The following is a 144,179-nucleotide window of genomic DNA, read 5'->3' on the forward strand; positions in this document are numbered from 1 at the left end:
ACTGCTGACATCCTGGTCCCCAAAACAGTGTGTGGCAGAGTAAGTGCTTAAATGTTAATTTTATTGTGTTTTCTAGAGTTTTCAAACTTTCCTTGTAGTGCCTATATGGTGGGAAGTTAAGCAGGGACTAGAGGCTTCTAGAAATGTGTATTTCCAAGTCTTCATGGATTGGCACTAGAGGCTCCCAACAAGAGTTCCAATTTAGGTCTACACTCCATTCCACTAGGATGTGAAGTAAGAGGAATGGGATCCAGTCTCGAGAATCTCTTCCACTACACTCAGGGAACTGACTGTCAGTACTGAACTCCTTCCCCTCCATCTCATTTCAAAGTCCTCTTTTCTCTCAGAAAAGTCAGGGGTTGCTATAATACCGTGCCATAACTTGCACAGAACAGGTACCCAGGCTGACTACATTTCAGCCTTGGAACCAGCCCACTTGGAACCAAATCTCTCCAGGGTGCAGGTGATAATCAGAATAGAAAGCCTTCTCAGTCACAGACTTGAATCTTGTAGCTTTTATTTCAGTGATTAAAAGATGCAGTAAATGGAAACTACACTGATTTACATTAGGCATGCACCTCGACCTGATACTGCTGTTAGTTTCTGACTGGCCCAAATCTTAATTTTTTTCATTGAGGCACATCGTTAAATTTTTTTGAACTCTGATACACAGGGTAAGTTAACTTCTTCTCTGTGGCAGTTTAGTATGAAAATTATGTTCACTGGCTAGATTCCTTTAACTAAAGGCCTCTAGACTCTCAGGCAACCTGTACTAGCTCAAGATCATTTGTCATATAGATATTTAAGTGAATCATGGTATAAGGGAGACAGAGAATCTAGAAAGTTGAAATATATTTTTTCCAGCACTGATAACTAAACACTAGGTAAGGAGGCCTACAGTTGAGTACCAAATTACTCTTCCCCTACTGCTGCCATTTCTGAGAGACACAAAGATGTATACTGATCTCCCCCAAAATCTGAAATGAATCCACACAAATAACAGATTATTACCTATCTGGTCCCAGTATCAAATTATACAGCAATTCCACTATTAAAATTATAGGAAGCAGTTAATGGGACTACAAGAAAAGCATCATCCCACAAACAGTAATATGCATCTAGTAGAGTTTTTCATTCACCTGTCAATTGTTTTCACAAGATTAGCATTAAAAAAACACAACCCCAAATACATCTGACCCTCAAATCCCCCACATCAAAAATTGGTCTTTGTTCATTCTCAGATGACAGGATGTCCCAAGAGTGACAAGGGTGGGGGCCAATTCCCCCATAGCCTTTTCTTCAACTATCCCATCAACCGCTCTTCATCTCTTGAACTACCTTCCTTTTCCAAAGAGGTAATGCTGAGGTCAGTCAGAAAGGCTTTCTGAGAAGACTGGCTTGGATTTCTGCGTCTGTTCCAGTCGATTCAAGATGAATTGGCTTGTGTCAATGAAGCGCTCAACGCAGTTCACAAAACAGGCCTCAGCCCGACTGTCCAACTTTGGCCCAGGCTTGTCCATGCACTTTTCCTGCTCAGGACAAGATACAGAATCACAAAGGGAATTTGGCAAAAGAAAAAAAAAAAGAAGGTGGACCTTCTTGTTGCTTATAGGAAAAACTTCACCTAAAAACAGTATCTGATAAGTTAATCACAATTCACACTCAACAGTTTACTTTGTGGCAATTTTCCACAGCCTTAAATTCTCACAGCAACCCTATGGAACAGATTCTGTTTATTATTAATCTTCATTTTACAAAGAGGGAAGCTGTGGCACAGAGATACTAAGTCACAGGGTCAGAAAATGATGGTGCTGAGATATTACAGAGCAAGACAAATGACAAAAATACAAGGAAAGTTAACCCTTCAATGAATTTGGTTACAACTCTACAATGCTGCTTGCATTAAGTGCCTTTAAATTAACTGCAGAATAAATGGGTGAAAGGATAGATCATTGCAGCAAGACACCATAAAAGCTACCAAAGGAAAAAAAAAAGTATGACTGGAGATTCCATAATATCTACTTAGGCCAGAGGCTCTTGAATCCTCTCTCAAGACGAATGGAAAATCGTATGAATTTTCCTAAAGTGCCCACTGCTTTCAGATTCTTAAAGGAGTCTTTAACCACACCACCACCTGGTCCAAATGTATCGAATCAGATATTTAAAAGAATCAAACCGCTCTAGTTCAAGGCAGATGGGAACTAAGCAATCATTTGTTAAAGGTCAGAGTCCAGCTATACCATGTTTATAATTCAAATTAATTTCGTTCATTATTCTGTTGTGTACACAAGCCTCAGACTTTCCACTTTCAAGGAAATTTATCCTTGGCTTCTGAATTCTGTGAATTTTGTATGTCAAGGCAGAGTAGTTATGCTGTCCTTGGCAGCCAGAGAACACTCTGATTCCAAGCTGCAAACAAATGCCTTCTACCCTTTTGCCAAAGTCCCCTAACAGGGCATAGTCAGTTCCTCAACCTTCAGACCTGAAACGGCTTGGTATTACACAACAATCCAACAAGAAGGCAAAAAAATGTGTATGTTGGTAGAGATTACTCCACTTTTTTGGTTCGTGGGTTAGAGCCACTCCTCAGCAGGGACGGTTAGAGCAACTAAGTAATCAAGGCAAACTCTGAGGCGTGCAGGGACGGGAGATTCACTGATTCTCTGGGATTCAGGATGCCAAACATTAAATACCAATAGTGGGGGCGCTCATCGGTTCTGGTGACCAGCACTAGGTAGCTTCAACCTTGAATGCCTAAAGTTCTGGTCGAGACAACAGCATAAGTCTACAATACCCAATCCTCTGCACTAACAAAGCCGAGGTCCGGAGCGACACCCCTCCTGAGAAGCGGAGTTACCCTTTTCCCCTCCCGGCTTGGCCTAAGGAACCTAAGGAAACCAAGGGGTGCTGCCGGGTCCTGTCCCTTCCCCGAATCCTAGACGTCGGGGCGAGTTGCCCGAGGCAAGGACAGGCAAGTAGGTACTGTGGTCAGGTCCCAGCCCCAGGCACCTCACCCAACAAAGTTCCGTCATCTGGTGCACCAGCTGCTGGAAGCGCTGCTTCTGAGTCTCCACCTCAATGAAATGCTGCAGCTGCGGGTCTACCGAGCCCAAACCCGCCGCGGAGGAAGAGGAAGAATCCATCCCAGCGCGGTCACGCGTGCGGAGACGAACTCCACAGCGACTCACCGACCTTCACGTGTCTCCGCGGCGGAACCGGAACCACAACCCGCTGCCTCTGGGACCGCCCCGCGAGCGCACTGCGCGGGCGCGCGGCCCTGTGTGGGGGCCCGCCCCCGTCCCCCCCCCACCCATCTCGGGTTCTGGGCTCTCCTTCCAGCCGTCCACGCGCCTCCCTCCGCCCCGTGCGCGACCCCGCGGCGGCGCCGTGTCTGCGACTGGAGGTCTCAGGACTGTCCGCCCAGCTCCGTGGCGCTGTTGGGACGTTATTTCAAAAAGAAAAGAAAGAAGGTTAAAAAAAGGAAGTTACTTCGGACCATGTGGCCCGTTCCCGACCGGCCCAACAGCCCTGCCCCAGTCGGGTTCCAAATTGACCCACGCTTTCCCCGCCGCCGCGCTGGTGCTCGGCAGGGACTGCTGGGCCTGTAGCTTTGCTGTCCTGGGCCCCTGGCTCTAGTTCTTTAATGGAATTTACCCCGCCTGACGTAGCAAAAAGTGGCGCTGGCAGATTTTGTCTCCACCTGTCAGATTCATTCCGATGCTATCTAATGCCTACCCCATGCCAGGGTTTGTGATTTCTTTGTGATCACTGTCTGTGATTCAAATGCTTCCCTGGGGGCTCAGCGGTAAAGCGTCACCTTGCATTACAACGGACCATCTACAAGGCTGGAGACGCGGGTTTGATCCCTGGGTCAGGAAGATCCCCTGGAGTAGGAAATGGCAATCCACTCCAGTATTCTTGCCTGGAAAATTTCATGGACTGAAGAGCCTGGCAGGCGACAGTCCATAGGGTCGCAAGGGTTGAACACGACTTAGCAACTAAATCACCACCACCACCACCACCTGTTTCAGAAGCAGAATCCACCAAGAGTCAGAGGGCCTAAAAGGGCTTCCCTGGTGGCTCAGATGGTAAAGAATCTGCCTGAAATGCAGGAGACCTGGGTTCCATCCCTGGGTGGTTAAGATCCCCTGGAGAAGGGAATGGCAACCCACTCCAGTATTCTTGCCTGGAGAATTCCAGGGGCAGAGGAGCCTGGGGCTACAGTCCCTCCTATCAGATACAGCTCCTCCGATACAGCTGAGCGACTAACACAGAGGGGTTAAATGTGGAGAATCCCGTGGAGTTCTGAAAGTAGAAATGTGACAAACCAATCCCACACAGCAGTTTCCTGGAACACAGAGATAGGGCGCTTCAGGGAGGCTGCATGATTAATCCAAATAGCAAGAAACTTTCGTGCTTTCCAGTAATTTTATTTTATCAAAACACCCTCCCCTTCCATTTTTATGACACCATTTTATTCCTGCCAAGTTCTACCTCCCTCCCCCCAAGCTCTATTGCCTACCCAAAGAGCTGTTGGACCCCCATTGTGAGGCTATTTACATCCCTCCCTCCCTCCAAATGATTCCATCCCACATTCAGTTTGTTTTAATACTTTTGGGAAATTTCCTCTCTGGGGGAAAATATCAGGCACAAAAATTCCTTGGCCTTTGCTCAGAAGGTATTAATAGTATCCCAGGGAAGAGATAGAAAGGCATTCCTAGATCTGGAGAGGGGCCTTTGTGTATTCAGCAAGGGCACTAAGGGCCTGGGATTTCCTCAGAGAAAGTGAAATTGAGATTGTGGAGGAGAGGAGTATAACCAAGAAGCTTATTGGTGAGCTCAGGACTCTTCATCCATGACATCTAGAATGTTGCTCAGAAGAATTTTGAAAGTGGGACGTTCATCTGCTTTCTAAAACCAAAGAAAAAACATAGAGTGTTATAGTGGGCTAGAGTCCAGAATTCAAGGGAAACACAATGAGTAAACAGCAAATGTTTATGAAGTTTATACTATATGCCCAGTAGCATACCCTGTGGATTACCCAAAAAGAGAGAGAGAGAGAAATAGAAGTATTCCATAAAGTCCTTGTGCACTTTAAATCTTTAGTAACTTGGGTTATTAATGTGGTGAGGAAATTTTAAAATTATTCTCACAAACACTGATTGAAACTAAAGCCAAATTCATCACACCAATGCATTCTTATTTTGGACCCTCAAGTGGCTACCAAACAAATTTAAGTGGTTGACTGAACTGAAATCCTATAAGCTGTGATAATTTTGGTTTGGTTTCAACCACTTGTTTCTACCATCCTAAAGCCAAAGTTAACAAAGGAATGAACATGTCAAGAGGAGGAGCTGCTTCACTGGGCAGGCATCCTAAGCACCTGGGACCTCTTATTACCACCATCTAGCCTCCAGACTAAGGCCTTTTGTGATAGCCATGGTCCATAAGCCCCTGAGGTATTTAGTGATTCAAGATATATTCATGTAAGAAAAGTCTCAATCCATCAGAACCCAAAAGTCATCAACTTCTTGTTCCTTTGAATCTGTGATTCTCAAACCTGAGTATCAGAATTTCCTGGGAAGTTTAAAAAGACATACCCAAGTTCCACTCTAGACATACCTAATCAGAATCTCTGGAGGTAAGGCCCAGTCATCTGTAGTTTCAAGAGTTCCCCAGAGATTCTGATGTGATTCTAGTTTCATGACTACTACGTTAACAGGCTGTGGAGAAAGTACCTGTCTGAAATACTTAACTAGCAGAGTGAGGATGTGCTAGTTGGGAGAGAGCAGCAGTCAATTACCCTCAATCCTGCCCAGCAGAGGAGAGAGGAGGGAAATGACTCTTGGGGTTCTCCCTTTCTCCACACTTTCTTTGTGACCTCAGTCATTTGTCAAAGGGAAAAGAGCCATGCTCTGGTCCAAATGCCTACTTTTCACCCCACAAGGGTGGCTCCTGATTCACATTCGTGCTTGCTGGACACTGTCAGTCTTTCCATGTTACTAATGGGGCAGGACTGAGAGATGAGCACTCATTTCCTACTAGAGATTTAGTTTGCCAAATTAAGGTTGCCAAGGATCTATAGAAAATGGAGTAGGCACCCCTGAAGAACCCAAGGTGAGCGCAGCAAAGCATTTTAATAATAGTGGGACAGGCTCTTTATTTTCAAAATACCACATCTACCCACATATCCCATAATGCACTGTATTAAAAAAAAAAAACCATGGGAACTACCTATTTTAGTTCCCTTTCAGGTGTTAGCATTTTAAAAAAATCTCATTTAGGACCACAGCCAGAGAAAGTGTGCAGTTAGTAAAGTAGAAGAAAGGGCCAATGACTCCCATAGGAATGAACACAAATTTTAATTAGTTTTCTTTTTTAATGTCCATACACTTGTCTGAATGCCTCTGGCTGCCTACTTATGCTAGGTGACATGGCCCCATGACACCCCTCTCCCTAAAGCCAAAATGGTATTGGGGTCTTCTAATGCTCCTCCTCTTGGGACTTCCCTGGTGGCTCAGACAGTAAAGTGTCTGCCTACAATATGGGAGACCCGGGTTCGATCCCTGGGTTGGGAAGACCCTCTGGAGAAGGAAATGGCAACCCACTCCAGTACTCTTGCCTGGAAAATCCCATGGACGGAGGAGCCTGGTAGTCTACAATCCATGGGGTCGCAAAGAGTCGGACACGACTGAGCAACTAAAGAAAAAAAAACTAGTGCTCCTCTAGTGAGAATTGGAGTGGGCCTGGAAAAACTGGCCATGAAAGGATTGGGATGTAGGCTGGGGTTTGAGAATGTGTACAGCTATCTGTCTGTGCTCAGTTACTATATGGTGAGGGAGAGTAGGGTGTGGGTGCTTGGTCAGCTACATGGGAAAGTACATTCAAGGAAATAATTTAAGAGGTCCCACTAAAACACTTACCTCATGCCAGCAGCTGTACATGATGGCATATACCCTCTCCGAAGCGAGATGAGGCCTGTAGAGACGTAGGCCTTGGGCAATGTGTTCAGCTGTTTCACTGTTAGTAAATCTCTCATATGGCATCTTCCCCAGAGAGTAAATTTCCCACATCAGCACCCCTAGAAAATGAAAAAAACAATGTGTTGTTTCTGGGTAGGAGGGATCCTAGTGTTCCTAGATCAACCTCAAACATTACATTCAGCTCATTCCACCCCCCACCCCATCCCTGTTTTTTTTTTTTTATTATTATTATTTTGTTCAAACTTCTGCTATAGTACTGAGTATGCTGGAGGTAATCAGGATTGCCCTAGACCATCAGTTCCTCTAGGAGAGAGACAGCCTCTTATTTGTCTTTGTGGTTATAGGGTCTGGCAGAGTCCCTGGTACATAATTAGTATTCAAGAAGCTGTGGAATACTGAATGAATTGTTTGTTTCCCTCAATAGATTCTAAGTTCTAAGAAGGCAGTAATCGTGTCTACTTTACTGTTTTTAATCCCCAGAAACCCCTGTGGTGCCCGATTCCCTAAGGATTAGATGAATGAAAGCAAGAACAAATATCAGTCTCTCTGTGCAGGTTGCAGAGTGTGAATTTCCCCACAGCATTCCTTTTCCTTTGAGCTGTATAATCCATGTAATCATATCCACTCACCAAAAGCCCAAATGTCAGATTTGCTGCTGAACTTGCTGTACATAAGAACTTCTGGTGGAGACCACCGGACAGGAAATTTGGAGCCTACTGAGCTTGTATATTCATCATCCAGAACATACCTGCAAAGGATTCACGACTTGTTGCTGTTACAATTTGGAGAGTTTGATATTTGCTTAAATTTTCTTGGCAGAGCCATAAGAATTGCAAATACTACAGGCCAACCAGTGTCTTTTACAAATGCCATTACTAACATATTCCTGTTTTCATATCCAACTTAGCTTTCCTGATTGACAATATAGTTACAGCAAGGATGAAGTGGAATAAGGTCTAATAGGTACTCCCTTTCCTCTTTTCTCTTTTCCCATCCTTCCCTTCCTTCAATTCTGCAGTCAACAGTGGCAATTAGGCTCATTAGGAAAGAGACAGAGTAAAGTCAACAGGATTAACAGAACAAGACAGAGTATAGGGGAAATTAGCTTTTAAAAAAAGAGCAAAGGAGAAAGAAGAGAGGGCTATAACAATAAAACAGAAGGATGAAAAGTGACTTAAACCATTCAGAGAAAGAAAAGGTATAGAAAGATGGTGGAAAAAACTAGAATTATAGGGGGAAAGGGAGAAGATTAAAAGTTATAATGTCATCTCATGTTTATACTGTGCCAGTTTTACTTTTAGAGGGAAAGGTGAAAAAGACTGCACTCACCTGGACAGGCCAAAGTCAGATACTTTAACAACGCCTTGATCATTAACCAAACAGTTTCGAGCTGCCTGTAGTGCAACAGATACCAGTGAGACTCTGTCCTTGGAGCACAGGTTAAAGGCACAAAGCTTGTGCCCACCAGGGGAGGGAAGCCTCATCTCCTTTACCTACAGACACCTTCCCACCTAACAGGAGTCAGCTGATGCCACTGAGGAATTTTGATGTACCTCCATCACATATACAGCAACCCCCATAATAAGTAAAGTCTTAATTTTATAAAGCTCTGAGGACTTGCAGCACGATTTCACTCATATTGACAGTTCCATGACAACCCTTCCTGCATTGAAATGTCGAGAGAATTAAGAGAGAACAGAAGCCAAGTGTGTTTTGTTTTCTGCTTTTCTACCAGCAGGACTAGGGCTATTTCTGCCTTGGCCTGGCTGAAATAAACATGCCCCGGGAGGCCAGGCAGGGGAAGTGATAGAGTGAAGTGGGTAGGTGGAGATGTCAGGAAAGTGTTTGGTCTAAGGGAGGCCAGCCACTTTCCTGTGATCAGCTAGACCATCTTGTAATACCAGGCCCATATTTTATAGGCCAACAGTTAACATGGCCTATGAGAATATGGGTCTGGTGATACAAGATGATGTCAATTTTCATGAGAAGCTGTAAATTCAGTTCTTTAGTGTGAAATGTTTTTAAGTGTTTGCTAACTAATATATTAATATAACATTTAAAAATGCACCAACAGACACCCAGTTTGTGATTCTGATATAATCAGAATGATGGTTCTGTGCTAAAAAGCAGTCCCATCAGGAAGCAGGGCTGCCCTTCTGCCCCTGGAGGACTCCACCATTTCCTTGTCATAGTAGGAGGGGCTGGGAGCGAGGGCTCCAGCTCCCACTGTGGCAGAACTTGTGTTGAGGCTGGAGTTCCTTGACTGGCTGACCACTGGGGCAGAGGGTCACCAAACTTTTAGTATTTTCTAGATAAAACTGAAGTCACAGCTCCAGCCACCTTCCTCAGCCATGGATGGTATGTCTTCCTGTGCTACTTCCACCCCCTCAGCCCTTGGACCCAGACCAATCCTTCTGAGATCCTACCAGGTCTCGGTGGAGGAACTGCTTAGACTCTAGGTATTCCATGGCTTCACAGACATCCTTGCACATCTCCAGCAGCTGCTGAGTCTGGAAGCGGTGGCGCATCTCCCTCAGGTAGTTCAGGAGGCAGCCATTGGCCATGTACTCAGTGATGATGAAGATGGGGCGCTGTTTCGTGCAGACGCCATACAACTGCACCAGCTTCTCATGGGAAAGATTCCTACAGGAGAGGCAATGAACCAGTCCTCCCTTTCTGACTCTGAATATCATTCAGAAAGGAACTGAGGAGGAAAGGAGTTGGCCTTGGAGTAGAGTATCAAATGAGAGATCATAATAACCTTTTTCCTACCCTAAACTCTAAAAGTGCCTAATATGTGAGGGTGAACCAGGATTTGGAGCCATCGATAGAACAGGAAACAAGTCCAGGGCTGAGTGAACACTAAGGGTACATTAGAATGTCTTCCTTTTGAAAGTCTCATTCTCTACATTTACCCTCAAATGCTATCAAGATGATACCCACCCATGAGCAATACTGTCCTCCATCAGTCTCAAAGATAAATGAGTACCTTAGCAGTTAGGACTCACACCAATCAAAGGTTGACCTCAGGCCCAGGTCCCAAATCTCCCTTATTATAAATCACCTTAAACCACAGTGGGAATCATCCTTTTAATTCCTAGACTGGATGGAGAGTTGAGTTTGGACTGTAACTCACATCATGACTTTGGCTTCTTCAATGAACTCATCCTCAGACATGGAGCCTTCTTTGATCATCTTGATGGCCACGTCATACTGGCCCCTCCACTTCCCATACTTCACTACTCCAAATTGTCCAGTCCCCAGCTCCTTCAAGAAGGTCAAGTCCTTTGGATCGATTTCCCATGATCCTATAATAACAACGCGTTGATATGATTCTTTGAGTCATGTATGTATAATTTCTACAATAGATTAGAATCCCTACTGGGGGTAGAAATAGACAAGCAGTAAAAGGGAAATTCTCAGGGGTACTAATTCATCTTTGCTCAGGTAAATCTCAGGGACAGGGGATTACTGATTGGAGGAGTCTGGGAATTTTTGGTACAACTCAGGCATAGAGCAAGAAGATCAATTAGACAACCTCTTAAAAAAATCCCTTTATGATTTTTTCCCCACAATTGAAAAAAAAAACCAAACCTTTATGAATCTATGTTTTTGCAGTCCCAGTAGGAGCCACCAGAGGGAGAAAACTCATTAGATAACTTTGATTTGTCTCTGTCTTAACACATTATTGACTGGGGGATTTTTGCAGAAACTAACGTCTCTGGCATTTACAGGTCTCTGGTCAATAATGTGTTAACATTCCTTGTGGCAGCTGGGATGGAACAGTGCACTGCAAGAATGATTGAGAGGCAAGGTCTGGTTGGGTCTGTCAGATGTAGCAGTGCTTGCAACTGGCTGGTCCACCCTGCTGCTGCTGCTGCTGCTGCTGAGTCACTTCAGTCGTGTCCGACTCTGTGCGACCCCATAGACGGCAGCCCACCAGGCTCCCCCATCCCTGGGATTCTCCAGGCAAGAACACTGGCGTGGGTTGCCATTTCCTTCTCCAATGCATGAAAATGAAAAGTGAAAGTGAAGTCGCTCAGTCGTGTCTGACTCTTAGCGACCCCATGGACTGCAGCCCACCAGGCTCCTCCGTCCATGGGGTTTTCCAGGCAAGAGTACTGGAGTGGGGTGCCATTGCCTTCTCCATGTCCACCCTGCCCTAGAGAAATAAGCACTTACCATATCCCAGGCCTGCAGTGGAAGGTGCATTCTTGTTTTGTTGAGACACTGGATATTTGAGCCTAGATATGAGTCCTAAAACATACAGAGAGGGTCATGCTGCTGGTGCAGAGCAGGGAGTGAGATGCCTTGCACACTTAATGCCTCACACTTCCAATATTCATCTTTCTAGTACATTTTGAATCCCAAAAGATCGCCATGAACCTGAATTTTTCTGGAAGTTTCTCCTGTTACAAACGTTTTTCAGGGACAAGAAAAAGAAAATGCTAACTGAAGTATGCTCCCCAGCTAAATATATCCCCACCTCCCAGCTCAAGCTTAACTCACATCCTCCCTCTCCTTTTGATACTGAAAAGTGTAATTGGAATCCCATAAAATGACAGCCTTGATACTGCCTTGCCTGGATATGGTGGACAGCTGCAAGCCTTCTTGATGAAGTTTTTCCCATGTATTCATGTTCTCTCCAATCTCCCAGTTTTTAGAATGTCTACACTGCTTAGAAACTCTCTTCTGATGTTTTTGAACCATTATGTTCTTTAAGGGCAAGGACCTAAAGTAATAGTTTTTGTGTGTTCTCTAGTAACAAGAAAATTACTGAGTAGACACTAGGAATTCAATGAATACTGCTGATTGATTAATTACCAGTCTCTTCTATGTCCTTCCTTAGCACTGAGCATCAATCACCAAATAAGAAGTCTTACCTACTGGGTGTAAGGTCTGCCTTTGACCACCTCTTCATTTGACCTCAGTCCAGCATCACAGGGGTTCATTTTCACAGCTAATCCTCACTACCACATGAGGCTTAATGTTTCACCTAACCACCTTGTCCTAAATTCCTTCTCTTGGTACTTGTCATACCCTTCTTCTCTGGTTCCCCTTGTACTTACCAGCAGAGTTATGCTGATGGTAGTTAATGAGCTCAGGGATAGTGCTGAAAAGGTGCTTCTCAGCCAGGTAATACTGGCTCTGAGGTGTGGAACACACGACATAATGGCGTATCACCCCTTGAGGTTCCCTGAAGAAGTGGACGCTAAGTCAGCAACTCGGGAACAAGGGCCCAAAGGACCCAAGAAGTGAAGTGAGGTGAGATTTGAGTTTAAGGGACAGAGGAAGTGGGAGAAGCACTTCATTAAGGAACTGTTGGATGGGTGCCCCTGTTCTTTGTCCCCAGGGCCTTAAAACAGTAACACTCACCCTGTAGATTTGGCAAACACAGACACGGTATATTTTCCAGCTTTGCTGGAGTCTCTAACAATGAAGCCTCCTTCTTTACCCTGAAAAGATGGGAAAAGAAGCTGACCATCAGGAGGAAATGGCACTGCCACCAGCATCCCAACTGCCCAAACCCAAGACAAAACAGAAGCCCTGATTTCACTGCCAAGTTCCACATTTGAGCTGCAGCCTCATTGCTTTTGACACTGAAAAGTATAAATGGGACCCCATAAAATGAGAATCCTGACACTGCCTTGCCTGGAGGTGGCGGACAGCAGCCAGCTCTCAATTCAGGATCCTTGCTTGTGGTGCAAAGAGACTGCCATTTACTTGTGGTCACACACTTACCTCTTGCTTCAACAGTTGCTCAGCTTGACTCCGAGTCATGTGTTTGGAATACCACCTGGAAAGGGAGAGTGCTTGGCTGGTTTCTAGGCCATGGCCTGCGTAGCTCATAAAAGTGCTGTCTGTGGCTCATCCATGCCATTGAGTCAGTCAGTTCACTCAACTGCCATTTACTGAGTGCCTATCATGTTCATAGCACACTATATCCCTTTCCCAAAGCCTGCTTGGTGCTGAAGAATTGTGGAATGGAGAGTAAGTGGCAGAAGGTTGCAGGGAACAGATGAGGGTCAGGGCTTTCAAAGACAACCCACTTCCATGATTCGGGAGAATGGACAACCACAACAGTTTGCCATTTTTCACCCTTTCAAATGTTTCCTATCAGGCTGTGTTTTTCTTTGAGTGTAGTTCTTCGGATTTGGAGAGGGGGGGTATGGTGACCTCTCCAGATTCATCAACAGGGTGTTTGGGATAAGGGTAAGATATAGGCACTATCACTTGAACTGGTGGCATCATTTGACCCAGTTGATGTTGATTTTAATAAGTATCTTGAAATAAAAATTTTTTTGAAAGTATGAAAAAGGTTTATACTGTATTATGAAGATTCTGTGCTGGGAACATAAGCATACTCACTCATACATTTCTATGGAGTCCTCTGCTTCAGTTACATAGTTACTAGGGATGTAGCCTTCCTGCCTGTAGAGGAGACAACAGGGTTGATCATCCAACACTCCCCAATCTGGGTGAGAGACAGATTTGATTACCTTGTATCCTGGGGCTCAGAACCACTCTCAAATGGTGGTATATAAAATGTCCCGCCCTCAAAGAGGATCATGTTGCCAACGCACAGCTAGGGCAGTGAAGTGTGTAGCTTCTGCACTTGCAGCATTGATTGTGCTCCACAACACACGTGAGCTCAGGGAGGGGGCCACGTGTAGAACTGAGCTCTGGGAAGTACTTGCAGGGAGAGCATATTCCCTTTGATGTGGGAAGAACAATTTCTGATCAGGATACTGAGTAGGGGAATTATGCTGCAGGATTTTGCATGTGTGTAGAGTAGGTGGGAGGGATTCCCTGGCAGCTCAGCTGGTAAAGAATCCACCTGCAATGCAGGAGGTTCGATTCTTGGGTCAGGTAGATCCCCTGGAGAAGGGATAGGCTACCCACTCCAGTGTTCTTGGGCTTCTCTGGTGGCTCAGCTGGTAAAGAATCTGCCCACAATGTGGGAGACCTGGGTTCAAAAGATCCCCGGGAGGAGGGCACCCCACTTCAGTATTCTTGGCTGGAGAATCCCCATGGACAGAGGAGCCTGGTGGGCTACAGTCCATGGGGTCACAAAGAGTTGGACATGAGTGAGCGACTAAGCACAAAGTAGATGGACACAAGGCTCAGGGACAGCGGACATGAACTCACCCATTTTTATCCCGGGCACGCCACCAGGGTAAGTTGCTCTCCTCCAGGATAAAATACTCATTGCCCTTATGCAGCTGTAGATCATTTGCATTCATTGGCATGTAGTCATAAAGGGCTACAACTTTTTTCAGCTCACTTGTCGAGACAGGTGCTGCTGTTGGCTCAGGGGGCAGTGGCTTTTTTAAGATCTGTGTTGTTAGGGAAAAAAAGTTGGGGAGATTGGCTAGATATCAGGCACTCTCCTATTGTTCCCCAACCATTCTAACCCAAATCAGGCAAAATAAAAGGTTTATTCAACATTCACTCAACAACCATTTTTAAGCACCCATACAGGGTCTCTCAGCATGGAATGCACATCAGAACCATCTTGAGGGCAGTTAACAATCCCGACACCCAGGTAGTTTCAAAGACCAATTATGTCAAAATCTCTGAGGGTTGGACCCAGGCATCAGTGTTCATAAAGCTTCCTGGGCAAAAACCATGTACAGCCACCATCTGGAAAACTTCTTAGCACTAAACTAGTACATGGACCCACTAAGTGGCTCTGAATCTTCTTTTCTTTGTAAAGTGAACATAATAAAATTCCTGCCTTGCTTACCTACAATATATGAGAAAAGCCTTTCTAGATCTCCAAAAGTAACCCCCGAAATCAAGTTTTAAAGTAATATATTAGTGGTAAAATCAAGATATTGGGTATACGGGCATTCACTGTTAAAATTTTTCAATATTATGTTTGAAAATATTTTTCATTAAAAAAAATCAGGCTTTGTTTTGTTCTAAACAAGTGATTGGATTAAATGGTTGCCAAGAGCTTCCTAATAAGCCTCTGTCTCTCCACCAAAGAGGAAGTCCTACTTAGAAGGCCAAATCCCCTATCTCAACAAGAATACCAGTTTACACTGCCGTATTCCAGGGAGAATTCTAAGACTGGTCTGTTTTCTGGGTTAACTGTAAGTTTCCATTGAAGCAGCACCCAATTTCCCTGTATACCTGGTCCTCCTCAGGTGTGGGAGGAAGAGGCTTTTTTGTCTTGCGGTGAGAACTCCCAGGTTTTAAGCCTGCAAAGTAAGAAACCAGTGATACAGAGTGCATATTTGGGAAGGGCCCAGGGACAGGTTTGTATTTGGTTCCTTGACATAGTAAAAGCTACTGTAGTCTTGATGGCTACAGCCCAGTGCCAGATTGCCCAGCTAGAAAGAACAGAGTATCAGGTGGATTTTGGTTCCCACCCATCCCCTCTCCCAGGCTCCTTTGTACACTGGCCAAAATGTACAAACCTGGGTTTGATAGAACCCTGAGAAAGTGATGGATAGAGTCAAAGGAGGGAGAGATTATATTGATAGGATCTCTTACTTCCATTTCTGTTCTCCAAAATTTGGCAGCCCATAGCATTTTTGGCTGTCTGAGAGCAGCAGAGATACTGCCCATCAATCCAGAAGCAAGGGTGATATTTCTGTACCAGATCACTGTTGTACCGGATTACTGTAAGAGGAGAAAAGAGAGAGAGAGAGGTGACATTTGACGTGTGGGAGAATCTACCATAGGCATGTTTTCCTCTTTGAGCATAGTGGTGAGCTTCAGACAGCTGCCCCTTTCTCAGCCACCCTAAAGGGAAGCAAACACAGAACCAGTTGGCTCACATGCTTCACCGTGGAGAATTCCTGTGTCATTCTCTTCAGTGGTTCTGTTACGATGACTATCTCCCAACCAGTGACCAAAGCGATAAGAATATCTGGTGTCTCCAGAGCCCCAGAACAAAAATATGTTATCTATGGTTTTCCGGTAGCCATTACAATCTTCCTGTAAAGCAGGTGTTGACTCTGGTGGTCTTTCCCAGAAAAGGGAAACAATGTGACAAGCCAGCTCTCACTCCAGCTGTCAGTATACCAATGCCCCAGCTCCTGGAGTGCTCTTTTAGAGCTATTTGTCTTTGTGAAAACTCCTGCCTCGCACTTTCTGTGTTCATAAAACAGTCAACAGAACAGAGCTCAGGATCAAATGAAGGTGATTTTGCCTCTAGAATAAACATAGTTCAGTCTTCCCAGGGCCACTGAGGTTGAGTGGCCACAAGGGTTGAGCTCCCTGTGGGAGACAAACACAGCAGTTCTATTTCCCTCACAGGGTTGTGAGGCCCAAAAGATCTCTCAGAATAGACAATAAGGTGGGTTACACATAGGAGGAATTAGTATTACCGTTTTTAATACTGTGGCATTGTAAGAATTTTAACCAGAAGTTGATTAGATAAGTCATCCTGGGATCCTGTTGCCAGATGATAGAGAAGCAAAGACAAAGGAAATAACTGACAATAGCTAGCCTTGGGGCAAAGATCTAGGCTGGCCTAAGAATATGCATATTTGAGGACATACTCATTTCAGCATTTGATGCTAAAAAGAAGCCCTGCATAACTTTTTTTAAAAAAAAACAAAATAAAACCTTCCTTTGTAGAGATCAGCTTAAGTCCTTAAGAGCTTGCTAGTCACCCTCTACTCACTTAAGACTTTGGAGGAGGCCTAGAAGCTACTGGTGGCCAGGTGCAAGCTAAAAGGCGCTACATTGTCTGTAGAGGATTTTAAAACAATAATAAAGCCAACCAAAAGTCTGTAGGCCTTCTATTATCCTTATTGCCAAATTCAGACTTAAATTGAAGAAAGTAGGGAAAACCACTAGACCATTCAGGTATGACTTAAATCAAATCCCTAACGATTATACAGTGGAAGTGAGAAATAGATTTAAGGGCCTAGATCTGATAGAGTGCCTGATGAACTACGGACAGAGGTTCGTGACATTGTACAGGAGGCAGGGAGCAAGACCATCCCCAAGAAAAAGAAATGCAAAAAAAGCAAAATGGCTGTCTGAGGAGGCCTTACAAATAGCTGTGAAAAGAAGGGAAGTGAAACGCAAAGGAGAAAAGGAAAGATATACCCATTTGAATGAAGAGTTTCAAAGAATAGCAAGGAAAGATAAGAAAGCCTTCTTTAGAGATCAGTGCAAGGAAATAGAGGATAACAATAGAATGGGAAAGACTAGAGCTCTCATCAAGAAAATTAGAGATACCAAGGTAACATTTCATGCAAAGATGGGCTCAATAAAGGACAGAAATGGTATGGACCTAACAGAAGCAGAAGATATTAAGAAGAGGTGACAAGAATACACAGAAGAACTGTACAAAAAAGATCTTCATGACCCAGATAATCATGATGGTGTGATCACTCACCTAGAGCCAGACATCCTGGAATGTGAAGCCACTTGGGCCTTAAGAAGCATCACTACGAATAAAGCTAGTGGAGGTGATGGAATTCCATTTGGGCTATTTCAAATCCTAAAAGATGATGCTGTGAAAGTGCTGCACTCAATGTGCCAGCAAATTTGGAACACCCAGCAGTGGCCACAGGACTGGAAAAGGTCAGTTTTCATTCCAATCCCAAGGAAAGGCAATGCCAAAGAACGCTCAAACTACCACACAATTGCACTCATCTCACACACTAGTAAAGTAATGCTCAAAATTCTCCAAGCCAGGCTTCAACAATACATGAACCGTGAACTTCCAGATGTTCAAGCTGGTTTTAGAAAAGGCAAAGGAACCAGAGATCAAATTGCCAACATCCGCTGGATAATTGAAAAAGCAAGAGAGTCCCAGAAAAACATCTACTTCTGCTTTATTGACTATGCCAAAGCCTTTGACTGTGTGGATCACAATAAACTGGAAAATTCTGAAAGAGATGGGAATACCAGACCACCTGACCTGCCTCTTGAGAAATCTGTATGCAGGTCAGGAAGCAACAGTTAGAACTGGACATGGAACAACAGACTGGTTCCAAATAGGAAATGGAGTACGTCAAGGCTGTATAGTGTCACCATGCTTATTTAACTTATATGCAGAGTACATCATGTGAAATGCTGGGCTGAATGAAGCACAAGCTGGAATCAAGATTGCTAGGAGAAATATCAACAACCTCAGATATGCAGATGACACCACCCTTATGGCAGAAAGTGAAGAAGAACTAAAGAGCCTCTTGATGAAAGTGAAAGAGGAGAGTGAAAAAGTTGGCTTAAAGCTCAACATTCAGAAAACAAAGATCATGACATCTGGTTCCATCACTTCATGGCAAACAGTGGAAATAGTGGCAGACTTTATTTTTGGGGGCTCCAAAATCACTGCAGATGGTGACTGCAGCCATGAAATAAAAAGACACTTGCCCCTTGGAAGAAAAGCTATGACCAACCTAGACAGCATATTAAAAAGCAGAGACATTACTTTGTCAACAATAGTATCTGTAACATCTAAAAATATTATAAAACTCCCAAAAAAGTTGTTTCACAGGACTTAGGCTTTAAAGTTAGTAGATTAGTAATAAATAAAATATATTGCTAACAAAAAATTTATATCAGTAACTTCATTTACTTAAACTTCGATACTAGATTATAAATGAATGGTCTTTGGAACATGCCTTATTTTCAAAATCATATTTTGCCTGATCTCTGGCCAGTAAAACTCTTTTCTAATTATTTAAGACGTTTTGTTTTGTTTTGTTTTCAGAATAAGCCCATTCTTATTCCATACATCTTTATAATAAATTTCAAGTTTTCTGTTTCTAAAAAAATTAAAAAAAAAATAAAGGTCTGTCTAGTCAAGGCTATGGTTTTTCCAGTAGTCATGGACGAATGTGAGAATGTAAAGATGCAATGTAAAGAAAGCTGAGCGCCGAAGAATTGATGCTTTTGAATTGTGGTGTTGGAGAAGACTCTTGAGAGTCCCTTGGACTGCAAGGCGATCCAACCAGTCTAACCTAAAGGAAATCAGTCCTGAATATTCATTGGAAGGACTGATGTTGAAGGTGAAACTCCAATACTTTGGCCACTTGATGCAAAGAGCTGACTCATTTGAAAAGACCCTGATGCTGGGAAAGATTGAGGGCAGGAGAAGGGGATGACAGAGGATGAGATGGTTGGATGGCATCACTGACTCAATGGGCATGAGTTTGAGTAAACTTTGGGAGTTGGTGATGGACAGGGAGGCTGGGCGTGCTGCAGTCCATGGGGTCACAAAGAGTCGGACACGACTGAGCGACTGAACTGACTCTAGCAATTTTGAACAATGTTCCATATACTCTTCCTAGCTAGAACTGATTGCTCCTACCCTCTGCCCCCCCACCCCTCTCTTGTGCCACCACTGTCACTGAGGGATTTGAAGAACCTTGGGTGCACGCTTCAGCACCAGTAGACATTTCAAAAATTCTTAATCAACAACTAGCTGCTCTGATAAATTCAGCTATCCTAATATGCTAATGAGAGGCTATAGGACTTCCTACCCCCCTACCTCCAGCACAGTCATTAAGAACCCACCCTACATTTCCAAATAATTAAGAGGTCCCTTGAAGATGACACTCTTCTTTTGTTGGTTAATGCAGAGCTGGTATTTCAAACTACTTAGAATTGCAAAGCAGTGTCTGTTACAAACTGAATGTTTGTGTCCCCCCAGATTCATATAATGATGCCTCCCATGTGATATTAGGAGATGTGGCCTTAGGGACGTACTCAGGTCATGAGAGTGGAACCTCAAGATGAGATTAGTGTCCTTATAAGAAGAGACCGGAGAGAGATTCTTTCTCTCTGCCATATGAGAATCAGTGAGAAAAGTGACCAGTCAGCAAGCCAGGTAGAAAGTTCTCACCAGCAACCAAACTGGCTAACACTTTGGTCTTGGACTCCCCAGCTTCCAAAACTGTGAGAAAAATGTTTGTTGTTTAAATCACTTGATCTATGATATTTTGTTGTGGTATCCCAAGCTGATTATGACAGCATCCAGGTGGGAGAACTAGGAGAAAACTGCTTACTTCACCAGTACATGGGACCAGGAAGCACTAATGGTTGATGCACATTTCAAGTATATAATGGACTGATCTCTCATATCCATTTTTATCAGGATAATGGCTCAAATTCTGTTTGAGGCATGACTGATTGATTACCCTCCATATACATCATTGGAGTTTCACAAATGCCACTCATTTGTTTTGGTGAGGTCAGGTCTTTTGCTTATTTTTGAAGCTACAGTTAGGATAGGCTCTACTGAGCTTGACCAAATGAAGACAAGTATCTGTGGTGCTGTAACATGTACCCACTGCCATGTTCAAGGAAATGGAAGGAGAGAGCTCAGGGCTCAGTCCTCAGGGATACAAGGTTTGCATGAAAAGTACCACTGAAAAGAGATGGCAGTTCAATATGAGATACCTGACATCCTACTTTTTAAATTGATGTATGAATGTGAATGTGTTAGTCGCTCAGTCATGTCCGACTCTTTGCAACTCCATGTAGTCTGACAGGCTCCTCTGTACATGGGATTTTCCAGGCAAGATACTGGAGTGGATTGCCATTTCCTTCTCCAGGGGATCTTCCCAACCCAGAGGTAGAACCCTGGTCTCCCGCACTGCAGGCAGCTTTTTTTTTTTTTTTTAACCATCCGAGCCACCAGGGAAGCCCTTGAGGTATAGCTTCCATATAAATATATAAATTCAGGTATAGCTAATATATAATAAAACATGCAATCTGAGATATCCAGCTAGCCACATTTGTGTAAAACCATTTAACCACCACTCAGATCCAGCACCTCAGAAGGCTCCCTCGTGCCTCTTCACAGCCAATACTGCTACAGAGGTAGCCTGCATACCATGAGGCCCCCTTCTCATATTAGTGATTTGCAACTGGTGCATTTTACCCCAGAGTGGGGTAACTTATCACTAGAGTGGGATTTTACAGCTTCCAGAGTATCTCATTATTGGCATTGCCAGCATCTGGGGCTGTTCTGAGATCTCTAGGATTTTCATCTAAATCTCTGAACAACTGCGGTGTTTGTTGCAAGGCAGCTACTTTGGGGCTTGTCAGCCCAAGTAGATTCTGGAGTAAATGAAAAAAAAAATGCTTTCGGTAAAACACAAGGGAAGAGGAGGCAAAATTGAACCAATGAACTAACTGAAGTAGTAGTGGTTTCTGTTTGTTTCGGTTTTGTTTTTACTGTTGGAATTTTACTTACCTATGAAACTTTAATAGCAGGGCATAATCAACATAGTAAGGTTAATATCAGAGTCAATAAAACAAATTTACATGCTGAATAGTCTTATCCTCAGTCATTGCTCATAAGTTGAATATAGTAGGCACTCTATGTATTTTTGAGCTAACCTAAAACTGGTTTTGAAATTGGTGCTTGAAGTGTTAAAGGAATTACTAACTCATACACACCACATTTTTTCCCTTTTACTTCTCGCTCATCTAGTATGTCCCACCTTCTATTTCCAAACTAAATCCTAGCTGTCCATCAGTGTGGATCCCAAGTTGGTGGTTGTTGTTCTGCAGAAAAATCATTCAACACACCTATTTGTTGGTCGCCTTCTGTGTGCAAGGCAATGTATAAGGTACTGTGGAGAGAACCAAAGAAGTACAAATATATATGCCCTCTGGAACTCCAGCTCACCCTCTGCATGTATTTCTCTGCCTTGGAGGTGGCATCTTGGTTTAGAGCACAGACTTTGAAGCTTGAGCTCAAAGCCTGACCATGCCACTTACTCACTGAGTGCCTTTGGGCCAGTTACTTAACCTCCTGTACCTCTGTTTTTTTGGTCTCTAAAATGGGGATGGTGAAATTAACTGCCTAATGTGGCTGATAGGAAGAAGAAATGAGCTAATGTACATAAAGGACTTAAGGTCTTGGATCATAACAAGCATTACTGAAGTGTTTGCTAATTTTGTACCCTCAAGGCTAAAGGTGACCTCTTCAAAACATGCCAGGAACTGAACTACGTGGTGCAAGATATCACCTATTTGTAATGTCCACATGGCCTTACTCTTAAAATATCTTGCAGCCAACTACAGGTGCAATTTCTGGGCTTGAGAACCAGGCAGCACAAAACTCTGCAATGAGTTTAGGCTTCAGAGTCAAACAGACTTAGGGATGTAGTAAGAACCCAGGCTCCACCGCTCACTAGCTATGTGCCCTTGAGCAACTTACTTAACCTCTTAGAGCTTCAGTTCTCTCATCTGTAATTAGGAGTATAATACATACTAAATAAACTTATTGGCAGGATTAAATGTGCTAGTATGTTTGAAGCACTTGGCATAGAGCCTGGTACAGAGTCAATGCTCATTAGGTGTTAGTTGTTTTTAGCCTAAGGTTGCTGTGAGAATTAAATGAGATAATGATTACAAGATATATAGCTTAGTGTCTGACACACAAAAAGAACTAAGTAAATGACCCTTCTGTTTCTTTCTCCTCTTTTGACTCGAAAGATCTGATGATTTTTGTATTGGCCAATCAGACTTGCATTCAAGGGACTGAACAAAGCTGGGGTAGTCAACCACCGAATATCAGAATCTACATGTTTATTAAGACAAAGGGCTGTCATGCAATAACCCAACCATGCTGTTATCAGTCTGCCATCCTTCCTGTTTCTCTAGGCAGCCTTTCCTGATGTCAACTCAACCAGTTAATCTCTCAGTCACTTGACATGTGGCTATATATACACACAAATATGTGTGCATGCATCCTGTGCTGTAAGCATTTACAGTCGAGTTTATCTGAGCACACTATATGGTCTATGTGAAAAACTGAACTATGTTTAATTGAGGTCCTCACAAAGAAAGGAACAGAAAATAGCTCTTTAGAAAATATTTACCAACAATGAAAAGATGTACAGTGCTTTACAGTTGCTGTGTGCTTTCACATACATTACCTCCCAGAGGTAGGTACCATGGACATCATTATTATTCCTCTTTCAGAAAAAGAACTTGAACCTCAAAGAAGCTTGTTGGCCTGCTAACCAGAGGTCACCCAGCTTATCAGTGGTAGAAGAAGACTTGGAACCAGGGTCTTTACTCTGACCCTAAGCACTCTCATAATCATATATTATTTTTTTGGGAACCAGATATTTCATATCTATGATTCAAAATATTGAAATAACCATTGAGTGCCACACCACACCACCATTGTAAACTGGTGTAAAGAATGGGACCTTTTTGTAAGTAGGGAAATGGAGGAGCTTATAATTACAAAATTGCATTAAAGAGACAGTGGTAGAACTAAGTTGAAACTCTTAGTCTAGCACCTGATCTTTCATCAAATATGATGGAATATTATTGTCAATTGTATCACTAATATTGAAGAAAATGAAATATTTCTTGCCCTCCTCTCTTCTCCTTTCTCATTCTCTCCCTCCTTCCCTTTCCCCCCTTTCTTTTTTTGCCTCCCTTCTTACATCCATTCTTTTTTCTTTCCTTCTCCCTCTCTCCTTCCCTCCCTGTCCCCATTTTCTTTTTTTTTCCCCATTTTCTTTCCTTCTTTCTTTATCTTTTTCTCCCTCTCTCAATTTTCCTCTTTCCTTCCTCCCTCCCTTCCTTCCTTTGGAAACTAGTTTATTTTCCAAGTAATTCTCACCATTTTTGAGCTGGTGAATCCAACGCTTCCTCAGTTCTTCGGTTGGGGAGAAGACATAGAGAGGCCCTTCATCATATACAACCTGGGGCAATGGACACACAGACTTCAGCAGTTAGGAGTCGGAAAAAAAATAAAGCCCTTGAAGGAACTAATCTTAAGCTACAACTTTGTATAATGACAGTGGAATACAAAGAGGCAGGATCTTCAGTGAGCAGTGGGGCTGGTGTCATGAGAAGAATTCCTGAACAATTCATATCCAAGGATGTAGGACTAAGAAACTCCTAGCTTTGTGAATTCTCCTAGGTCCTCCTGAATTGTGTTTCAATTTGTGTGTAAAATTAGTTCATTATCTTTGTGTTTCTCCAATGAAGGATATTTTATGATCTTATTAAGCTTTGTATAGAAGATAACTGATGTAATGATTTATGTAACAAGTCTTGATTAGTACATATGAATTATAAACTTCATCAATATGAGCAAAATTTTAACTCATGTCTAATTTTCCCCCCAATGCCTAGTGGCATCCCCTAGCCAATATTAGCCAAAATAAACTAAGTTTGGAACTACAGACCTATTTCAAAAAGAGTGAAGTATATATTAAGCATCATCATCAAATCAGTCAGTAGTTTTTGAACACTACACATGTACAAGACACTGTGCTAGGTGTTATGGAGATGTACAAAACATGTAAAACATGGTTTCAACCCTCACAGATTTAGTAGACATCACAGTAGATTCTAAAGTCAAATGTAAATTAATTTTGAATTATCTGCTATTTACCATTATCCACCAGGCCAGTTACAACATCAACTTAGTGAAAAACAATGGTAGTAAAAACTGTCTAAAACAACCCTCCCTTTACAGGTTTTGTAAACTTTGTTATAGTCAGGGACATGAACAAGATCCTTTTACATTTTTTCTTTTTGCTTGTTAGTCTTGCTGTGCTCATAAATCCATGACAGAAAGCCCCCTCCCCTGAGACTTTCCACTTCCTTTTCTGGCTTTCACTGTTGCAGAGACTGCTTTATTCACGGTATGTAGCCTACAGAGTTCTAAGGACATAAGCAAACCAAATCAGAGATTAGTTGAATCTGAAGCTCTTGCTCTCTTTGATGGCTTACATTGCATCTATCAAACAGATGTCTATGTGGCTCTTCAGTTATCCCAGACTTGAATAGAATTTAAGTTTATATGTAAATCTAATAAGGTTTCCCCACACTGAACTTCCTAATACTACTCCTTCCCTCCCCTTTTCTGTCTTTTCAACCCACATGACCACCATTAGACAGATAGGCAGAACCAGAAGGAAGTGAAATGCTCACTCAACAAACAGCATCTTTCTCAATGCAGTTATCATATACAAGACACACCATAATAGAATTAGTGCCATAATGGATTCTCTTTGACGTGTAAAGAGTAAAAAAAAAAACTATGTTTGACTGGAAAATAGAAAAGCAAACACCCTCAGCCCATGTCATCCATGATGATTACATTACAGGTCCCCTTGTGAGCTGATAAGAGAAAATACCTCACCTGGAAGGGGTAAGGGAACCTTTCAATAATTGAGATCTGCTCAATTTCACTGCACTCTTCTCCCCTTCTCTGCAATGACAGAAAAAATCATAGTTATTGGTTGATGCATTACTCTTTTCTGGATTTCCTAAGGTACTGGGAGTCTTTTGCAGTGGTTCCACAAGACTATCCTGCACGGACAATGCTAATCCTTAGTGATGGCTTCCTATATTCCAGTGGGGACACATAGCCATAGGATCCAGCACACCCTCATTCAAAAAAATCTCAAATTATTGAGGAAATGGAGGTTACTCAATAAATGATGCTGGGACAAACATTTAACCACTAATATTGGCAGAGGTAGGAGAGGAGTTAAGGTAGCTATTTCACACAATACACCAAAGTCAATTCTGGATGGATTCAAGAGCTTATGAAGAAATGAAACTATGAATAACAGAAAAAAGTGAATATTTATATAATTTTGTGAGAGGCAAGGCCTTTCTAATATAATGCTAAAAGTTAGAACAATTGAGAGGAAGATGAGCTAATTTGATGACACAGACTTTAAAACCCAGTATGGTTTAAAAAAAAATAAACAAAATTCAAAGATAAATGAAAAACTGGAAAAATATTTTCAACATATATTATCATGTTAATATATCTAGATCTCTTAAAAAGTACTAGGAATAAGGTAAATATTTCAATAGAAAAAAGGGCCAAAAAATTAACAGGCAATTCACAAATGGAAAAAGTATAAATGAGCTGTAGATGTATAATTGAGTAGCAAAACAATGACAAAATAAGTCAGCAATTAAATATCATTTTTGGCCTTCAAATTAGCAAATATTTAAATTATCTGGTGTTGAAAAGAATGTAGAGGAATAGATACTCTCATATACAGCTTGTGGGAGTATATAATATTCAGATTCTACTTCTACAAAATATAATAGAATAAAACTATAAAAATAACCAAACTGTACAGAGGTCCTAAAGAAAAGAACAAAATATTACTCCTAGGAAGTTGATATAAAGGAAAGAATAACAAAGATACATAAAGATGTATGCAAGAATGTTCCCCTCAACATGATTTCTGATATAAAATAATTGGAAACAATTTAAATGTCTAGTAATAGGAGACTGGTTGAACAAATTAGAATATATCCACGATAGGGAACACCATATAGTCATTGAAATCATATTATTAAAGATTACCTATTGTCCTGGGGAAAAGTTTTCATATATTGTTAAATTGAAAATGTAAGTGGCAAAGCAAGATGTTTAGTATGATTCTGTGTTTTAAATATATAACATGTATAATAGTGTGAGTGTATGTGTTGTTAATGGAGAAAAACATCAGTAAGTCCATACATGAGCATGTTAATAGTTGTTTTAGCTAAATGAGATTATGCATAATTTTATCTTCTTTATGTGCTTTCTTTGTATTTTGTAGAGATTCTGTAATAAATATGCATTTACTCTTGTCATCAGAAAAAATTATATTTAAAAAAATCAGGAAATCAGTAGATGTTATGTCTTCAGGGAAATGAGAGAAGAAGCAGTGAGAATCTCAAGACTCAGAGCCCTAGGGTTCTGGCTTGCAGACTAACTCAAGCCTGTAAATCTGATCCCGGTGACTGAGGGAGTAAAACCAATCATCTCTGATCAGCTTGAACACTTGATCTGATATCATCTTAAAACTGGTGTTACAAGTTTTCCAGTTAAGTGAGTTGTTCTGCATCTGGGGAAAAAGACGTTGAGACTCAGCATAACGGATATGTGGTGGAGTGAAGAGCATATTGGTATAAGGGACCTTTATGTGTCCCACACTGCACAATATCACCAGTTTATTTACAGAGAATTGACGTGTTCCAAGTTTCTGAACTCCACCCCACCCCCTGCTCCTGGTTCTAACAATGGTCTCTTCTCACCGGAATCTGTCTTTCAGGGGGAGGATTTTTCTCAGGAACCACTGTTTCAACGCAGGTGATCTTCTCAACATCTATTGAACCCTTCTTACTGCCTCTTCTCTGAGAAAGAGAATGAGGAAGAAATGGAGAAAGGTTAAGAGCGATTAAGCAACCAGATGATTAGATTTTGCTATTTCATCATTCAACATAGTGAGGTGACACCCACACTCTATATCAGGACCTATCATTTTGAATAAATGAGCAAACAAACCAAACCCAAACAACTTCCAGATCTATTAACCTGATCTTTTTTTTTTATTTTTTATTTTTTTTTATTTTTTTGTTAGTTGGAGGCTAATTACTTCACAACATTTCAGTGGGTTTTGTCATACATTGATATGAATCAGCCATAGAGTTACACGTATTCCCCATCCCGATCCCCCCTCCCACCTCCCTCTCCACCCGATTCCTCTTAACCTGATCTTTTTTGACTACCAGATGGAGGGCAAATGCTATAGAAGAGTGGTTGACTATGTGTGCCTTTAATATAAAAAAAATAAGGAAATAATTTCCAACTCTTGGATTTCATTCTCAACAATCATTTAATGAGTGCTCACCAACTTAGAAAATCCATGGTGAGATTTCCCTGATAGCTTCTTAGCACCTTTGAATTTTTGTTCCAGTATGACTTCCCAGTTCTGGGTTAGGAAATACTTTGCTGAGTTTGAAGTGTACTTAGGTCCCTTCCATCCTGCTCCACCCCCAACTCCAACCAAAAAGTCTACCTTCTCACCAAGGCAGATTTAAGGCCAAGTCCTTAAAACTCAGGTTTCACAGCAGAGAAACTTACCCCGCGTTCAAAGTCATACTCATAGTAGGAAAGTTTTTGCATGGTTAAGAGAAAGAGGCGCTTCTTGAAATTTAAAGGTGATGTTTTCTTTTTCTGCTGGGATCGCTTCAGGAAGATGCTCTCCAGTATCACTGCAGCCATCGCTTCTTTCTGGAGCTCACTGGGTGCTATTGATAATGAAAGTTCTTGAGGACCCAGCACATTGATCCTCTTCATCCCTCCTGGTTCCCCCTCAGCCTAGCCACCTACTTTCAAATAGAACAGAAATGTTCAAAGCTAACAAAGAACCATCTTCTTACCTTGATGTCCTCCTTCCATAACCCTCATTTCTGCCAGTTTTCAGGTATAATGGATACACACTGAATTGGGATGACTGGTTCTACATCATGAGTTCGTATAAACTGGGTTCTTGCATAAGTCAATGGAGTGTTCTGGATATCAAGGACATGTACCATGTGCTTGGTAATGTCTAGAAGCAACTCTACTCTAACCACCCTTTTACTAAGTGTGCAGAATCTGTGAACAATAAAAAGTCTCAGTGCAGCTGTTGGCCTTAATATCCCCAGAAGGTATAATGCAGGTGCCAGAACTCCACTGAGGCAGATATTGGACTTTCAGTTCCCGGTTTCCTAGACAGTGAGTGTAATTTTTCATACCTTGTCCCACCGGGGTCTGTAAACAAGGGGTCTAATAAGGATATGGAGGCTGCACCTGCAGTTGTGGACATATACTAACTGCCACACAACCGATTTTGCCCATCCTTTGTAGTTCTGGCTGAGCTTTGTTCTAAATTTGAAAAACAATTTTTGAGAGGCAGTTGTTTTGCTGGTTTTTGCTTTTCCCTTCCTTTTTGCTTAGATGCATTCTTTTGGATAGGATCATCAACTCTTAGAGATGCCGTCTTTGATCATTTCTGAAAAGTAACTTGTTTAGTCTCTACAAACTTAATGATAATTCAGAAAGACTCAGTTTGGGTAACTGAAATATACAAAGACAAAGAAAGTTACACAAAGTCACCCTTGTTTTTTTTTTAATTCACACAAAACACACAGTTATTCACTTAAATGCACCATCTTGTAATATTAACCCACAGCTTTCATTAGAAAGATAAAGTGAAGACATAAATACTGACACAAAAACAGAGCACTGAAAAATTCTGAAAAAAAATCACCAAATGATCAGCCCCTTCCCCATCCAGTTTTGTTGGAGGTAAGTTCTTTTCCTGAAGGGGATAGGTTTTGTTTTGTTTTAACTAAATTCCTTATGCTTTTGGTGGCAGAATAAAGTCAGTAGTTTTTTCCTACTTGACAAACATAAGTTACTTCTCACACCAGGAAAGCAAGGGAATGGTTTGTATCGAAGCCTGAGGCTATCCACACCATTATTTTGCTCTTTCTTGTGGTGTAAACAGTTCTATTATTGTACTGAGGAGACAAAAATAGGTTACAGGAACACCAGGGATGTTCAGAATGATCACTTTGCTACTTGTTCATCGTCTGGATGCCACCGTTCTCTGGTGATAGATTTGTTCAACTTTTTATAAATGATCTTTTGAGAAAATTGGGCCAAGAAGTACACTTTTCCCTATACCTTGCCACACAGCTCTCTTCCCTGACTCCTGGGTTTAAATCTTCTCTCACAGGAGTGATAAACTGATAAGAGTTATAGCATTCAGATTCAGCTCAATCCCCAAAAAGATTTTTTGTAACATTAAGATTTTTCATTTACTCAGAAGTAGTGATAACCAGCTAATAATGGTCAGCTCTCAGGTACTGCCAACTCATCGAGATCCTATACTAATATGTTTGTTCCCATGGTGAATTCCAATTAAGTACCTATTCACAACCAAAGATTCAACTTAGAAAAAAGAAAGTAATACCCTAAAGAAATCATGACCAGTAAAAAAAAACATGACCAGTAAATTGGTTCAGAAGAATCTGAACAAACCACGTCCAGTTGCGCCTCTTTTAGCTGAGTAAAGCACACCCGTCATTTTACCTTTAGGTTTGTTGCAAGCTCTTGGTGAATACACTCCCCGCTCTGACCCAGCATCTGTTTCAGCCTTGGCCTCGCCTCTTATTTCCCGTAAGACAGGCCCTTCTGGAAGCTGCCTCTGTTCTTTTTGTTTTTCAGAACAAATCCAGTTTGTACAAGAGGAAGCCTTCCTCTCTTTCAAGTGTCTGTGTTGGGGTAGGGTTTAGAGCTGGTCTAAGTATGAGGAAGTAAGTAAGCCTCTCACTAGCCATCGCCCCTCTGAGCATGGGGTGAAATGGCCTCTACCTGTAGATCACCGAACTGGAGGACTGCTGGGACTTCCATGGCCCGATTGCTCCCTCTTCGATTGCTTCCCCCTATTCCTTGTGATCCATTCAAAAGACACACATGGTCTGACAATGTGGTAGCTCTTCCTTAGTCACCATTGGTCCATTAATGGTGAAAGGAGAGGCATCTGCTTTTATATCTTCCTGAAGGTTGGTGTGTAATGGACACTTTGCTTTAGAGGATAGTTGCAGCTTCTTTGGGTACTTATTATGGAAGGTCCTAATTTTTTTCTAACAATTTCAGCAGCCCACAGAGTCAACTGACCACAAAAGATGCACAGTGAGGGCTGACCCTGCACCTCACTCAAGTGGTGGGGGTGGGGTGGAAACGGAAGTGACATGAATGTTACAGACACACACACACACACACTTCATATAGGGAAAGAAAGAGGAGAAAAAAGAATAGACACACACAGCTCTTCATTTAAAAAATAAAGTTACAGTGTTATGATGCTCTCTTTATTAATCTACAGATGCAGGATTTTCACACGGCCACATTGTGCAGCCTTTAGGATCCCTATGGAGCAGTAGAATTCCAAAAGAGAATGCTTAGTAGAAAGAGTTCAGCCATTTTACAAACTGCCCTATGCCAAGGAATTAATATAAATAGCACTTGCAGAATTGAGAAAGTAAACCACCTTTGATTCCTATCTTTGCTCATCATTAGGGACAACATCAGAGCAAAAATTAGAAAACGGCTCAGCCTGGCTATGATTAGGAAAGGTCTTAGGAGATGCTAGTTAGAAACAGTCAGTCATAGTTCAAATAACTACTAAAACAGAAATATCCAATAAGCTGCATTTTGTGTTTATTTCTCCTTTAAAGCATTACTTAATTGCCCAGCAAGATTCTAGCCATTCCCCTTTCTCCCCAGGGGAATGGGAGGAAACTCCTGCTTCTCTTAGTGCAGTCCATCATCACACATTTTACACACATTTTTTCATTTACCCCTTATGACAAACAGGAAAGCAAGACTCATGGAGGTTATGTGACTTGCCTAGATCTATCCATTTGTGACTCCACACCCTTGTCGTTTCTAGTTGTACCTCATTGCCTCCCAGAGGGAATTTTGTTTTTTGCCTTCAGTGAAGTGTGATGTTATTCACCTCAACACTCTGTCACTGCCCATGGCTATCATCAAAGAGCAGTGGGGACAGAACCCTCTCCATCTTCTAAGAACTTTCGACAAAGGAGGAAATGGTGGTAAGTGTGGGGATAAGTAAGAAAGAATTCAGGATCCAGGGGCACTTTCCTCTGCAATATTCCTCTACGCATGAAAGGATGGTCTGTCCCATTTAACTGATAACAGTACTTTTTCCCACATGAGGGCTCTTCTCAGTTCCACCAGGGTTTTCTTACATTTTCCTTTAAATCCTCTCTAAGGAGATCTTGTTTAACTGGTGGATTTTTAGATTCACCAGCTGTTTTTTCCTTCAGGATTTTTCATTGTTAAAGGGATAAAAGCATAGCGTTTAGGTGGAACACCAACTCTTTGTTCTAGGGTTGTTATTGCTTACTGAGCATATAAAACTTTGTTTGAATGTACTTTCTTTTAGGCAGAAAGAAAAGAAAATAACATTACACTCATGGGTTCACCGTTAGCTCTATAGAATCCTAACACTGTGCCACTTTGTTTCTGTTTTTCTTTTTTTTTAAGAACTATAATTCTATCCATACAGTCAAAACTCCCTTGTGTGCTCTTCCACAATTTTAGTCCCCTCCCTCCCTACAGGCTATTAATATCTGGAATTTAGCATTTAGCATTCCTAGGCATGTTTTTATATTATTACTATGTAATAGGTAATAGTAGGTAATATTACTATTACTATGTAATAGGTAATAGTAGGTATTACTATGTAATAGGTAATACTAAGTAAGTATCCAAAAGAGATATTTAGCATTGGTTTACACATTTCACATTTGAATTTATGTGTTACATACTCTTTAGCAACTTGCTTTTTTGCTCAATGTAACATTTTATGATTTTTTTTTTACTTTGGTAGCTCTAGTTCACATATTTTAATTCATTTTGATATGTATCAAGTATTCTATATGATGAATACATCACATTTACCTGTTCTCCTATTGATGGATACTTAGGTTATTTGTTTTCAATTATAAAGAGTGCTACCATGAACATTCTTGTACCCGTGGTCATAGTTTTCCACTCTCAGAATGAATTCTCAGTTACTTAGTCAAAGTGGCAAACCCAGTCCAGCTTGTGTGTTGGACTATGCATTTTATGTAATCCCTTGTTCCTTTTTTAGTTCAATCTTCCTGAGTGTTTTCTATGAAATCTGGTAGAATTATCAGTGGTCTCTAAGTAGAGTAGAGTATAACTGATAGGCCTACTAAAAATCTCTTCTCAGGTCCAAGAAGCATCTCTCAGGTTTTGATTGAGATTTTGATTGAGAATTTCCCCATCTCGGAACCAGAAGAGAAGTTGTCATTAAAATATTATACCCATAGCAACAAAGAGCCATAATTACTCTTGTTAAGTCCTCAAAAAGGTCTCTTCAGGTCCCAGTGAAAGCTAATTATTTGATGATGTTTCAGGGTCAGTGCTACAGGTGACCAAATTTGTGATGAAGACTTCCAGCAAAATCAGTTTTCTGGCTGCTGGCTAATCTGGGAAATTCTCAGCTACTGCAATCATTTCTCGGAGGAGGCAATGGCACCCCACTCCAGTGCTCTTGCCTGGAGGATCCCATGGACGGAGGAGCCTGGTGGGCTGCAGTCCATGGGGTCGCTAGGAGTTGGACATGACTGAGAGACTTCACTTTCACTTTTCACTTTCATGCATTGGAAAAGTGGCAACCTACTCCAGTGTTCTTGCCTGGAGAATCCCAGGGATGGGGGAGCCTGGTGGGCTGCCGTCTATGGGGTCGCACAGAGTCGGACACGACTGAAGCAACTTAGCAGCAGCAGCAGCAGCAGCAATCATTTCTAAGAGGTCTCAGCACTCTGGTTCTTCTTCAGCATTTCATGTTGTTAACATTTTACAATTTTCTTCTATGGTTTTGGACACTTCTGGGTCTCTGTCAACTCTTCTGCCCTGCACTAGACACAATAGATTCTGGCCAAGTGATGAAAGGAGAGCCAGATAACCAATCTGCAAGTTTACCCTGAGCAACAGGTTGGTGGTAATACTTTCAGCATTGCTTTTTGCCCTGAGGGTGACTTCTAGGATGTCCGTCTTTCACTCTGGATTTGTGTGACCCTTTGGCCTTCTTTCTCAATTTAGCTTTTGTTTCCCCTGGTTTAAACATTATTTTTTCCCTCAATGTCACAGTAAAACATGTTCATTATAGAAAACATTTTAAGTACAGGGATATTAAAAAGTAAACAACAGTTATAAGCTCATTATCCAGACACATTAATCTTTAGGCATGTTTCCTTCCATTCTTTTTCTCTGTGTTTTTCTGACTATATTTGAGATCATATTGCACCTAATATTTATAGTTTGCTTATTTTTCTTATTCTTATACTTAGATACTTATTACCTAAGTATCCATCCATCTATCCATTCGCCCAACATACGTTGTCCACAAAATATCTAAAGTTCTTGTTTAACATTATTCCGGATATTTTCCCATGTTGTTAGGATCTCTATATAAACATCATATACTGAGTCAAAAAGTTTGTGCCTTTTGCATTTTGAAATATATTGACAAAATAGTTTCCAGAAACACTGTAACTGATTTCCACTCCAAATAGCAGTTTTGGAGAACCTATTTTTCCATACTTTTGTCTCTTTTCTGCTCCACTTCTAATCAGTTTCTTTTTATTCTGTTTCTATTACAGATAAATATGTAGGAAGGAGTTAATAGACTATAGTTCATTTTCATTTGGGGGATGCAAGGCAGGGAGAATAGCTTCTCCTGGAAGTTCAGCTAACTGATGTTAACCATAAGGGCATGTGGTAATTGCTCACAGAGAGGGAGGTGGAAAGCCTGGGATTAAGGCTTTTGCTTTTCAAATGCTCTCCCAACACCCTCAGCCAGTGCACATGAACCTCCAGAGAAACCGAAAGTCACACGTGGCCCATTTGTTTCAGGGTCCTCAGAGCATTTCTCTCTCCCCCTCCCCCTGATGGCTTCATTTGCATAACCCAGCAGTTTTGGAGTGAATTAGGTCAAGGTCTGTCTCTAACTTCTTACTGAGCACTGCCTCCTTGAAAATCCTACGTCATGCTTATTCCCAGGTCCTAGCCATCAGATATCGGCATGGCATCCACGGGCAAAAAGCAGCAAGCGTCTGATGATTCTTTGGAGAACATTCAGACTGGTTTTCAAAAGCCATGTCTTCCCCTTTACTTAAGTCACTTCCTGGTACGGGTCTACTCCACTGAAAGGAAACTCTCTATAGGAAATTCGCTCGAATGGAAATAGTAAATCATACTGATGATAATTTTAAATTGCACCCAGACCCTAGAAGTGGATGGAAAGTTGCACTAGTTCTCACCATGAGGAGTTTACGAAAGATTCTAAACAAACACATTGCTAGCCATAAGCCACAGGAATTTGGACTTGAAAGCAAGTAGACAGTTTAAGTAGTCTGAAGGAGTCAGAATAGACCAGACAGGGCTAACACTAAGGGATTCCATTTCAGTGGAATGCTTTAGATTATTTAGGGTATTTGCATCTTGTGGCTTATTTGGTAGATGACATTTTTTATCAAATAATTGAGGCTCCGAGAGGCCGCAGCACCCTTGGTCAGGGGCTTGGCATGCAAAATGAGGGAAGGAGCAGAAGCAGCACGTAACTAACAGCACAGAAGATAACCCCTGAGCTGTACAGAGCCCTGCCTCTGGGCTTTGCTGCTGCCTTATCTTCAGAAACAAACAACATGAGACAGAGACTTGGAGCTTGCAGAGCAGGGTGACTGGGAAACTGGACCGGGATTCCATTTGGAGATCCCACACTCACCCAAGGATGTCTTGGTCAGGGCCAGCAATCTCTTTTATTCTAGACACCACATATTTGTTCTGGAAGGGCCCTCTGGGGACCCTGACAGGTCTCAGGCAGAATACAAATAATAGCAAACACTGAGATAGGCACACTGACTATTGCTGCACCCCATTTTAACTACTTTACATAGGATAACACACTGCTCACGACAATTCTATGGGGAAGGCACTAGGCAAGTAGGGGGAAAGGGCAAAGGGAAAACAGCAGGGGAAGAAAGGGGTAAGAAGAATTCACTGAGATTCCCCACAAATTTACTATGCATTGACTCTGTTCTGGGGTGGTAATGAACAAAATAAAGGAGGGAATAAAGAAGAGGGGATACGGGTAGAGAAAGGAGAAGGTGGAAGAGGAGGAGAAGGGTGAGGCAGATGAAGAGGAGAGGAAAGGAGAGAAGCAAATGATGGAGCCTAGAAAAAAAGAGAGCCGTGCACATGGCAGGCAATTTTAACAGGAAAAAGCTTCCCTGCGACCTCAGGGGTTGGCCACACTGTCTGGGCCATGAGGCTGAGGCTGACTTCTGGCCCAGTCTCTTACCCACTGTTACCACGAGGTTGGCACACATAGTCCTTCCAACAAGGCAGCTCTGATCCCAGCAATACTGGCCCAATGCAGCCAGAGGCTTTCCACTCTGGTTGAGCCTTTCCGTAGCTTACAGAGCTCAAAAGCATGTGCACTTTGACCAGTTTTTTAAGACAATCTGCCTCTTAAAAATTTCTTCTTCCAAAGGTGTCATTGACACAAGGATCCATTTGGGGTCTTCTGACAATATTACCCAAACAGTTAATTTTTATCCTGGCTTATTTAGCCACAGGCATGAAAGCTTACTTTTCTGCCAAACTGTGCAGTTGCCTCTTTCCAACGTCTGCTACCTGTTCAGATGGTCACCTCATGTCACTTTTTTTTCTTCTTGTCTCCACCCAACTATAACCTCCCCAGAAAAGACCCTTCCAGCCTCTTCTGATCATCAGAAGGGACTACCAGGGCCTTGGGCTGATGATACTCCCACCCTCCATCAGCCTCCTCCGGCCTCAGACTACATGGCACCAGCCACGCTTTCTCTCTGACCTTCAAGGTCCCAGGAAAGGCAGTTGCTGCTGCTGTCCAGCCCTTGCCATGCCCCGGACCCACCTCAGTTCTGACTTTAATGCAGGCAGCTCCCCGGATGCATTGAGATGCCGGGACTTGGAAGTTGGGACTCGATGTCAGAAGACACTGGCCCTGGAGACATATTCTTACAGTCCAGAGAGGAAGGACAGTCTGAGCAAACCCCACCCTTTCACAGCCACTCAGTTCCCTTTTTTTGTTTCCTGACTTAAACCAATGTCTTTTTTTTTTCTTCTTCTTCTCAGCAGCATGGTATCTGGTTCCCTGCTGCTGTCCTTATTCCACCCCCCTCCCCCCGAGCAGTCCCCGCCCTTCATTTGCTTGGGACCTCTGAGAGTACTAGTTGAGTCTGCTCTGAAAGAACTCTTCTCTACATGACTGGGGCCACTGAGACTCTAGACCGGGTTGGGTTGAGCAGACATGTCCTCAGGCCAACCTCCCCAACGTAAAAGGACGACATCGCTAAAGGACCATTGGGATGGTCAACACAGGGAGTGGAGACTTCCAGAAAAGAGGAGAAATGCAGATCTGTGGAGACAAAACAAAGGGACTGGCGAGGGAGGGTGTCTTTAGCTTCTCATGTCCTCTAAGGCAGAGACTCGAGGCCACACAGTTAAACTTGACAGTGAAGGATGGAGACTGTTGATGAAGGGACCCCAAAGTACAGATCCTGACAGAGGTAGAGACAAGACTTCCCCCTGCTGAGTCATTTTCTAAGAAAGCATTTTTTTTTTCTACAGATAAAAATGTCTGAGTGTAAGCCCACACACTGACATGTGTCCTTCCCATTTTCTGTGGATGTTGATTTTCTCCATTTTAGATTTGGCCTCGGGGATTAACTCTTCATTTACAACTTTCTCTTTGGTCTCGAAAAGATGTGTTGCTTGAAGCCTGAATGTTTCCTCAGCCACCTTCTAGCTCACATTCTAGCAGCGATCATCTCCAGGAGGGCTCTCCTAGGACATGCAGATAGTACTGGCCATAGACCATGATGGCCACAGAGCCCCGGGTGACTGATCTGCTTGCCCATCTTGACACATCAGCCACTGCCATATTTACTTGCCCTAGGCGCCATATGTAGGGCTTCCCTGGTAGCTCAGCTGGTAAAGAATCTGCCTGCAATGCAGGAGACCTGGGTTCGATCCCTGGGTTGGGAAGATCCCCTGGAGGAGGGCATGGCAACCCACTACAGTATCCTTGCCTGGAGAATCCCCATGGACAGAGGAGCCTGGTGGGCTATGGTCCATGTGGTTGCAAAGAGTTAGACACGACTGAGTGACTAAGCACAGCACAGCACAGGTGCTATATGTAGAAACAGATCATAAATCTCACTAGAAGTCTGTCAGAATTTTTAAGGGAACAAGACATTTTTCAAAAGTATTTGTAGGCTAGTTGACTAGTTAATCCTCACATCCACACAAGATAAAGGGGCAGCCAGTGTTGCATGATCTATTTTATTGACAATTTCTATCCTTTCACCAGTCACCTCTGAATAGCTGCTCCAGGGGTCTGCCTGAGAGTTGGTCACAGACACTCACTTTCCCTCACTCTGCCCATGCGCACTCCCCTCACACACTTGTCCAGGTGACAGAAGGAGTGCACCCAAATAGTGCCAATGTCTAGATGTAGGTAAGTGAACAAGTCACATACACTGTGAGGCCAGGCTATGTCTAGGAGTCCTGTGTTCAATTCTGAGTTCCTCATCTTAAGGGAAATCAATGAGCAGGATCATGTTCAAACCGGAGACCAGGATTGGTGAAGGAATCTAAACCAAAGCTATGTCACATGAGGTGTGATAGAAAGAACTAAGGTCCATTAGACTAAGAGAGGCCATGTCCATTGTCTTCATATTTCCATGTTGCTAATGTCAGAAATCTCTAGAAACACCTCGAAGGCCAGTAACACTGCATAAGAGCCGGAGGAGAAGAAGGAAATGCTCTGAGCCTATAGGCTGGCTGTTGGGCAAAGAAACTTTTGGGAAATGTGGTAGGTAGTGGTAATGTTTTTATCTCATTCCCAGACACTGCTCAACAAAATAGAGCTGATCAGAGAGTCAGCTCTAGACTCATGGGTGTTCCTGGAGGGTAATGCAAGCACGAACTCCAGGTTCCTTAGCCTCTAATCTAGCGACACCTCCTCCTGGGTCCCTGCCAATTCTGTCTCTTCATCATTCTCTACTCTGTAGATGCTCCTGCTGCCCCTTGTGATGCCATGGTGAGGTACCAGGCTGTGGTCTTGAAACTACCTGGGATCAAATTCCAGCTCCATATAATAACCACTGGTGTGACTTTGGGTAATGTCATACCATTAAATCAACTTTAACGTCTCATGCCTGTTTTCTCACCTGTTAAATACTAATAAAGGTATATATCACCTGGGTTGTTAGGATTAAAACAGGTAGCATGTGAAGTAGTTAGGAAAATGCCTGGCATATAATAAGTGTTCAATAGTTGTTAGTTATTATAATTATGACCAACCTAGACAGCATATTAAAAAGCAGAGACATTACTTCATCAACAGAGGTCCGTCTAGTCAAGGCTATGGTTTTTCCAGTGGTCATGTATGGATGTGAGAGTTGGACTATAAAGAAAGCTGAGTGCTGAAGAATTGATGCTTTTGAACTGTGGTGTTGGAGAAGACTCTTGAGAGTCCCTTGGACTGCCAGGAGATCCAACCAGTCCATCCCAAAGGAGATCAGTCCTGGGTATTCATTGGAAGAACTGATGTTGACGCTGAAACGCCAATACTTTGGCCACCTGATGCAAAGAGCTGACTCACTGGAAAAGACCCTGATGCTGGGAAAGATTGAAGGCAGGAGGAGAAGGGGACGACAGAGGATGAGATGGTTGGATGGCATCACCGACTCAATGGACATGGGTTTGGTGGACTCTGGGAGTTGGTGATGGACAGGGAGGCCTGGCGTGCTGCAGTTCATGGGGTCACAAAGAGTTGGACACGACTGAGCGACTGAATTGATTATAATTACCAGGCCAAAACAATCATATTATATTATGGTAAAGGAACCCAAGCTCTGGAGTCAGATCACCTGTGTTTGTACCCTGGTTCTATTAAATACTATTGTATGTGTTTAGTCCCTTCAGTTGTGTCCAACTCTTTGAGATCCCATGGACTGTTAGAGACCCCTGCCAGGCTCCCCTGTCAATGGGATTCTCCAGGCAAGAATACTGGAGTGGGTTGCCATTTCCTCCTCCAGACTAAATACTATCAGCATTGGGCAAATTGTTTAACACCCTATGACTTCAGTTTCCTCTACTGTAAAATGGAAATAATAGTATCAGCTACCTCCTAGAATTACTGTGAGAATCTTATGGGACAATTCACTTAAAATGCCCAGAACCCTTCAGTCTTTCTCTGCTGGACTCTCTTGAAACCTGGCACATGCCTTCCACCGGATGTGCAGAGAAGTGAGCTGCTGGATACGTTCTATCTTTTGGCCTGGTTATTGCCGTTGTTGGAGCTGAACAATTTCATCCTCACTTTGCAGAACCTAGGGCAGCCAACTTGCTCCCTAAACAAACGGGGGCTGTTTAATGCCGAGCACTGTTCCTTTCTTACAAAGTATTTAGTCTGTAATTATACATTTATGAGGGCTTCCCAGGTGGCTCAATATGTAAAGAACCCGCCTGCCAATGCAGGAGACCTAAGAGACTGCCTGTTCGATCCCTGGGTCGGGAAGATGCCCTGGAGTGGTGCATGACAACCCACTCCAGTATTCTTGCTTGGAGAATCCCATGGACAGAGGAACCTGGCAGGCTACAGTCCATAGGGTCGCAAAGAGTCGGACACCTGAAGCGACTAAGCCTGTCCACCCTCCGCTAGAATGGTGCCCAACACAGAATAGGCATTCAATAAACATTTGTTAAAAAAATAAATAAATAAATAAATAAATAAATAAACATTTGTTGAATGCACCAAATAGCAATGTGATAGATGAACTAGAGCACTGGCTCCCTGTAAGCCTTCAGTGAACCGACAGTTCACTGAAAGATGTTGTTCCCAGTGACCTTGAAGTGGAACAGGAATCGGACATGAAGGTGGAGGCTCGTCCAGTTCACTCTGGTCCTGGCTTCCCTCGGGGATAGGCACATGGAAGCCAGACGGTCTGGAAGCACTGCTTCCTTCACTCACCGCTGCTACGCAGCAGTATCCGCCAAAAGTGAGGAAGTGAGGAAAAGCTGCAAAGCTGGAGTGGGGCGAGAGGAAGTTGAAAAGAGTAGATCAGCTTCAGCCGGAGCCCTTCTTTAAGCTTGTGCCTGCAGCTTGAGTTGAGTCCTCTCAGACACCAGAGGGAGGTGTGCACAGAGCCTGAGACTCTATGGTTGTTCCCACCGACTCCCATGAGGAAGCGCGACGAGAAACCTCCTATATACTTCCGTTTCCGGCCAGACCTCATTCTTTTTGTGCTGGTATCGCTGTCGCAAACATGGTAGGAGCTTGGGGTGGGGTCTGGTAATATCCAGTCTAATCTTTTCCTCTCTGTTGATGGTGTCGTCTCTGGATGTGACCAGGCTCCTGCGTGGACTCGTTGTACCAAAGGAACCCAATGTTGCCAGGATCGAGCCCAAAGGGACTGGGCTTTGGGGCCAGGAATTGAAGTGATGAGATCTAAGGGGTAGACTTAGGCAGCGGTAGAAGGAATATGTTCTTGTTTTAGTTTGGGATTCGGTGGAGGCCGCTGTACTTGAAGTACATGGGGCTAGACCACTTTATGGTCAGCGTTGTGTGTTGGTGAGGAGTTTGAGAGTCGAGTCCTCGTGGGATGGCTTAGCTTCAGCTGGGTCGGGTTGGGCTTTGTACCGATGGTCTAACACTGTATGTTCTGAACGGTTTATTTACTAGGTGAACGTTCCAAAAACCCGCCGGACTTTCTGTAAGAAGTGTGGGAAGCACCAGCCCCACAAAGTGACACAGTACAAGAAGGGCAAGGATTCTTTATATGCCCAGGGTAAGATGGTTTGTACGTGATTTGGTTTTAATGCAGCATTTGTGTAGTAATAGAATACGCGAGCCCAATCTCCCCTCCCTTTCCCACTTGGGCATTGATTGATATTACTGCTGGAAAGTCCAAGGTAAAATCGATGAGAAGACTTTTTCAAGTGTCTGTTCTGATTGGTTATGTTTGATAAACCCTGATGAATACCTTGCGTTCTCCCAGGAAAGCGGCGTTATGACAGGAAGCAGAGTGGCTATGGTGGGCAGACTAAGCCAATTTTCCGGAAAAAGGTTTGTAATAATTACTGTTTGATATGCTTCTCACTGACCGTGGCAGAGACTTCACATTTATTTTTAGCCCACACACGTCTACAATATAGGTGTGTGTTTTTAATAGTTTCAGTGAAGTTACCTCAATTACGTGTGGAGACATCTAGTAGTCAGTGGAGGTAGCTGGGAGTGCAGTCCAGGTCTGATTGCAGTGTACAGTATTGCACTGCCTCACTGTTTTATATTTTTTGTCCTCTTTGTGAAGAGGCAAACATGAAGGAATGAGACCTGCTTTCCTAAGGACTGAAGTTTGAGTACAACTGTAAATCCTCTCCTTTGCCCTGTTCTTATCTGTTGTCATGTCCTAAGGAATTCTCATGCTTGCAGTAAGAATCCTTCTCTTATTTTGTGTCTCAGATCTGTTCAGAAGCCTGAAGTCAGCTACTTACCTGACGAAGTCTTAAAAGTTCTTTAAAATAGCCATTTAGGTCTGCCACTGACTTCCTGAATAACCTGTGGTTCTCAGTCTGAATTTCTGAGTTTCTGTTCCACCCCAGGTAACTTGTCTACCCCTTAAAGTACACAATGCTTGGAGCATAGCCTTCCCACAAACAGCATTTCTTTATCACTTAGCTCCTCATTCAGCCTGGTTCCAGAAAGTATTCAGGAATGATTTCAGTGTTCATTTAGGTACATTGGACCTAATGGATCCAATGGTTTGATCTCAAGGTAGTAATTTCCATTTCCACATTTGGGTAGCTTGTTTAGGAGATGGGGACGTTGTACCTATGTTTTTGCCCTTTTGAGAACTGCAAACTAGCAGCAATAGAATTCTGACTACAGGAGCAGGCTTTAAAAGTTGAATATTTGTGAGAAGTGTACTTTGTGAGTTAAGTAATATCACATAAAATCTCGATGTAATTGTAGTCTCTGAAGAGTAGATTTAAGTAATATTTATTAACCTTGTTTAATGGGTTGCAGACGCTGTTTGAAGTATAGTTGCATGGACTCGGTTGACCCATTTTTGCCTGTGCAGAATACTTAACTGCTAAAAGGCCAAGGTGGTGTGATGAGGGCCTATTTGATAAGAAATCCTCTATGATATTTGATATGATTGGAGAACTTGATTTCAAGTAGATAATGCCACCATTTTCTTTTATATCTGTCGTGGTCTGGGTGTGGGTTGGAAAAGAATTTCAAGACATGAGACAGAATGAGTGGGAAATAAAATTTATTAGAATGGGAGATGCTGTTAGAACAGCGGGCTAGCTCAAGGGAGAACCGATGTTGAACAGGGGTCCTTAGTCTACTTTTATACTCAGGGTACAAGGAGTGGGATCATGTGCTGATTGGATGAGGCATGTATACTGGGTAGGCAAATACCTTCTCCCTATGGGGTAGGAAAGGAGACATAAGGGTCTGGTTTTTCTGTTCCTGGATTCCAAGACCCTCCTTGGTTTTATCTGCTCTTTTGTCCTTGGGTCACCACAACATCCACTTATTTTCACAATTCTGTTTTCTCCCTTATAGCTTAAGACAAATTATCACAACTTTAAAATTTTGCAGAGCTTTGCTCTATGTAGTACTTGACCCGGCAGTCATATTTTTGAAGAAGGATTTTCTGCAGTGATTTATGAAGGCTTTGACTTATTTTTCCAGGCTAAAACTACAAAGAAGATTGTACTGAGGCTTGAATGTGTTGAGCCCAACTGTAGATCAAAGAGAATGCTGGCTATTAAGAGATGCAAGCATTTTGAGTTGGGAGGCGATAAGAAGAGAAAGGTATAACTATGGGGTGAAAGGTGCAATTTTTTCTATATGGATTTGTAATGTTGAAAGAAAAGAAAGTGAAGTTGCTCAGCATGTCCATGGACTGTAGCCTAGCAGGCTTCTCCACCCATGGGATTTTCCAGGCAAGAATACTGGAGTGGGTTGCCATTTCCTTCTCCAGGAGATCTTCCTGACCCAGGGATTGAACCTGGGTCTCCCACATTGTAGGCAGATGCTTTACCGTCTGAGCTACCAGGGAAGCTGTTGAGAGGTGTTGTAATGTTGAGAGGTGAAGATTTCTGCCTACTCGTTTTTTGTGGCCCCTCTTTAAGATCAGGGGCAGTCAGTCCTCTCAATATAACTAAGATCCATAGATTTTGGAGTTTTGACATGAGTAAGAAGGGGGAAATGGAAAGACTGGTTTTTAATAAGGGATGTGTCTATTCTTGATGGAGTAAAGATTGTTCACAAACTACAAAAACTCACTTTTTTTCCTGTTCTATTACAGGGCCAAGTGATCCAATTTTGAGCTTCATATTTTGTTTTATTATGAAGACAATAAAAGTCTGAGATCGTTTACTTCATTTAGTTCCAGTTGGTTTTTTTGGAAGGGAAATAAAAATGTCATCAATAAAATCCTTTTTGGGAAATTTATGCTTGATGGTTTTGGATTCTTGACTCATTAGGAGTTATCTGACTGATATCACATCAGATGCTGTGATGGGTTTGCTACTTTCAGCACTTGGGACAATTATGTCCATATTGAAAATGGGGTTCACCAGGAGTGACATAATTTGTCTCACATTTACTACTAAATTCACCAGAATTTAAGTCAACTAAAGTTGAGGAATTTCAACCCAGTTCTCTAGGCACAGTATTGTTCAGGCACATCCGACTCATTTATGACCCCATGGACTGTAGCCTGCCAAGCTCCTCTGTCCATGGGATTCTCCAGGCAAGAAAACTGGAGTGGGTTGCTGTTTCCTTCCCCAGGGAATCTTTCCAACCCAGGGATTGAATCCCAGTCTCCTGCTTGGCAGGTGGATTCTTTACCACTGCACCACCGGGGAAGCCCTTATATGTGTCATTAGACTTACTCTCATCCCCCCTAAGCTTCCTCAAAATTTAAAGTAGGTAAAAGTTGAGTTAAACTCCCCAGTGGAATCTATGGGGAATAACCTATTCACGTTGTAAAGTGCCTAACAGTTGGAATCCTCTGTATGCTTCTGTATTCTTCATTCTTGTGCAGCAAAACTGGAGGTGAAGCAAATAAGCATTTTGGTAACTGGAGATGGAGGTGTTTCCTTACAAGTTAGTTTCTGTGGATGAATTAAGTCTGGATTTGTTAATTCTATTCCAATTTTAGTATAGCCAGTTAATAGTCCTCCAGTTTTATTGAAAAAACATCAGTTATCACCTGACAGGCTAAGGAATTGTTACAACATACATATTGTATTTTTGAGTGGGCCTTTTGAACTGTCCTGCATTCATGATGGGTGAGCTGAACAGCTTTTTTGCTTATGTGGGATAAGGGTGATAGTAAAAGGGGAAGTGGAAAAGGGGTAGGCCTGAAGCATTAGCTGCAGGTTGGTCCTCAGGTAAACCAATTAGAGGAAAAGGAAGGTTGGAAATCCTCCAATGACTCATTCCTCCAAACCCCAATTTGAAGTTCATTGCCTTGCCGTAGGACCTCAAGATAAGGCAATTCATCTTGAAGGGGAGGGTGTCTTCTGTCCAGACATTTGGTATTTTAGGTCATAATGTACCAACTGTTGGTGAAAGAAAGCCATTTGCATTTGTTGGATTACAAAAACAACTGTTTCTAGACTTAGAAAGTTAAGTGTGTGTGTAGGGGTGTTTCCTGACAAGATTCTTCCATAAAAATTCAGTAATGTGGTCTGTTGGATTGCCTCCCAGGTGGCATAGTGAGTGGTAAAGAACCCACATTTGCAGGAGACATACTAGATACTGGTTCGATCCCTGGGATGGGAAGATCCCCTGGAGGAGGGCATAGCAACCCATTCCAGTATTCTTGCCAAGGACAGGAGCCTGGTGGGGTACAGTCCACAGGGTTGCAAAGAGTAGTACACAACTGAAGCAAATGAGCATACATGCATGGGTTGCCTCTAAATCATCTATTTATGAAGGGTAATCCTTCTAGGGTAGGGTTTTTTTTTTCCCTTCAATTAAGTAGTTTTCTTTTTATATTCCCTTTCAGTTCATTTCAGTCACTCAGCTGTGTCTGACTCTGCGACCCCATGGACTGCAGCATGCCAGGTTTCCCTGCCCTTCACTATTCCCCGAGTTTGTTCAAACTCATGTCCATTGAGTCGGTGATGCCATCCAACCATCTCATTCTCTGTCACCCCCTTCTCCTGCCTTCAGTCTTTCCCAGCATTAGGGTATTTTCCAATGAGTTGGCTTGCTCTTTGCATCAGGTGGCCAAAGTACTGGCCTTTAGGCTAAGAATTAGTGCCATCCAAGTAGGTAGTGGTGTAAGGGTTAAAAAGTGAAAGTTGCTCAGTTGTGTCCAACTCTTTGGGACTCCAAGGACTATACAGTCCATGGAATTCTCCAGGCCAGAATACTGGAGTGGATAGCTGTTCCCTTCTCCAGGGGATCTTCCCAGCCCAGGGATCGAACCCAGGTCTCCTGCACTGCAGGTCGATTCTTTACCAGCTGAGCCACAAGGGAAGTCCAAGAATACTGGAGTGGGTAGCCTATCCCTTCTCCAGGGGATCTTCTGACCCAGGAATTGAACTGGGGTCTCCCCGCATTGTGGGTGGATTCTTTACCAGTTGAGCCATCAGCCTTGTTTTAAAATCCTGGCTGTAGTTTACAGTGACTAAGTACCTGCATCAGGGTTGTTGTGAGGTCAGTACACCTTGTGCATCTAGAATAGTGCCTGGTCTGTAGTTCCCATACAGGCAACAGATAAAAAGGTAGTCACCAGCTTTTTGGTTTTCCAGTGCATATAAAACTTAACATTTATACTGTAATCTATTAAATACTAGCAATAGCATTATATCTAAAACAATGGATGCATTAAAAATACTTTATTGCTAACTATCATCTAAGTCTTCAGTGAGTCAATATTTTTTGCCGTAGTAAATCACAATCACCATGACAAATACAATAATAACGAAAAAGGTTGAAATATTGCGGGAATTACCAAAATGTGACACAGACATGAAGTGAGTAAATGCTGTTGGAGAAACAGGGTCAATAGACTTGTGACAGACGCAGGGTTGCCACAAACCTTCAATTTGTGAAAAAAGCAAAAAACCTCAAACCCCTACAGTATTTGTTAAATGCAACAAAATGAGGTATGTCTGTAGATTATTATTTTACTTATTAATATTACTAAGCTATTCTTTCTCAGCTATTCATATCTGGTTCAAAGGCTTTTCCCCAAAATATTTTCAGATAGCTCAAGTGTGGAAAATCTTACTCAAGGAAATAAAAACAGCTGAAGATGGACAAAAGCAGGGTAGTCACTGGTAAAGGAAGCTTTTTAATGCAGTCTAGCTTGCAATCTCAAAAATGACAGAATGATCTCTGTTCATTTCCAAGGCAAATCATTCAATATCACAGTAATCCAAGTCTATGCCCCAACCAATAATGCTGAAGAGGCTGAAGTTGAATGGTTCTATGAAGACCTACAAGAACTTCTAGAATTAACACCCCCAAAAGATGTCCTTTTCATCATATGGGACTGGAATGCAAAAGTAGGAAGTCAAGAGATACTTGGAATAACAGGCAAATTTGGCCTTAGAGTACAGAATGAAGCAGGGCAAAGGCTAACAGAGTTTTGCCAAGAGTCATAACAAACACCCTCTTCCAACAACACAAGAGAAGACTCTACACATGAACATCACCAGATGGTCAATACAGAAATCAGATTGATTATATTCTTTGCAGCCGAAGATGGAGCAGCTCTATACAGTCAGCAAAAACAAGACCGGGAGCTGACTGGCTCAGATCATGAACACCTTATTGACAAATTTAGACTTAAGTTGAAGAAAGTAGGGAAAACCACTAGACCATTCAGGTATGACCTAAATCAAATTTTTTACAATTATACAGTGGAAGTGACAAATAGATTCAAGGGATTATACCTGATAGAGTGCCAGAACTATGGGTGGAGGTCTGTGACATTGTACAGGAGGCAGCGATCAAGACAATCGCCAAGAAAAAGAAATGCAAAAAGGCAAAATGGTTGTCTGAGGAGGCCTTACAAATATCTGAGAAAAGAAAAGAAGCTAAAGGCAAAGGAGAAAAGGAAAGATATACCCATTTGAACGTAGAGTTCCAAAGAACAGCAAGGAGAGATAAGAAAGCCTTCCTCAGTGATCAATGCGAAGAAATAGAGGAAAACAATAGAATGGGAAAGACTAGAGCTCTCATCAAGAAAATCAGAGATACCAAGGGAAAATTTCATGCAAAGATGGGCTTAATAAAGGACAGAAATCATATGGACCTAACAGAAGCAGAAGATATTAAGAAAAGGTGACAAGAATACACAGAAGAACTGTACAAAAAAGATCTTTACAACCCAGATAATAATGATGGTGTGATCACTCACCTAGAGCCAGACATCCTGGAACGAGAAGTCAAGTGGGCCTTAGGAAGCATCACTATGAACAAAGCTAGTGGAGGTGATGGAATTCCAGTTGAGCTATTTCAAATCCTAAAAGATGATGCTGTGAAAGTGCTGCACTCAATATGCCAGCAAATTTGGAACACTCCGCAGTGGCCACAGAACTGGAAAAGGTCAGTTTTCATTCCAATCCCAAAGAAAGGCAATGCCAAAGAATGTTCAGACTACAGCACAGTTGCACTCATCTCACACACCAGCAAAATAATGCTCAAAATCCTCCAAGCCAGGCTTCAACAGTATGTGAACCGTGAACTTCCAGATGTTCAAGCTAGATTTAGAAAAGGCAGAGCGACCAGAGATCAAATTGCCAACATCCACTGGATCATTGGAAAAGCAAGAGAGTTCCAGAAAAGCATCTACTTCTGTTTTATTGACTATACCAAAGCCTTTGACTATGTGGATCACAACAAACTGTGGAAAATTCTGAAAGAGATGGGAATACCAGACCACCTGATCTGCCTCCTGAGAAATCTGTATGCAGGTCAGGAAGCAACAGTTAGAACTGGACTTGGAACAACAGACTGGTTCCAAATCGGGAAAGGAGTATGTCAAGGCTGTATGTTGTCACCTTGCTTATTTAACTTATATGCAGAGTACATCATGTGAAATGCCGGGGTGGATGAAGCATAAACTGGAATCAAGATTGCTGGGAGAAATATCAATAACCTCAGATATGCAGATGACACCACCCTTATGGCAGAAAGCAAAGAAAGCCTAAAAGAGCCTTTGGATGAAAGTGAAAGAGGAGAGTGAAAAAGTTGGCTTAAAGCTCAGCATTCAGAAAACTAAGATGGCATTTGGTCCCATCACCTCATGGCAAATAGATGGGGAAACAATGAAAACAGTGACAGACTTTATTTTGGGGGGCTCCAAAATCACTGCAGATGGTGACTGCAGCCATGAAATAAAAAGATGCTTGCTCCTTGGAAGAAAAGCTATGACCAACCTAGACAGCATATTAAAAAGCAGAGACATTACTTTGCCAACGAAGCCTAGTCAAAGCCATGGTTTTTCCAGTAGTCATGTACGGATGTGAGAGTTGGACTATAAAGAAAGCTGAGTGCCAAAGAATTGATGCTTTTAAACTGTGGTGTTGGAGAAGACTCCCAGAGTCCTTTGGACTGCAAGAAGATTCAACCAGTACATCCCAAAGGAAATCAGTCCTGAATATTCATTGGAAGGACTAATGCTGAATCTCCAATACTTTGGCCACCTGATGCAAAGAACTGACGCACTGGAAAAGACCCTGATGCTGGGAAAGATTGAAGGTGAGAGGAGAATGGGATGACAGAGGATGAGATGATTGAATGGCATTATCCACTCAATGGACATGAGTTTGAGTAAGCTCATGGAGTTGGTGATGGACAGGGAAGCCTGGCATGCTGCAGTCCATGGGGTCACAAAGAGTCAGACACAGCTGAGTAACTGAACTGAACTGAGCTTGTTCTTTCTAGCCTAAGCAAAACAGTGCCTGTGGGATTTATTTGAGTTTTTAAACTTGAAGTCCATTCATAAAACCCAAGCTTCCTCTTCTCAGGCAGGAGCTCTGTGATCAGGCAGTCAGGATTACAGGCCAGTCCTCGACCCAAGGAAGTAACAGAGATGGTGTAAGAACGAGGTCCACCAATCTCCTGCAGGTTTACTATAGCCACAGCCCATGCTAAGTTCAAGAGAGGGCGTTCCCACACCTCAAAGTTGTTCTCCTGAAAAGCAAGCCAGGAAAAGAGGTGTGATAGTTTGGTAACTAGCAATAAGCTGCCATATTATTTATGGTATTATGTCTTAGAATTATCGAGCACTTTTAGAGAAAAGTAGCACAAAGGAGCCTCATTATTGATTATGATATCAAGATTAAAAAATGCCTTCTTTAAAGATCAGTGCATATCCTCCATAAAGTAACAGATTTCAGTCCAAGACAAACTTGGTACTTGAGTATTAAACCATCTTAAAATACACACCCCAAATAAACATTTGGATGAATTGTAAATGAGAAGGCAGGAGAAGACGTTCCTGGCCAATTTCTATTTTCTCCCATAGAACATTACTTTTCTAATAATAGAACATTACCTTTCTAAGTCGGTACCCCTGCTTGCCTAAGCGGTCCTGGTTGATGGCAATTACATCCTTATCCTGAAGAAGGGCTTTGGCTTCAGGGCTGATGTGTCGGAGATCATTGGACATGAGTAATGGAGCTGCCATGATAGCCCAGAGGGCCATCTGAGTTATTTGCTGATCCCGGCTGAGGCCAAAGTTGCCAATCACCAACTGGGACAAAGAATGAAGTAAGAATTCAAGGGAGATAAAACATTCTTAAAAGTTACCTAGACATAGAGACAAGTCACCTTCCAGGGCATCCTGCTCTGATTATTCTCACATAAAGCCTCCTCCCAGGAACTTCTCCCTTCTGTTTTGTCCTGGGTGTCAAGTAGGAAGGAAACAGGTCCACTTCAGGAGCTTGAACCAGAGGGCTCAGGTTCTTACCATATCTGGGTCATTCCAACCTCCTGGTCCTGCAACAGGAACAATTATCTTCTGGTTAGAAGATGTCCAGTCCAAGGTATTCCTTATACTTTGCCAAGAATCATAAATGTCAGCAAAATTTCTCCAGTGATTGCAGTACTCTCGGATTTCTGTGTAATTGGGCTGTGAAAACAGAGAGAACTCTTCTGTTTACTTTCTACTAACATTCTTGTGATAGGAAAACAATCATGTTTTATTGTCTCATGCATCTAACCCGGGCTGGTGATGTTTCACCCTTGATAGTATACTTGTTTCAATGCTATTCTCTCAGTGCTCAGAGCTGGTGCACTGGGAAGACCCAGAGGGATGGGATGGAGAGGGAGATGGGAGGGGGGATCGGGATGGGGAACACATGTAAATCCATGGCTGATTCATGTCAACGTATGGCAAAAACCACTACAATATTGTAAAGTAATTAGCCGCCAACTAATAAAAATAAATGGGAAAAAAAACAGAAAATAAATGGGAAAAAAAATAAAAAGGCACTTGTAGCCTCCTTAGTTTACAGATTAAAGGTCTCTATGAGGAGAGCTAAATCCTTATCATTAATATAATGGAATTTCATTGTAAGATGTTTGCTTCAGAAGTAGGCTATATAACTTAAAATGGTTCTAACACTGTTTTTGCTGGAAATTTAGCAAACAGTAACTAGGTGCAGCAGTCCCCCTTTATGTGTGGGAGATGCATTCTAAGACTCCAAGTAGATGCCTGAAACCACAGACAGTATATTATATGTAGTACTTTTTTTTCCTATACAGGTACCAATGGGTGGGTAGTGTACACAGCATGCATATGCTGGACAAAAAGGATGATTCATGTCCCAGGCAGGATAGAGTGAGATGGAATAAGATTTTATCATGATACTCAGAACATGTGCAATTTAAAACTTAGAGTTGTTTATTTCTGGAATTTTCCATTTAATACTTTGGTAACTGAAGCCATGGAAAGCAAAACTGTGGGATGGGGGGACTACTGTCTTGGGATTATGGAGGATTTTAATTTTTTCTATACTTCACGGTCAAACTTTTACAAAATGTACATGTATTACTTTTATAATCAGAAGCAAATACAGTGATTTCCTAGTATGATACTATAAATCAGCTATACTTCAATAAAAAAATAACTAAAATGATCTAAATAAGTAAAAGTTCCAAATCACACAGGACTCAGTCAGCAGATGATAAGGCAATTTGAATCCCAGGCATATAATTTGTTATGTTTAATTAGAAATAAAAGTTTGTAGATAGGCAGGTAGGCTATCTGAGGTTTAAGATGTTTAGAAAGAGGTTAGAGAATTTTGCAGAGATCAGAAGAAGATAGCAGGGATTCATTCTATAAGTAATTATTCAACACTTACCATAAGGTAGGGATATACTGATAAAGTCAGAAAAGGTCCCGGCCCTCCTGGAGCTTACATTTTAATGGAGGAGACAGACAATAGGTAAATAGGTAAATAGTGCTAAGCTCATAGAAGGAAATTGAATAGGTTAACATGATAATGAAGTGGGCTGATTCAGGATATATTTTGTAGGCGGTACTAAAAGGATTGCTGCAGATAGGTTGTGAACTGTGAGACAAAAAGAATCAAAGATGACTGGCTTCCCAGTTTATGGTGGCTTAGTCTCCAATTACAGCAGTGGGGATGGTGAGAAGTGGATAGATCCTGGGAGAAATGGCAGGATGAGACTGTTAAGTAAGGCTGGACTTTGACAGGGACCTTTGTCTCCTTTGCTCTTGAGTTCTGAAAATCTATCAGCAAGGCTCTGTTGGATTCTGGGCTCACTAGCTCACCTTAAAAATGGGCCACATATAAAGGGGCCACTCACAGGAGTACACAATGCTTCTGCCAGTCCTGTTCAGGGCCAAGGACATTTGCTTATAACCTGTATGAGAAAACAATGTGTAAAATAAAGAAAAGAATTTCCAGCTGGGGCTGTATATTTTTAAAAGAAGCTGCCTGGAAGGGCCACATTTCTATTTTAAACCAGCAGCACAGAGAGGTGACTCTGTGGTTACACTGTGTGTAGTGCCACCCAGACTGCTGGGATTGTTCTGAGGCGAGAGTGCGGGATGGTGCCTATATTGAGGAAGGGCAGGAAGGAAGATGCTCTTCTCTCTGTGACTGTTTGACATCTGGGATTCTTTTCCCAGTGATGGACAGAGAGTTAACAATTATCTGCAGTCAACTCAGAGCTCTCTTACATGAAAAGTTCATGACATTAGCTGTGGTTAGGTACATGTGGCTTTTACATGCATGAATGAATAAACGTGTGGACAAACTGCAAGAAGAGGCAGGAGCTCTGGGACACAGAGAATCATCATTTCCAGTATCGTGACTGGATATTTCCAAAGCGAGGATTAGTTCTTTGGATGCTTAGCTACCTTGTCCTCAAAGTTCTGCCTTTTGCTCTTGGCTAAATCTTGTGGATGAAACATACCCTCTGCCAAATGTTGTATACTGTCACAGTAACAACCATCAAATTTTAGCAGATCTACTCCCCAGTCAGCGAAGGTCTGGGCATCAATGTCATAGTATCCAAAACTCCCAGGAAAGCCTGCGCAGGTTTTGTTTCCAACATCTGCATAAATCCCTAGCTTCAGTCCTTTGCTATGAACCTGAAATGAGAGAGAAGAGTCACCTCGCTAGAAGGGCAATCATGAAATAGAGAGAACCACTTCAGGCTAGAGGCAGAGACCAGTACACTTCACCAGGTAGATACTGGGTGGGGGGGGGGGCTTTCCCCTGCCCCCCAGCCCATAAAATTATCCAGATTAGTTTGTCAGGAGATAAAGAGCAAAGTCTCCAGTTCTGCTGAGTTCAAACTCTACATGTAACAACAGCATAGAACTGATGTGAAAGCTGTCAGCTGCTCTGATCTTCATTTGACAGGATCTTAAAAGTTACATTTTCAGGGCAATGATAGATTTATCTGGACAAAGACTCTTTCCTTGACTGAACCTTAGGCACCTCTGAACCCCCTTTCAAGTACGCATCTACCTTAGCTTTCCCTGTCTAGTTTTAGTAAGAATCCTGCAAAGTCACCCTCCCTCCTCCACCTTTTAATATCTGATCAAATTCCTTTTGCCCCACCCTTGATGTCTAAGTGCTTGGCTTGCTTCCCCGCCTCCTGATATCTCCTCTTAGTAATTGTTCATCCACTGACCCCCCACAATCTGGCTATTTAAAACCCCACTCATCTTTGGTGTATTTTGGATTTAACTTGGCTCTTTACCCTATTACAACAGTACTGAATTGTACTCAGTATCTGTCTTCACTGCCTTTAGCTAGTGTCTAGCTCCATTACTCCAGAATATAACAATCTCCAGAACATATTCCTTCTATCTTCTAAAGTTGTAGTCTATAGCACAATTGTGATAACTGCTCAAAATTTATATGGCAATATATGCATGCAGGTCAAGAACCAAGTTCCTTTTTTCTCCTAGAGAATTCAGTGATTTCAGCAAAAAGAGAACTTCTCCAAGATGGGCCTCAAGAACTATTGCAAAACACAGATCTGCTGATGGGATGAAAATTCTACCCAATAAGCCTTACAATTAATTGTTTGGATAGTAACAGCTATTTTACTTTCCAAGTGTTTTGAGCAAGATTATGTACAGATATGCTTATAGTCACCTGAATGAAAAAGAGAATTACCATACACTCACATAATTAGCTAGGTGGCGGATCCCACCAGGAAAGCGTTTAGGGTCTGCCTGAAGTCTGCCTTTTGAATCTCTTTCAGGAGCCATCCAACAGTCATCAATGCAGATATACTCATAACCTACATCCTTCCAGCCATCTGAGGCCATGATCTCAGCTATCTGCAGGAAGAGCTTCTCGCTGAAAGACAAATTCCAAGAATCATTACAATTCATTAGACAAATGCTTGGGTACTCTGATTTATTAGGCATCTCGAGGTTTTGCAATTTATTTTTCAACCCAGTAATAATTTGGTAGTAATTACAACTAATGAAGGTAAAATGGACTGGCCTTTTTCTTCTCACTCCTTCCCCTTCTACCCCTAATAACCCCAAACAATTAAAAGAGGAATGAGAAATACATAAAACTGAAAAGGCTATTAGAACTAAGAAGACAGTTCAGTAAAGTAAAACTACAAAGTAAACATAATCAGTAGCTTCTTTAGATATCAACAATAACCTATTCAGAGAAAAAGACACCATTCACAAGAGCAAACAAATAAGCAACAGACAAAACCTAAAATACCCAGAGGTAATTTTAAAATTAAGTGCAGGGCTCATTTGAATAAACGATGATGTTTACAAATAACTAAGAAGAGAAGCAAAAGGCAAAGGAGAAAAGGAAAGATATACCTATTTGAATGCAAAGTTCCAAAGAATAGCAAGGAGAGATAAGAAAGCCATGCTCAGTGATTAGTGCAAAGAAATAGAGGAAAACAACAAAATGGGAAAGACTAGAGCTCTCATCAAGAAAGTCAGAGATACCAAGGGAAAATTTCATGCAAAGATGGGCTCAATAAAGGACAGAAATGGTATGGACCTAACAGAAGTAGAAGATATTAAGAAGAGGTGGCAAAAATACACAGAAGAACTATACAAAAAAAGGTCTTTATGACCCAGATAATCATGATGGTGTGATCACTCACCTAGAGCCAGACATCCTGGAATGAGAAGTCAAGTGGGCCTTAGGAAGCATCACTATGAACAAAGCTAGTGGAGGTGATGGAATTCCAGTTGAGCTATTTCAAATCCTAAAAGATGATGCTGTGAAAGTGCTGCACTCAATATGCCAGCAAATTTGGAACACTCAGCAGTGGCCACAGAACTGGAAAAGGTCAGTTTTCATTCCAATCCCAAAGAAAGGCAATGCCAAAGAATGTTCAGACTACAGCACAGCTGCACTCATCTCACACACCAGCAAAATAATGCTCAAAATCCTCCAAGCCAGGCTTCAACAGTATGTGAACCGTGAACTTCCAGATGTTCAAGCTAGATTTAGAAAAGGCAGAGCGACCAGAGATCAAATTGCCAACATCCACTGGATCATTGGAAAAGCAAGAGAGTTCCAGAAAAATATCTACTTCTGTTTTATTGACTATACCAAAGCCTTTGACTATGTGGATCACAACAAACTGTGGAAAATTCTGAAAGAGATGGGAATACCAGACCACCTGATCTGCCTCCTGAGAAATCGGTATGCAGGTCAGGAAGCAACAGTTAGAACTGGACTTGGAACAACAGACTGGTTCCAAATAGGAAAAGGAGTACATCAAGGCTGTATGTTGTCACCTTGCTTATTTAACTTAAATGCAGAAGTACATCATGTGAAATGCTGGGCTGGATGAAGCACAAGCAAAGAAAAACTAAAGAGCCTCTTGATGAAAGTGAAAGAGGAGAGTGAAAAAGTTGGCTTAAAACTCAACATTCAGAAAACTTAAGATCATGGCATCTTATCCCATTACTTCATGGCAAATAGATGGGAAACAATTAAACAGTGACAGACTTTATTTTGGGGGGCTCCAAAATCACTGCAGCCATGAAATTAAAAGACGCTTGCTCCTTGGAAGAAAAGCTATAACCAACCTAGACAGCATATTAAAAAGCAGAGACGTTACTTTACCAACAATGGTCCTCTAGTCAAAGCTATATTTTCTCCAGTAGTCATGTATGGATGTGAGAGTTGGACTATAAAGAAAGCTGAGTGCCAAAGAATTGATGCTTTTGAACTGTGGTGTTGGAGAAGACTCCCAGAGTCCTTTGGACTGCAAGGAGATTCAACCAGGACATCCTAAAGGAAATCAGTCCTGAATATTCATTGGAAGGACTAATGCTGAAGCTGAAGCTCCAATATTTTGGCCACCAGATGCGAAGAACAGACTCATTTGAAAAGACACTGATGAAAAAAAAAAAAAAGACCCTGATGCTGGGAAAGATTGAAGGCGGGAGGAGAAGGGGACGACAGAGGATGAGATGTTTGGATGGCATCACCAACTCAATGGGCATGAGTTTGAGTAAACTTCGGGAGCTGGTGATGGACAGGGGGGCCTGGCATGCTGCAGTCCATGGGGTCACAAAGAGTCGGACATGACTGAGCGACTGAACTGACTGACTGATGATGTTCTAATTTATGAGAATAAATGGAGAGACATTATTTTGTTCTTGAATAAGAAAACTCAATATTAAAAAAAAGCAAACTCTCCCTGTACACTTCTAGACATTTAATAAAACCTTTAACTAATCCCCAAATGACTTTTTAAGGAAGTTTGCAGCATGACTCAAAAACTTCACCTCAAAAGTTATATACATGAATAGTCAAAAAAAGATAAATGAAGCTGGTGCTGTATTATTAGCATTAGAATACACAGATAAATAGAATCAAAGAGGAAGTTCAGAAAAGAGATCCTTCAAGCCATTTGATATCATGAAATTTAGTACATATTAAATAATATCTTATAGGAGAACAAAGTTCAGCTGGATTAAAGATTTAAATACTTAAAAACCCATAAAAATACTAGTAAAAATATAAATTTTATATTCTATTTTATATTCGGATAGGAAAGAACTTTCTTTGCATGATGCCAGAGCCAGAAATCATAAAGGAAAAACCTGGTGTTTGATACATAAATATCAAAACCAACATATAGCAAGAACCACTGTTTTGGGAATTCCTTAGTGGTCCAGTCGTTAGGATTCTGAGCTTTCACTGCCAAGGGCCTAGGTTGGATCTCTGGTTGGGAAACTAAGATACTAAGATCCCACAAGCTGTGCGAAATGGTCCAAAAAAAAAAAAAAAGAACCACTGAGTTTACAACTTATGGTAGACCGAAAACAAACAAAAACCAAAAAGTAAACAAAATAACCCCAAACACTCCAATTGAAAAATTCGGAACAAGCAAGCAGTGCAGAAAAGAAATCATGCAAACAAACAGCCAATTTAACTTATAAAAAGATGTTCAACTTTCAGTAATCAAATAAATGAAAATAAAAACACCTACCAGTTTGGCAAATTTCAGAAGAATAACAAAAATGCAGTGTTGGCCAGACTGTGGGGGAAAACAGGAACTCATACACTATTGTTGAAAGTGAAAGCGTGAGCTGCTCAGTCCTGCCTGCCTCTTTGTAGCCCACCAGGTTGCTCTGTCCATGGCATTCTCCAGGCAAGAATACTGGAGTGGGTAGTCATTCCCTTCTCCAGGGGATCTTCCTGACCCAGGGATTAAAACCCAGGTCTTCTGCATTGCAGGCAGATTGTTTACCTTCTGAGTCACCACAGAAGCCCACATGGTTGTTGGGAAGGTGCATTTGTAAAACTTTTGGGGGAGGACAGTTTGATATGAAACAAAATGAGCATACCCTTGGACCCAGGATTTAGACTTCTAAGGAAAAAAATCAGATGATATACAAGGGTGGTTATTAGCAAGCTTTGTTCATAATAATGAAAAATTGAAGAGTGTGAATAGTTATGAACAGGAGATTGTTTAAATAAAGTATGGCATATACATAAAATCTGCACTTATGAAACTCTCATTCTGTGCCAGGCACTCATTCTTCAGTTTACAAAGGGATCGTCAGTTTGCCCAAGATCACCTGGCAAAGTAATAATAAGCTAGAATTTGAACCCAGGCAGGCAGACTTCAGAGTCTTGTTAACCGCTCGTGACATAAACGTGATCTCATTTTTATTGAAAATCACTTTAAAAAGAAATTCGTGTTTTATTTACATAGAAAAAAATGGAAAGGTTGCATATTAACACTTTAACCATGATTATTTCTGGATGGTGAAATGAGGGGAATCTTTATTTTCTTTATACTCTTCTTTACTATCCACATTTTTTGCCATAATCATGCATTAATTTCATAATCAGATACAAAAATAAAACAACCACCACTTAGGAAAAAAAGGAAAAGACAGAAAGAAATATGGGATGGCCATAATTTACTCCAAAGTCATGATGGATTTAGTCTGAAACTTAGAAAGCCAATTAACTCTGTCATGTTTGACCAATATTTGTAAAGACATTCAAAGGAATAACTTATGGCCACTGGGATGTACCATGACCGCTGCTTATAGAGGGGCCTCTGCACTAAGGCTGTCTTTATTATGTTTTTAAACAATATCTATCAGTGATGCTTAAACTTTTCTAGATAGAGGTCTATTTGAGAATCTGAACAAAGCTCAAGATCCTCTCTCCAGAAAAGCACATATACTCACATTTGCAGATTTGCATTAATTCCCCCATAGATTCCAGGCTAAGAACATTCCTTGCCTGTGCCCTCACTCAGTCGTGTCCGACTCTTTGTGACCCTATGGACTGTAGCCCGACAAGCTCCTCTGTCCATGCGATTCTCCAGGCAAAAATACTGGAGTGGGTTGCCCTTTCCTCCTCCAGGGGATCTTCCTGACCCAGGGATTGAACCCGTGTCTCTTTCATCTCTTGCACTGGCAGGCAGGGTCTTTATCACTAGCGCCACCTAGGAAGTCGTGGTAAAGAATCCGCCTGCCAATTAGGAGATGAAACAGACGCAGGTTCCATCCCTGGGTCAGGAAGATCCCCTGGAGGAGGAAACCGCACCCCACTCCAGTATTCTTGCCTGGAAAATTCCATGGGCAGAGGAGCCTGGCAGGCTGCAGTCCATGGGGTCGCAAAGGGTCGGACACGTGGGCTGAGCATGAGCATGGGGTAAGAACATTCCTTCCATATGCCTAATTGAGGGGGTCTGGTATTGCACTGTGCTTTGTCCTTCAAATGGGTTATCCAGTTGAAAGTCAACCTGTGTGAGATAAGACCTGTTTTGCAGATCACCAGAGTTGGTTCCCTGAGGTAAGAGTTGCTTTCCCAATCTGCAGACAAAGGATGTGTGAGTCTGATAGGATCAATACTTGTCTTATCAACTAACGATCCTCCGCATAACCTTCCAACTAGGCGCCATACCCAAGGGCTATGGGGTGGGGAGATCTAGGAGACACTATGGTCTCTCTAAATTCCCTCAAACTATAGCCAAGGAACCCGTGACCCCAAAAGAAGAAATGACACGCGTCTTAGTCCCGTCTCTCCTATCCGCCACAGCTGTTCTCAGTGCTAGTACCCGGCAGAGACGGAGCAGTAGCTCTCAATAAGGGTCTAAACGAACTGGATGGTAAATGGAGAAAGACCTTAGGTGAGTGAACAGGCAGAAAGAGGTGGAGAAGCAGAGGTCGCTGGCCAGACTCCCACCCCAAGGGGTCACATGGAGAAAATCTAGAGCTAGTCCCCATCCAGGGGTCACAGAGAAAATTCAGGGCTAGTCCCCATCCAGGGCAGTTTGCTGGGGATAAAAAAGCAGCAGCGATAAGGGAGCTCTCTCTTCAGCTGAAAATTTTCTCGCTGAGACCCTCCATCCTTCCAAACACATCCAGACAAATATATGGAAAGGCGAAGGGAAGAAGGTACCCCAAATCTCTGATACCTGATACAGGAATCTGGCTCTTCTTGGCAGTTCACGTTGCACATGAAGCGCTCCCAGTGCAGCCAGCCCATGGTAGGGGTCATCGCCAAGCCGTTGTCCAGGCCGCAAGCCCCAGGGAGCCCGCAGGGAACCAGGACCTGGAAGCAAAAGACCAGCACGCAGCCCAGCCACAGGACTCTGCTCAACGGTTTCATCATCGCTGTCACCATACAGCACAGATTTCCAAGAGTCACCTGGGGTTTTAAATTTAACCTTCGGGGGTAAAAAGGCAGAGACGGTCCGCGGAACCCGCTTTGGTCCCATCACCAATCACCGGTGAGTTATTAAGCCGTGACGTGACTGTTTCTCCAGCAACTGGGATGGTATCCCCAGAGGCCGACCAATGACCAGTCACAGACGACGCGCCGCCACCAACCACTCTCCCTCTTTCTGAATATCGACCCGCCCTATTTTTATACCAGAAGGAAGTGCGGCACTTTAATGATCCGGGGTTAGAGCCTAGCGGTGCTCACGTGACCGAGATCTCACATGACGTAGACCCTCACGTGACCAATCGCTTACGTGAGCAGAAGTAGTTCTGGTCGTCGTCTACCGTCTCGCTATAAGCCGTTTGAGGGAAGAAAGAGGAAAATTATCCGGTATCGTTAGAGGTTGGTGTGTGGGTGGAAACCGGGGACCCGGGGGTGGTGATGATGCAGACCAAAGCGGGGTCCGCGGGCCGCCTCCGCCTTTTTCGTTCCCTGCTTTCCCCTCCCCCGCTCCCCCTTCCCCCATCTCAGTGCCGGGAAGCCGCCTTTGCTGCGCCTGGTGGGGAAATGGTGGACGCTCGTGACTGTCTGTGTTTTTGTATATCTGTCTGTCTGGGCGGGTCTCAAAGGACCCTTAAGAGAAACCGTAAGCTGAAAAACATTGGAAAACCACGTCCCCGGATTAGGAAAAACAGATTCAGTCCAGTGGTCTGAATGCTAGTCCACCCATTCAGGCACCCAGTCTCCAGTGCCTGATTGTCTGTAGGGAGAGGCACCAAGCGGATTTGATCTGTAGAGTCACATCTAGGCAAATACTGCGTGCCTGAGCGCGGCGCCCAATGAATGTTTTTACTGAATTAAATATTTAAATAACGTTTATTTTTCCGGCTTTTAACAAGCTACATGTTCAATTTTTGGATTTTGGAAAAATAACGGTATGCTATAAATGGAAAAAAAATACACGTAATTCATCACTCGCAGATAACTACTCAGCATTTCGGTATGTAAAACGTCTGTATATAACCCGCACATAAACGCACACATTCTTAACTCACAAATGGAATCCGGGTTCCTACTTCAGGCAACAGTGTCCTCGTGGCCTTCCCAGGAGACACAGTGATGAAGCATAACCTCCGTGTCCCCACACGGGATGTTAAGGCCTAGAGGGCTGTAGGGACATTAAATGGAATGGGTTGTCCAAGAGTTAAGGCAAGCAAAAAACCAGTGTGTAAATCTGTCACTCAGACCTGAAAATGGTCTATAGGAAGACTTAGCACTGCACATGCATTGTTGAGGCACATCTTAGGGAGTTAGTGAATGTTGACTTGAATCTTTGGTGTAGTTTTAGGGACGTTAGTACACTTTGCACTTTCTTTCCAAGAGGTCCACTGTTCCCAGACCATGTCAGATAAACCATGCACATACAAAAATAGAAATTTTAATCAAATTTGCTATACCAAATATCACAAAAGTAAACATTTTAATTCTGTTTTTTTTGCTGAAAGAAAAGTTTCTCTCTACAGAAAATTAGGAATGCACAAAAGAACTGAAAAAAGTTGAAAAAACCATAAATTTACCACTCAGAGTAGCCTCTATTAACATGTGACAAATTCCCCATGCATGTACTTTCCTAACTTTAAAAAAAATTCCAATTACAATGATTTTTAAAAATTAAACTATTTAGAAGTATATAGGGTAAAAAGTGAAATTCCTCTACATTTTTGCTACCTTACAGTGCTCCTTTTCTCAAAAAACAACTTACATGCTTCCAGAACTTCTCTGCATTTACATACATATAGATGTGCCTGCTTATATTTTAAAATAAGTAGGTTCATACTATACATTATTCCTTCATTTAATTTAGTTTGGAAATCTTCCAGGGTCAGGGCAGATTTTAAGAAAAAACAGCTGCTGGCTTTCTGTCTTAAGGATAAAGTATAATTCACTCAGCCATTCCCCTATTAATGGGTAATTAGGTTTCTAATTTTCTGCTGTCACTAGCAATGCAACAGTGAACATTTGTGAGCATTTCTGTTGACCAGGTTCCTGGAAGGAATTCTAGCATGGTCGAAGGATATATGAACATCTTTCTCACAGTTGTGGTTATAAAACAGTTATGATCTTGGGTCACTTAAGATTATAGCATAAGTAATTTCTTATTAGATTTCCAATTTTTAAAGTGGGTAATATTTCATCTTTCTTAGTAAAATATCTTTCAAAGAATATTTAGCTCCATAAACCTTTGTCTGAATTTCAGATCTTCTTAGGGCATATAACCAGAAGTGGATTTACTGTATCAAAAGGCATGACATATTTCCAAATTGCTTTCCAGAGATACTGCATCAACTTTCACTGCTCTGGGAGTGTATTAGTTTGGGAACCCTGAATATCAGTATCAACTTATCCTTCCTGTTTTACTTTCACTGTGGTGATGGATGAAAAACAGCAATTAATTGTAGTTTTAACTTGTATTTCTGATGATTGATGAGGTTTGAACATTTCCCAGACTCTTCTGTATCTTTCCATCTCTATTGCCCATACATTTAATCTGTTACGTAGTCTCCTAGAGTCCACTGCTTTAAATGCATAGATCATATCTTGCCTCTCTCCCCTTTTAAAAAGTATCTTGCCTCCCCCCCCCTTTTAAAAGTGCTGTTGCCTTAGATAAATACCTTAACATATCTCTAACAGAGCTCTAGCTGCTCTTGGTAGTGTCACCCCAACCCCCTCTGTTTGAGCGTCACACTGTTGCCATGGTAATCCTTCTGAAAGGTTCTGATTACTTGACTCTCCTCCCCTCACTTTCCTTCTTCTCCTTCCCCCCCTCACTTCTCTCCCCTTACCTCCCTCCCCCTCTCTCTCCTCCCCTCAGTGCCCCAAGTAAAACCCTTAAAAGGCCTCTAGCCTTTGTCTGTCTGATAAGACCTCCTGGATGAATCTTTTCCTTGCCAGCCTTACCTCCTGCCTTGCCGCCTCCTATTTTATTCTCCATCATAATTTTTAGAATTTGTGGATCCCTGAGCCGGTTAGTCCTTTTTACTTAACTATTCTATGCTGATAGAATTGACCAGTCAATCCCTGCTTTTTAACACCCTTTCACCCTGTCCATAATTATGTGATAGTAGAGAAATGTTTATTTGCCCATTTTGTCTTCAGTACAGTGCCTCTGTAGAACCATGAGTCCTTTCTGGGCTTATTGATCCTTATATGCCAGAACCTAGTACTGGATCTGGCAACTGAACAATGTAAAATGAAGATGTGAATTCTCTATAATGTCTTCTTTTCCATTATCTCTTTGGCCTTAATATTTACTTGATTTTTTAAATTTGTATGAGTTTTTCAATATAATAAAGATAATAATGTATTTGTTGTAGTTATCTTCTCATTTGTTGTTTTTTATGTTAAATCTTACTTTTGATGTAATGAAGTTTTCCATTTTTATATAATCAGATGTAGCTGTCTTTTATGTGGTGATGTCTCACTGATTTAGTTGCCATTCATTTTGTGTATCTTTTCATCTTTTGTATATCTTTCCTGACTTTGTGTTTATATATGATGAATGTGGAAAACCTAGAACATACAGAAGTGGCCAAAGAAACAAAGTTCCCATAATATTACCACCCAGAAATAGCCACCATTAATGGTATCCAGCACATAAAATGGGTATCAAATAAATAGTTGTTGAATGAATGAATGAGTTAGACATTTGGTGAAGTCTTTCTGTTATACAAATGTCTTAAGAAAAAGCTATCAGTGTAATTGAGTTTTCTATTAATAGTTTGCTTTTTCTCTCTAACCATATTATGAACATTTTTCCATGACAGTAGTCTTAATTTTTTTTCAGCTATACCGAAATTACATTGAACTGAACCTGCCAGCAAGAATTCAACAGCCACAATGATGCTGAGCACAGAAGGCAGGGAGGGGTTCGTGGTGAAGGTCAGGGGCCTGCCCTGGTCCTGCTCAGCTGATGAAGTGATGCGCTTCTTCTCCGATTGTAAAATCCAAAACGGCACATCAGGTATTCGTTTCATCTACACCAGAGAAGGCAGACCAAGTGGTGAAGCATTTGTCGAACTTGAGTCTGAAGATGAAGTGAAATTGGCTCTGAAGAAGGACAGAGAAACCATGGGACACAGATATGTTGAAGTATTCAAGTCCAACAGTGTTGAAATGGATTGGGTGTTGAAGCACACAGGTCCGAATAGTCCTGATACTGCCAATGATGGCTTCGTCCGGCTTAGAGGACTCCCATTTGGCTGTAGCAAGGAAGAGATTGTTCAGTTCTTTTCAGGGTTGGAAATTGTGCCAAATGGGATGACACTGCCGGTGGACTTTCAGGGGCGGAGCACAGGGGAGGCCTTTGTGCAATTTGCTTCGCAGGAGATAGCTGAAAAGGCCTTAAAGAAACACAAGGAAAGAATAGGGCACCGGTACATTGAAATCTTCAAGAGTAGCAGAGCTGAAGTCCGAACCCATTATGACCCACCTCGAAAGCTCATGGCTATGCAGCGGCCAGGTCCCTATGATAGGCCAGGGGCTGGCAGAGGGTATAATAGCATTGGCAGAGGGGCTGGTTTTGAAAGGATGAGGAGGGGTGCCTATGGTGGAGGGTATGGAGGCTATGACGACTATGGTGGTTATAATGATGGATATGGCTTTGGATCTGATAGATTTGGAAGAGACCTCAATTACTGTTTTTCAGGAATGTCTGATCATAGATATGGAGATGGTGGGTCCAGTTTTCAGAGCACCACAGGGCACTGTGTACACATGAGGGGATTACCTTACAGAGCCACTGAGAATGATATTTACAATTTCTTCTCACCTCTTAATCCCATGAGAGTACACATTGAAATCGGACCTGATGGCAGAGTTACTGGTGAGGCAGATGTTGAATTTGCTACTCATGAAGATGCTGTGGCAGCTATGGCAAAAGACAAAGCTAACATGCAACACAGATACGTGGAGCTCTTCTTGAATTCTACCGCAGGCACAAGTGGGGGAGCCTATGATCACAGCTACGTAGAACTCTTTTTGAATTCTACAGCCGGGGCAAGTGGTGGAGCTTATGGTAGCCAAATGATGGGAGGCATGGGCATATCCAACCAGTCTAGTTATGGAGGTCCTGCCAGTCAGCAGCTGAGTGGTGGTTACGGAGGTGGATATGGTGGTCAGAGTAGTATGAGTGGATATGACCAAGTTCTGCAGGAAAACTCCAGTGACTATCAATCAAACCTCGCTTAGGCAGAGGAGGAGTACCAAACAACAACAGAAATAACAGCTGTGCATCTATGGGCGTTAACTAGAACAGGAATGGTGTCAGGCATATCCAGTATGATTGGGACATGGGAATTATCATTGATTCTGATCACTCTTGGTCAGCTAGCTTCCTTTTCTTTTTCCTTTCATTCCTTTGTTTCTCCTTCCCTCTCTCCTACCCTCCCTCCCTCTTTCTTTCTTTGTTTCTTTTTCTCTCTTTTTTTTAAGAAACAAAAATTAAGTTTAACAGTTTTGCATTACAGGCTTGTAATTCATGCTTACTGTAAAGTGGAAATCAGGATTGTTTTAAAACTTCAAGCTCAATAATTTTGAACACTGAAACATTCACCTAGGATGTAATAACAAAGTTCAGTATTGACCATAACTGTTAAAACAACTTTCAGCTTTCTTCAAGTTAGTTATGTTGTAGGAGTGTACTTAAGCAGTAAGCGTATTTAGGTTAAAGCAATTTCACTTATGTTAAATGTTGCTCTTATACCATGATACATTGAAAACTTTGGATGCATGTTGAGAAACATGCTTTTCTGTAAAACTCAAATATAGGAGCTGTGTCTACGATTTCAAGTGAAAACATTTGGCATGTTTGTTAATTCTAGCTTTTTGGTTTAATATCCTGTAAGGCACGTGAGTGTACACTTTCACTTTTTTTTTAAAAAGCTCTGGGACAATTTTGAGATGTAATACCAATACTTAGGAGTTTGGTCATGTCGTTTGTATGAAATTCTGAGGCTTTGATTTAAATCTTTCCTTGTATTGTGATTTCCATTAGATGTATTGTACTAAGTGAAACTTGTTAAATAAATCTTCCTTTTAAAAACTGGAAAAATCTTAATACAGCTTCATTTTTATTATGTTCTATCTTACAAGCCATTTCTTTTATACAGTCCTCTGCTGGTGAAATTTAAATTGGTTTTAATTTTTAATTATTATAAATATATCTTCAAATCTTTATACATACATCATTGCACATATCATTATTTATTTCTAAGATAAATTCCTAGAAGTGGAATTGCTTAGTCAAAGGCCCACACATTTTTGAGACGTCTGATTTATATTGCCAGAAAGATTATGGTACTTTGTGTTTCCACTAGGAGTGTATTTTTAAAAATTTAGCATCCTCATATGAATGAATCCTCATAGGATCCGCATAGCATCCTCAGTGAAGCACATTTTTCTCCTTGATCTTGGCCAGTTTGTTAGTTGAAAGTTGTATCCCATTATTATTTTACTTTGTCTTCCTTAGACTAATATTGAGATGGAGCATCTTTGTGTTTGTTTCTATGTTTATCCTCATCACATCCACAGGACTATTGAGCTACTCTGGAGACATTGTACTTTCTCAAGGCAGCATGCTCCAAAATCCAAAGAAGTAAAGGCCAGTAAATAATCCTCTTCCTTTCATTTAACTGTCAGTTTAGAAGATCTGAGACAGCTTTATATGTTTAAAAGAAGAAGTAGACCTATGTTACAGAAACAATTTGGTGTCCTCCATGAATTCATTAATAGTCTTTAAACACTCTTTAGGGTATTTTTTTTTAAATTGGAGGATAATTGCTTTACAAGTTGTGTTGATTTCTGCTGTACAATGAAATGAATCAGCTCTTTAAGGTTTTTAAGGGGGCATTTAAAGCTTGTTTTAAATCATTGGTTCTCAAACTTTAGTATGCGCCAGAATCATCTTATGGGGCTTGTTAAAACTTTGGTTACTGGGGCCCACTCTTAAGAGTTTCTGAAATTCAGTAGTTTGGGGGTGGTGCTCGAGAATCTGCTGATGTGACTGGTCTCAAGACTGTGTTTTGTGCTTCATCATAGTTCTCTAATGGCTACAGGCCTCTAAACCCTAAAATGCAACTCTTAAGAAGCTGCTTGCTCCCTGATTCTTGATTGCCTCCCCCACTATCCTGTATCAAGTAGTTTAAACTTTCTATGAAAGTATAAATTGCATATGGCTGTTTATAATACTTTGCATCTCCGTGAGGACTTTGAAAACCTGTGACATCTGAGGTTACCTTACATTTCCATCCATATCATAGTGGCCATTAACAATTACACTTCTCAATGGCCTTCAGGCCTGGATGCCCTCAGGCCAATACCAGTTGCACCTGAACTTTGATAGATGATTTTGTAGATTTCCTGCCTAGCCTGGAAATCCTTGGTCTGTTTAGAGCTTGAGGCCCAGAGAAATGCTCTAAAGTCGGAAGCAACTACCAAATTGGTATTACCTGATTCCATTTTATTCAAGGACACTTTTTATTGAAAATCATGCTGAGGATACAGTGGGCAGTGATTTGAAATTCTTCAATGACTTCTAATTTCTGTCACAGTTGCCAAGAAGGCAAGGTACCATTTCAACTCATGTCATACCGAGCCAGTTATTTACTTTGCCCTCCTAAGGCTTTCTGGAGGCTTTTTTCAGAGGGTTCACAAGTAGGAGTTTTTGCTTTCCAGGCTGCTCAGTTAATTTTCCAGAACATTCTCTTAGTATAAGCGAAGATTCTCCAGTTAGCCACTAGATGTCACCAAACCCCAGGATAGGTTTGGCTGATCCCGGCCCACCCCGCCCCAACCACCCTGTGAACTGATACACAAATGCACCGTAAGTTTCATCTACAAATAAAGGTCTTTTCCTTCAGGGAAAATTCTGTCAGCAAAAATGAGGATTTCTCCAAGCTGAGCCTCGAGGACTGTTGCAAAACAGCTGCTGATGGAGTGAAATTCCATTTGCTGTGCCTGATACCAGGGTGGGATTGTCACAAGGGCCATTTCACAACCTACTCCCACGTTGACCAAAATTCGGTCTTGTGAATGCAAAAAAAAAAAAAAAAAACCCACACATGTGCTTGGGGTCACAAGCTTAGCGTGGTGCAAGACGTCGTTCGGGAGAAGAGGGTGTTAGTTTGCGCTTGGAGCTTCTGTGGAAATGCTTTTTCCAAGAGTCTTTTTTCTCCATCCCTCCCTCCTTTGCACAGGGCTCGTCTGTCAAGCTCGCAAGTCATTACGTCAAGGCCACCCCCACTTTAGAGATGAGAAAACTGAGTCTCTAGGAGAGTAAGAATCAACCTTGTCTTTAGGGAAGAAGCAGGATGCTGGAGGGAGAGGAAATGACGTCTGGCCAGGGGATGATGTAAGGGTATGTGAGTCAGGAGGGTGGCGCTGACAAGCGCTGAGTCCAGCGGCTCCTCTATAGCTCCCCAGACTGCAGTACGCTTTCCAGATGGTTTAGCCCGCCGAGTGACGGTGAGAGGGTCAGGTAGAAAGAATTTGGAAGACAAAGAAAGAATTTGGAAAGAATTCATTGTTCCCTCTCGCCGTCCGCTTTCCAGAGACCCTCGACACTCTCCACCCAACCCCCTAGTGTATTTCCTTTCCCAAGAGGGATAGGGAAGAGGTCTGGCCATAGCCGTTCGGGGATGAGCGCGGGCCTTGTGTGAGGGGGCGTGGTTAGCGCGATGACTGACAGCTGGTGGCTTCCAGGAGGAAAGGACTTCGGGGAGTCTCCCTGCCCATCTCTGAGAGGGGCGAAAACTACTTTGGTAACCATCTAGGGCATGCTAAATCCGGCCCCCCGTAGATGAAAAAAATTAAATCATAGTCAATTTAAGAAAGAAATGGACATTTTAAACCAACCTCAGGATTATAACCTGGGAGACCAGCTCTTAAAGAACTTTGAGCACTGCTCCAAAGAGGTGAAGGGGAAGATTTCCGAGAAATGAAAAGCGAGAGCTGTGAGTTTCAGGTTTATTTGGAGATATTGAGGACTATAGCTCTGGAGACGGCTTTTCAGAAAGTTCTGAGGAACTGCTCCCAAGAGATAAGGGGGGAGGTCAATATATACATATTGACACAGCACAACACAGCACAACAAAGGTTGGTGACTTCAGTGGCTAATGACTCAATCCTTGTAGAAGCAGGTGGTGAATGACTTTCTTTAGTTGGCATGAAAGTGAAAGTATTAGTCGCTCTGTAAAGTCCGACTCTTTGAGACCCCATGGACTGTGGCCCACCAGCTTCCTCTGTCCATGGAATTCTCCAGGCAAGAATACTGGAGTGGTAGCCATTTGTTTCTCCAGGGGATCTTTACAAACTGAGCCACAAGGGAAGCCCCTCTTTAGTTGGCTCCATTACTGTGGAGAAGGCAATGGCACCCCATTCCAGTACTCTTGCCTGGAAAATCCCATGGATAGAGGAGCCTGGTAGGCTGTGGTCCATGGGGTCACTAAGAGTCAGACACGACAGAGACTTCACTTTCACTTTTCACTTGCATGCATTGGAGAAAGAAATGGCAACCCACGCCAGTGTTCTTGCCTGGAGAATCCCAGGGACGGGGGAGCCTGGTGGGCTGCCATCTATGGGGTTGCACAGAGTTGGACACGACTGAAGTGACTTAGCAGCAGCTCCATTATTGTCATCATATGCCCAAAGTTTGGGAGGCATTTTATGACCATTTAGGATTCCACACTATTAAGAATATTAATTCCCAGGTCAGGCGAGGATTTCATTGATAAGCCACACAATGTACTAGTCTGTTGTGGTCCAGGAAATGGTTCCCTCTTGTTGCTTAGTCTCATATCAAGAGTTACACTAGAGTTACTCTATTACAATCATCGATCTTATAGAACTATATTTGGTCAAATGTTTCAAATTACCTAGCCATCATTATTTTTATTGGAAGTTCAGTCATACTTTGGTAATGCAAAAAACAATAGTCTTGTAAAATAGGCAGACTGCAAGTAATATAACTAATAACATTGTGTTTTTCTGCTTGATTATTTTTTGGTCATACCATGTGGCTTGTGGACTCTTAGTTCCCTGACCAGGGATCGAAACTGCAAACTCGGCAGTGAAATCATGGAGTCATAACCCCTAGACCACCAGGGAATTCCTAGCTAGTAACATTAATAGGGTTATAAAGTACATACTTATGTAAGAACTTTGATTAAGTGTGGCCCAGTATATCTCCAGGTCATTTGACCTGGTCTGTTCCATACCAATCTCTATCTTCAAGGTAATGATTATTTTGGCATTGCCCATAAGGCACCCAGCTCAATTATGTAGTGTCATTAGGCTGATTATCCTTAGTATGATTCATTTGTTCCTAACATTGGGGGCTGTAAACTTAGATGATCGTAGCCTGATGTTAATCATATTAATCTATTCCATAACTGAAGAAGGTTATATTCTTTGATTGAAATTTAGCTAGTTGCTCTGACTGAGCTTGAGTAACTTTAAAAGAAAAGTCATTTATGGTCGTGGTCAGAGCAAGTATGACTGATTGGCCAAGTGAGGGAATCCCATCTACTAATTATCAATACTGGCCAAAACAGAACTATAACTTCTTTCTTCTAGAATAAATTTCCTAAGGGCCATCCAATTAGAGCCTTGGAGAGGAGAAATCCATCAAGGTAACCCAGAAGTATTGGATGTAGGTAAGTGTGGGATCGAGGATCTATGGAAAACAGGCAAAGAGAGGGAAGAATGAATTCTTATCAAATTCTTTCTTTGTCTTCCCACTACCTGACCCTCTCCTCAACACTCCATGGGCTAGCTGTGGGGAAAGGGGATTGAAGTCTGGGGAACGATAGAGGAGCAGCTAGAAAAAACACTGAGTTATGCAAGATTCCAAGAAATTGAACTTGGGCACACTCTGGGAGATAGTGAGGGACAGGGAGGCCTGGTGTGCTAGAGTCCATGGGGGCCAAAGAGTTGGACACAACTTAGCAACAAAACAGCAACATCCAAGAAATTAAGAAAGCACTGTAAATATACAGGTCAGGTCTAGTACCTTGGGATAGTTTTCTGCTTCTGATGTCATCTTCTTCTCATCATGATGTGGGTGTAGTTCCTCCTATGTTGGAGCATTGGTTTAAGGTGATTTTGAGATCAGCAGTCTTCTGTACAGACCAGTCCAATGCAGGAGCACTTTCTAAGTGAGAAATATGAATCCAGAGTCAATTCCATTCAGTTTTGCTGTGTATGAGCTAGTTAAGAGAACTTGATAAGGGTCCTTCCTTCTAGGTTGGAGGCAGTCCTTTAAATGGTATCTTTTCCAGTATGCATAATATCCTAGTTGCAGGTCATGAGGCATCTGATCTTTATTCCAACATAGATTACTATGATAAGCTCAGAAAGAAACTTATTATAGGATGTCCTTTTAGTAATTTAATTAAACTTTATAATAGTATAACGCTGCAACCAGGAGTCATCTAGGAAGTCTTAGTCGGTGAATGCCAAACCTTAGGGGCCTCCCCAATGGCTCAGTAGTAAACAATCCGTCTGCCAGTGCAGAAGACTTGGATTTGATCCCTGGGTTGGGAAGATTCCCCCGGAGAAGGAAATGGCAACCCACTCCAGTATTCTTGCCTGGGAAATCCCATGGACAGAGGAGCCTGGTGGGCTACAGCCTATGCGGTCACAAAAGAGACATGACTTAGCGACTAAAACAACAACAACAATCAAACCTCAGCACTAGAACTTAATATCCACAAGAGTGTATTATTTTTAAAATTAAAAAAAATTGAAGTGTAGTCATTTACAATGTTGTACCTATCTCTGCTGTACAGCAAAATGACTCAGTTATCCACATATATACATTCTTTTCTTAATATTCTTTTCCATTATGATTTATCACAGAATATTCAATATAGTTCCCTATGCTATACATTAAGACTTTGTTGCTTATCCATTCAAAATGTAATAATTCGCATCTACCCACCCCAAACTCCCAAACTTGCAGTCCATCCTTCTCCCTCACCCCTTTCTTGGCAATCATCAGTCTGTTCTCCATGTCTATTTCTGTTTTGTGGATAAGTTCATTTGTGTCATATTTTAGATTACATATATGTGATATCATATAGTATTTGTCTTTCTTTTTCTGACTTACTTTTCTTAGTATGACAATTTCTAGTTGCATCCATGTTGCTGCGAATGGCAGTATTTCATTCTTTTTTATGGCTGAGTAGTATTCCTTTACATATATATATATATATATATATTTATCCACTCATCTGTCTATAGACATATAGATTTTTTCCATGTTTTGGCTATTGTGAACAGTGCTGCTGTGAACACAGGGGTGCACGTATCTTTTTGAATTATAGTTTTGGCCGAGTATATTCCTAGGAGTGAGATTGCTGGGTAATATGGTAATTTTATTTTTAGTTTTATGAGGAACCGCCATACTGTTTTTTCCATAGTGGGTGTACCAACTTATATTCCCACTAACAGTGTAGGAGGGTTCCCTTTTCTCCACATCCTCTCCAGCATTTGTTATTTGTAGACTTTTTGATGTGGACCATTTTTAAAGTCTATTGAACTTGTTACAATATTGTTTCTGTTTTATGTTGTTTTTTTGTTTTTGTTTTTTGTTTTTGTTTTTTTTTTTTTTTTTGGCGGGCATGTGGGATCTTAGGTCCCTGACCAGGGATCAAATCTGTACTCCCTGCTTTGGAAGGTGAAGTCTTAACCACTGGACCATGAGGGAAGTCCCTGTTATTTGTAAAGTTTTTATTGATGGCGATTCTGACTGGTGTGAGGTAGTACCTCATTGTAGTTTTGATTTGCATTTCTCTGATAATTTGCGATGTTGAGCATCTTTTCATGTGCCTATTGGCCATTTGTATGTCTTCTTTGGAGAAATGTCTATTAAGGTCTTCTGCCCAGTTTTCAATTGGGTTGTTTGGTTTTTGTTGTTGAGCTGTACGAGTTGTAAGTCCTTGTCTGTTGCATCATTTGCAAATATTTTCTCCCATTCCATAGGGTTGTCTTTCCATTTTTAATGGTTCTTTTTTGCTGTTCAAAAGCTTGTAAGTTTGATTAGGTACCATTTGTTTATTTTATTGTATTTTTTTCTATTGCCTTGGGAGACTAACCTAAGAAAACATTGGTATGATTTATGTCAAAGAACGTTTACAAAGCTGTATTATTGAAACATATTTTTTCTGTCTAAAATTACCCTTATTTCTACTAACTATAGCTAAATTAAGAGTATTTTGTGTGTAAAATAAGTCTGATTTTGATAAATTGTCTTGATTATTTACACATGTGATTGAGCATACAGAGTTTTTAAAAAAAAACTGGCTTTGCTGGAACTTTTCATAATCTTAGATTCAAATTTCAAAAGGCCTCTTAAGACCAGGAAAGCCATGGCAAGGACTTGTGATCAGATATCACCTGCAGTATCTATAGATTTGGATGACTTCCTCTCTTTTTGAGGTCCCCAAGATATCTTGAGATTCTTTCATCTGTCAGGAGGTGGCCTTTCTTAGACCTGATAAGCCTGTTAAGGCTGTTTGAAACCTAAGAATTTCCAATTTATGGAGGGATCATTCAGAGAGAAAAGATAAATTTTTCAATTCTGCTTTTGTGTGTATGTGTGCTCAGTCAAGTCTGACTTTTTGCGATCCTGTGGATTGTAGTCTGCCAGGCTCCTCTGTCCATGGAATTTCCCAGGCAAGAATACTGGAGTGGGTGTCATTTCCTTCTCCGTGGGATCTTCCCTACCCAGGGATCAAACCCGAGTCTCTTGTGTCTTCTGTATTGGCAGGCAGATTCTTTATCATTAGTGCTACCTGGGAATCAATTCTGCTTACAAAGGTATTAATATAGGGCTTCCCTGATGGCTCAGATGGTAAAGAATCCACCTGCAATGCAGGCGACCTGTGTTCAATCCCTGGGTTGGGAAGATCCTCTGGAGAAGGGAATGGCAACCCACTCCAGTATTCTTGTCTGGGAAATTCCATGGACAGAGGACCCTGGTGGGCTACAGTCCATGGGGTTGCAAAGAGTCGGATATGATTGAGTGACTAGTGCCTTCACTTTTTTTCATAATTAGCTTAAGGAGAAAGGTTTCCTTATGTCTGGAGAACACAGATTAGAAGCCAATAATATTTCAGACCAAAAAATCCCATACAGTTATAACCATATTTATCAGTTCACTCGGTCATATGCAGCTAATTCTTGATCTTTTGTTAACAGTTTTATGAAACCATCAGGATTTCCATTCAGTCAGTTCAGTCGCTCAGTCATATCCAATTCTTTGCAACCCCATGGACTGCAGCATGCCAGGCCTCCCTGTCCACCACCAACTCCCAGAGTTTACTCAAACTCATGTCCATTGAGTCAGTGATGCCATCCAACCATCTCATCCTCTGTCAGCCCCTTCTCCTCCTGCCTTCATTCTTTCCCAGCATCAGGGTCTTTTCTAGTGAGTCAGTTCTTCGCATCAGGTGGCCAAAGTATTGGAGCTTCAGCTTCAGCATCAGCCCTTCCAATGAGTATTCAGGACTGATTTCCTTTAGGATGGACTGGTTGGATCTCCTTGAAGACCAAGGGACTCTCAAGAGTCTTCTCCAACACCACAGTTCAAAAGCATCAATTCTTTGGTGCTCAACTTTCTTTATAGTCCAACTCTCACATCCATACATGACTACTGGAAAAACCATAGCTTTGACTAGATGGACCTTTGTTGGCAAAGTAATGTCTCTGCTATTTTAATATGCTGTTTAGGTTGATCATAGCCTTCCTTCCAAGGAGCAAGCATCTTTTAATTTCATGGCTGCAGTCACCATCTGCAGTGATTTTGGAGCCCCAAAAAATAAAGTCAGCCACTGTTTCCATTGTTTCCCCATCTATTTGTCATGAAGTGATGGGACCAGATGCCATGATCTTAGTTTTCTGAACGTTGGGTTTTAAGCCAACTTTTTCACTCTCCTCTTTCACTTTCATTAAGAGGCTCTTTAGTTCTTCTTTGCTTCCATTAAATTCTAATGGGTTTCCATTAGAATTATTTAATTTCTTACCCAATTCAGTGGTATGATCTGAAATTTGTTGGAAGCATACTTGTCAAAAAGTCCTTTCCATGAGTCTTCTTAAAGATGAAGCATTTTTGCAAAGGCATTAGAGTAAGACAATAGCTGTCAACAGACTTAAAAAGGCACAGTTAAGGACCTGATTATTACTTTCAACAAAGGAAGCAAGAATATGCAATGGAGAAAAGATAGTCTCTTCGTTAAGTAGTGTTGGCAAAGCTGGACAGTTGCATGTAAATCAAAGAAGTTAGAACATTCTCTCACACCATACACAAAAATAAACTCAAAATGGCTCAATCCTTGTAGAGCCAGATAGTTACTGATATTTTTTACTTTACAAAGGGAATTTGAAATCAAAGACACGTCTTGGTATAAGGTTACTGCTATTTTTGAGGAACAGATACTTTAGTTAATGGTTTTTGTGCTTTTCTAAGGGCTTCCCTGCTGGTTCAGCGGTATTTGCTTGTAATATATGAGACGCATGTTCGAGCTTGGGTTGAGAAGATCCCCTGGAGAAGGGAATGGCAACCCACCCCAGTATTCTTGCCTGGAGAATCCCATGGACTGAGGAGCCTGGCAGGCTACAGTCCATGGGGTCACAGAGTTGAACACTACTGAAGTGACTGAGCATGCATGCACGCATGCACGCATGCATGTGTGCTTTTCTAAATATAGGAAGATGCAAGAAATCAGGTTCATAAAATTTCTCTTGGAAATATATAACTCCCTAAGGGCCAGTTTTTCCAGTTTTCCCAGCGAACAAAGTGCCTCTTCCTTAGCTTTGTCCTGAATTCATTTCAGGGTGTACCGTAGGTCAGTGACTGCAGTGGCTAATAACTTGATTCTTGTAGAACTGAATAGTGGGCAACATTGTTTTATGATTCCCTTCCCCTTTGGTCTTCATTTTGACCAAAGTTTGGGAGGCATTTAATTTTGTCCCACAGAACTAGGAATGCTCATTCCTAGGTCAGACCAGGATTTCATTGATAGGTCATTCAATGTGCTATTCCTAGATTAGGCCCTGTTAACATAGTCAAAAGTCTCTGGACCACCTGTCTTACTAGACAGTTATGGTGCAGGAAAAGACTCCCTCTTGTTGTTTCTTCCCATATCTAGAGTTACACTATTACAACCATTAATCTTACAGAACTATATTTGGTCAATTTTTTTCAAGTAGCCTAGTCATCATTATTTTTATTGGAGGCTCAGTCATACATTTGGTAATGTAAGAAACAATAATTTTGTAAAATAGCATGCAAGTAATATAGCTAGTAAGATTAATAAGTTAATAAGTAAGTATTTAACTTAAGAACTTGCCCTAGATATGGCCCAGTATCTCTCCAGGTCCTATGACCAGTCTGTTCTGTGCTGTCTTTAAGGGAAATGATATATTAGCATGTATACTGTACATAACATTCAGCAAAGATGACTACACATACAAGATGAGTGGTGGGTCATCATGACCCTTTACAGGATTGAGAAAGGAATGCTATTTTCTAAGGAGTTACATGGCTGGCATCAGAAGTAGAAAAATTGATCTTTATGACCGGGCAGGTATTTCTGCCACTGGCAAGGTCTGGTTAATATGTAAAGCAGATATATACTGGAAGGCAGGGAGGAGGCCAAGTGAAAAAGAAAAGATTTTAACTTAAAATGTGAATTTTAAGATCTTAACTTAAAATATGAATTTTTATTTCATCACCTGGGAAACTCACTTGCCCTCCCAAGCCCCACTGGCTCCCTTTGGTCCAGCTGGGCACTAGAAGTAGGAGGCCCAAGGCCAAACAAGGCTACAGGCCAGGGAAGGAATGGCCCTGGAGCCTCCTTGGGGCCCCCACCATGGGTCATCTTGGGCTGATCCTCTGGGGAGTTGTGCTTCTCATGCCCAGCATTCCCCCACCCCAGGGCAGCCCAGAGAACAGGTGGTGATCTACCTTTCTCTATGCAGAGCCCCTTGCCTAGGACACGATGGTGGTGGTGGTGGTGGTGGTTCAATCACGTCTGACTCTTTGTGGCCCCATGGACTGTAGTCTCCCCAGGCTCCTTGGTCCATGGGATTTCCCAGGCAAAAATACTGGAATGAGTTGCCATTTCCTCCTCCAGGGGATCTTCCTGATCCGCAGATTGAACGTGGGTCTCCTTAATCTCCTGCATTGCAGGTGGATTCTTTACCAACTGAGACACCAGGGAAGCCAGCTTGGGACACAGTAGGTGCTCAAAATATGCTTATTTTCAATTGAGTGTTGATTCAGCTTTTATGGCTTGTGATTAACCCTCTTTCTTCTGTTCTAGAAGCTCCCACTGTTGACTGGCCAGCTGTCACAGCACCACATTGGAACTTTAAAAAGTTCTGAAAACATCTTGGATCTTCTGCTTTAGTATTTCTCAACTCATATTATTTTCCTCTTTTTTTTTTGCATTTTTTTTTCTCTGCAAGAAAGCCTAAAATATTCTACATCTTTCCTGAAATATTCTTTCATTCCTCAGTTCATATTGATTTGTTGTCTCCTAAATCTTTTTGAGCAAATAATGAAATACAGTTCATACTTGGTGGTTCTCAAATTATTTCACATGTGGTAGTTTTGATTTTTGCTTGCAAGTTAGGCTGTATTTTTTATCCTTAGGCAAACATGAAGGTCTTCAAAGTGCCTATGGGGTGGGGATGAGAAAGTGACTGCAAATGGGCATGAAAGGTCTTTTAGAGACATTTCATTGAATGTCCTAAGCTTAGATTGTGGTGATGGTTTGTATGACTCTGTAAATTTACTAAAAACCATTGAATTATAGACAAAACAGGTAAACTTTATGAATATAAATTATCCCTGAAATAAATATTTAAAATGCTTATGGAGTAATAAGTATAGTGGAGATATGATATGTTTTGTGGGGAGACTAACAGGAAAGGTAGATCATAATGATAAAAATACAACTGCCTGAAGAATTGACAAAGACTCTCTCCTTGATGAAACTTTAACCAGGCTCTTCTAAGTCTTCTTTACAATTAGGCCTGGTTCTGGGACCCTATCCTGTGGTCATGTCCTCAGCATGACTCTCATAGTTTGAGCAAGAATCCTGCAAAGTCATCCCCCATCCTTGATATTTGATCATCTTGGCCTGCTTCTAGCAAGAATTTCGTTGTCCGTTTAGCAAGAATCCCTCTCCCTTTCATGTCTCCTCTCAGTAGTTTTTCTATCCTCTTATTCTCTCACTCTGTTCTTTGGCTATAAACCCCCACTTGTCCTTATTGTATTCGGAGTCGAGCCCAGTTCTATACTGAAGTCTCTTTCCCCCTATTGCAAGGTAAGGAATGAAATCTGTCTTTACTGCTTTTATCTGGTATCTGGATCTATTCCTCTTTGACAGAAGGCATTCTCAAAGACAGTGCTTTTAGTAGTAATATCAGTCTAACCTGCTGGACAGGGGGAAATATTTTTTAAAAACCACCTAAAAATGCCTACTCATTCATTCACAAAATACTTTGTGACTTATTGCCAAGCATGTTGGATGCTGAGGAAACAGATGTGAGCAAAAATCATCTACAAGGTCTCTGTCTTCATGGAGCTCGTAGCTTAGTAGGGGAGCCAAATAGCATGCAAATATCTATACAACTGTGCACTTGCAGTAAGGATAATTACTGGGAAGAGGGGGTCCTTGATGCTATGAGGGCCTGTGAAATGGGGAGATTTGACTAGTCAAGGTTGTCAGGAATGTTGTTCTGAGAATGTGTTTATTGAGCTGAGAGGTCACAGAATAGAGACTAATTAGATTGGAGCTGGAGGTTGAGGAGAAAGCTTAAGGCTATGTGTTCAGAGAGAGCAAGGCAGTAAAAGAGACTGAGAGAATGCCAATACAGCTGGAGGCAAGAGCCAGTGAGAGAGCAGTGTGGCCAATTCCCATCTGTCTATCCATCCACTGTTCATTCATTCAAAACATATCTACTAAGCATTGATCACGTGCTAAACCTCATGTGAGATGTGACTGTTGACCCGAAAGTGGAACCATTTATTTTCCATGAAGCATGGACCCTACAGGGGCCTGAGTTAGGAGTGAACAGGTTTGGGGTTAAGGTAAGAAGTGGGGATAGTCTCAGATGGAAAAAAAAGTCATATTTCTTGAGCATGGGTTGTGTCACTTCCGTGGGATCCTGGGAATCACATTAAACCCCAAGAGGATTCCTGAAGTTGGTGTGATCTCATCACTTAGACATTCTCAGAGACATGCCACTGCCCATCAACAGAAGGACATACTGTTTACCTAGCTGTCACCTCTCTCCATCTCCCAAGGTCTTGGAATAATACTGTTGTCAGAAAGCTGTGAGTAAAATAAAAATGTTATGTAAGTGTACAGCTTTATTTGAGATGAGATTTAGGACTTAAAAGTCTAGAAAATAAGGCATGATGCATATTAACCACAACAAATAAGATCAGGAAATAAGTGGAAGGAGACAAAAGATAACATTTGTATGCCGTTATCACTTGAAATAATATTATTCTTTTTGGCATTCTTATGCCAAAGTATTCCTACCCCTGCTCCAACCAAAAGCACATTATCCAGGCTGGATTTTCTGACATTATTGGTAGAGTCCTGAGCTGGCATTCGATTCTTTCCACTCCATGGATCCAAACTACATTTCCAGTCCTCTCTTCCAAGTCCTCTTTGCTCTTGGCAAACGACACCATTGTCTGTTTCCCTCAAGAGACTCCTGCCTTATCCACACCCTTTTAAGATGCTAGAGTTCAATTTTCACAGGTTTTGGCTCTCCCACACATATGATGCCATTTCATTTTCAGATCAACCCCATGAGGGGACACTGTTACTCTCATTTCAAAGGAGTAGAAACCAAAAAAAAAAAAAAAAAAACAAAGGAGTAGAAACCAAGTATCAAGGAGGGGGAAGGACCAGTCTTAGTTTGATAAAGAAACAAATTGCTGGAGAAAATGAAGTTGTTTTTTAGATTAAATGACAAAATGAATATGATCTTTAGTTTATACTCATGTTACATAATTGGTGTTTATTATGAAGTATGTGGCAGTGAAAGGAATTTGTCCCTTCCCATTTAGCTCTATTTCCAGATTCCTTACCCCTGCTTGTATCTATTTTGTGGAGGAAGAGTGTCAAAGGGCAAGAATAGGAAATGTGGCAACCCTGGGGAGAAGAGTCTGTACTTGGGTTGCAGCTACCAAGTAGGGATGGTTAAGGCACACAGTAGGTGCTCAATATATGTTTATTCCCAGGTGACAAGTTGGCTTTATTGTTTATTGATTGTGATGACACACTTTCCTTCTGTTCTATAAGGATTCTTTGTTGACTAGATCAAGGACAAATAGTTCACAAACTGTTACAACATGATCTTCAAATTTATAGACGTGTATGTGAACTGGATAGGAAAATTTGCCACATAAAATGTCCACTCTCTCATTTGTTCCCAATTCAGTATTTCTCAATTGATATTAGTTTAATTTTTTATTTTTGGTTAGAAAAATAATTTTATTCTATGCAGAATATACTGAAAATATTTTACCTCCTCTTTGAAACCACTTTTTCCTTCTCCAGCCATGCTGATTTTTTTATCTCTTGGTTCTTTGGGGGCAGGTTTTGAGTCCCCCTTTGTTGGATCTTATAGTTTCAGGTGTACTCATCTTTTTCATTCAGTTTTACCCCTAAGCAAATTCTATGGCTTCCACAAAAACTGATTGAGTAATACATGAAGAAGAGCAGATATGTGATGTCTCTTATGGGGAGAACTTTAAACAAAATCAGGGGACAAAAAGTGGCAACTTCATACATCATTTCCACTAATATACATGTTTGCCTTTTGAAGGGAGCAAATTATCATGAAGTCTTATTAGTTATCTATGGCTGCATAACTACTTGCTCCCAAATGTACCAGCTTAAAACAACAAAAATATATTATCTCACATATTTCTGAGGGTCAGGAATCTGGGAGTGGCTACGTTGACTCCAGGTCTCTCATGAGGTTGCAGTTAAGATGTCAACCAGGGCTGCAGTTATTTGAAGGTTTGACTGAATTTGAAGGCTCTACTTCCAAGATGGTTCATGGGGCTTACAAGATGTCTCAGTCCCTCACCATGTAGCTCTCTTCACAGAGTTGGTTGTGTGTCCTTATAATATGGCTACTGACTTTTTCCAGATTGAATGACCTGAAAGAGATCAAGCAGGAAGCTGTGAGACCTTTTGTGACCTAGACACACACCCTTACTTATGCCATATTCTTTTTCAGTTAGAAGTGAGTTCATGCATGTGTGCTAAGTTGCTTCAGTCATGTCCAACTCTTTGCGACCCTATGGACTGTAGCCCGCCAGATTCTTCTGTCCATGAGATTCTCCAAGCAAGAATACTGGAGTGGGTTGCCAAACCCTCCTCCAGGGGATCTTCCTGACCTAGAGACTGAACCTGTGTCTCTTATGCCTCCTGCATTGGCAGGCAGACTCTTTACCACTAGCACCACCTGGGAGGCACAGAAGTGAGTCCAGCCCACACTTGAGAGGAGAAGCTGGTGCTGTCATCATCATGTTGTTTCCTTGCAGCAGAAGCAAAAACAACAAAACCCTGAAATATTTGTTTCTGGTATTTATAGAACAGGGTGGGAGGTGGGAACAGGGGTATCAGAGAATAATCAGATGGTGAAACAAATGTAAAGAGAAGAAACTTTAATGGTGGTGGCCCTGGACTGGAACAGACTATGTGGGACCTGGGTTGTCCACTCAGGATTCAGTATTTACTCTGTTCTGTCTGTCTATGCTTGAGTCTGGGTTTGATAGGTAAGGACATCAGGCCAAAATATGCTTCCCATATAGCATGGATGAATATAACACGCATTTCTGATGATAACCAAGGAAATCAAAAAACTGAGAGGAAATCCCACCAATGCATTTGAAAAGAATGTAATGGTCTTTCTTTCAGCCCTAGTTGAATCAGACCAATTCATTGTGCCACACAGAATTGGTATTGAGTTTATCATATGATGTACAAAATAGAACTTATTTTCCTTTTTGCTCTTAAATTTCTGAAGGCTCTCCACAGCATCATTGGGATGTGTGTTTTATTCTGAATTAATTTCTTTTCAGAAGGGAGGTTGTGGGGAGAGAGGAAACTCACATTTAATGAGCAACTACCATATGCCAGACACTTTATATATGTTTTCTCACTTAATTCTCACTAGAGCTATGAAAATAAAGTACTATTATTATCACCATTTTACAGTTGAAAAAATAAATATTAAAAGAAGTTAAGTAGTTCTTTCATGGTCACTCTACCACTGAGTGAAATAAGCAGGACTCACATCCAGGCTTTAACTCCCAAGCCTGTGGTGTTTATTAGGGTGCTTTGTTTGTTTGTTTGTTTTTAAATTAATTAATTTATTTTAATTGGAAGCTGATTATTTTACAATATTGCGGGTTTTGCCATACATTGACATGAATCAGCCACGGGTGTGCATATGTCCCCCGTTCCGAACCTTCCTCCAACCTCCCTCCCCATCCCATCCCTCTGGGTTGTCCCAGTGCACTGGCATTGAGTGCCTTGTTTCATGCATTGAACTTGGACTGGTGATCTATTTAACATATGGTAATACATATGTTTCAATGCTATTCTCTCAAATCATCCCACTCTTGCCTTCTCCCACAGAGTCCAAAAGTGTGTTCTTTATATCTGTATCTCTTTTGCTGTCTCACATATAGGGTCATCATTACCATTTTTCTAAATTCCATATATATGTGTTAATATACTGTATTGGTGTTTCTCTTTCTGACTTACTTCACTCTGTATAATAGGCCCCAGTTTCATCCACTTCATTAGAACTAATTCAAGTGTGTTCTTTTTAATAGCTGAATAATATTCCATTGTGTATAGGTACCACAGCTTTCTTATCCATTCATCTGCCGATGGACATCAAGGTTGCTTCCACATCCTAGCTATTGTAAACAGTGCTGTGATGAACATTGGGGTACACAGATCTCTTTCAATTCTGGTTTCCTCAGTGTGTATGCCCAGCAGTGGAATTGCTGGGTTTTATGGCAGGTCTATTTCCAGTTTTTTAAGGAATCTTCACACTGTTCTCCATAGTGGCTGTACTACTTTGCATCCCCACCAACAGTGTAAGAGGGTTCCCTTTACTCCACACCCTCTCCAGCATTTATTGTTTGTAGACTTTTGTATAGCAGCCATTCTGACCAATGTGAGATAGTACCTCATTGTGGTTTTGATTTGCATTTCTCTGATAATGAGTGCTGTTGAGCATTTTTTCATGTGTTCGTTAGCCATCTGTATGTCTTCTTTGGAGAAATGTTTGTTTGGTTCTTTGGGCCATTTTTTGATTGGGTCATTTATTTTTCTGATATTGAGCTGCATGAGCTGTTTGTATATTTTTGAGATAAATTCTTTGTCAGTTGCTTCATTTGCTATTATTATTCTCCCACTCTGAAGGTTGTCTTTTCACCTTGTTTATAGTTTCCTTTGTTGTGCAAAAGCTTTTAAGTTTAATTAGGTTCCATTTGTTTATTTTTGCCTTTATTTCCATTACTCTGGGAGGTGGGTCATAGAGGATCTTGCTGTGATTTATGTCAGAGAGTGTTTTGCCTATGTTTTCCTCTAGGAGTTTTATAGTTTCTGGTCTTACATTTAAATCTTTAATCCATCTTGAGTTTATTTTTGTGTATCATGCTAGAAAGTGTTCTAGTTTCATTCTTTTACAGGTGGTTGACCAGTTTTCCCAGCACCACTTGTTAAAGAGATTGTCTTTTCTCCATTGTATATTTTTGCCTCCTTTGTCAAAGATAAGGTGTCCATAGGTGCGTGGATTTATCTCTGGGCTTTCTATTTTGTTCCATTGATCTATATTTATGTCTTTGTGCCATTACCATACTGTCTTGATGACTGTGGCTTTGTGGTATAGTCTGAAGTCAGGCAGGTTGATTCCTCCAGTTCCATTCTTCTTTCTCAAGATTTCTTTGGCTATTTAAGTTTTTTTTTTTTTTTTTTGCATTTTCATACAAATTGTGAAATTATTTGTTTTAGTTCTGTGAAAAATACTGTTGGTAGCTTGATAGGGATTGCATTGAATCTACAGATTGCTTTGGATAGTATAGTCATTTTGACAATACTGATTCTTCCACTTCTTTTTTAGATGGTGAGCTTTCAAGCTTGAGCATCAGGTTGATTTTAATTGGCTAAGTAGTAGAGTTATTTTTTCATTCAGTGACAGAATGAATGTAAATATCTCTATTGTACATAGATAGTATCTATTATTATAAAGTGCTATTAGCATTAACACCCTAAACTCCATGGTTTAGGGTAACTGCTTGAAGTAAAGAAACTCCATGGTTTCTGTAACTTCTTGGTTATAAAAAATTCAATGTTCTATAGATCAGTGCCTTTCGAACTTAAATATGCATACAGATCACCTGGGGGAATCTGTTTAAAATGCAGACTATCTAATCCAAACAATAGGTACAGATTGGAGCCTAAGTTTCTGCATTTCTAACAAACTTTCAGGTGGTGCTGATGCTTCTTGATCTCAGATTATGCTTTGAAAAAAAATAATTTGGCTGTGCTGGGTATTAGTTGTGGCATATCTAGTTCCCTGACCAGGGATTGAAGCCAGGGCCCCTGCACTGGGAGTATGGAGTCCTAGCCACTGGACCTAAAGTCCCTCAAATCATACTTTGGATAGCTAGAGTATGGATTATTCCACCATAACTATTTTTGGAATCCCTAGGGTGTGCTTCTAGCTATCTGGGAGTTTGTAGTCCCATATCAAGGAGTTAGAATTCTTAAGTTTCTGATCATAGCTATTTTTAGAGAGATTCTCCTCTACACTAGAATTCTGCTTATGGTACCATTTCTATCTCATTATTTGAGTGGATTTGGAAGTCTGCTATGTCAGATATTACTGGATCTGCAAGCTATTGCAGTCCCTTGATGTTAACAAATGCTGTCTGATGAGCAATGGAGGCCAAGAAGAGAGGGAATCAGAGAGGCAAACACTACAGTCTGCTACTTGAGAGGCAGGGGAGAGAGGGAGCCCTGGACCATGGCTAGCATGGTCCATTCTGTAGGGCAAACATACACCTGTAGTATAAATGAAATAACTGCATCAAATCACAGCTTGATAGCACAGGCCAAGAAAAATATCCAACTCAGTCCCCTTGCTCCTATTCCATGATTTTTAGGCAAATAAGTGATCACTGAAGATGGCAGTCAAAAAAGATCTTCACGACCCAGATAATCACGATGGTGTGATCACTCACCCAGAGCCAGACATCCTGGAATGTGAAGTCAAATGGGCTTTAGAAAGCATCACTACAAACAAAGCTAGTGGAGGTGATGGAATTCCAGTTGAGCTATTTCAGTCCTAAAAGATGATGCTGTGAAAGTGCTGCACTTAATATGCCAGCAAATTTGGAAAACACAGCAGTGGCCACAGGATTGGAAAAGGTCAGTTTTCATTCCAGTTCCAAAGAAAGGCAATGCCAAAGAATGCTTAAACTATTGCACAATTGTACTCATCTCACATGCTAGCAAAGTAATGCTCAAAATTCTCCAAGCCAGGCTTCAGCAATACATGAACCGTGAACTTCCAGATGTTCAAGCTGGTTTTAGAAAAGGCAGAGGAACCAGAGATCAAATTGCCAACATCTGCTGGGTCATCACAAAAGCAAGAGAGTTCCAGAAAAACATCTATTTATGCTTTATTGACTATTCCAAAGCCTTTGACTGTGTGGATCACAATAAAATGTGGAAAATTCTGAAAGAGATGGGAATACCAGACCACCTGACCTGCCTCTTGAGAAATCTGTATTCAGGTCAGGAAGCAACAGTTAGAACTGGACATGGAACAACAGAATGGTTCCAAATAGGAAAAGGAGTACTTCAAGGCTGTATATGGTCACCCTGCTTATTTAACTTATATGCAGAGTACATCATGAGAAATGCTGGGCTGGAAGAAGCAAAGGCTGGAATCAAGATTGCTGGGAAAAATATCAATAACCTCAGATTTGCAGATGACACCACCCTTATGGCAGAAAGCGAAGAAGAACTAAAGAGCCTCTTGATGAAAGTGAAAGAGGAGAATGAAAAAGTTGGCTTAAAACTCAACATTCAGAAAACTAAGATCATGGCATCTGGTCTCATCACTTCATGGGAAATAGATGGGGAAACAGTGGAAACAGTGTCAGATTTTATTTTGGGGGGCTCCAAAATCACTGCAGATGGTGATTGCAGCCATGAAATTAAAAGATGCTTGCTCCTTCGAAGGAAACTTACGACCAACCTAGAGAGCATACTAAAAAGCAGAGACATTACTTTGCCAACAAAGGTCCGTCTAGTCAAGGCTATGGTTTTTCCAGTATGTATGGATGTGAGAGTTGGGACTATAAAGAAAGCTGAGTGCTGAAGAATTGATGCTCTTGAACTGTGGTGTTGGAGAAGGCTCTTGAGAATCCCTCGGACTGCAAGGAGATCCAACCAGTCCATCCTAAAGGAGATCAGTCCTGGGTGTTCATTGGAAGGACTGATGCTGAAGCTGAAACTCCGATATTTTGGCCACGTCATGCGAAGAGTCGACTCATTGGAACAGACCCTGATGCTGGGAGGGGTTGGGGGCAGGAGGAGAAGGGGATGACAGAGGATGAGATGGCTGGATGGTGTCACTGACTCGATGGACATGAGTTTGAGCAATCTCCGGGAGTTGGTGATGGACAGGGAGGCCTGGCATGCTGCGATTCATGGAGTCGCAGAGAGTCGGACACGACTGAGGGACTGAACTGAACTGAAGATGGCAGTCAAGAACCATCATCTCTGCTAATGTTTCTCCCAGGGTTGGTAATTGCTTAAAAACATACCTTCTAGTCATTCATTCAGATAAGCAAAGACTAATAATACTAATTAGTAACTTCTGTGAGCCAAATACTGGATAAGATTCTAGATGTAAAGTATCTTTCAGTTCAGTTCAGTCGCTCAGGGAATCAGGAGCTTGACGAGCACAGTCTCCCCAGGTGCTCAGGTGAAGGCACAAAACGCAGGCCCAGCTGAGTCTGCCCCTTTGTGGAGTACCCAAAAACCTGAACCTGAGTGGCTTGGGCCTGGGAAGTGCACAAAACTCAGGGCCCGCTCCCTATACAGCAGCCTGGAGCCTGAGCAGTGTAGACGGGGAAAGCACACACGCTGTGAGCGGAGGCAAACCCAGTGTGGCTGGAACACTGCAAGTACTCCCCACACACGCCAGTGACATTTGTTTGCACTGCTCCTCCCTCCCAGCAGCACGACTGAACAAGCGAACCTAAACAAGAGACCACCTCCACTCACTTATGTCACGGCAGAAATTAGACACTGTAGAGACCTGCAAACAGAAGCCAAATAAACAAAGGGAAGCACTTTAGAAGTGACTGGTGCAACAGATTAAAATCCCTGCAGTTAACACCGACTACACTGGAAGGGGCCTATAGATATTGAGAAATATAAGCTGGAACAAGGAGCTATCTGAAACTGAACTGAACCCACACTGCCCACAACAGCTCCAGAGAAATTCCTAGATATATTTTTACTATTATTATTTTTTTAATAAAATTTTTTTCTCTTTCTTTTTTTAAAGTCCTCTATTTCTCCTTAATTTTCATTTTTATAACCCACTATAACCTTACAAAACAAAAGGGGGGACCCTATTTTTAAAGTGAACTTCATATATATTTCTTAATTTTTTTGTTTTTGTTCTTTTAATATTGCATTTTTAAGAGTGTAACCTCTACTCTAGATTTTTAATCTTTGTTTTTCAGTATTTGATATCAATTTTGGACATTTAAGAATCCAACCTTCAGTACCCATTTTTACTCAGGAGTGTGATTACTGGTTTGATTACTCTCTCCCCCTTTTGACTCTCCTTTTTCTCCCCCAGATCACCTCTATTTCCTCCCTCGCCCCTCTCTTTTCAATCCAATTCTGTGAATCTCTGTGGGTGTTCTGGGCTGTGGAGAACACTTAGAGAGCAGAGTACTGCCTAGATCTGTCTCTCTTCTCTTGAATCCCCCGTTTTCTCCTCCTGCTCACTTCTATCTCCTTCCTCCCTCTCTTCTTCTTCATGTAACTCTGTGAACCTCTCTGGGCTTCCCTCACTGTGGAGAATCTTTTCACCATTAACCTAGAAGTTTTATTATCAGTGATGTATGGATGGAGAAGTCTTGAGGCTACTGGAAGAATAAGACTGAAACCCAGAGGCAAGAAGCTTAAGCCCAAAACCTGAGAACACCAGAGAACTCCTGACTACGGGGAACGTTAATTAACAAGAGATCATCCAAAAGCCTCCATACCTACACTGAAACCAACTAGCACCCAAGAGCCAATAAGTTCCAGAGCAAGACATGCCACGCAAATTCTCCAGCAATGCAAGAACATAGCCCTAAGCGTCAATACACAGGCTGCCCAAAGTCACACCAAACCCATAGAACCATCTCAAAACTCACTACTGGACACTCCATTGCACTCCAGAGAGAAGAAATCCAGCTCCACCCACCAGAACACCGACGCAAGCTTCCCTAACCAGGAAACCTTGACAAGCCAATCGTCCAAACCCACCCACTGGGAGAAACCTCCACAATAAAAAGGAATCACAGACTACCAGAATACAGAAAGTCCACCCCAAACACAGCAATCTAAATAAGATGAAAAGGCAGAGAAATACCCAGCAGGTAAAGGAACATGAAAAATGCCCACCAAGCCAAGCAAAAGAAGAGGAGATAGGGAATCTACCTGAAAAAGAATTCAGAATAATGATAATAAAAATGATCCAAAATCTTGAAAACAAAATGGAGTTACAGATAAATAGCCTGGAGACAAAGATTGAGAAGATGCAAGAAATGTTTCACAAGGACCTAGAAGAAGTAAAAAAGAGTCAATTAAAAATGAATAATGCAATAAATGAGATCAAAAATACTCTGGAGGGAACCAACAGTAGAATAACGGAGGCAGAAGATAGGATAAGTGAGGTAGAAGATAAAATGGTGGAAATAAATGAGGCAGAGAGGAAAAAAAAAAGAATTAAGAGAAATGAGGACAACCTCAGGGACCTCTGGGACAATGTGAAACACCCCAACATTCGAATCATAGGAGTCCCAGAAGAAGAAGACCAAAAAAAAAAAAAAGGCCATGAGAAAATACTCGAGGAGATAATAGCTGAAAACTTCCCCAAAATGGGGAAGGAAATAGCCACACAAGTCCAAGAAACCCAGAGAGTCCCAAACAGGATAAACCCAAGGCAAAACACCCCAAGACACACATTAATCAAATTAACAAAGATCAAACACAAAGAACAAATATTAAAAGCAGAAAAGGAGAAACAACATATAACACACAAGGGGATTCCCATAAGGATAACAGCTCATTTTTCAATAGAAACTCTTCAGGCCAGAAGGGAATGGCAGGACATATTTAAAGTAATGAAAGAGAATAACCTACAACCCAGATTACTGTACCCAGCAAGGATGTCATTCAGATATGAGGGAGAATTCAAAAGCTTTACAGACAAGCAAAAGCTGAGAGAATTCAGCACCACCAAACCAGCTCTTCAACAAATGGTAAAGGATCTTCTCTAGACAGGAAACACAGAAAGGTTGTATGAATGCAAACCCAAAACAACAAAGCAAATGGCAACAGGGACCATACTTATCAATAACTACCTTAAATGTAAATGGGTGGAATGCCCCAATCAAAAGACAAAGACTGGCTGAATGGATACAAAAGCAAGACCCCTATGTATGCTGTCTATAAGAGACCCACCTCAAAACAAGGGACACATACAGACTGAAAGTGAAGGGCTGGAAAAAAATATTTCACTCAAAAAGAGACCAAAAGAAAGCAGGAGTTGCAATACTCATATCAGATAAAATAGACTTTAAAATAAAGGCTGTGAAAAGAGACAAAGAAGGACACTACATAATGATCAAAGGATCAATCCAAGAAGAAGATATAACAATTATAAATATATATGCACCCAACATAGGAGCACTGCAATATGTAAGGCAATTGCTAACAAGTATGAAAGGGGAAATTAACAATAACACAATAATAGTGGGAGATTTTAATACCCCATTCACACCTATGGATAGATCAACTAAACAGAAAATTAACAAGGAAACACAAACTTTAAATGACACAATGGACCAGCTACACCTAATTGATATCTATAGGACATTTCACCCCCAAACAATCAATTTCACCTTTTTCTCAAGTGCACACAGAACCTTCTCCAGAATAGATCACATCCTGGGCCAAAAATCTAGCCTTGCTAAATTCAAAAAAATTGAAATCATTCCAGTCATCTTTTCTGACCACAGTGCAGTAAGATTAGATCTCAATTACAGGAAAAAACTATTAAAAATTCTAACATATGGAGGTTAAATAACACGCTTCTGAATAACCAACAAATCATAGAAGAAATCAAAATATGCATAGAAATGAATGAAAATGAAAACAAAACAACCCAAAACCTATGGGACACTGTAAAAGCAGTGCTAAGGGGAAGGTTCATAGCAATACAGGCTTACCTCAAGAAACAAGAAAAAAGCCAAATAAATAACCTAACTCTACACCTAAAGCAACTAGAGAAGGAAGAAATGAAGAACCCCACGGTTAGTAGAAGGAAAGAAATCTTAAAAATTAGGACATAAATAAATGCAAAAGAAACAAAAGAGACCATAGCAAAAATCAACAAAGCTAAAAGCTGGTTTTTTGAAAAGGCAAATAAAATTGACAAACCGTTAGCCAGGCTCATCAAGAAACAAAGGGAGAACCAAGTCAACAAAATTAGAAATGAAAATGGAGAGATCACAACAGACAACACAGAAATACAAAGGATCATAAGAGACTACTACCAGTAGCTCTATGCCAATAAAATGGACAACTTGGTTCATGTATTACTGAATCCTGGCTTGGAGAATTTTGAGCGTTACTTTACTAGCGTGTGAGATGTGTCCAATTGTGCGGTAGTTTGATCATTCTTTGGCATTGCCTTTCTTAGGGATTGGAATGAAAACTGACCTTTTTCCAGTCCTGTGGCCGCTGCTGAGTTTTCCAAATTTGCTGGCATATTGAGTGCAACACTTTCACAGCATCTTCTTTCTGGATTTGAAATAGCTCAACTGGAATTCCATCACCTGCACTAGCTTTGTTCGTAGTGATGCTTTCTAAGGCCCACTTGATTTCACATTACAGGATGTCTGGCTCTAGGTGAGTGATCACACCATTGTGATTATCTGGGTCGTGAAGATCTTTTTTGTACAGTTCTGTGTATTCTTGCCACCTCTTCTTAAAATCTCTAACATCAAGAAAATTTCAGTCTGGAGGGAGACACGGATATGTAACCTGCAGTGCATAGTGACGCGTGTTAGGGTTATCACCAGAGCCCATATCAGAGCCATCAGACCAAATCTGGGATAGGTGGGGAGGAGGTACGGCAGTTAAAGGTACTGGTTAATGTTTAACAACCAGTTCTCTGGGGGAAAAAAAGCCCTGATTTTTTAGTGTATGCTGATTTTTATGGTGTAAATGCTTCCATTATTGCCATTTCAAGCTACCAAATGATGTCACTGAACATAATAGATTGTTAAAAGTCAAGGCAAGTTAATTCTAGCACATTATTGGGTTAGAAGTCATCCCAAAGGGAATTATGTCTAAGAAGAGATTTAAAGGAAAGCTGATGCTAGTCTATCAAATGTGCAGGACAGACCAAGGGATTCCAGGTAGAAGAAACGGCAAATACAAATGAATCAATGTCATAGGAAATATGTTGCTTTGGAATTAAGTGTTGATAGTCTGAATTTAAGTGTAGGAGTGAATAGTGTTAAATTTCCTAGTAGGCAGACTAAGCACATATTTAGGACACTAGTAATGTGGGGGAACCAAGAAAAAGAAAAAAAATTAGTTCTGATGAAGTTATTAAGCTTGTAATCAATAAATTTGGAAAGAATGTTAAAAATTATTTTAACATTTTATATTTTAAATATAAATATATATATATTTATATATATATATTTATATATTTTATATAAAATATGTAATTTTAAGTATAAATATAATTTAATTTTAAATTAAAATGGTAAGGAAGACTTTATTCAAAATTATTGCAAGACAGGAGAGACTATTGCAGTAAGAGAGAGAGACTGATCTCAACTCCAAATACAACAATGACAACTGGGGATTTATAGTCTATAAGCACAGTGAGGGGGTCACTGGATAGAAAATTACTAAGAGGAGACATCAAGGGTATGGATATTCTTTGCAAACTATCATAACAGGATTCTTTGCTAAAGGTAGGCTGAGGTTGAGTCTTAGTCGAGAAGAGGGCTCAGGGAAGCCTAATTAAAATTTGGTCAAGGAGGGAGTTTTTGTCAGAAGCTATTTTAATTTTAACATACGTGTGAGTTTCATACTATTAAATTATAGTAGAAATGAGAGTAGCACAATCTTTTTTAATTCTTATGGCTTCTGGTTCCGGGGATAGGGAAAAGATATTTGGAGAGAGTCAAAAGATATTAATGCTATAGAAATAGTTTTGTGGCTGATTAGGGATAAAGGAGAAGAATAAATCAAGAATTACTTTGGTTTTCTAGCTTCTGCAAGTGGTTGGATGGTAGTGCCCATGAGATAGGTAACATTTGAAGAGGTGCACACATTTGGAAAGAAGATAATGACTCTACCATAAGACATGTTTGAATTTGAAGTACTCAGAGGACATTAAGTGGAGATGTCCAGTAGGCAGTCAGGTATATGAATTTAAAGCTCAGCAGAGAGGACTGGGCTGGAGTTATAGTTTTGGGACTCACCAGTTAGGCACCATGAGAATGACTTTTTAGGAAAAGATATAGAGTGGGAAATGAGAAGAGGGTCAAGATAAGATACCTGAGGAACCCCAACATATGGAAGAATCCAGCAAAGGATCCTGATTAGGACAAGTGGGATAAGAGGAAAATTAGTAGTCAGTGATATCCCAGGATTCAAGAGAGGTAACTTTCAAAAAGGGTGTCATCAACTCTTAGGGCATCAAGTAAGAAGACAACAGAGATATGTCCAAATCCAATGGACATAGAGGCCTTCAGTGCCCTTGACAAGAGCAGGCTCAGTGGTGTGATAGAGACGGGAGCCATTCCAGAGTGCACTGAACAGTGAATGGGAGATTAGGAAGAGGAATCAATGAGAATAGACAATTCTTTAGAAAAAATTTACCCTCAAAAACTGTTGAGAAATTGATTGGAGAAGAATATGGATCAAGGGAGGACTTTCAAAGGTGAGTGATACTAGAGCATTCTTAGATGCTACTATGATCTATTGGGCTTCCCAGGTGGCCCAGTGGTAAAAATCTGCCTGCCAATGCAGGAGACACAGGAGATCCGGGTTCAATCCCTGGGTCAGGAAGATGCCCTGTAGAAGGAAATAGCAACTCACTCCAGTATTTTTTCCAGGATAATCCCATGGACAGAGGAGCCTGGAAGGCTACAGTTTGTGGGGTCGCTGGGCACACACTATGATCTATTAGAGAGAGATTAGGGATGTAGCAAAGTCTCTAAGGTACTGGACAGGAATGGATGCAGAGTACAATTGGCCTTAAACAGCAGACACTCATAATGTGTAAACTTACTCTTAGCATAGACCTTATCGATAGAATGCCTCACAATCTGCGGATAGGTGGACCATCAGGACATGAAAATATTGTAACACTTAGGCACTTCTGATGCCCATTCTCTTCATTATTAATAATGAAGCAGTTGTGTCACTTTCAGAACAGGGACTTATTTGTCTTTCATTTTAACAATTTTTTGAATAAATTTTGCCATTCAATGCTCTAAATGCTGGAAATAAAATAGTGAAAAAGTTATACTTGAGTATTTCCCTAATAGAGCTTAGAGTCTAATGGGAGAAAATTATACTAAACTTCATTTAAATTAAAAAATAATTTTAAATAAATTTAAATTTAAAAATAATGCAATGTGATAAGGGCTATGATGGGAGAAGTACTCTGCTAACACATAGGAAGGGTAGTTTACCTTATCTGGGAGCAGAGGAGTTAGGATTAGAGGACTTCTAGAAAAAGATATTAGGTTGGCATCTGAAAGATAAATAAGAGTTATCTGGAAGAATAGGGTCAGGAAGTAGGGTGTGAGCAAGAGTTCCAGTCAGAGGTAACCATATGCATGAAGACTTTGACATAGATGGAGTGTGATGCAGTTGAAGAACAGAAAGTCATTGTGACTGGACTGCAGAGAGTGGGAGGTAAAATGGTGGGAGATGAGACTGGAGAGGTAATAGGCACCAGATTATGCAGGGCTTTATATACTGTGTTTGCATGTGTGCTCAGTCGCATCCAACTTTTTGCAACCGCATGGACTATAGCTCATCAGGCTCCTCTGTCCATGGAATCTGCCCAGCAATAATACTGGAGTGGGTTGCCATGCCCTCCTCCAGGGGACTTTCTGACCCAGGGATCGAACCCACATTTCCCGTGTCTCCTGCATTGCAGGCAGATTCCTTACCACTGAGCCATCTAGGAAGCCATACTATGTTTAAGATTCTGGTATTTATCTCAAGACCCAGGGGAAGACATAGAAGGGATTTGGGCAGGGAAATGAGTCTGACAGGATTTACATTTTGCAAACATTCTAGCTGCACTGCTGAGAATTGATTGGAGGGGGCAAGAGTGGAGGGATGACTAAAAGAATTGAGAGGCCATTGCAGTAGTGTGGATGAGAAATTATGGTGGCATTTGCTAGGATGACAGAAGTAGAGATGGAGAGAAGTAGAAGCATTTTAGAATTATTTGCAAATTAACAGCTCTTGGTAAAGAATTGGATGTGGAGAATGAGGGAGAAGAATGAGTCAATGATTCCCATGTTTCTGGTTTGAATGTCTGGTTCAAGATGAGACAACAGCAGCTGTTACTGAGAGAAGAAAGGCAGAGGAGGAGACTAGGGGTGATGGTAGAGACTACAGATGATCAAATTTGGTTTTTAGAAGAATTAACTTGCTGTCATCATTCTCTTACCGATGCATCTGGTAAATCTCCAAATACAATTGCAAAAATATCTGAAAAGTTCTGTTGTTGTTCAGTCACTCAGTTTTATCCTACTCTTTGTGACCCCACTGCAGGACTACAGTATGCCAGGCTTCCCTGTCTTTCATCATCTCCTGGAAGTTGCTCAAACTTATGTCCATTGAGTCGGTGGTGCCATCCAACTATCTTGTCCTTTGTTGTCCCCTTCTCCTCCTGCTTTCAATCTTTCCCAGAATCAGGGTCTATTCCAAGGAGTCAGCATCAGGTGGCCAAAGTATTGGAGCTTCAGCTTCAGCATCAATCCTTCCAATGAATATTCAGAGTTTGTTTCCTTTAGGATTGAGTGGTTTGATCTCCTTGCAGTCCAAGGGACTCTCAAGAATCTTCTCCAACACCACAGCTATAGCCCACCAGGCTGCTCTGTCCATGGAATTCTCCAGGCAAGAATACTGGAGTGAGGAGCCATTCCCTTCTCCAGGGGATCTTCCCCACCCAGGGAGCAAACCCAGGTCTCCTGCATTGCAGACAGATTCTTTACCATCTGAGCTACTAAGGAAGCCCCCAAAGTTCTAGTATTACTTTTATCTTCTTAATATCTTTAGTGCCTATGGATGGCCAAAGGGTTTAGCTTATTTTTTTTTTTTTTACTTACTGTGCTTGACCTTCATAATTCATTTAATTATACTTCTTTTTCTGACCTTGTTATTGCATTTCTACCAAACTAGACCAATGGTGCATTTGTGTTCAGGATGAGTTCAACTCTTAGTAAGGACATGAATTTATAGTAGGGACATTATAGATGTATGCTTCTTATTTTTTCTTATGGATTTTTTCAAACATATATACATAAAAGTAGATAGTAATGGATTACCATATTCTCACCAACCAACTTCAATAATTATCAATTTATAGTCAATCATATTTAATCCATCCAAACAGTATAGCCTTTAAAGAAAAAATTGGATATGAATTACATGAAACAATTAACAATATTTCTCTAATATTATGATATTTCCATTTAGTGTTCCAATTTTCCTGAATGACTAATTTTTCTTTTATAGTTTGTTTGAAACATGATTCAAATAATCTCCATATGTTGTATTTCATTGATGTCTCATAGGTCTCTCAATTCATTGGTTCCCTGTCTCTGTTTTTATTTTATTTTTATTTTTCAATTTATTTGTTGAAGAAAAAGGTTGTTTATCCTGTAAAGTTTCTCACATTTTGGATTTTGCTGATCATATCTCTGAAATGTTGATTAGCATATTCTTTTGTTCCTTACACTTCCTGTAAGCTGGTAGACCTAGAGCTTTGATCTGATTCAAGATTGATTTTTGAGGGGGCAGGACTATTTCATAAATTTTGTGTATGTTTTCATTGAGAGATACAGAATATCTGGCTGAGTCTCCTTTCTAAGATATTAGTGGCCATTGATAATCATTACCCAGATTCATAATTTCATTAGGGGTTTATAAGATGGTGATATTCCAGTTCTATAATTTTTCCTTCATTTACCAGTTGGGATATGTCTATAAAGGAAAAATTCCTCTTGAAAACGATTTCATCACTCTGAGGGGCAGCTTGGATTCCCTTAGCATCATCCTGTAAAGGTGACCAATGAATATATTTTTTGAAATCGTTATCAACTCATTGGTTTTTAACATTTTTTGATGTGTTTCGACTCATGAAGTGACTGCAGTTTTTATTCTTCAGTTTAGTTCAGTTCAGTTCAGTTGCTCAGTCGTGTATGATATTCTAATTGGCATTGTAGCCCTTTTCAAGTTAGTTACCGAATGCTTTTGACATTATCCAAATTTTCTTTGACAGCTTTCTTTGCTTTCTGATATGATAATTAATGAAACAACATAAATAAGTGGTTTTAATTATTTATGACAAGTTAACTGCCTGATTGTGGCTCTAAATTACCATTTAGATAGGCTTCGTGTAACAGGATGTAAACACTACCCTTGCCTTCAGTCTATGGAATGCTAAGCTGACACACAGGCAGTCAAAGCTTCCTTTAATTCAATATCTCACTAATTTATGGCTTTACAGAAAAACAAATAGCCAGTTCATGACTTCACCTCCAAAAAGAAGCATTTATACTTGTCTAAACATGTTTTTTAAATAAGTTGAAGTGGAATTTCTTCCTTCTTAAAAATATGTTTCTGGAACTACCAAAAATTTGCATATTCTAAATAGCTGATTAAAAAACAAAAGAAAACAAAACAAAAACAACCTTTCCTCCATATTGTTGAAGGAAGAAGATGCTGGGACCGCTGATAAGACTTGGTTTAACTATGCCAGACTGACTTGACTTCTTTACATCCTGCTGCATCAGAGGCCATGAACTCCTTTTTTTTGTTTTTTCTTTCCTGCAGTCTTTAGTGTCTTGGTTAACCACCCCAGTTCTAGTAGATTTCCATTTTTCTCCTCCTTTGCCTCCTGCTTGCACATTTTTCCTGAAGCTTTATTCTTTCTTGTTGTCTTCTGTTTTTGGCTTAGTTTCAACGTTAGAAGGGACGGGTTTGGCTATAATCTGTGAATCTCCTCTTGGCCTCTTTTCTTATTGCCTCTTCAGCTAAATTGACCCTCTTAGAAATCTAGATGGTGGCTTCAATGGGGAAGATGTATGGCTGGGTGCGTAGGGGTCTTTGCAAAGCTGGGCTACTTTGCTGCTGCCAATCCCATAGCCTGAACTCCAGGAGCCCAAGATGGGAGCAATGGGAGAACCAGATGAAATTGGATGCCCATCATTTAAATTTAATATCAGGAATCTATCTATCTATCATTGTCTATCTCTGTCATCTACGTACTGTCAACTACAAATTGGCACTTACCAAGAGCATTGCCAATGACTGAACAACTAAGGCATTTGCCATCTGCCTCTATGGAGATTGAACCCCACGCTGCTATAGCTGGTGACCTTCAACAATCCCTGAGGGAGTTCAGGGTGGATGAGGCACTCTGTGCTCCAGGGAATCTGGTGGGACAGGTCTTGAGATAGTTGGATGTTTTTAGGAACAGATTTTATGATCTCAATCTTCGCATCTCCTCATATCTAGAAAAGCACTAAATCCCTTCATGGTGACATCAGACTCTCATGACTAACAAAAAAGCTTTTGTAAAATGAATGCTTCACGGTATTGAACTCCCCTTTCACCAAAACCTTATATATTGACTTTCCTCCACTGCTGCTTTGGAGCAGTCTCTCGGAGCTATCTGAGATGCTGCCTCTCAGGCTGCAGTCCTCATTTTGCCCCAAATAAAATTTAATTCACAGCTCTCAAGTTGTACATCTTTTTTTAGACGACAGTACTTATCCCTCTCTTCCTTTTTAGATAAATGGTAGCATATTATAGTAATACTTAATTTTCTCCACCTTTTTTTTTCACCTTAACAATATACCAAGGAGTCATCCCAAAGTAGTATATAGAGTATATATTCCTCATTCTTTTTACAGCTACATAATACTCTCAGTCCTTTACTGATGAATTTTTTTGGTAACTTTCTGTCGTTATATATAGAACTGCAGTGAATAGTCTACTTCATATTCCTTGTTGTATTTTTGCCAGTGTATCATTGGGATACATTCCTTGAAGTGGGATTACTGGGTCAAAGGCAAAATGCCGCATATAATTTTGCAAGATTTGACTGGGGTGGTACTATTTTACATTCCCATGATCAAAGCATCAGAGTTCCTTGACCCAAGTCCAAACCCAGGTCCCTTGCATCGGGAGTGTGGAGTCTTAGCCACTGGATCACCAGAGAATTCCCTCTTATGGTCTTTTTCTATGCTCAAGTTCTATCATAGGCAGTGGAAGACTTGTCAGGTTATATCTTGTGTCCTATTGACATGACCTCTGTATTCCTTTATTTTCTTCCCCAGTAATCTTTGACAGCTTCTTTGCTAAATGATATGACAAGATATATCTAGACTTACCTTGTACATTAAATACCTCAGAATTGGCATCAGTCATTTCTCTAAGCTGCTGACAGAATGATAATTCCATTTGCTAAGCCTCATATCCACATACACATTCATAGCACTTACCATTACCTGATGTTACAGTGTATATTGTCTGCTTCATCCTGTACACCTTTAGAATTTAGTATGTAAGCTGCACAGAGGGCAAACATTTTGTTTTGTTCACTAATGTATCTTGAACACCTAGAACAAAGCCTGATACACAGAGGTCGTCAAAACCTGCTTCATGGGCTTCCCTGGTGGCCCAGTGGTTAAGATTTCTATGCTTCCTCTGAAAGGGGCATGGGTTCAATCCCTGGTCTGAGAATTAAGATGCCACATGTCAAGAGGCCAAAAATAAAAAAAAAAATATTAAAAAAGCTCCCGCTTCTTTTGATTTACCAGAGGTCATGATTGCAGCCCTCTGTATGAAGAGATGGGTGATCATCCAGAGACCGAGCTCAAGAGTCACTGTCATTCATTCATTCATTCATTCCCATGTACTGAGTGGGTCGTATGTTACAGACAATGTTCTAGGCAAGATGGCAATGTTTGTATTAGGCCTGTAGCTCAAGGGAAACCTCTAGTCACACTGATCAGGCAGAAATGATTCCTCTCCAGTGTTAAACGAGCTAAACTAATATGGCCAAGTAACCACCTGGAATAAAAGGAAATGACAGGAGTATTTTCTTCCCTTAGGACTGCTCCTACAATGAAGACACTTACACCAAAGTTTCATACAAATTATGCAAATTTATGTATACTTTACTTATTACTTACATTTCCAGATGCTGTCTCTGATATCTATATTCTATGTAGTTTATGTCAATGTAGCTTATTCTATGTTAGTTTTATGTGAGAGAGAAAGCAGGGCAGGCCAGGACTAATGTTTGTTGAAGTCCTATTGTGTGCCAGACATTTAAAAATAGATCTTCTCACTATTATAGTCTCCTGGAAGATAAAGTCAGGAGGAAAAGGAAGCACATGTTTTAAAGACTTTATTTTTTTTAGGGCAGTTACAGCATTTTTTTTTCAAAGGAAATTGTATAAGGATTTTCTATTATTTTCCCAGCTCCAGGAGGTAATTTGTCTTGCAACACAGAAGTGTCAACAGATACTATTTGCAAAGGATTTCCCTTTTATTCCTCAGACCACTGTGGTAAAGTGGGGGATTTTGTTATATCCACTGAGAAGACTGAGGTTAAGAGAGGTGATAACATATACAAGTTTAGCAGTCATTTCTAGATTTAGAGCAGTGGTTCTCAAACTACCTTGTGTCATCTGTAAGTTGTGTAAACACTCATTACTGGGCTCCATCTGGTTGAGGACCAAGAATATTCTAACAAGTTCCTAGGTGATGCTGACGCTGCTGATCTGGGGATCACAGCTGGAAAACTACTGATGAGAATAATAATAAACAAACAAAAGTGACATTTACCTTTTATGAGTACCTGGAAAATCACCGTGAGCTGAGAGGACTGTGGAGATACATGGCCCTGGGTCACAACAAAGGAGACACAATGTGCAGTGTGCCCAGGCCCATAATTTGGGCCACAGACTCAGAGAGTGGCTGACACTATTTCACTCTCCTTAAGTGTGAGGGGATCAGTCACTGGTCCACAGAACAGTTCGTGTAGCCTTGTGATTTCACCATTGTGGGGAGCCCTGTAGGTGAAGGATTAAGCCCCAGGCTCCCAAGATTTCCATTGATATTAAGAGCTCTTTATCAAGCTACTTCTTATTAAACCCCTAATTCAGACCAGGCTATGGGAAATTAGGAGAGGTTAAGTTAATCAAGGAAACTGTCTTATAAATGCCTGCTCAGTAATGAAACCTGGAATTACTCTAAAGCTTTCTCACTGTGTCCTGACGCTACAAGCTCTGAATACTCTACTGTCGCTGGGCAGCCAATGGTGGCCAGGATAATGCTTTTCTATTATTTATCATAGTGAGCTGTATGACTTTAAAAATTATTTATTTATTTAATTAAAAAATAATTGTATTTGTTTGTTTTGGTTGCAGTGGATCTTCATTGCTGTGTGCAGTCTTTCTCTAGCTGTAGAAAGAAGGGGCTACTCTAGTTGCTGTGCATGGGCTTCTCACTGTGGTGGCTTCTCTTCTCACTGCAGAGCCTTCTCCCACAGTCTGTAGGGTGCTCCAGCTTCCGTAGTTGTGCTTCCTGGGCTCCAGAGAACAGGCCCAGTAGTTGTGATGCATGGACTTAGTTTCTCAGAGGCATGTGAGATCTTCCTGGAACTAGAGATGGAACCCACAACTCCTGCATTGGCAGGTAGATTCTTTACCACTGAGCCACCAGGGAAGCCCAGCTGTATTACTTTTAAAGGATTCTATTACTGAAAAATTTAAAGCAGTCTATGGCAAACAACATCCCAGCAAAGCTTGTCTGAAATGGTTAATACTTGCAAATTATTTAGGGCTAATTCTCATGATATATGAAAGCATTCTCAGGAACCAATGTATAGAGAGATGAGCAAATGATGTTGCGGTAGGCAGTCTCTAAGATGGCTCCAGTGAACCTGAGCCTCCCTTCCTGAGTGGCGCCAGGAAGCCATGGGACCCTTTCCTGGAGCCCGGAGCCTGTGACCCTAGCACCCTGGGCTTCCTTTGTACAAAGCCCGCCTTTGTACTGAGAGGTCTTGGTGGAGGCACTAAACAGTTCAGGGAAGCCAGACCCTGCCCCACTCCCTGGAAGAGAAAATTTCCACTCCTGCAGCTGGCTTGTGACTCACACTGTCACCCCAACCAGCCAGAGGAGTCTTGAGTATGTGATTTGCCCGAATGTACAGTAGTGAGTTAATCATACAAGTACGTCATACACAAAAATGTTCTTGTATCTGAACAGTGAAAAGACCCTTTAAAAAGGTTTGATCTTGCTCTTTTTTTACCCATTCTTTTATGGGTTCCTGGCTGCATGTTTCTCATTCACAATGTGGGCTGTTTCAGAATCTAAACCATGGGTTTCCAAAATACTGTGACCGGATAGTCCAGGACTTACTTTTTTTTTTTTTCCAAAATCAGTGACTGTGTTGGAATATTCATTCAGTCTGTCCGATCCAGATTACTATAAAGGGTACATTGAAGACCTAAAGCCATATGACTTGGAAAAATGAAAGAATCTCACAGTTTGCCCTGATGAAGTGCCTTTTGAACAGAGAAGTCCAATTTATGTTGCATGTCATGTTTCTTAGTTCCTTACTTCAAGCATGCAGTGCTGTGGATGATCCTGAGTTTGGCTATATCAGAGGAAACCCTTGTATTCATGTGAAAATGAGCAGAGTAATTGGATTAAAGCTTCAAAGAGAATCAACTATAGAATGTACTTTGAAGGATGAAAGCATAGCAACTCTATTAACTTATCTTCCCTATGGAATTATAGAATTAAAATCCTTTCCATATTATGAGAAAAAATGGCATGTGAGGCATCTACAGTCATTAGTTGCCATCTAGATCACTTTTGACCCATGCAGTACTGTCAAAAAAGTTACAGTGAAGTGCAAGGCAGATGTATTTTACTCAATCTAAAACATCAGGATGTTCTTGACAAGTTTTCAGGATGAACTGTGTTCAGAATCAGTGTGTGCATAGTGATGAGTTAGGGTGTCTCCACAGGCTAAATGTTGTGTTGTCTGTCTTTATTTTGTATCAGCTGGACCTGCCATTCTAGAATTATGAGACCACCTTGGACAAAGGTGGGGTGCTACATGACACTGTGATGACATCATAATGTGCTTCCAGATCATAGTGTTCTATGTCCTTCAAAGTAACTGCCGGTTGCCTCTGCTGCCTGTTGAGCTATATACAGGCAGCCAATAGGGACTGTGAACACCTGATTCTGAACACATAGAATGGGGGTCTTGTCCAATGTTTATGTGGTTTAATTGGCAAGCATCTAAAGCTTAATGTGCTGCCCTATATAAATATTTTATAGATTTAACACTGGTTAACTGTCATATTTTGATGCCAGCAAAGTTTTAGGAGAGAAAATGGTACCTGACCAACATCAAATGACTTTATAGTTGCAAGAAATGCAGTGTGTGGAGAAGTTTTGTATGTGAGGAGGAAAAAGGAGAATAAAAGTGGACTTGAAAGATTTTCTTGGGCTTTTTATAGAATTATTTTTTACATTTTAAATTAGTCTGTGAATCTTTTTTATTAACAGCACAACCTTTTAGCTGTAAAATATGTAAAAAATGTAGTGATGGGATTATTTTTAGTAATGGAACTAAATTTCTTATACATTATTTTAGACCATAGATGAGTCATATCATTTTTAGGTTAACTAGTATGATAATGCACATCATTTTCTATGAAAATAAGTTCATAAGATTTAAATTGTATGATACTTTATGAAATATCTTATTGCTGCTTTTACTTAACAGATTGTGGACTCTAATAAAAAATATAAATTATGAAGAGTCTATTTAAAAATGAGTCCTGGGACGAGAGCAACTATAAAAAGATCATCATTTTGATTCTGTATTTCATCTCCTTCTATGAACTTGATATGATTGTTTCTTCCAGTCTACGTTATTTTCAAGTGGAGAGGGAGGTGGGAGGGGGGATCGGGATGGGGAATACATATAACTCCATGGCTGATTCATGTCAATGTATGACAAAACCCACTGAAATGTTGTGAAGTAATTAGCCTCCAACTAATAAAAAAAAAAAGCAAACCTATGTTTTCTATAAAAGTTGAGTTATAATTAATGTATAATGTTATATTAGTTTCAGGTGTACCACAACATAGTGATTCAATAGTTTATACATTATGAAGTGATCACCGCCATAAGTCCAGTTATCATTGGTCACCATACAAACTTATAACAATATTATTGACTATATTCCCTATGTGTACATTGTTGTTGCTTTAGTCACTCAGTCATGTCCAACTCTTTGTGACTCCATGGACTCTAGCCCACCAGGCTGCTCTGTCCATGGGATTCTCCAGGCAAGAATACTGGAGTGGGTTGCCATTTCTTCTTCCAGTGTGTACATTACATTCAAGTAATTTATTTATTTTATAGCTGTAAGTTTGTATCTCTTAATCCCTTTCACATTTACCCATCCTCTTCCCCTCTGGCTTATGATATCTGTAGAAGTGAAGCATCATATATCCACTGTTGTTATTTAGTCACTAAGTCATGTCCAACTCTTTTTGGCCCTATGGACTGTAGCCCACCAAGCTCCTCTGCCCATAAAATTCTCCAGGCAAGAATACTGGAGTGGGTTGCCATTTCCTTCTCCAGGGGATCTTCCTGACTCAGGGATCAAACCTGAGTTTCCTGCATTGCAGGTGGATTCTTAACCACTGAGCCACCAGGGAAGCCCCATATATCCACTAGTCCAGTACACAGAACCTAGGAAGAAGACATATTAAAGGGCCATGAATGGGAGAAAGAACTACTTATTTAGGTTAACCATTTTCAAAATAAAATAAGATTTGATAGTGACTCTGGATAGAGGTGGGCTTCTCTGGTGGCTCAGTGGTAAAAATAATATATATATACAGTGAAAAAAAAGATAGCATTAATGAGCCGTGCCTCCCAGTTTTCATGCACGTGCATGAGTAATCCCTATACTTGAGTGCGGGCTGGGTTAACAGAGATAAATACTGAAGCCTTGAATCACTGTAAAGCTTTTTCCTTTGTGTTCTGAAGCTGCCAGGGCTCTGAGTGCTCTAATCTTCCTAGGGGCTGGCGCCTGATACTCCCCAGTGTATTGCACAATTCCTATTACAATGGACTGTATTATTTATTTATTTGTAAAATACACATAATATTTACCATTATAATCCTTTTAAAGTGCAGTTTAGTGGTCTCTAGTACATTCAAATTGTTGTACAACCATCATCACCATCCATCTCCAGAACTCTTTTCATCTTGTTCTGTGCTCATTAAACAATAATTTCCTGTTTCCATCAGCCTTGGCAATCACTGTTCTACTTTCTGTCTTTATGAATTTGAATACTCCAGGTGCCTCATGGAAGTGGACTCATACAGTATTTGGTGTGTGTGTGTGTGTGTGTGTGTGTGTGTGTGTTGTGTCTTCTTTCATTTAGCATGTATCAGATTTTCAGTTCTTTTTAAAGCTGAATAATATTCGACTATGGGGCCTCCCTGGTGGCTCAGAGGTAAAAGAATCTGCCTGCAATACAGGAGCTACAGGAGACACGAGTTTGATTCCTGGATCGGGATGATCTCCTGGAGGAGGGCATGGCAACCCACTCCAGTATTCTTGCCTGGAGAATTCCATGGACAAAGGAGCCTAGAGGACTACAGTTCATAGGATCACAAAGAGTTGGACATGACTGAAACAACTTAGCACACATGAATAAGATTCCACTGTAAGATAGTCATACTGGTAGGCATTTGGGTTTCCCTTTTTTGGCTACTGTTGTTAAAACCAGAGCTGTATTTAGTTAACAGTAGTTAAAGTGTTAAAACAGATTTTATTCAGAAACTATTGTAATAAGAGTAAAGAGACCTCAGATTACAACTGAGCTCAGTTTTCAGTACAACATGGGCAAATACAGGTTCATAGCCAAGGAGCAGATTGGGGAGTCAGTGGATGGAAAACCAAAGCAGAAACATCAGGGATAAGGATTGGGGGCGGGGGGTGGTACAGATCCTGATTAAACTGACCTGACCAGTGTTGTTGCTGAAGGTAGGCCATGGTGATCAGATACTGAGGGTGGGGATTCTTGCTAAGTTGACTTAGTAGGATTTTTGCTAAAAATTAGGCTATTCAAAGATAAACTCAAGTGTTCAAAGGTTGAGACCTAGTTGAGACAAAGGTTCAGAGGAACCTCATTAAAATTTGGTGAGGAGTAAGTCTTGTAGGTGTGAATAATATTGCTGTGAACATTAGTGCACAAATATTTGTTCAAGTCCCTGCTTTCAATTCTTTTGGGTGTATACCTATAAGTGGGATTTCTAGATCATATTGTAATTCTATTTTTCATTTTTTGAGGAACTTCCAAACTGTTACAATAGCTGCACCATTTTACATTCCCACCAGCGATGCACAAAGTTACAATTTCTCCACATTCTCACCAACACTTGTTATTTTCTGCTTTAAGAAAAGTAATAGCTATACTAATGGGTGTGATTTACTATTTATTTTTAAAATAAACTTTATTTTGAATAATTTTATATTTACATAGCTGTATAATCTTAATAATATTGAAAAATTTAAAACAGAATGGTAGGAAAAAAGTAACAATTATGAGAAAAGTAGATTTACATTTCTGATATGTTAGGTAGACTTACTAACCAACAGACAGGTGAGTCAATGATGTCAACAGAAAATTCACTAAAGAACCAATAATTGTGCCCAGGTTCCTGATGGTGGCTCAGACTGTAAAGAATCTGCCTGCAATGTGGGAGACCAGGGTTTGATCCCTGGGTCAGGAAGATCCCCTGGAGAAGGGAATGGCTACCACTCCAGCATTCTTTCTTGGAGAATTCCATAAACAGAAGAGGCTGGCGGGCTACAGTCCATCGGATAACAAAGGGTTGGACACGACTCTGTGACTAACAGTTTCACTGTTCATTCCTACATCGCAGGTGGATTCTTTACCATGTGAGCCACCAGTGAGGCCCCAATAAACATTAGCAAATCATAGAAATCATATTAGTGAAATAGGCAAAATGCAGAAGAATGTACATAACACGACTATATTTTTGAAGAATATGTGCATTTTAGTATATTTTAATGTAAATATCTGATTATATGTAATTATGCATTAATAAATTATATACAGAGAAATACACCTGAAGAATAGTCATCTGTCTATTTTCAGTGAATATCTTTGGGTCAAGGACTGAGGTTCAGGCAGATGAGACTACAGAATGATTTCAATTTACACATATACATTTTTACACTGTTTGAAATTTATACTCAGGAAAATTTATTAAGATAAAAATTAATAAAGAGCAAAAATATGTCACCCAACTGACAAAAATTATGTACACATAGGTTTTATTTTGGAAATGTGTTCACAACATTCTGGTTTGTTAAGAAAATAGTAGATTAAAGCATCTGATTTGATAGTTTATCTGTGTATGTATTTGTTTCTATGGCTCAAACATCTTCACACATGCAGCTTTCTCTTCAGCTCACACAGGAGGCTGATGTCTAGTTTTAGGGCTTAGAGACACTAAATGTTTTATATTTAGAGAGATTGCTGCCAGTGGGTGGTAAATTCTGTAAAGACCTGGCTGAGGCCAAGGCCAAGGCCAAGTCCCTCCTTCATTCTTTCCTCCCCTTCCTCTCGATCTCAAAGCCCAGATATTCAGAATTGCAACTCTGATTCTGATTACTAGGTGGCATCTACCTTCATATTTTTCTCTTTTTTTAATGAAAAGGCATTTTTTAGAGTAAACAAAATGTTATTTTTAAAAGTGCTTATTAAGCAGTTCATATACTTATTGTATATATGCTTGAAATTGGGCTTGAAAGATTTTTTATATAAAAAGACCAAAAGAATATCAATTTAGTTTCATATATGTGTTATTCATAGATCTATCAACCTCTCTTGCCCTGCCCCTCCCCCCCCACCCCTGTTTTCATCAAGGTCTGCTGACCTGTCCACACTGTTGAGAGGGTCTCCTGGGGAGAAAGCAGGTAGTTTAAGCTCCCAGGTATCATAACACTGTAATGGCTTCCTAAAACATCCATCTGCCTCTCCCCAGACCACTTTACACACAGCTGCCCATAGTAGTTTCCCTGAAGTGGACCCTGATATCATTACACAAACACTCTCAGAAGCAATTTACTACCTACAAAGAGAACTTCAAACTCCCTTCCCCAGCTTGTACTCTCCACCCCATGAATCCAGACTAGGTTTCCAGTTTTGTCTCCCAACTTCTCTGTGTTCTGGGCAACCTGCACTGTGGGCTACTCCCTAAAGGACTCCTGTGTTCACTGTGTATCTCTTGAACTGTGTGGGGATTGATTTGAACAGAACTTGGCTCTAGTGTGGTGAAAATATACAGCCTTGACGTACTCCTTTTCCTATTTGGAACCAGTCTGTTGTTCCATGCCCAGTTCTAACTGTTGCTTCCTGACATGAATACAGATTTCTCAAGAGGCAGGTCAGGTGGTCTGGTATTCCCATCTCTTTCAGAATTTTCCACAGTTTATTGTGATCCACACAGTCAAAGGCTTTGGCATAGTCAATAAAGCAGAAATAGATGTCTTTCTGGAACCCTCTTGCATTTTCGATGATCCAGCAGATGTTGGCAATTTGATCTCTGGTTCCTCTGCCTTTTCTAAAACCAGCTTGAACATCTGGAAGTTCACGGTTCATGTATTGCTGAAGCCTGGTTTGGAGAATTTTGAGCATTACTTTACTAGCGTGTGAGATGAGTGCAATTGTGCAATAGTTTGAGTATTCTTTGGCATTGCCTTTCTTTGGGATTGGAATGAAAACTGAGCTTTTCCAGTCCTGTGGCCATGGCTGAGTTTTCCAAATTTGCTGGCATATTGAGTGCAGCACTTTCACAGCATCATCTTTTAGGATTTGAAATAGCTCAACTGGAATTCCATCACCTCCACTAGCTTTGTTTGTAGTGATGCTTCTTAAGGCCCACTTGACTTCTTATTCCAGGATGTCTGGCTCTAGGTCAGTGATCACACCATTGTGATTATCTGGGTCGTGAAGATCTTTTTTGTGTATTCCTCTGTGTATTCTTGCCATCTCTTCTTAATATCTTCTGCTTCTGTTAGGTGCATACCATTTCTGTCCTTTAATGAGCCCATCTTTGCATGAAATGTTCCCTTGGTATCTCTAAGACTGGTTCCAAATAGGAAAAGGAATACATCAAGGCTGTATATTGTCACCATGCTTATTTAACTTATATGCAGAGTATATCATGAGAAACCCTGGGCTGGATGAAGCACAAGCTGGAATCAAGATTGCCGGGAGAAATATCAATAACCTCAGATATGCAGATAACACTACCGTTGTGGCAGAAAGTGAAGAAGAACTAAAGAGCCTCTTGATGAAAGTGAAAGAGGAGAGTGAAAAAGTTGGGGGAGAGGAGCTAAGATGGCAGAGGAATAGAACTTTCTCCTCTACAAATTCAACGAAAGAACATTTGAACGCTGAGCAAACTGCACAAAACAACTTCTGATCGCTAGCAGAGGACATCAGGCACCCAGAAAAGCAGCCCATTGTCTTTGAAAGGAGGTAGGACAAAATATAAAAGATAAAAAGAGAGACAAAAGAGCTAGGGACTGAGACCCGTCCTGAGAAGGGAGTCGTAATAGAGAAAGTTTCCAAACACCAAGAAACCCTCTCATTGGTGGGTCTGGGGGAAGTTTTCGAATCTCAGAGGGCAACCTAACTGGGAGGAAAGATAAGTAAAACCCACAGATTACATGCCTAAAAGCAACTCCCAGCAGAAAAGTACCTCAGATGCTCGCATCTGCCACCAGCAAGTGGGGGCTGAACAGAGAGGAGCGGGCGGCCTTGCTTAGGGTAAGGACCTGGCCTGAATGTCCTGAGGGCAATCAGAGGGAGCTAACGTGAGATAGCAACTTAAACTGTGGGACAGCGAGAGAGAGAGAAAATTAACTGGTGAAAAGCGCGCTAACTGAACACACTGCTGGCCATTCACAGAGCAAAAGAAAGACTGAGCAATTCCAGAGAAGAGCTAGCCAGCTGCGGGCCAGCCCATCCCCCACCGGAGGCAAGAGGCAGGGGGGAGGGGAAAGGGGCAAACTCAGCCCCAGAGACGTCATCCCCTACCAAACTGCAAACAGGCTCCCAGTTTATAAACAAAGACTTCCTGAGATTCTGGATGGTTGACATCCGCCAGAAGGGTCGCGGCTAGAGACCAGCTCCCCAGAACAGACACAAGGCGCACCCAACCGGCGTGCGCAGAAACTGAAGTTGGGACCGCGGAGGGGATAAGGCGCACCGCACCCGGGGAGAGTACGCTCATCAAGCTCCTGGCTGCCTGACCTGCTCCGGCCGGGGAAGGCACAAAACGCAGTCCCAACCAAGTCTGCGCTTTTGTGGAGTACCCGTAAACTGGAACCACACGCAACTCAGGGCCCGCTCCCTATAGCGCAGCCAGGAGCCTGAGCAGTGTAGACAGGGAAAGCACACACGCTGTGAGTGGGGGCAAACCCAGTGTGGCCGGAACCCTGCGAGTGCTCCCCACACAGGCCAGTGAGATTTGTCTGCAGCGCCCCTCCCTCCCCACAGCACGACTGAACTAGTGAACCTAAACAAGAGACCACCTCCGCCACCTTGAGTCAGGGCGGAAATTAGACACTGAAGAGACCAGCAAACAGAAGCCAAATAAACAAAGGGAACCTCTTCAGAAGTGACCAGTGCAACAGATTAAAATCCCTGTAGTTAACACCGACAACACAGGAAGGGGCCTATAGATATCGAGAAATATAAACTGGAACAAGAGGCTATCTGAAACTGAACTGAACCCACACTGCCCACAACAGCTCCAGAGAAATTCCTAGATATACTTTTACTATTTTTTTAATTAAAAATTTTTTAATTTTTTTTCTTTTCTTTTCTTTTTTTTCCATTTATTTTTATTAGTTGGAGGCTAACTACTTTACAATATTGTAGGAGTTTTTGCCATACATTGACATGAATCAGCCATGGATTTACATGTGTTCCCCATCCCGATCCCCCCTCCCGCCTCCCTCCCCATCCCATCCCTGTGGGTCTTCCCAGTGCACCAGCCCTGAGCACTTGTATCATGCATCCAACCTGGGCTGGTGATCTGTTTCACCCTTGATAGTATACTTGATGATTTCTTTCATCAGTATTTTATAGTTTTCTATATATAGGTCTTTTGTTTCTTTATGTAGATATACTCCGAAGTATTTTATTCTTTTTGTTGCAATGGTGAATGCTATTGTTTCCTTAATTTCTCTTTCTGTTTTCTCATTGTTAGTGTATAGGAATGCAAGGGATTTCTGTGTGTTAATTTTATATCCTGCAACTTTACTATATTCATTGGTTAGCTCTAATAATTTTCTGGTAGAGTCTTTAGGGTTTTCTATGTCGAGGATCATGTCATCTGCAAACAGTGAGAGTTTCACTTCTTTTCCTATCTGGATTCCTTTTATTTCTTTTTCTGCTCTAATTGCCATGGCCAACACTTCCAAAACTATGTTGAATAGTAGTGGTGAGAGTGGGCACCCTTGTCTTGTTCCTGACTTTAGGGGAAATGCTTTCAATTTTTCACCATTGAGGATAATGTTTGCTGTTTTAAATTTTTTTGTTTTATTTTCTTTCAAAATTCCCTATTACTCCTCTATTATTCCTTAATTTTCATTTTCTTTTATTTTCTTTTAAAGTCCTCTATTACTCCTTAATTTTCATTTTCATTTCACTATAACCTTGCAAAAAAAAAGACCCTGTTTTTAAAGCGAACTTCATATATATTTCTTAAATTTTTTATGTTTTTGTTTTTAATATTGTATTTTTAAGAGTCTAACCTCTACTGTAGATTTTTAATCTTTGTTTTTCAGTATTTGATATATCAATTTTGGACATTGAAAATTCCAACATTCAGTACCCATTTTTACTCAGGAGTGTCATGATTACTCTCTCCCCCTTTTGACTCGCCTTTTTCTACCCCAGGTCACCTCTATTTCCTCCCTCCCCCTTCTCTTCTCAATCCAATTCTGTGAATCTCTGTGGGTGTTCAGGGCTACAGAGAACACTTAGGGAACAGAGTGCTGTGTAGATCTGTCTCTCTCCTCTTGAGTCCCCCTTTTTCTCCTCCTGCTCATCTCTATCTCCTTCCTCCCTCTCCTCTTCTTCATGTAACTCTGTGAACCTCTCTGGGCGTCCCTCACTGTGGAGATTGTTTTCACCATTAACCTAGAAGTTTTATTATCAGTGATGTATAGTTGGAGAAGCCTTGAGACTACTGGAAGAATAAGACAGAAATCCAGAGGCAGGAGAGTTAAGCCCAAAACCTGAGAACACCAGAGAACTCCTGACTACAGGGAACATTAATTAACAAGAGATCATCCAAAAGCCTCCATACCTACACTGAAACCAACCACCAACCAAGGGCCAGTAAGTTCCAGAGAGTGAAAAAGTTGGCTTAAAGCTCAACATTCAGAAAACTAAGATCATGGCTTCTGGTCCCATCACTTCAAGGCAAGTAGATAGAGAAGCAGTGGAAACAGTGGCAGATTTTATTTTCTTGGGCTCCAAAATCACTGCAGATGGTGACTGCAGCCATGAAATTAAAAGACGCTTACTCTTTGGAAGAAAATTTATGACCAACCTAGACAGCATGTTAAAAAGCAGAGACATTACTTTGCCAACAAATGGCCACCTAGTGAAGGCTATGGTTTTTCCAGTAGTCACGTATGGATGTGAGAGTTGGACTATAAAGAAAGCTGAGTGGTGAAAAATTGATGCTTTTGAACTGTGATGTTGGAGAAGACTCTTGAGAGTCCCTTGGAACTGCAAGGAGATCCAACCAGTCCATCCTAAAGGAAATCAGTCCTGGGTGTTCATTGGAAGGACTGTTGTTGAAGCTGAAATTCCAATACTTTGGCCACCTGATGCGAAGAATTGACTCATTGGAAAAGACCCTGATGCTGGGAAAGATTGAAGGCAAGAGGAGAAGGGGACGACAGAGGATTGGATTGTTGGATGGCATCACTGACTCAGTGGATGTGAGTTTGGGTGAACTCCTGGAGTTGGTGATGTACAGGGAGGCCTGGCATGCTGTAGTCCATGGGGTCACAAAGAGCCGGACATGATGAGCGACTGAACTGAACTGGCTCTAGCACCTACATGGCAGCACAGCATCACATACTGTGATCAACCCTTTGGGGGAGAATTGCTATCCTCATTTTAAAGATGTGGAAACTGAGTCTTGGGAGAGTGAGAACCAGTCTTGTCTTTGGGAAAGATGTTGGGTTTGGCTTCCCTGGTGGCTCAGACAGTAATGAATCTGCCTAGAATGCAGGAGACATGGGTTCAATCCCTGGGTTGGGAAGATCCCCTGGAGGAGGGTATGGCAACCCACTCCAGTATTCTTGCCTGGAGAATTCCGTGGACAGCGGAACATGGAGGGCTACAGTCCATGGGATCACAAAGAGATGGACATAACTGAGCGACTAACACTTTACAGAAGTGAGATATCCACTGATAGCTTGAAAGTGGTAATGAATGGTATTATTTTGCTCTATAACAGAGGATATGGTGCTCACTACAAGGAAGTGCCTGTATGAGTAATATTAATTTTATTTTCCCCAAAATTTAAGCGATACTTTTTCAGTAGGACATTTGGATAATACATTAAAACAGAAAGAAAATAGGAATAAACACGCCCCAATCCCACACCCTGAAAGGCCCATCCTTTTCTAGGATTTGCTGACATCTAGTGGTAGAGCCAAGAATATCAAGTGACCGTCAAGCTAGGCTTCAGCAATACTTGAATGGACAACTTCCAGATGTATAAGCTGGGTTTCAAAAAGGCAGAGGAACCAGAGATCAAATTGCCAACCTTCACTGGATTATGGAGAAAGCAAGGGTTTCCAGAAGAACATCTACTTCTGTTTCATTGAACATGAGAAAACCTTTGACTGTGTGGATCAAAACAAACTGTGGAAAATTCTTAAAGATATAGGAGTACCAGACCACTTTACCTGTCTCCTGAGAACCTTGTATGCAGGCCAAGAAGTAACAGAACCGGACATGGGGCAATGTCCCATGGTTCAAAATTAGGAAAAGAAAAAAAAATTAGGAAAAGAGTATGGCATCTTGCTTATTTAACTTATATGCAGAGTACATCATACAAAATGCTGGGCTGGATGAGTCACAAGCTGGAATCAAGACTGCTGAGAGAAATATCAACAACCTTAGATATGCATATGATACCACTCTAATGGCATAAAGTGAAGAGGAACTAAAGACCCTCTTGATGAGGGTGAAAGAGGAGAGTAAAAAAGCTGGCTTGAAACTCAACATTAAAAAAACTTAGATCATGGCATCTGGTCCCATCACTTCATGACAAATAGAAGGGTGAAAAGTAGAAGGAGTAATAGATTTCTTGGGCTCCAAAATCATGGAGGACTGCAGCCATGAAATAAAAGGTGCCTGCTCCTTGAAAATAAAGCTATGATGAACCTAGACAGCATATTAAAAAGCAGAGACATCAATTTGCCAACAAGTTCCATATATCCAAAGCTATGGTTTCTCCAGTATCATGTACGGATGTGAGAGTTGGACCATAAAGAAGGCTGAGCACTGAAGAATTGATGCTTTCAAACTGTGGTGCTGGAGAAGACTCTTGAGAGTCCCTTGGACTGCAGAAGATCAAACCAGTCAATCCTAAAGGAAATCAACCCTGAATATTCATTGGAAAGACTGATTCTGAAGCTCCAATACTTTGGCTATCTGATTTGAAGAGCTGACTCATTGGAAAAGACCATGATGCTGAGAAAGACTGAAGGCAAAAGAAGGGGGTGGCAAAGAATGAAGGTTTTTTAAAAAATTTATTTATTTTTTAATTGAAGGATAATTGCTTTACAGAATTTTGTTGTTTTCTGTGGAACATCAACAGGAATCAGCCAGTTGTACATATGTGCCCGCCCTCTTGTATCTCCCTCCCATCTCCCTCCCCATTCCACCCATCTAGGTTGATACAGAGCCCCTGTTTGAATTCCATGAGACATACAGCAAATTCCCATTGGCTGTCTATTTTACATATGATCATGTAAGTTTCCATGTTACTCTCCATACATCTCACCCGCTCCTCCCCTCTCCCTGTGTCCATAAGTCTGTTCTCTATGTTTCTCCCTTGCTGCCCTGCAAATAAATTCTTTGGTGCCATCTTTCTAGATCCTGTATACATGCATTAGTATACGATATTTATCTTTCTTTCTGACTTTGGAGAAGGGAATGGCAACACACTCCAGTATTCTTGTCTGCAGAATCCCATGGATAGAGGAGCCTGGTGGGCTACAGTCCATGGGGTCGCAAAGAGTGACTAACACACTTTTTTGACTTACTTCACTCTGTATAATAGGTTCTAGGTTCATCCACCTCATTAGAACTGACTCAAATGCGTTCCTTTTTATGGCTGAATAATATTCCATTGCGTATATGTACCAAAACTTCTTTATCTATTCATCTGTCGATGGACATCTAGGTTGTTCCATGTTCTAGCTATTGTAAATAGTGCTGCAGTGAACAATGAGATGCAAGTGTCTTTTTCAACTTTGGGGAATCAGGGTATGTGCCTAGGAGAGGGATTGCAGTGTTATATGGTGGTTTTATTTCTAATTTTTAAAGGAATGTCCATACCGTCTTCCGTAGAGGCTGTAACAGTTTACATTCCCACCAACAGTGCAAGAAGGTTCTCTTTTCTCCACACCTTCTCCAGCATTTATTGTTTGTAGACTTTTTGATGAGGGCCGTTCTGACTGGTGTGAAGTTGTAGTTTTGATTTGCATTTCTCTAATAACGAGCAGTGTTGAGTATCTTTTCATGTGCTTGTTAGCCATCTGTATGTCTTCTTTGGAAAAATGTCTGTTTAGGTCTTTTCCCACTTTTTGATTGGGTTGTTTGTTTTTCTGGCATTGAGTTGCATCAGCTGCTTGTATATTTTGGAAACTAATCCTTTGTCAGTTGTTTCATTTGCTATTATTTTTTCCCATTCTGAGGGCTGTCTTTTCACCTTGCTTATAGTTTCCTTTGCTGTGCAAAAGCTTTTAAGTTTAACCAGGTTCCACTTGTTTATTTTTGCTTTTATTTCCATTACTTTAGGAGGTGCGCCATAGAGGATCTTGTTTTGATTTATGCCATTGAGTGTTCTGCCTATGTTTTCCTCCAACAGTTTTACAGTTTCTGGTCTTATATTTAGGTCTTTAATCCATTTTGAGTTTATCTTTGTGTATGGTGTTAGGAAGTGTTCTAATTTCATTCTTTTAAATGTAGCTTTCCAGCTTTCCCAGCACCATTTATTGAAGAGGCTATCTTTGCTCCACTGTATATTCTTGCTTCCTTTGTCAAAAATAAGATACCCATAGGTGCATGGGTTTATTTTTGGGCTTTCAATCTTGTTTCATTGGTCTATATTCCTGTTTTTGTGCCAGTACCATACTGTCTTGATGACTGTAGCTTTGTAGTATTATCTGAAGTCAGGAAGGTTGATTTCTCCAGCTCCATTCTTGTTTCTCAAGAGTGCTTTGGCTATTCGGGTTCTTTTGTGTTTCCATATGAATTGTGAATTTTTTTGTTCTAGTTCTGTGAAAAATGCCATTGGTAATTTGATAGGATTCACATTGAATATGTAGATTGCACTTGGTAGTATAGTCATTTTCACAATATCGATTCTTCCTACTGAGGAACATGGAATAGCTCTCCATCTGTTTATGTCATCTTCGATTTCTTTCATCAGTGTCTTATAATTTTCTGTGTACATTTCTTTTGTCTCCTCAGGTAAGTTTATTCCTCAATATTTAATTCTTTTTGTTGCAATGGTGAATGGGATTGCTTCCTTAATTTCTCATTCTAATTTATCATTGTTAGTATATAGAAATGCAAGTGATTTCTGTGTATATCCTGCAACTTTGCTAAATTCACTGATTAGCTCTAGTAATTTTCTGATACTATCTTTAGGGTTTTCTATGTACAGTAGCATGTAGCATGTAGCATCTGCAAACAGTGATAGTTTTACTTCTTCTTTTCCAATCTGGATTCATTTTATTTCTTTTTCTTCTCTGATTGCTGTAGCTAGGGCTTCCAGAACTATGTTGAATAATAGTGGTGAGAATGGATACCCTTTTAAGGGGAATGCTTTCAGTTTGTCACCATTGAGAATAATGTTTACTGTGGGATTATCATATATGGCCTTTACTATGTTGAGGTAGTTTCCTCCTATGCCCATTTTTGAGGAGTTTTAGTCATAAATGGGTACTGAATTTTGTCAAAGACTTTTTCTGCATCTATTGAGATGATCATATGGTTTTTATCTTTCAATTTGTTAATATTGTGTATCACATTGATTGATTTCTGTATATTGAAGAATCCTTACATCCCTGGAATAAACGCAACTTGACCATGGTGTATGAGCTTTTTAATGTGTTGTTGAATTCTGTTTGCTAGAATTTTGTTGAGTATTTTTGCATCTATGTCCATCAGTGATATTGGCTTGTAGTTATTTTTCATCTTTGATTTTGGTATCAGGGTGATGGTGGCCTCGTTGAATGAGTTTGGAAGTGTTCCTTCCTCTGCAATTTTTTGAAAGACTTTTAGAAGGACAGGTATTAGTTCTTCTCTAAATGTTTGATAGAATTCATCTGTGAAGCCATCTGGCTTTTGTTTGTTTTTTGGGAGATTTTTGATCAGTTTCAATTTCAGTGTTTGTAATTGGGCTGCTCATAATTTCTATTTCTTTCTGGTTCAGTCTTGGAAGATTGAACTTTTCTAAGAATCTGTCTGTTTCTTTCTGATTATCAATTTTATTGCCGTATATTTGCTCTTAATAGTCTCTTATCATCCATTGTATTTCTGTGTTGTCTGTTTTAGCCTCTCTTTTTTCATTTCTAACTTTGTTGATTTGATTCTTCTCTGTTTTTTTTTTTTTTGATGAGTCTGACTAAAGGTTTGTCAATTTTGTTTATCTTCTCAAAGAACTAGCTTTTAGTTTTATTAATCTTTACTATTGTTAATTTCATTTCTTTTTTATTTATTTCTGCTCTGGTCTTTATGATTTCTTCCCTTCTGCTAATTTTGGGGGAGCTTGTTCTACTTTTTCCAGTTGTTTTCAGTGTAAAGTTAGGTTGTCTATTTGATGTTTTTCTTGTGTCTTGAGGTAGGATTGTATTGCTATAAATTTCCCTCTTAGAAATGCTTTTCCTGCATCCCATAGGTTTTGAGTTGTCATGTTTTCATTGTCATTTGTTTCTAGGAATTTTTATTTCCCTTTTGATTTCTTCAGTAACCCATTTATTATTTAGAAATATATTGTTTAATCTCCATGTGTTTGAATTATTTTTTACAGTTTTCTTTCTTGTAATTGATATCTAGTCTCATAACATTGTGGTCAGAAAAGATGTTTGATATGATTTCAAATTTCTTAAATTTACTGAGGTTTGATTTGTGACCCAAGATGTGGTCTATCCTGGAGAATGTTCCATGTACACTTGAGAAGAAGGTGTATTCTTCTGTATTTGGATGATATGTCCTGAAAATTTCAATGAGATCCATCTTGTCTAATGTGTCATTTAAGACTTGTGTTTCCATATTAATTTTCTGTTTTGATGATCTGTCCATTGGTGTAAGTGGGGTGTGGAAGTCTCCTACTATTATTGTGTTACTGTCAATTTCTCCTTTTATGTCTGTTAGTTTTTATCTTGTGCATTGAGGTGCTCCTATGTTGGGTGCATAGATATTTACATAAAATTATTATGTCTTCCTCTTGGATTGATCCCTTGACCTTTATGTAGTGCCCTTCATTATCTCTTGTAATCTTCTTTATTTTAAGGTCTACTTTGTCTGATATGAGGATTGCTACTCCAGTTTTCTTTTGACTTCTATTTGCATGGAATATATTTTTCCATCCTCTCACTTTCAGTCTATATGTGTCTTTAGGTCAGAAGTGGGTTTCTCATAGACAGTGTGTACATGGGTCATGTTTTTATATCCGTTCAGCCAGTCTGTGTCTTTTGGTTGGAGCATTTAATCCATTTAGACTTAAAGTAATTATTGATGTATATGTTCCTAGTGCCATTTTCTTAATTGTTTGGGGTTTGTTTTTGTAGATCTTTTTCTTCTCTTGTATTTTCTGATGACATAAGTCTCTTTAACATTTGTTGTAAAGCTGGTTTGGTAGTACTGAATTCTCTTAACTTTTGCTTGTCTGAAAAGCTTTTGATTTCTCCATCAATTTTGAATGAGATCCTTGCTGGGTACAGTAATCTTAGTTGTAGATTTTTTTCCCTTTCAGTACTTTAAATATATCCTGCCATTCCCTTCTGGCTTGCAGAGTTTCTGCTGAAAGATCAGCTGTTAAGCATATGGGATTTTCTTTGTACGTTACTTGTTGCTTTTCCCTTGCTGCTTTTAATATTCTTTCTTTGTGTTTAATCTTTGTTAGTTTGATTAGTATGCATCTTGAGATGTTTCTCCCTGGGTTTATCCTATGTGGGACTTTTTGTGCCTCTTGGACTTGATTGACTATTTAGGGAAATTTTCAACTACAATGTCTTCAAAATTTTTCTCGTATCCTTTCTTTTTCTTTTCTTCTTCTGGGATCCTTATAATTCAAATGTTGGTGCATTTAATATTGTCCCAGAGATGTCTGAGACTACCCTCAGTTCTTTTCATTCTTTTTACTTTATTCTGCTCTTCAGCAGTTATTTCCACCATTTTATCTTCCAACTCACTAATCCTTTCTTCTGCTTCAGATGTTCTGCTATTGATTTCTTCTAGAGAATTTTTAATTTCAGTAATTGTGTTGTTTTTCTCTTGTGTATGTTTATTCTTTAATTCTTCTAGGTCTTTGTTAATTGATTCTTGCATTTTCTCCATTTTATTTTCAAGGTTTTGAATCATCATTACTATCATTATTCTGAATTCGTTTTCAGGGAGGTTGCCTATTTCCTCTTCATTTATTTAGACTTGTGTGTTTCCAGTTTGTTCCTTCAATTGTGCAGTATTTCTCTACCATTTAATTTTTTTTAGCTTGTTGTGTTTGAGGTCTCCTTTTCCCAGACTTCAAGGTTGAATTCTTTCTTTCTTTTGGTTTCTGCCCTTGTAAGTTTGGTCCAGTGGTTTGTGTAAGCTTCATGTAGAGTGTAACTTTTGCTTGTGTTCTGGTGGGAAGAGGTGAGGTTTTTTTTTTCCCCTCTGATGGGCAGGGCTGAGTGAGGTGGTAATTCTGTCTGCTGATGATTGGGTTCATATTTTTGTCTTTATTCTTTGAATGAAGCATCCTGCACAGGGTGCTACTGGTAGTTGGGTGATACCAGGTCTTGTATACAAGTGGTTGCCTTTGTGGGAGTTCTCACTATTTGATACTCCTTAGGGTTAGGAGTTCTCCAGTAGTCTAGGGTCTTGGGGTCAGCACTCCCACTCCAAAGGCTCAGGGCTTCATCTCTAGCCAGGAATGGAGATTCCACAGGTGGTTTGTTATGACATTAAATGGGACTAAACAAATATCCAAAATGAGAAACCAAAGACGAACCCCAGACAAATGGCAATTACAAAATTAGTCAAATACTCATTAAAATAATTGAATACACACACCCTGTATATACATATACACCCATAAGCAAAATCAAAACAGTCCAACAAAAATAAAGTACAGTAGATTGACCTGGAGAACAAAGGAAACCAAAAATAATATCAACCAGTTAAGAACAAAACTAACTAAAGCACAAACTGGAAAACGAATCTAAAGCAAAGTACCAGCTGGGGAATAAAGCAACAAAAACAAAACTAACAAATATGGTGAGAAAAAGAAATAAAAAAAAAGAAAGAATAGAATTGCAAAGTTAAATAGAGGTAGATAAAGATTTATAAATATTAAAGATTAACTGCAAGGGTAAATGAACAGTAGGAAAAGCAAACAAAGGAATAAATGTAGAAAAATTAATGTTTTAAAATTTTTAAAATTAAAATTAAAAAAGAGAAAAAATAGGAAAAAAGGGAAAACTACAGAACTGCAAAAGGCCAATGCAGAGGCAGAAGTTTATAACAGAAATAAAATCTGTGCCTGAAAAAAATATCTCAGAAGCTTAAATAAATTTCATAGTGCTAATAAAATCAACAACTAAAACAGACTGGTGGAAAAAAAAGAAAAAAAATAAATGAAAAAAATCCAAATGAAACTACAGAACAAGTCAAAATATAAGAATAAAAAATGTTTTCCTTGGGTCTCTGCTGTTAGTGTCCTTTTCCTCACTGGGAGTCACAGTCCACCTCACCTCCCTAGGATGCCCACCAACACTGCACTTGTCTCTGGACCTGCTGTGGGGGCAGCTCAGACTCTAATCTGGTCCTGTGTTCTTGCCTCCAATGTCCACAGCTGTTAGAACTAGTGAATTTTCTTTTGTAGGAGCTCTCAATGTCCTTTTATATATTCCATAGGCACAGAGTCTTCCTAGTTGATTGTGTGGATTTAATTTGCAGCTTATACAGCTGGTGGGAAGATTTTGGGTCCTCTTTCTTAGCCACACTGTCCCTGTGTTTCAATTGTGGTTTTATTTTCATCTCTGCATGTGGGTCATCCACTGGAATTTGCTCCTGAGGCTGCCCTGGAGGATTGGGTCTGCCCCAGTGAGGGCCAGGTATGGAGGTGGGGCAGCTGCTTGGATTGCAGGAGCTCTGGCAGCCCCAGGTACTCAGGGGAGTTGAAGGCTAGGGCAGCAAGAAATATAGAAGGGTATGGCAACCCACTCCAGTATTCTTGCCTGGAGAAACCCCTGACAGGGAAGCCTGGCAGGCCATAGTCCACAGGGTTGCAAAGAGTTGGACACGACCAAAGCAACCCCTAGATGCAAGATTGTTTTTTGCAGGTGGCAGCTCTGCTCCAGTGAGGGTTGAGTGTGAAGGTGGCACAGCTCCTTGGGTCTTGGGGATCCTGCTGGCACCAAGTGTGCAGGGACAGAGACTGCCTCAGCCACAGGAGTTATGGCCCTATCAGAGTCTTTTTTTTTTTAAGTCTCAGGGCTTCCTTGGTGGCTCAGCTGGTAAAGAATTCACCTGCAACTCAGGAGAAGGGAATGGCAATCCACTCCAGTATTCTCACCTGGAGAATCCCATGGACAGAGGAGTCTGGCAGGCTATAGTCCATGGGGTTGCAAAGAGCTAGACACGACTGAGTGACTAACACACACACTGGCTGCTGGTGATCAGAAGGCCTCTTTGGCTAGTCTTTCTGCATTGCTCTGCCTGTACAGGCACTTAGTGTTCCCTTGCCTGGGGTTCTTCTCTATTGTTTGGTGCATCTGGCACATAAAGGGGCCCCCCTGGCTAGGGTCCTACTTTGTTGTTCTGCATGTCAGGTGCTTGAAGGGCCAGCCTCTCTATTGTTCAGCTGCTGGTGCTGACATGTGGGGAGAGAGAGTCTATGGTGAAGGCTCCCTCCCCCTACATATGACTCAGTAGTATCGCCTTGCTTCCATGGCTGCCTGGCTTTCCTCCACAGGCATTTCCCACCACAATCTCCTCCCTCATATCCCCTCGGGCCTTCTCCCAGCAGTCAAAAGCAGCCCTTGCCCTGGAATTGCTCCACAATCCCTATGCTACAGCTACCAGCTGCTGTGCCTTCTAGGGGACCCACATTCCTGTCTGGGGTATGTATGGCTGAGGCAAGAATTATCTGTGTGATTCTCATTTCATTTAGGCTATCACAAATCAACAGTTTAACTTTCAGCCTCAAATGTTTCTGCTCTGACCCAGACAAGTGTTCCAATGTGGGGATTGGACCTCTGCTTCAGTTCCCCCACCCTCCAAGGGCAGATCCAGTCCTACTAACACTCCTATTTTCCCCCTGTTTCTTTGACCTACTGAGTTTTGTGTGGTTCTATATATTCTTTTCCAGTGGTCAGATACACCTGCCTGCTCTCAGCTGGTGTTCTGCAAGCACTTCTGTGTCTGAAGGTGTATTCCTGATGTATCCATGGAGAGATATGTATTCCACATCCACCTACTCCTCTGCCATCTTGGAAATCCAATAAGTTTTGTAGATAACATCAATGGATATGGATTTAAGCAAACTCTGGGAGATAGTGGATGAAAGAGGAGCCTGGAGTGATGCAGCCCATGGGGTCACAAAGAGTTGGACATGACTGAGTAAGTGAATAACACTATAAATGAAGATAGGTCAAGATGGGGTAAAAACATTTCCAGGTTTTCTGAATCCAGTCTGGGTTCCTTGCCTGACTTGATATGTACAACTTGTCAATTTTACCACATTGTTTCCCCTTTTAGATGATGGAATTCAAGGGATCAAGATCTGATTGTGTTATAGCTGCTTGGGAGTAACACATTTATATCAGTACCAGTTCATCAAATTCTCTTGATGAGATGAGGAAAGGGAAATGAAAACCCCTTTGTGATAAGGGCTGAAATGCAGGACTGATATTGAAAGATTGTTGCTGAGACATGAAAGACGCTGGGATTCTTGGCCTCCGGAGGAGAGGAATTCAATCCAGGGCCAGTGATGAGGCTTGATTGCTCAGAGCTTCTGTGTGACAGTTTTATTAAAGTATAAAAGAGATAGACAAAACTTCTGACATAGACATCAGAAGGGGGCAGAAAGAGTGCCCCCTGCTAGTCTTTAGCCAGATGTTATATAGCTACTCAGTTCTGTTCAGTCGCTTAGTTGTATCTGACTCTTCACAACACCATGGACCACAGCACGACAGGCTTCCCTGTCCATCAAAAACTCCCAGAGTTTACTCAAACTCATGTCCATTGAGTCGGTGATGCCATCCAACCATCTCATCCTCTGTTGTCCCCTTCTCCTCCCGCCTTCAATCTTTCCCAGCATCAGGGTCTTTCTAGTGAGTCAGCTCTTCTCATCAGGTAGCCAAAGTGTAGGAGTTTCAGCATCAACATCAGTCTTTCCAATAAACACTCAGGACTGAGATTCTTGAAGATAGACTGATTGGATCTTCTTGCAGTCCAAGGGACTCTCAAGAGACTTCTCCAACACCACAACTCTCAAGAGTCTTCACCAACACCAACTCCAACTTCTCCAACTTCTCAAGACTCTCAAGAGTCTTCTCCAACACCACAGTTCAGAAGCATCAGTTCTTTGGCGCTCAGCTTTCTTTATAGTCCAACTCTCACATCCATACATGGCTACTGGAAAAACCATAGCCTTGACTAGATGGACCTTTGTTGGCAAAGTAATGTCTCTGCTTTTTAATATGCTGTCTAGGTTGGTCATAACTTTCCTTCCAAGGAGCAAGCGTCTTTTAATTTCATGGCTGCATTCACCATCTGCAGTAATTTTGGAGCCCCCCAAAATAAAGTCAGCTGCTGTTTCCACTGTTTCCCCATCTACTTGCCATGAAGTGATAGGACCATATGCCATGATATTAGTTTTCTGAATGTTGAGCTTTAAGACAACTTTTTCACTCTCCTCTTTCACTTTCATCAAGAGGCTTTTTAGTTCTTCACTTTCTGCCATAACGGTGGTGTCACCTGCATATCTGAGGTTATTGATATTTCTCCCGCCAATCTTGATTCTTCATTCAGCCCAGCATTCTCATGATCAACACTACATATAAGTTAGATAAGCAGGGTGACAATATATAGCCTTGATGTACTCCTTTTCCTATTTGGAACCAGTCTGTTGTTCCATGTCCAGTTCTAACTGTTGCTTCCTGACCTGCATACAGATTTCTCAAGAGGCAGGTCAGGTGGTCTGGTATTCCCATCTCTTTCAGAATTTTCCACAGTTTATTGTGATCCACACAGTCAAAGGCTTTGGCATAGTCAATAAAGCAGAAGTAGATGCTTTTCTGGAACTCTCTTGCTTTTTTGATGATCCAGCAAATGTTGGCAATTTGATCTCTGGTTCCTCTGCCTTTTCTACATCCAGATTAAACATCTGGAAGTTCATGGTTCACATACTGTTGAAGCCTGGCTTGGAGAATTTTGAGCATTACTTTACTAGCATGTGAGATGAGTGCAACTGTGTGGTGGTTTGAGCATTCTTTGGCATATTTCAGGATTTGAAATAGCTCAACTGGAATTCCATCACCTCACTAGCTTTGTTCGTAATGATGCTTCCTAAGGCCCACTTGACTTCACATTCCAGGATGTCTGGCTCTAGGTGAGTGATCACACCATCATGATTATCTGGGTTGTGAAGATCTTTTTTGTATGGATTTTCTGTGTATTCTTGCCACCTCTTCTTAATATATTCTGCTTCTGTTAGGTCCATAATATTTCTGTCCTTTATTGTGCCCATCTTTGCATGAAATGTTCCCTTGGTATCTCTAATATTATTGAAGAGATCTCTAGTCTTTCCCATTCTATTGTTTTCCTCTATTTCTTTGCACTGATCACTGAGGAAGTCTTTCTTATCTCTCCTTGCTATTCTTTGGAACTCTGAATTCAAATGGGTATACTTTTCCTTTTCTCCTCTGCTTTTCACTTCCCTTCTTTTCACAGCTATTTGTAAGGCCTCCTCAGACAACCATTTTGCTTTTTTTCATTTCTTTTTCTTGGGGATGGTCTTGATCCCTGTCTCCTGTGCAATGTCACGAACCTCCATCTGTAGTTCATCAGGCACTCTGTCTATCTGATCTAGTCCCTTAAATCTATTTCTCACTTCCACTGTATATTATCATAAGGGATTTGATTTAGGTCATACCTGCATGGTCTAGTGGTTTTCCCTACTTTCTTCAATTTAAATGTGAATTTGGAAATAAGGAGTTCATGATCTGAGCCACAGTCAGCTCCTGGTCTTGTTTTTGCTGACTGTATCGAGCTTCTCCATCTTTGGCTGCAAAGAATGTAATCAATCTGATTTTGGTGTTGGCCATCTGGTGATGTCCATGTGTAGAGTTTTCTCTTGTGTTGTTGGAAGAGGGTGCTTGCTATGACCAGTGCCTTCTCTTGGCAGAACTCTATTAGCCTTTGCCCTGCTTCATTCTGTACTCCAAGACCAAATTTGCCTGTTACTCCAGGTGTTTCCTGACTTCCTACTTTTGCATTCCAGTCCCCTATAATGAAAAAGACATCTTTTTGGGGTGTAGTTGTAAAAGGTCTTGTTGTTCTTCATAGAACCATTCAACTTCAGCTTCTTCAGCATTACTGGTTGGAGCATAGACTTGGATTACCATGATTTTGAATGGTTTGCCTTGGAAACGAACAGAGATCATTCTGTCGTTTTTGAGATTGCATCCAAGTACTGCATTTTGGACTCTTGTTGACTATGATGGTTACTCCATTTCTTCTAAGGGATTGCTGCCCACAGTAGTAGATATAATGGTCATCTGAGTTAAATTAACCCACTCAAGTCCATTTTAGTTTGCTGATTCCTAGAATGTAGACATTCACTCTTGCCATCTCCTGTTTGACCACTTCCAATTTGCCTTGATTCGTGGACCTAACATTCCAGGTTCCTATGCAATATTGCTTTTTACAGCATCAGACCTTGCTTCTATCACCAGTCCTATCCACAACTGGGTATTGTTTTTGCTTTGGCTCCATTCCTTCATTCTTTCTGGAGTTATTTCTCCACTGATCTCCAGTAGCATATTGGGCACCTACCGACCTGGGAGTTCATCTTTCAGTTTCCTATCATTTTGCCTTCTCATACTGTTCATGGGGTTCTCAAGGCAAGAATACTAAAGTGGTTTGCCATTCCCTTCTCCAGTGGGCCACATTTTGTCAGAACTCTCCACCAAGACCCATCCATCTTGGGTGGCCCTGCATGGCATGGCTTAGTTTCCTTGAGTTAGACAAGGATGTGGCCCATGTGATTAGATTTGTTAGTTTTCTGTGATTGTGGTTTCAGTGTGTCTGCCCTCTGATGCCCTCTTTCATCGCCTACCGTCTTACTGGGTTTTCTCTTACCTTGGACGTGGGATATCTCCTCACGGCCACTGCTACTGACCTTGGACATAGTATATCTCCTCTCAGCCGCTCGCTGCACCAGAGCTGCGCAGCTACTAAAAGGCTGCTAATTCGAGAAAGAAATGTCTCAAAACTCAGAGACTGGCACCAGGCCCCTCTTCCACAACATGCATTTTGAGATAACATTGGCACAAGATGAGTTGTTTGGGGCCATAAAATGATTGACTTGAATCTTGAAGAAAGGCAGGTTTCTAAGCAAATATATAGTTTCATTAACATAGATTAGGAGAATAATTGTATGAGTAAAACATACTGGTTTGTTGAGCCATTATAGGTTCTGAATCTCTTAAGTGGAACCGATTTGAAGAAAGACAGAGTCTAGGGTAAATACATAGTTCATTAACATAGCTTAAGAAAAACATTTCCATAAGAAAAACACATTGGTTAGCTCAAGGTTTGAGAAAAGTTAAGCTCAGGTGGAATCAGGTGTCATCATGGCAACACAGAATTTTACAAGAAACCTTTAAATTTTGTATAGAGAAGGAAAATAATCTGACACTTGCAGTTTGTTTCCTCCTGCTGCTTAAGAGAGATGAAAAAACAGCTGACACTTGCAACCTATTTCCTCCCTTTGGAGACCCATAGCCTTCCTGCCTGTTACCCTCTCAATACTATTAGGCTTTCAAGGCCGACAAAAAAGCACAGACAGACAAAAAAGCACAAGCTTGGAAATCACAGATGGGAGTATGGAATGCAAACAAGGAATCAAGTATCAAATTTAGAAGCACTTTATATCGGACAGTGTGGTAAAATTTTATATATATATATATATATATATATATATATATATATATATATATATAAGATTTTAATAATGTCTAGGATGAATTTTGTAATCTCTATGGTGACCACTAAAATAACAGTAAAAATGTATCATCAACAAGGTGATAGAGAGGGAAAACAGAATTTTAAAAATATTAAGCAATCCAAAAAAGAGCAAGAGAAAAGAGAAAGAGCAATACAAAATAGACAGAACAAATAATCAAATAGTGAGATGGTGATTTAAGCACAAAATAACACTAATTTATTGGTAAACAGCTTAAATATTCCAATCAAAAGACAAAACTTGTCAGTGGATTTTTAAAAATAGTTACGATTTGCTGCTTAGAAGAGATTCACTTTCAGTATCAAACCACAGAAGGCTGAAAGTGGAAAAATGGAAAAAGATATACCATGCAAATATTAACAAGAGAAATCTGATGTAGCAGTGGCAATATCAGATAAAGTAGATTTTAAAGCAAGGAGCATCAGTAAAGACAAAAAGGGACATTTACAAGTTGTTAACATTTTATTTTATAAGTGTATATAATTTATAAGTATAGGTATATACACCTAGAGTTTTCCCTGTTTATTTATATATGTGTGTGTGTGTACATATGTATTTGAAAAAAAATCCCATAATATACATATCATCCCTTTACCTATTTTTACTTAAAAAATGTATATCATAAATATATTTCCACTGAAAACTTTTGGTTCTGTTATAGTTTGTAAAGGCTACACTGTATTCTATGATATGACAGTAACATGACTTCTTTAACATATCCCCTATTGAATATTCAAGTTGTTTAGTATTATAAATAACACTGCAATGAGCATTTTTATGAATATATGTTTGTGCATTTGTTGTATCATTTGGGTAGAATGCTGTTCCAGAAATTAAATTCTTGGATTCAAAGGTATACATATTTTAAAAACGTTCTAATATACACTCAACAAACTTTATTAGTTTATACTCCTGACAATTATGTAAGTGCTGGCAAAGGTTAAAAAAAAAAAACTGAAGCAACATAAAAAGACCATGAAGAGGGAAAACTTTAAGTAAATTAAGTTAAATTTATGTAATATGGCTGACAAAAAGATTGAGGGCTGCATATCCTGATGGAAAGATACTTAGGGCATGTCACTATTTGCTTAATTTCTGTTAAACTATGTGTTTATTTGTCACTGCGTGCAAATTCCACAAGAATAACATTCTAGTACAACATTCAAACCCAGAAAAAGCATTAGTACCGCTTTAATGCCACTGTCTTCATCAAAGCACAGTTACCTCCCCTGTTTATAAACTTTTTAAAATGCTTTTCTACACATTACACATACACGTCTTATTAAAATATATAAATGGGTCTCTTCAGTAAGTGGTGCTGGAAAAACTGGACAGCTACATGTAAAGGAATGAAATGAGAACATTCTCTAATAACATACACAAAAATAAACTCAAAATGACTTGAAGACCTAAATGTAAGACCACTAAAATAACAGTAAAAATGTATCATCAACAAGGTGATAGAGAGGGAAAACAGAATTTTAAAAATATTAAGCAATCCAAAAAAGAGCAAGAGAAAAGAGAAAGAGCAATACAAAATAGACAGAACAAATAATCAAATAGTGAGATGGTGATTTAAGCCCAAAATAACACTAATTTATTGGATGCTATAAAACTCCTACAAGAAAGCATAAGCAGAGCACTCTTTGACATAAATCACAGCAATATCTTTTTGGGATCTGCCTCCTGGACTAATGGAAATAAAAACAAAAATAAACAAATGAGACCTAATTGAACTTAAAAGCTTTTGACAGCAAAGGAAACCACCGACAAAATGGAGACAGCTTACAGAATGGGAGAAAATACTTGCGAATGAAGTGACCGTCAAGGGATCAGTCTCCAAAGTATACAATGGCTCTTGTGGCTCCGTATCAAAAAACCAACAACCCAATCACAAGAAGATCTAAACAGACATTTCTCCAAAGAAGTCCTTTTGGGTGGCCAAAAGGCACATGAAAAGATGCTCAACATCACTAATTGTTCAGTTCAGTTCAGTCACTCAATCTTGTCTGACTCTTTGTGACCCCCTTGGACTGCAGCACACCAGGCTTCTCTGTCCATCACCAACTCCCAGAGCTTACTCAAACTCATGTCCACAGAGTTGGTGATGCCATCAAACCATCTCATCCTCTGTCGTCCCTTTTTCCTCCCACCTTCAATCATTCTCAGCATCAGTCTTTTCCAATGAGTCAGTTCTTTGCATCAGGTAGCCAAAGTATTGGCGTTTCAGCTTCAACATCAGTCCTTCCAATGAATATTCAGGACTGATTTCCCTTATGATTGACTAGTTGGATCTCCTTGCAGTCCAAGGGACTCTCAAGAGTCTTCTCCAACACCACAGTTCAAAACCATCAATTCTTCAGTGCTCAGCTTTCTTCATAGTCCAACTCTTACATCCATATATGACTACTGGAAAAAACATAGCTTGGACTAGACAGACCTTTGTTGGCAAAGTAATGTCTCTGCTTTTTAATATGCTGTCTAGCTTGGTTATAACTTTCCTTCCAAGGAGTACGCGTCTTTTAATTTCATGGCTGCAGTCACCATCTGCAGTGATTTTGGAGTCCAAAAAAATAGTCTTTCACTGTTTCCCCATCTATTTGCCATGAGGTGCTGGGACTGGATGCCATGATCTTAGTTTTCTGAATGTTGAGTTTTAAGCAAACTTTTTCACTCTCCTCTTTCACTTTCATCAAGAGGCTCTTTAGTTCTTCTTCGCTTTTGCCATAAGGGTGGTGTCATCTGCACATCTGAGGTTATTGATATTTCTCCCAGCAATCTTGATTCCAGCTTGTGCTTCATCCACACCATTTCACATGACGTACTCTGCATATAAGTTAAATAAGCATGGAGACAATATACAGCATTGATATATTCCTTTCTCGATTTGGAACCAGTCTGTTGTTCCATGTCCAGTTTTAACTGTTGCTTCCTGTCCTGCATACAGATTTCTCAGGAGGCAGGTCAGATGGCCTGGTATTCCCATCTCTTTCAGAATTTTCCACAGTTTGTTGTGATCCACACAGTCAAAGGCTTTGGCATAGTCAATAATGCAGTAGTAGATGTTTTTCTGGAACTCTGTTGCTTTTTTGATTATCCAATGGATGTTGGCAAGAGAAATGCAAATCAAAGCTACAATGAGGTATCATCTCACACCGGTCAGCATGGCCATCTTCAAAAAAAAAATCTATAAATAATAAAATGCTGGAGAAGGTGTGGATAAAAGGGAATTCTCCCACAACTGTTGATGGGAAAGTAAATTCATACAACCATTATGGAGAACAATATGGAGGTTTCTCATAAACTAAAAATAGAGCTACCATGGGATCTTGCAATCCCACTTCTGGGCATCTATCCAGAGAAAAATCATAATTTGAAAATTTAATGCACCCCAATATTCATTGCAGCACTATTTACAATAGCCAGGACATGGAAGCAACCTAAATGTCCATCAACAGAGGAATGGATAATAAGATGTGGTACATATCTACAGTGGACTATTAGCCATAAAATAGAATGAAATAACGTCATTTGCAGAACATGGATGGACCAGAGATTATCATACCGAGTGAAGTAAGTCAGACAGAGAAAACAAATCTATGATATTGCTTATATGCAAAATCTAAAAAAGTGATATAAATGAATTTATCAACAAAACAAAAATAGATGGACTTCCCTGACAGTCCATCAGTTAAGGCTGCACACTTCCAATGCAGGGGGCATGAGTTTGACCCCCATTCAGGGAACTGAGATCCCACATGCCATGTGGCATGGCCAAAAAATAAAACACAACAAAAACATTAAAAAAACATAGAGTAGTTACAGATGTAGAAAACAAACTTATGGTTACCAGGGGAAAAGAGGGGAGAGGGATAAATTGGGAGATTGGGGTTGATATATACACCATGCTGCTGCTGCTGTTGCTAAGTCACTTCAGTCATGTCCACTCTGTGTGACCCCATAGATGGAAGCCCACCAGGCTCCCCAATCCCTGGGATTCTCCAGGCAAGAACACTGGAGTGGGTTGCCATTTCCTTCTCCAATGCATGAAAGTGAAAAGTGAAAGAGAAGTTGCTCGGTCGTGTCCGACTCTTAGTGACCCCATGGACTGCAGCCTACCAGGCTCCTCTGTCCATGGGATTTTCCAGGCAAGAGTACTGGAGTGGGTTGCCATTGCCTTCTCTGATATACACCATACTATATATAAAAGAGATAATTAATAAGGATGTACTGTATAGCACAGGGAACTCTTCTCAGTTCCCTCTGTAATGATGTACATGGGGAAAGAATTCCAAAGAGAGTGGATATATGTATATGGATGACTGATTCACTTTGCTGTACAGCAGAAACTAACACAACCTTGTAAATCAACTATATTCCAATAATTTTTTTTCAAATTTTCTACAAATAATAAATGTTGGAGACAGTGTAGAGAAAAAGGAACCCTCCTACACTATTGGTTGGAATGTAAGTTAGTGCAGCCACTATGGATGTTGCTTAAAAAAACTAGAAATAGAATCAGCATATGATCGAGCAGTTCCACTCCTGGGCATATACCTGGAGAAATCTATAATTCAAAAACATCTATGCACCCCAATATTCAGAGCAGCACTATTTACAACAGCCAAGACATGGAAGCAAGGTAAGTGTCCATTGACAGACGAATGGACAAAGATGTGGTACAGATACACAATGCAATAGTATTCAACAGTAAAAAAAAAAAAAAAAAGAATGAAATACTGCCATTTGCAGCAATATGGATGGACCTAGAGATTATCCTACCAAGTGAAGTAAATCAGATAGAGACAAATATCATATGATATCATTTATATGTGGAATCTTAAAAAAATGGTACAAATGAAAAAAAATGGTACAAATGAACTCATTTACAAAACAGACTCACAGATACAGAAAACAAACTTATGGTTACCAAAGGGATGTAGAGGGATAAATTAGGAGTTTGGGATTAAAACATGCATACTACTACTTATAAAATGGCTTCCCATGTGGCTCAGTGGTAAAGAATCTGCCTGCCAAGCAGGAAATGAGAGTTTGATCCTAGGTTGGGAAGATCCCCCAGAGACAGAAATAGCAATCCACTCCAGTGTTCTTGCCTGGAGAATCCCATGGACAGAGAAACCTGGTGGGCCACAGTCCATGGGGTCACAAAAGAGTCAGACATGATTTAGTGACTAAGCAACCACAACAATATATGAAATAGATAACAATCATACCTTCTGTATAGCACAGGGAACTGTACTCAATATCTTGTAATAACCAACAATGGGAAAGAATCTAAACAAGAACATATATATCTCAATTTGCTATCCACCTGAAACTAACACAACATGTAAATCAACTATATTTCAATAAAATTTATATATATTTGGGGTCATATTTAAAATTCTATTTCACAATTCCCTTTTTGTGTGTGTATGTGCCAGGAGGCTTGGATCCTAGTTTCCTGACCAGGAATTGAACACACACCGTAACAGTGAACGCAGATTTCTAATCACTGGACTGCCAGGGAATTCCCCGATTTCTTTTTCTTTTTTCCACTTAAAATTAGATCTCAGAGAGCTTATACATATAATGTATATGAACCAGTACATATAATGTTGCTTTATTCTTTTTAACTGTTGCATACTCTTCCATAGCTTGTTTACACTATTGCTTATTTACTTCCACCTCCATCCCCCCATTGATGTACATGAAATTGTTCTGAGTCTGGAGCTAATAAAAATAAGGTAACAATGAACAACCTGGTATGTACAGCTTTGCCCACAGGTGGTCTTGCTTGACGACACTCTACTATAAAAAAATTGTTCAACTAAGGGTATGAGATTTTAATACATTTGACACTGGCAAAAGAAAGATGTGAGATTTTATATATTTAGTGAATATACCACCAAAGTGCCCTCCAGAAAGACTAGGCAGTTTACACTCCCCTCGAGCACATGACAGAACCGCTTTCTCCATGTTCTCACGCACTGTAAATTAGTAATTAGTGGCAATATAAGATGTCTTAAAAAGTAAGAGATTATTCTTTTAACTCACATTTTATATGTAGTAGTATGCATGTTTTAATCCCAAACTCCTAATTTATCCCTCTACACCCCTTTGATAACCATAAGTTTATTTTCTGTATCTGTGAGTCTGTTTTGTAAATGAGTTCACTTGTACCTTTTTTTTTTTTTTTGGTTCCACATATAAGCAATATTATAGATTGTTTTTCTCTGTGTTACTTACTTCACCCAGTATGATAATCTCTAGGTCCATCCATGTTACTGCAAATGACATTATTTCATCCTATTATGTGGCTGAGTAATACTCCATTGTAGATATGTACCACATCTTCTTTGTCTATTCATTTGCCTATGGACATTTAGGATGCTTTCATCCTAAATGAATAATCCTGGCTATTGTAAACAGCACTGCAATGAACATTGGGGTGTATTTTTCCTTTCAGCAAATGCTTGGGACTGGAATTTCTGGGTCATATGTAGAATCCCTATGGATAGAGGAGCCTGGAGGGCTTAGTCCATGGGGTCACAAAGAGTCAGATATGACTGAGTGACTAAGCACACACACGGTGGCTCTGTTTTTAATTTTCTTTAAGGAACCCATGCTCACCCTCTCTACCATTTATTGTTTGTAGATGTTTTTGATGGTGGCCATTCTGACCAGTGTGAGATGATACCTCATTGTAGCTTTGATTTGCATTTCTCCAACAATTAGTGATGTTGAGCATCTTTTCATGTGCCTTTTGGCCACCCAAAAGGACTTCTTTGGAGAAATGTCTGTTTAGATCTTCTTGTGATTGGGTTGTTGGTTTTTTGATACGGAGCTACAAGAGCCATTGTATACTTTGGAGACTGATCCCTTGACGGTCACTTCATTCGCAAGTATTTTCTCCCATTCTGTAAGCTGTCTCCATTTTGTCGGTGGTTTCCTTTGCTGTCAAAAGCTTTTAAGTTCAATTAGGTCTCATTTGTTTATTTTTGTTTTTATTTCCATTAGTCCAGGAGGCAGATCCCAAAAAGATATTGCTGTGATTTATGTCAAAGAGTGCTCTGCTTATGCTTTCTTGTAGGAGTTTTATAGCATCCGGTCTTACATTTAGGTCTTCAAGTCATTTTGAGTTTATTTTTGTGTATGTTATTAGAGAATGTTCTCATTTCATTCCTTTACATGTAGCTGTCCAGTTTTTCCAGCACCACTTACTGAAGAGACCCATTTATATATTTTAATAAGACGTGTATGTGTAATGTGTAGAAAAGCATTTCAAAAAGTTTATAAACAGGGGAGGTAACTGTGCTTTGATGAAGACAGTGGCATTAAAGCGGTACTAATGCTTTTTCTGGGTTTGAATGTTGTACTAGAATGTATTCTTGTGGAATTTGCACGCAGTGACAAATAAACACATAGTTTAACAGAAATTAAGCAAATAGTGACATGCCCTAAGTATCTTTCCATCAGGATATGCAGCCCTCAATCTTTTTGTCAGCCATATTACATAAATTTAACTTAATTTACTTAAAGTTTTCCCTCTTCATGGTCTTTTTATGTTGCTTCAGTTTTTTTTTTTAACCTTTGCCAGCACTTACATAATTGTCAGGAGTATAAACTAATAAAGTTTGTTGAGTGTATATTAGAACGTTTTTAAAATATGTATACCTTTGAATCCAAGAATTTAATTTCTGGAACAGCATTCTACCCAAATGATACAACAAATGCACAAACATATATTCATAAAAATGCTCATTGCAGTGTTATTTATAATACTAAACAACTTGAATATTCAATAGGGGATATGTTAAAGAAGTCATGTTACTGTCATATCATAGAATACAGTGTAGCCTTTACAAACTATAACAGAACCAAAAGCTTTCAGTGGAAATATATTTATGATATACATTTTTTAAGTAAAAATAGGTAAAGGGATGATATGTATATTATGGGATTTTTTTTCAAATACATATGTACACACACACACACATATAAATAAACAGGGAAAACTCTAGGTGTATATACCTATACTTATAAATTATATACACTTATAAAATAAAATGTTAACAACTTGTAAATGTCCCTTTTTGTCTTTACTGATGCTCCTTGCTTTAAAATCTACTTTATCTGATATTGCCACTGCTACATCAGATTTCTCTTGTTAATATTTGCATGGTATATCTTTTTCCATTTTTCCTCTTTCAGCCTTCTGTGGCTTGATACTGAAAGTGAATCTCTTCTAAGCAGCAAATTGTAACTATTTTAAAAAATCCACTGACAAGTTTTGTCTTTTGATTGGAATGTTTAGGCTGTTTATCAGTAAATTAGAGGTATATTTGTACTTAAATCTATAATCTTATTATTTGATTATTTTTTCTGCCTATTTTGTATTGCTCTTTCTCTTTTCTCTTGCTTAGTAATTTTTAAATTCTGTTTTCCCTTTCTATTACCTTGTTAATTATACTTTTTTCACTATTATTTTAGTGGTCACCCTAGAGATTACAAATTCATTAAAGTCTAATATAGATAACTTCACCATACTGTCCAACATAAAGAACTTCTAAATTTAATACTTGATTCCTTCCTTGCATTCCCTACTCCCACTGTGATTTTGAAGCTTGTGCTTTTTTGTCTGTGTATACCTGCCTTGAAAGCCTAAAGATATCAGTCCTACATTTCAGCCCTTTTTCATAACATAGGGGTTTTTATTGATGAACTTTTTATATTGTTTCATTTTTTTTTAACCTTTGCAAGCACTTCAAGAGATACCCTATTGTATGTATCTTTTGTGAAACTGTGTTAGTATCAGGCTGGCTAAACTCCTAAGAATTGCTTAAAGAATCTGTGGGATATCAGATTTTGCCAAATAGCTCTCTGTAAAAAGGCTTCATCACAGCATCTGCATCCAACAGAGTGTGGAAGTGTCCATTTCCCCATAAACCAGTCAAAAAAATTATCAAATTTCTAAATTTTGATACTCATAGCTGAAATAGGGCAACACATAGTGGTTTAGATTTGCATTTCTTTGAAGTTGAGTCTTTTTTTGTATGTTTATCGGTCACTGGTATTTCTTTTCTTTTTTCTTTTTTTATATTAATTAATTAATTATTTCATTTATTTTTATTAGTTGGAGGCTAATTACTTTACAATATTGTAGTGGTTTTTGCCATACATTGACATGAATCAGCCATGGATTTACATGTGTTCCCCATCCCGATCCCCCCTCCCGCCTCCCTCCCCATCCCATCCCTCTGGGGCATTGAAACAAATATACTATCAAGGGTGAAACAGATCACCAGCCCAGGTTGGATGCATGAGACAAGTGCTCAGGGCTGGTACACTGGTATTTCTTTTCTGCAAACAAATCCATTCGAGTCTTTGGCACACTTTCTATTGGGTTATCATATTATTAATGATCAGTAAGAGTTTTTAGATTATTGCAAATAGGCTGTTTGACATTATGCTCCTGGGTTTTTTGTTTCTTTGTTTCTAAAAATTTTACATAAGTTTTAAATGTCTTTATAATCAATTTCTAAATGTTTCCCTCTGATGGAGAGCATAAATTGGTCACAGTCCATTGAGTTCTGGAAAGCCGTTAGTGGCTCTAAGGCACTGGTCTTCCAGTGCCTGGGCTTCCTAGTTCACCTCCTGAAAGGGCCTCCCCCACACAGGGGCCCCTCACCCAGGGAGCTTCCTTCTGGGGTGTCAGATTTCAGTGTTCTAAGAGAGAGGCTGCCTGAAGAGTTTATATTTAGTGTAGGACTCCCCAGCCCAGACAGCTGGATGTCTGGGGACTAAATTCTGCAGACTTTGTCCCTGCCTTCTGGGATTATTCTGAGGGGCTTGTATAGATGGTACAATGAAATTGTAACAGAAGGCAGAGGGTGAAAAAAACTTTTTTCCTGGCGATGCTATTTGGGATCCAGTGAACTGTGCCTTTTGTGAGAGAAAAAGGACATGAATTTCAGGGATATTGCCCATAGACCTTTACTTTGGCCACAGATCCTACCTACTATCTCTGCTGGAAGGTGCTGAACAGTGTATGCTCCTGCTACTCGGGGATCTACAGTGCATGAAAGGCAGAGAGTGGAGATATCTCACCACTGTCATGGTCTGATGAAAATCCACCTGTTGAGCCTCATTTCCATTAGTGCGATAGTACAGTTGGTCCTTTTCTGGGTGTGATGAGACTCATTTGATTACAGGCTTATGCAAAATCCCAATAAAACTCCTTGAATGGAAAACAGGTTAATCTGGGAAGTCACTGTTTTTTCAGGTACTGGGTTCATCAACCAGGAGTCATCTATTAAGTTCTCAGACACCTGATGGAAGATCATCAGTGAAGCTAGAACTTCAAAAAGTTGTAAACCACTTGTGCAAAACTGCCAAGATCGGACAGCTGAATGTCCTTCTAAAGACGAATTTATAGGTCCCATTGAAAAACCTACTGGTTTCATTTAGTTTCATTAAAACTTTATATTTAAAATGTTAATAATTACTGGTCTGTTTTCAAAGCTGTGAAATAGTTTACAGCAACTAGAAAGCATTCTTAATGTGGCATAAAATAACGTCAACAAATGAATGAGTCTTTTGTTATTTTTACAACCTAATTTGTAAATGTCAAACGAAAATGGCTTGACGCCATTTCCTCATTACAAAAACAATGAATGTGACGTAAAAACGGGAAAAAAAAGGGGGCACAACAAAAGAAAGTTAAACCTCTCCCTGCGCTCTCTACTCCCCTTCCTGACATCCCTTCCCTGGCCCATGTAGGTGCGGCAACTACCCTAGGACAACGCTAGTCTTAGAGACAGTCCTCAGAGAAGCTGCAGAAAAGGCCGGAGCCAAGGCCTGGAGGTGGAAGGGGGGATGCAGACCCTCCCTGGCAACAAGAGAAGGGCAAACTCCAACCGCAGGGAGATGATGCCACTTGTGGGCTCTCAGATTGGAGGGAAACGAGCTGAGTGACGGGGCCTCGCGCACAGCTGGGTGGAGGGGGAGACCGTGCGTGAGGAGGTGGAGGGGAGGGTCCTGTTGAACTCCCCACCAGCCCCTGGGAGGGGGGGATCGGAGAGTGAGCTCGGCGGTGACGCGGGGCCCTCACGTGACCGCGAGCTGCAGAGCGACGCAGCCTTCGGTGCAGTAGTCACTCCAGTCTGGGTACCAGCTCCCCGCTGCCCTGCACACGGCGGGCTGGCATCGGGCCCGCGGCAAGCAGAGCAGGTAAGGGCCCCGCGCACTGAAGCCAGGGCGGCAGCGGACTGCCAACCCCGGAGCTGGCCTGGGGGTGGGGGAGAAAGCGGGCTCAAGTTCCTGGAGCCTTCGCTCCGATTCTCCCAAGCCCTGCTCCTCCTACCTAAGTCTGTGCTGGGGAAACCTGGGCTTTGACAGGGCGGATGGTGGGGGGAGTGTCTCAAGAGGGAAATGCAGAGATTGAGATGTTCCTTCTTCTCTGACTCTAATCACTGATTGCACACGTCCGCTCCGCTTCCAGCTGGTTTCAGTGGAAGGGACACGCCGCCACGGTGGCGTTTGCAGAGAAAATGGTGGGCCTTAGTGACTGGACGGCGGGGTTGGTGCGGGTGGCGTCTCGCAAGGTGTGGAGGGACGTTTGATAGCCGGGTTCCTGAATCTAGAAAGGCGAGTATTGGGATCTGTGTCCTGGGTGCTAGTCCAAGCACTCAGTGCCTTTTCTCCTGTCTGACGACAGGATTCGTGTGGCAGTGTTTGTGGCGAGGCGAGGGAAGGAGAGGAGCAAACTGCACAGGATCTGCGGAGGTTAGTGTGGGCACGGACACTCGCTGTGAACCGTTGAAGTGCTGTATGATTATTCTCTATGACAGGAACTTAGGCGCCGCTATCTGGTTGGTATATAGGGTGGCTCTATAGGGGACTTTCTCTAAACTGTGTTTACTTACCAAACTTACCAAGCTTGGGCTTTTTAACTTAAAGTGTATGTTGAAGCCATACCAATAAAGACAGCAACTTTTCTATGGATGCTTTTTTTTTGCACCTCAGGTAATACTGCGAAAATACAAATTGCTGTCTCAAAGAACTGCTTTTTTTTTTTGGAGATAACCTTTGCAGGGGACGGATGGAGATTTTGCAGAAGCCCCCGAACCCCAACACACATACTGTTTCTTTTGTTGGAGACTGCTAGAGATGGGTTTAAGGAGAAGTAGATGGCAGTAGGCTGTCATTCTAGAGTATAGGATCTAGGGGCCTCCATCTGTCTCCCCGTTTTCCAGTTTTCCAGATTCTTTCACCTGTTGGTACAGGTGAAGGAAATGATAGACTTTGGGGAGAAGGCCTAGAATCCTACAGGTGATTTTAGAATAATTTGCCTCTGCTGCTCCCCTTTTACCTGCCTCCCTTTTCCACCCTGCCTGTTTCAGTGCTGGAGAAGCCCTAGGTTTTGTTTGCCAGAGAACAGGTGTCTAAATCAGATTGTTGTTGTTTTGCCGCCAAGTCATGTCTGACTCTTTTGCAACCCCATGGGCTGTAGCCAGCCAGACTCCTCTGTCCATGGGATTTCCCAAGCTAGAATACTCGAGTGGATTGCCATTTCCTTCTCCAGGGGATCTTCCTGACCCAGGGTTTGAACCCAAATCTCCTGCATTGACAGGCATTGGCAGGCAGATACTTTACCACTGAGCCACCAAGCCACCAGGGAAGCCCCGTAAGGCAGGTACCGGGGCCCATGTTTTAGATGCTGAAATGTCATAAGTACTCAACATTTATCTTTCTTTTTTTCTATGTTTGTTCCTAGGTCTTCCCACAGGGCAACAGTAGGGCTGTTTACCACTGAAAGCAAAGGAAAGTGGGAGACTGGCCTGGGACTGTGGAGGTTGGTGTGAAGATGGGCAGTGCATAGGGGTAACAAGAGAGGATGGGCATATAAGATGGCTGAGACTTGAGAGAGTCTCAGTGGAGGGTTCTTCCACTTCTTCTGCACTCTGCCAGATTTCCCTTGTGTTGCCATCCTCCCTGCTGATATCAGTGCAGGAAATGGTAGGAATATTGGGGTAAGGGTGGGCTGCAATGGGACTGAGAGAAGACTTGAGAGGATGGATCATATTAGCAAATTGGACATGGGCTCTCACAAGGCAGGGATTGGAGTCAGGGATCAGGGTACTTGTCCATTCTGTGAAGGATCTGATCTCTAGTCCCTGTTTGTTTACTTGTCCACAGCTGGGTCTACAGGTCTGAAAGGCTTGAGATCACTGGAAGCAAGGAAATAAGGAGGAAATTATTCCTGATCAGTATATGCTGGTAAGAGGATGGGTATTGCCTGGGTAGACATTTAAGGTAGGTTGTTGGAGGTGAGTGTCTATCTGGAGGTATCCAGTGTCCAGTCTGGAGGATACTCAGCCTCCCCCTTTTCCAGGCGCTTTCCCCACCATCCATTCACTTACCCCACACCTTCACCTTTATTGTGATAACAGGGAATGGGGTAAATTGAAGAGGATAGAGAGGTGGTTTGTTAATAATATATCTGTCATGGTAAACAAAATTTTCACTCCTGTCTGTTCCTCCATCTGTCTGTCTGTCTCTAGGTCCACAGATCTCATGAGTTTATAGATCTCCTTTAGGCTATACCTCCAATCAAGAAAAGGAAAGAGGTGGGAATTGCCTTGATCATTACAGGTTGGTATGAGGGTGGGGACCTGTGGGAGTGGTGACCAGAGTAGGTCCAGTAAAAATCAGGGTGTGAGGGCTTCAGTCTACCATCCGTAGTCAGCACTACCACCATCCTTTCCACTGTTCATTTGATGTAAGAAAATGTGTATGGAAGTACCCTGGGGGAAATTGTTGGGCACTGGGAAAGATGGAGAGGAGATAAAATAAAAGGGATGAAAAGAGAATTTGCTAATTATCCTCTTCTCCCACAAAGCACATCATTTTTACACTTTTCTTATTCTTCTGTGTATCTGTCTGTGTGATGCACAGAATTAGAAGAGAAACTTTAGCCCATTTCCTTCCTCCACTTCTAGGTCCATCTCCAGTGGCAGCTGTGGTGGCCTTTGAGTGACTGAAGACCAGCACCCTTGCAGGCTTACATGCAAACCTACTACCCTCTTTTCCCAGTCTAATTGAGCCCCTTTGTATCTTGTTCTTGCCTTCATCAAGGGTGATTACATGGGTCGCATTCAGGAAGTGGGCTTGGTGACTGCAGGACTGATGATCTGGGCTGGTGCCTGCTACTGCATTTACAGATTAACCAAGGGAAGAGCCCAGAGTGTGAGGCGACTTGCCAGAAATGGGTCCAAAGTCAAGATGGAGACTGTGGCTGGGATACAAAACCAGACTTTGGCCATGTGTGAAGCCATGGTTGGGACAGAGATTGAGACTAGACCCAAGCCCAAGACCAGAACAGAAACTGGAGCAAGAGATAGGTCTGGAGCTGAAGTAGAGACTAAGGTCACTGCTACAGACAGAAGCAAAGTCTATTCTCAAGCCAAGGCAATGGCTGAGGCAGAGACAGAGACCCAATCTGAGGCCAAAACAGTGGCTGGAACAGTGATAACAGAGGCAGTGATTCTGACTGACGCCAAAGCCAGTGAAGTGGCCATGAAAGAGGCAGTGACCCAAACTGACTCTGAGGCTGGGAAACTAATCAAGAAAGAGGCAGTGACCCAGACCAAAGCTAAAGCTTGGGCACTTGGTACCAAGGTAGAGACCAAGAAAGAAGCAATGACCCAGACCAAAGCAGAAACTCATATATTGGCTGAAAAAGAGATAGAAATGAACAGAGTGGTGGTGACACAGAATGAGGCCTTGGCAGTAATCAGGGAAGTGACCAAGACGGGCACCATAAACAAGATCAGAAGTGTGACTGACACCAAGGCAAGAGCCCTGGAAGAGACTGTGAGTGTGGCTAAGACTCTGTCTGAGGTCTGGTCTGGTACCTCAGTTGATGCTCAGGGAAATCCTAATTTTGTGTCCGAGGCAGAAGCTGGAGCAGTCCTGAAGCCCTGTTCACTGTCTCAGGCTGTGGCCAAGATCCAGATTGACAGCATTCTTGGTACTGAGGTTGAGGCCAAGGGGAATTGCAAAACCATGTCTCAGGCAGGGTCTTTGGCAGATATGAGGGCTTCTGCTCAGCCTCAAGTTGTAGCCAAGGCCCAGACTGAGGCCATGCTTGGGGTGGCAGTTGATGTTGGGGGTAATACCAAGGCCAGGTGTGAAGCAGGGGTCAGGGCAGATACAAGTGTTTCTACAGAATCTCAGACTGTGACCAAGAAACAGACTGAGATAGTGTCTGGTGCCAGGGTTGATGACAGGGGAAATACCAATGTCATATCTAGGGCAATGATGGGAGCTGACATGACGGCTGCCACACAGCCTCTAGTTGTAGCCGATACTCAGGTTGAATTTGTGCCTGATGCCTGGGTTAAGGGTAGAGGCAGTTCCTATGCTGTATCCATGGTGAGGGCTGGAACAGACACTGAGTCCTATACGCAGCCTCAGCCTATGATCAGTGTCCAGGCTGATGCCTTGCCTGATGACAGGGTGAAGGCTCAAGGCAATGCCAACACCAAGTCTAAAGAAGAAGCTAGGACAGACACAAAGGCACAGACTTCCATCAAGAGCCAGGCTGAGGCTCTACCTACCACCAGACGTAAAGCTAGGAGCAAAGCCAAAGGCAAGAGTAAGGCAGGGCTTGGAGTAGAGATGAAAACCTGTGCACAGCCTCAAGCTGGGGTCAGGGCCCAAGCTGATGTTTTCCCTGATTCCAGAATTGATGCCAAGGGTGATCCTGATGCCATTTCCAGAGCAGGGGCTAAGGCAGAACTGAGGGCCTCTGGTGAGCCTCAGGATATGGCCATTTCCCAGGGCGAGGTCTTACCTGATGGCCAGAATAAGGTCCAGGACAATCCCAATGCTGTTTCTAAGGCAGGGACTGGGTCAGATACAAAGAGCTCTGCTCAGCCCCAGGCTGTGGCCAGTTCCCAGGGGCAAGCCTTGCCTGGTGTCAAGAAGAAGGCTCTGGGCAGTGCCAGTGCTGTGTCTAAGGCAGGGGCTGGTCCAGATGCAAAGGGCTTGGCCCAGCCTCTGACAAATGTAATAGGCCCTGCCCAGCTCCAGGCTGTGGCCACTTCCCAGGGTGAGGCTTTGTGTGGTGTCAAAAATAAGGCTCGGGGCGATGCCACTGCTGTGTCTAAAGCAGGGAATGGACAGGATACAAAGAGCTCTGCCCAGCACCAGGCTGTGGCCAGTACCCAGGGTGAGGCCTTGCCTGGTGTCAAGAAGAAGGCTCGGGGCAGTGCTGGTGCTGTGTCTAAGGCAGGGGCTGGGCCAGATACCACAGGCTCTGCTCAGCCCCAAGCTGTGGTCAGTTCTCAGAGTGAAACCTCACCTGGTACTAAGAATAAGGTCCGGGGCAATCCCAATGCTGCGTCTAAGGCAGGGGCTGGGCCAGATGCAAAGGCCTCTGCTCAGCCTCCAACAGATACAACAGGCCCTGCTCAGCCCCAGGCTGTGGGCAATTCCCGGGGTGAAGCCTCGCCTGTTACTAAGAATAAGGCCCAGGG

General features: G+C 41.1%; 6 protein-coding genes and 1 pseudogene across 9 annotated transcripts in view; 4 read left to right on the plus strand and 3 right to left on the minus strand.

The window, feature by feature from the left end:
* Positions 1-500: 500 nt before the first annotated feature.
* TIMM8A (translocase of inner mitochondrial membrane 8A) lies at positions 501-3,236 on the minus strand. Its single transcript, XM_043896396.1, has 2 exons — positions 3,015-3,236; positions 501-1,529 (listed from the first exon to the last, which is right to left on the minus strand). The coding sequence occupies exons 1-2, from the start codon at positions 3,141-3,143 to the stop codon at positions 1,368-1,370; spliced, it is 291 nt and encodes a 96-aa protein (XP_043752331.1). The 5' UTR covers positions 3,144-3,236; the 3' UTR covers positions 501-1,367.
* Positions 3,237-4,414: 1,178 nt separating this feature from the next.
* On the minus strand, positions 4,415-36,387 carry BTK (Bruton tyrosine kinase). The gene is made up of 19 exons (XM_043896382.1): positions 36,242-36,387; positions 27,823-27,989; positions 26,994-27,092; positions 25,087-25,155; positions 23,554-23,635; positions 15,486-15,614; positions 15,123-15,190; positions 14,133-14,320; positions 13,353-13,415; positions 12,726-12,780; positions 12,360-12,439; positions 12,053-12,180; positions 11,166-11,240; positions 10,120-10,291; positions 9,410-9,626; positions 8,313-8,377; positions 7,613-7,731; positions 6,924-7,081; positions 4,415-4,911 (listed from the first exon to the last, which is right to left on the minus strand). The coding sequence occupies exons 2-19, from the start codon at positions 27,961-27,963 to the stop codon at positions 4,840-4,842; spliced, it is 1,980 nt and encodes a 659-aa protein (XP_043752317.1). The 5' UTR covers positions 27,964-27,989; positions 36,242-36,387; the 3' UTR covers positions 4,415-4,839.
* A 4,144-nt stretch (positions 36,388-40,531) lies between these two features.
* Positions 40,532-43,864, plus strand: LOC122690028 (60S ribosomal protein L36a-like). Its single transcript, XM_043896960.1, has 5 exons — positions 40,532-40,664; positions 41,078-41,183; positions 41,394-41,461; positions 43,100-43,222; positions 43,719-43,864. The coding sequence occupies exons 1-5, from the start codon at positions 40,554-40,556 to the stop codon at positions 43,737-43,739; spliced, it is 429 nt and encodes a 142-aa protein (XP_043752895.1). The 5' UTR covers positions 40,532-40,553; the 3' UTR covers positions 43,740-43,864.
* A 4,865-nt stretch (positions 43,865-48,729) lies between these two features.
* Positions 48,730-60,132, minus strand: GLA (galactosidase alpha). The gene is made up of 7 exons (XM_043897363.1): positions 59,816-60,132; positions 54,057-54,231; positions 52,829-53,006; positions 52,182-52,273; positions 50,352-50,513; positions 49,938-50,135; positions 48,730-49,573 (listed from the first exon to the last, which is right to left on the minus strand). The coding sequence occupies exons 1-7, from the start codon at positions 60,022-60,024 to the stop codon at positions 49,268-49,270; spliced, it is 1,320 nt and encodes a 439-aa protein (XP_043753298.1). The 5' UTR covers positions 60,025-60,132; the 3' UTR covers positions 48,730-49,267.
* Positions 60,133-60,322: 190 nt separating this feature from the next.
* HNRNPH2 (heterogeneous nuclear ribonucleoprotein H2) lies at positions 60,323-66,172 on the plus strand. 2 transcript variants are annotated; one of them, XM_043896752.1, is made up of 2 exons: positions 60,323-60,465; positions 63,908-66,172. In XM_043896752.1, exon 2 carries the CDS (start codon positions 63,961-63,963, stop codon positions 65,308-65,310), a length of 1,350 nt encoding a protein of 449 aa, XP_043752687.1. In that variant the 5' UTR covers positions 60,323-60,465; positions 63,908-63,960; the 3' UTR covers positions 65,311-66,172. The 2 variants fall into 2 exon arrangements, with proteins under 2 accessions (XP_043752687.1, XP_043752688.1); XM_043896753.1 differs by having other exon boundaries at positions 60,326-60,453.
* Positions 66,173-94,366: 28,194 nt separating this feature from the next.
* On the plus strand, positions 94,367-102,640 carry LOC122690393 (annotated as a pseudogene).
* A 35,770-nt stretch (positions 102,641-138,410) lies between these two features.
* The window catches only part of ARMCX4 (armadillo repeat containing X-linked 4), a 10,659-nt gene continuing 4,890 nt past the window's right edge, over positions 138,411-144,179 (plus strand). Inside the window, exons 1-6 of one of the 3 annotated variants that reach the window (XM_043897097.1) lie at positions 138,411-138,867; positions 139,355-139,422; positions 140,414-140,491; positions 140,836-140,916; positions 141,201-141,291; positions 141,639-144,179. The exon at positions 141,639-144,179 is cut by the window's right edge and continues 4,890 nt beyond it. In XM_043897097.1, coding sequence (XP_043753032.1) covers positions 141,784-144,179 — 2,396 coding nt within the window. In that variant the 5' untranslated portion in view covers positions 138,411-138,867; positions 139,355-139,422; positions 140,414-140,491; ... (1 more) ...; positions 141,201-141,291; positions 141,639-141,783. The remainder of the gene's footprint in view (positions 138,868-139,354; positions 139,423-140,413; positions 140,492-140,835; positions 140,917-141,200; positions 141,292-141,638) is intronic. The other 2 variants (XM_043897098.1, XM_043897099.1) reach the window with 2 other exon arrangements.

Source organism: Cervus elaphus, chromosome X, assembly GCF_910594005.1.
Source record: "Cervus elaphus chromosome X, mCerEla1.1, whole genome shotgun sequence".
Classification (NCBI taxonomy): Eukaryota; Metazoa; Chordata; class Mammalia; order Artiodactyla; family Cervidae; genus Cervus; species Cervus elaphus.

Excerpts from the sequence above, each read along its gene's own strand:
- TIMM8A (XM_043896396.1), bottom strand. The coding sequence starts at position 3,143 with ATGGATTCTTCCTCTTCCTCCGCGGCGGGTTTGGGCTCGGTAGACCCG. Across the intron at positions 1,530-3,014 it reads AGATGACGGAACTTTGTTGG|GAAAAGTGCATGGACAAGCC; the intron begins GTGAGGTGCCTG and ends TGTCCTGAGCAG.
- BTK (XM_043896382.1), bottom strand. The coding sequence starts at position 27,963 with ATGGCTGCAGTGATACTGGAGAGCATCTTCCTGAAGCGATCCCAGCAG. Across the intron at positions 13,416-14,132 it reads CGTGCCCGGGATAAAAATGG|GCAGGAAGGCTACATCCCTA; the intron begins GTGAGTTCATGT and ends TCTCCTCTACAG. Across the intron at positions 11,241-12,052 it reads CCATCAGCATAACTCTGCTG|GACTCATATCTAGGCTCAAA; the intron begins GTAAGTACAAGG and ends TGTATGTTTTAG.
- LOC122690028 (XM_043896960.1), top strand. The coding sequence starts at position 40,554 with ATGGTTGTTCCCACCGACTCCCATGAGGAAGCGCGACGAGAAACCTCC. Across the intron at positions 41,184-41,393 it reads GGATTCTTTATATGCCCAGG|GAAAGCGGCGTTATGACAGG; the intron begins GTAAGATGGTTT and ends GCGTTCTCCCAG. Across the intron at positions 41,462-43,099 it reads AGCCAATTTTCCGGAAAAAG|GCTAAAACTACAAAGAAGAT; the intron begins GTTTGTAATAAT and ends TTATTTTTCCAG.
- GLA (XM_043897363.1), bottom strand. The coding sequence starts at position 60,024 with ATGGTGACAGCGATGATGAAACCGTTGAGCAGAGTCCTGTGGCTGGGC. Across the intron at positions 54,232-59,815 it reads GAGCCAGATTCCTGTATCAG|CGAGAAGCTCTTCCTGCAGA; the intron begins GTATCAGAGATT and ends TTTGTCTTTCAG. Across the intron at positions 50,514-52,181 it reads ATATGTGGCCCATTTTTAAG|CCCAATTACACAGAAATCCG; the intron begins GTGAGCTAGTGA and ends CTGTTTTCACAG.
- HNRNPH2 (XM_043896752.1), top strand. The coding sequence starts at position 63,961 with ATGATGCTGAGCACAGAAGGCAGGGAGGGGTTCGTGGTGAAGGTCAGG.